The 133,175-nt window shown below is 50.8% G+C and overlaps 31 protein-coding genes across 31 annotated transcripts in view, besides 37 other annotated features; 12 read left to right on the top strand and 19 right to left on the bottom strand.

Annotated features, from left to right (window-relative positions):
- Window positions 1-12,574, bottom strand: part of PVX_111560 (dynein heavy chain, putative) — a gene marked incomplete at both ends in the record, with an annotated part of 15,825 nt that extends 3,251 nt beyond the window's left edge. Inside the window, one exon of the mRNA XM_001608487.1 lies at window positions 1-12,574. This exon is cut by the window's left edge and continues 3,251 nt beyond it. Coding sequence (XP_001608537.1) covers window positions 1-12,574 — 12,574 coding nt within the window.
- A 1,753-nt stretch (window positions 12,575-14,327) lies between these two features.
- PVX_111555 (orotidine 5' monophosphate decarboxylase, putative) lies at window positions 14,328-15,461 on the top strand (the record flags this gene model as incomplete). The annotated part of the gene is made up of 1 exon (XM_001608486.1): window positions 14,328-15,461. The coding sequence occupies exon 1, from the start codon at window positions 14,454-14,456 to the stop codon at window positions 15,459-15,461; it is 1,008 nt and encodes a 335-aa protein (XP_001608536.1). The 5' UTR covers window positions 14,328-14,453.
- Window positions 15,462-16,220: 759 nt separating this feature from the next.
- PVX_111550 (hypothetical protein, conserved) lies at window positions 16,221-17,523 on the bottom strand (the record flags this gene model as incomplete). Its single annotated transcript, XM_001608485.1, has 4 exons — window positions 16,221-16,246; window positions 16,461-16,538; window positions 17,050-17,179; window positions 17,518-17,523. 4 exons carry the CDS (start codon window positions 17,521-17,523, stop codon window positions 16,221-16,223), a joined length of 240 nt encoding a protein of 79 aa, XP_001608535.1.
- Window positions 17,524-17,567: 44 nt separating this feature from the next.
- On the top strand, window positions 17,568-19,501 carry PVX_111545 (mitotic spindle assembly checkpoint protein, putative; the record flags this gene model as incomplete). The annotated part of the gene is made up of 7 exons (XM_001608484.1): window positions 17,568-17,643; window positions 17,837-17,876; window positions 18,335-18,374; window positions 18,549-18,768; window positions 18,920-19,021; window positions 19,257-19,333; window positions 19,454-19,501. The coding sequence occupies 7 exons, from the start codon at window positions 17,568-17,570 to the stop codon at window positions 19,499-19,501; spliced, it is 603 nt and encodes a 200-aa protein (XP_001608534.1).
- An 81-nt stretch (window positions 19,502-19,582) lies between these two features.
- Window positions 19,583-19,867, bottom strand: PVX_111540 (hypothetical protein; the record flags this gene model as incomplete). The annotated part of the gene is made up of 1 exon (XM_001608483.1): window positions 19,583-19,867. The coding sequence occupies one exon, from the start codon at window positions 19,865-19,867 to the stop codon at window positions 19,583-19,585; it is 285 nt and encodes a 94-aa protein (XP_001608533.1).
- A 210-nt stretch (window positions 19,868-20,077) lies between these two features.
- PVX_111535 (hypothetical protein, conserved) lies at window positions 20,078-22,262 on the bottom strand (the record flags this gene model as incomplete). The annotated part of the gene is made up of 4 exons (XM_001608482.1): window positions 20,078-20,143; window positions 20,561-20,721; window positions 20,986-21,682; window positions 21,894-22,262. The coding sequence occupies 4 exons, from the start codon at window positions 22,260-22,262 to the stop codon at window positions 20,078-20,080; spliced, it is 1,293 nt and encodes a 430-aa protein (XP_001608532.1).
- A 1,902-nt stretch (window positions 22,263-24,164) lies between these two features.
- On the top strand, window positions 24,165-26,417 carry PVX_111530 (hypothetical protein, conserved; the record flags this gene model as incomplete). The annotated part of the gene is made up of 1 exon (XM_001608481.1): window positions 24,165-26,417. One exon carries the CDS (start codon window positions 24,165-24,167, stop codon window positions 26,244-26,246), a length of 2,082 nt encoding a protein of 693 aa, XP_001608531.1. The 3' UTR covers window positions 26,247-26,417.
- Window positions 26,418-27,509: 1,092 nt separating this feature from the next.
- Window positions 27,510-29,545, top strand: PVX_111525 (hypothetical protein, conserved; the record flags this gene model as incomplete). Its single annotated transcript, XM_001608480.1, has 2 exons — window positions 27,510-27,712; window positions 27,898-29,545. The coding sequence occupies 2 exons, from the start codon at window positions 27,510-27,512 to the stop codon at window positions 29,543-29,545; spliced, it is 1,851 nt and encodes a 616-aa protein (XP_001608530.1).
- A 364-nt stretch (window positions 29,546-29,909) lies between these two features.
- On the bottom strand, window positions 29,910-39,635 carry PVX_111520 (hypothetical protein, conserved; the record flags this gene model as incomplete). The annotated part of the gene is made up of 1 exon (XM_001608479.1): window positions 29,910-39,635. The coding sequence occupies one exon, from the start codon at window positions 39,633-39,635 to the stop codon at window positions 29,910-29,912; it is 9,726 nt and encodes a 3,241-aa protein (XP_001608529.1).
- Window positions 36,900-36,921: a microsatellite.
- A 190-nt stretch (window positions 39,636-39,825) lies between the features above and the next one.
- Window positions 39,826-39,856: a microsatellite.
- Window positions 39,857-40,164: 308 nt separating this feature from the next.
- Window positions 40,165-40,198: a microsatellite.
- A 3,629-nt stretch (window positions 40,199-43,827) lies between these two features.
- Window positions 43,828-43,854: a microsatellite.
- A 775-nt stretch (window positions 43,855-44,629) lies between these two features.
- Window positions 44,630-44,687: a microsatellite.
- Window positions 44,688-48,200: 3,513 nt separating this feature from the next.
- Window positions 48,201-50,232, top strand: PVX_111515 (hypothetical protein, conserved; the record flags this gene model as incomplete). The annotated part of the gene is made up of 1 exon (XM_001608478.1): window positions 48,201-50,232. The coding sequence occupies exon 1, from the start codon at window positions 48,715-48,717 to the stop codon at window positions 50,230-50,232; it is 1,518 nt and encodes a 505-aa protein (XP_001608528.1). The 5' UTR covers window positions 48,201-48,714.
- A 658-nt stretch (window positions 50,233-50,890) lies between these two features.
- PVX_111510 (hypothetical protein) lies at window positions 50,891-53,671 on the bottom strand (the record flags this gene model as incomplete). Its single annotated transcript, XM_001608477.1, has 1 exon — window positions 50,891-53,671. The coding sequence occupies one exon, from the start codon at window positions 53,669-53,671 to the stop codon at window positions 50,891-50,893; it is 2,781 nt and encodes a 926-aa protein (XP_001608527.1).
- Window positions 51,675-51,731: a microsatellite.
- Window positions 52,139-52,180: a microsatellite.
- A 460-nt stretch (window positions 53,672-54,131) lies between the features above and the next one.
- PVX_111505 (hypothetical protein) lies at window positions 54,132-55,108 on the bottom strand (the record flags this gene model as incomplete). Its single annotated transcript, XM_001608476.1, has 2 exons — window positions 54,132-54,148; window positions 54,220-55,108. 2 exons carry the CDS (start codon window positions 55,106-55,108, stop codon window positions 54,132-54,134), a joined length of 906 nt encoding a protein of 301 aa, XP_001608526.1.
- A 1,032-nt stretch (window positions 55,109-56,140) lies between these two features.
- On the bottom strand, window positions 56,141-57,093 carry PVX_111500 (RNA binding protein, putative). Its single transcript, XM_001608475.1, has one exon. The coding sequence runs from the start codon at window positions 56,914-56,916 to the stop codon at window positions 56,371-56,373; it is 546 nt and encodes a 181-aa protein (XP_001608525.1). The 5' UTR covers window positions 56,917-57,093; the 3' UTR covers window positions 56,141-56,370.
- Window positions 56,745-56,793: a microsatellite.
- A 168-nt stretch (window positions 57,094-57,261) lies between the features above and the next one.
- PVX_111490 (hypothetical protein, conserved) lies at window positions 57,262-60,167 on the bottom strand (the record flags this gene model as incomplete). Its single annotated transcript, XM_001608473.1, has 3 exons — window positions 57,262-57,320; window positions 57,348-58,912; window positions 59,048-60,167. 2 exons carry the CDS (start codon window positions 60,165-60,167, stop codon window positions 58,734-58,736), a joined length of 1,299 nt encoding a protein of 432 aa, XP_001608523.1. The 3' UTR covers window positions 57,262-57,320; window positions 57,348-58,733.
- PVX_111495 (hypothetical protein, conserved) lies at window positions 57,283-59,000 on the top strand. The gene has a single exon (XM_001608474.1). The coding sequence runs from the start codon at window positions 57,782-57,784 to the stop codon at window positions 58,211-58,213; it is 432 nt and encodes a 143-aa protein (XP_001608524.1). The 5' UTR covers window positions 57,283-57,781; the 3' UTR covers window positions 58,214-59,000.
- Window positions 59,789-59,961: a microsatellite.
- Window positions 60,095-60,158: a microsatellite.
- A 911-nt stretch (window positions 60,168-61,078) lies between the features above and the next one.
- Window positions 61,079-61,819, top strand: PVX_111485 (hypothetical protein, conserved; the record flags this gene model as incomplete). Its single annotated transcript, XM_001608472.1, has 1 exon — window positions 61,079-61,819. The coding sequence occupies one exon, from the start codon at window positions 61,079-61,081 to the stop codon at window positions 61,817-61,819; it is 741 nt and encodes a 246-aa protein (XP_001608522.1).
- Window positions 61,820-61,829: 10 nt separating this feature from the next.
- Window positions 61,830-63,840, bottom strand: PVX_111480 (hypothetical protein, conserved; the record flags this gene model as incomplete). The annotated part of the gene is made up of 6 exons (XM_001608471.1): window positions 61,830-61,877; window positions 62,035-62,079; window positions 62,242-62,346; window positions 62,458-62,667; window positions 62,817-63,128; window positions 63,220-63,840. 6 exons carry the CDS (start codon window positions 63,838-63,840, stop codon window positions 61,830-61,832), a joined length of 1,341 nt encoding a protein of 446 aa, XP_001608521.1.
- Window positions 62,712-62,769: a microsatellite.
- Window positions 63,841-64,429: 589 nt separating the features above from the next.
- Window positions 64,430-64,473: a microsatellite.
- A 385-nt stretch (window positions 64,474-64,858) lies between these two features.
- PVX_111475 (hypothetical protein, conserved) lies at window positions 64,859-66,205 on the top strand (the record flags this gene model as incomplete). Its single annotated transcript, XM_001608470.1, has 1 exon — window positions 64,859-66,205. One exon carries the CDS (start codon window positions 64,859-64,861, stop codon window positions 66,203-66,205), a length of 1,347 nt encoding a protein of 448 aa, XP_001608520.1.
- A 2,984-nt stretch (window positions 66,206-69,189) lies between these two features.
- Window positions 69,190-69,361: a microsatellite.
- A 5-nt stretch (window positions 69,362-69,366) lies between these two features.
- On the top strand, window positions 69,367-72,765 carry PVX_111470 (hypothetical protein, conserved; the record flags this gene model as incomplete). The annotated part of the gene is made up of 1 exon (XM_001608469.1): window positions 69,367-72,765. The coding sequence occupies one exon, from the start codon at window positions 69,367-69,369 to the stop codon at window positions 72,763-72,765; it is 3,399 nt and encodes a 1,132-aa protein (XP_001608519.1).
- Window positions 72,110-72,218: a microsatellite.
- A 1,103-nt stretch (window positions 72,766-73,868) lies between the features above and the next one.
- Window positions 73,869-73,926: a microsatellite.
- A 103-nt stretch (window positions 73,927-74,029) lies between these two features.
- On the bottom strand, window positions 74,030-77,110 carry PVX_111465 (hypothetical protein, conserved; the record flags this gene model as incomplete). Its single annotated transcript, XM_001608468.1, has 2 exons — window positions 74,030-76,061; window positions 76,224-77,110. 2 exons carry the CDS (start codon window positions 77,108-77,110, stop codon window positions 74,030-74,032), a joined length of 2,919 nt encoding a protein of 972 aa, XP_001608518.1.
- Window positions 77,111-77,695: 585 nt separating this feature from the next.
- Window positions 77,696-77,724: a microsatellite.
- A 246-nt stretch (window positions 77,725-77,970) lies between these two features.
- PVX_111460 (hypothetical protein, conserved) lies at window positions 77,971-81,867 on the bottom strand (the record flags this gene model as incomplete). Its single annotated transcript, XM_001608467.1, has 7 exons — window positions 77,971-78,051; window positions 78,279-78,455; window positions 78,605-80,442; window positions 80,614-81,006; window positions 81,214-81,337; window positions 81,493-81,586; window positions 81,758-81,867. The coding sequence occupies 7 exons, from the start codon at window positions 81,865-81,867 to the stop codon at window positions 77,971-77,973; spliced, it is 2,817 nt and encodes a 938-aa protein (XP_001608517.1).
- Window positions 81,067-81,134: a microsatellite.
- Window positions 81,455-81,500: a microsatellite.
- Window positions 81,752-81,785: a microsatellite.
- Window positions 81,868-84,589: 2,722 nt separating the features above from the next.
- Window positions 84,590-84,630: a microsatellite.
- A 1,947-nt stretch (window positions 84,631-86,577) lies between these two features.
- Window positions 86,578-86,611: a microsatellite.
- A 135-nt stretch (window positions 86,612-86,746) lies between these two features.
- PVX_111455 (glucosamine--fructose-6-phosphate aminotransferase, putative) lies at window positions 86,747-89,029 on the top strand (the record flags this gene model as incomplete). Its single annotated transcript, XM_001608466.1, has 1 exon — window positions 86,747-89,029. The coding sequence occupies one exon, from the start codon at window positions 86,747-86,749 to the stop codon at window positions 89,027-89,029; it is 2,283 nt and encodes a 760-aa protein (XP_001608516.1).
- Window positions 86,993-87,069: a microsatellite.
- Window positions 89,030-89,209: 180 nt separating the features above from the next.
- PVX_111450 (hypothetical protein) lies at window positions 89,210-90,205 on the bottom strand (the record flags this gene model as incomplete). The annotated part of the gene is made up of 1 exon (XM_001608465.1): window positions 89,210-90,205. The coding sequence occupies one exon, from the start codon at window positions 90,203-90,205 to the stop codon at window positions 89,210-89,212; it is 996 nt and encodes a 331-aa protein (XP_001608515.1).
- Window positions 90,206-90,313: 108 nt separating this feature from the next.
- Window positions 90,314-90,335: a microsatellite.
- A 505-nt stretch (window positions 90,336-90,840) lies between these two features.
- PVX_111445 (hypothetical protein, conserved) lies at window positions 90,841-93,582 on the bottom strand (the record flags this gene model as incomplete). Its single annotated transcript, XM_001608464.1, has 1 exon — window positions 90,841-93,582. One exon carries the CDS (start codon window positions 93,580-93,582, stop codon window positions 90,841-90,843), a length of 2,742 nt encoding a protein of 913 aa, XP_001608514.1.
- Window positions 91,283-91,320: a microsatellite.
- Window positions 93,583-94,632: 1,050 nt separating the features above from the next.
- Window positions 94,633-96,814, bottom strand: PVX_111440 (hypothetical protein, conserved; the record flags this gene model as incomplete). Its single annotated transcript, XM_001608463.1, has 3 exons — window positions 94,633-94,700; window positions 94,866-96,188; window positions 96,406-96,814. The coding sequence occupies 3 exons, from the start codon at window positions 96,812-96,814 to the stop codon at window positions 94,633-94,635; spliced, it is 1,800 nt and encodes a 599-aa protein (XP_001608513.1).
- Window positions 96,815-100,856: 4,042 nt separating this feature from the next.
- PVX_111435 (hypothetical protein, conserved) lies at window positions 100,857-118,053 on the bottom strand (the record flags this gene model as incomplete). The annotated part of the gene is made up of 11 exons (XM_001608462.1): window positions 100,857-100,942; window positions 101,152-101,912; window positions 102,100-102,356; window positions 102,509-102,657; window positions 102,848-105,554; window positions 105,863-106,891; window positions 107,028-109,172; window positions 109,313-109,528; window positions 109,700-111,952; window positions 112,145-117,224; window positions 117,425-118,053. 11 exons carry the CDS (start codon window positions 118,051-118,053, stop codon window positions 100,857-100,859), a joined length of 15,312 nt encoding a protein of 5,103 aa, XP_001608512.1.
- Window positions 102,944-102,966: a microsatellite.
- Window positions 104,902-104,924: a microsatellite.
- Window positions 110,189-110,218: a microsatellite.
- Window positions 110,357-110,381: a microsatellite.
- Window positions 110,521-110,645: a microsatellite.
- Window positions 111,134-111,173: a microsatellite.
- Window positions 111,232-111,260: a microsatellite.
- Window positions 112,554-112,581: a microsatellite.
- A 1,569-nt stretch (window positions 118,054-119,622) lies between the features above and the next one.
- On the top strand, window positions 119,623-119,823 carry PVX_111430 (cytochrome c oxidase copper chaperone, putative; the record flags this gene model as incomplete). Its single annotated transcript, XM_001608461.1, has 1 exon — window positions 119,623-119,823. One exon carries the CDS (start codon window positions 119,623-119,625, stop codon window positions 119,821-119,823), a length of 201 nt encoding a protein of 66 aa, XP_001608511.1.
- An 835-nt stretch (window positions 119,824-120,658) lies between these two features.
- On the bottom strand, window positions 120,659-122,372 carry PVX_111420 (hypothetical protein). Its single transcript, XM_001608459.1, has 3 exons — window positions 121,950-122,372; window positions 121,678-121,755; window positions 120,659-121,395 (listed from the first exon to the last, which is right to left on the bottom strand). The coding sequence occupies exons 1-3, from the start codon at window positions 122,045-122,047 to the stop codon at window positions 121,341-121,343; spliced, it is 231 nt and encodes a 76-aa protein (XP_001608509.1). The 5' UTR covers window positions 122,048-122,372; the 3' UTR covers window positions 120,659-121,340.
- On the top strand, window positions 120,669-121,061 carry PVX_111425 (hypothetical protein; the record flags this gene model as incomplete). The annotated part of the gene is made up of 1 exon (XM_001608460.1): window positions 120,669-121,061. One exon carries the CDS (start codon window positions 120,669-120,671, stop codon window positions 121,059-121,061), a length of 393 nt encoding a protein of 130 aa, XP_001608510.1.
- Window positions 122,021-122,040: a microsatellite.
- Window positions 122,373-123,980: 1,608 nt separating the features above from the next.
- Window positions 123,981-124,039: a microsatellite.
- Window positions 124,040-126,368: 2,329 nt separating this feature from the next.
- On the bottom strand, window positions 126,369-128,816 carry PVX_111415 (hypothetical protein; the record flags this gene model as incomplete). Its single annotated transcript, XM_001608458.1, has 1 exon — window positions 126,369-128,816. The coding sequence occupies one exon, from the start codon at window positions 128,814-128,816 to the stop codon at window positions 126,369-126,371; it is 2,448 nt and encodes an 815-aa protein (XP_001608508.1).
- Window positions 127,917-127,938: a microsatellite.
- Window positions 128,817-130,265: 1,449 nt separating the features above from the next.
- On the bottom strand, window positions 130,266-131,703 carry PVX_111410 (hypothetical protein, conserved; the record flags this gene model as incomplete). The annotated part of the gene is made up of 3 exons (XM_001608457.1): window positions 130,266-130,454; window positions 130,661-131,410; window positions 131,572-131,703. 3 exons carry the CDS (start codon window positions 131,701-131,703, stop codon window positions 130,266-130,268), a joined length of 1,071 nt encoding a protein of 356 aa, XP_001608507.1.
- Window positions 131,704-131,806: 103 nt separating this feature from the next.
- Window positions 131,807-131,830: a microsatellite.
- A 488-nt stretch (window positions 131,831-132,318) lies between these two features.
- Window positions 132,319-132,355: a microsatellite.
- Between the last annotated feature and the right edge of the window lie 820 nt (window positions 132,356-133,175).

Raw genomic sequence — 133,175 nt, 5'->3', positions numbered from 1 at the left:
GTCTACCTCCATGCTGTCTACCGCTCTGTGGGTTCCCCCTTCTGGGGGTTGACTTACTCTGCAGGGCTTCCTCTTCCTCCTCCTCCTCTTCCACCGCGTCGTCGTCTTCGCGGTCCACCTCGTCGTGGAAGCTGCCCAAGTGGTGGTCTCCCGGAGAGGAAGCAGCTCCGGTGCGGGCTGCTCCTCCCCCTGCTGATGCTGCTCCCCCCCCTGAGCCACCCTCGTAGAAAGACTTAATCTTCGAAACCCTGCTAATCGCATTGGGGTAGTTGAACTGCATCTCCTCACTGTCGACCTTCACGAAGGTGTCGTTTCCCCTCTTTATGAATTCCCTATTGAGGAGCCCGTCGATAGCGTTATCTATATCCTCAGTGACGTTCTCTATGATGAGGTACCCCCCCCTCAGGATGACGCTCTTCACCTTTGCAATGAAGTGGTCGCTATTAAATTGGAGACACGTGATATTATTTCCCCCTTTAGCCTTCAACCACTTCAACCCTTGCAGCTGTGGATCGATTAGAAGAGGCCACCTATAGCAAGTACTCACGATGAGAGCATTCTCTATGCTTATCCTATCCTCAGGCAGTTTCTCATTTTTCCAAGTAGCTATCTGTATGTCCTGGACCATAATATCAATTGGGGAGGAAATCTCGCTGATGAGGATGTTGCTCTGCTTTATCTGCTCGAGCCACAGGTTCTTCCACAACTTCACTCGAAAGGAACTGGAGAAGACACCCAGGTAGGTTATAAAAGAAGACAATAGGAGACAGTCCCCATAAATATATTTCTTATTCGAAATGATGATGGCAATTTCATCAGACCATCTGCTATACTCATCCGATAGCATGTTCACCAGATTTTCCGCTCGATTTAATTTATCCTTAGATTCGTTAAAAATTTTTATAATTTTATTCTTCTCCTCATTCACTTCATTCATTTTGGTCCTCAGTTTTTCTACACTATCGGTCAGCTCCTTCACCTTATTCTCCAAAAGGTTTAGCTTCTCCTGAGCGCTGTTCTTATTATTGGTCGCTTCTTGCAGCTTATCCATAAGAGGCTTCACCTTCTTATACACCTCATTATACTTGACGATGTTGACTAGCCACAGTGCCAAGTAGGCACATGCAGACGATTTCGTTTTCATCATTTCGTAGTTGAAGAATTTCTTCTCAATAAATGGGGTCAGCAAATGGACGGTCTCTTCTTCCATATTTTCTGCATCGAACTTTTGCAATTTGGATAAAAACTGACTAGGATTGTTCATAATCTTTTGGGCGAATTTCCACGAGTAATTTTTTATCTCCTTTAGGGCTATCAACACTGCGTGGGTTACATCTAGACATTCCTTCGGTGGGTTCTGCAGCGACTTTAGCTCCTGAATGGCGGACTTAGTAATGCAATTCACGGCCTCCTTCGCCTTGTTCATTATGGGCAACGCTTCACTCAGTTCCTTATCTGCCTTCTCCTGAATGTCGATTGCTTCTCGTGTAAAAATCTCCGTTTTTTTCTTCTCCTCGTTTACTATTTGCTGCTCTTTGTTGGTCACCTCCGTCGCCTCCTTCACCTTTTTTATTATTTCATTCACTTCAATTTTCTTCTCCTCTATGTTTTTTATTTTCACCTCAATTTCTTTTTTCAGCACCTCTACGTTTTCTCTCGTGCTCGTCAGGGCTAACAACCCCTTGTTGAGTCTCTCCACGGACTTCTCAATTTCGTAGGTCTTCACATGCAACAGATTTTTATAAAAATAAATATATTCTAGGAAGGTCTTCGGAATGAGATAATTGTGTCTGTTTTTTTTCTCCAAATAAATTTTATTCATCTCGTTTGTGCTCGTGTGCACGTAGGCCATGTGCTCGCAGATGCTCTTCTTCAACTCCTCCTCGAGTTCTAAATCGCTCAAAAATTTGCTAGACACATTTACTAGCGCTTCATACGGCCACGGTAAAAAATACACAAAGGAGAAATTCGATAAGAAGGAGGGGAACTTGGTCAGGCGGTCCCTATAAAAGCTGCTAATAGGCGAGTGCGTCACTGCCACTTTGAAGTTCCTTCTTATCTTCCCTATGTAATAATTAAAAACATCTTCGTTGCTCTCCCCGATGTTTAGGTACTTTATCTGGTTGCGGATGGAGGAGAAGATCCCCAAATACTCGTCCTTCGTAAACAGATCGTTACACAACCCGGTGGAGGTCAAGTCGTTAATGTACGGGAGGAAGGCGTCCAGGATGTTTTGCTCCTTCAGCAGCAGCACGTGCACGTTGCCCGGCTTGATGGCGCACTTGAGGTGGAACTCCTGCAAATCCGCTTTGAAATTGCTCAAATCGTAGTTATTGTTGGTCGAGATCTGCAGCAGGTTAAGGCAGTTGATGAAGATGCTCAGCTTCACCAGGGACTGCTTGCCCGACCCCCCAAAGCCAATCAGCATCAGGTGCGAGATGTCAAAGTCTAAAATTCGGCATATCTTGCATATCTGCACAACGGCGTAGTCGAACAGCACGAGGGGCAGCTCCACGTGCGAGCTGTTGTACTCGGCCAGCTTCTCCGCCAGCACCTCCTTCAGCGCGTGGAACTTCTTCACGCCCAGGTACATCTTGTCCAGCCCGTTGCGCACCGAAACGAACGAGGTGAAGATGTTCTTGCGCGGGTCGTACGGGAGGCTAGCGGCGTTAGCGGTGTTGCCGCTGTTCGCGGTCGAGACGTTCAGCCCGCCCGAGGCGAGCGCATCCCCACCGCCAACGCCGCCAACCTCGCCACCACCGCTTACCCCGCTAACCCCCTCGAAGGCGGCGCGGTGGCGGGCCAAGTCGCCCAGGCAGGCCGGGAAGTGCTGCTGCAGGAGGCGGTTGAAGAGCTGCGTGAAGATCTCAATGTGCTCATTGGACGTCAACTTGTTCATGTACGCATGCTGCATCTCGTGCAAAAACATCATCAGAAATTTGAAGCTACCCCCATTATACAAATCTGGATTGGTGCATTTAATGACGTTGTGAAACGCCCCATGGATGTCATTCAAGTTGAAGAGGTAGTGTGGAGCAGAGTTAGACAAATTGAAGGCAATATTCTCCGTAACTTTACTGTACAGGTCATATGAAAACGAAATGATGCCGTTAAGGAGGCCCTTCACTTTATCGTCGAATTTCAGCAAATGCTGCTTCAGAATTATCTTATACACATTTTCAAACGTTTTCATGCTGATGTCCTCCATGCTGATGATGTGGAACTTGTTTTGGATCCTCTTGTCGATGAGCTTATTAGCATTGTTGTTGACCGTCCCTATGAAGAGGACATCGTGAATGAATTTCTTCTCATCCAGATTCTCCCTATCATATATCAACTTATACGTTAGCAGCTGGCGAAGGAACTCCAAGGTCTGCTGCGTATCACAATCATCCTTAGCAGTTATGTTCATATCTTCCAGAAAAAAAATGTGCCTCTTCTGATTGGGGGGTCCATACGTCCTGGTGTTCCTCTTCTCCACGTTACTCTCGATTATCTTTTGAAGGGCAAATGAATTTGTATAGTAATTAATACTTATCGTGGTGTGCGTAAATTTTTCTATATTCATGTTGATGTTGTTTCTTATGCACTTGGTCTTCCCCGTGCCGTTGCTTCCATAGACGAGGATTGGCTGGTTGCGGTCCAGGGAGTACTTGATCATTTTCTCCGTGCGGATCAGCTCGATCGTGTTGATGTACAGCTCGTCGTAGTTGTGCGGCAGCATGCTTTCGATGTAGTTGTTTTCGCTCTTCCGCTTGTGCTTCGGCAGGCCGCGCGCGCGGTCCGCTTCGTCGGCTTCGTTCGCCCCGTCCGCTTCGTTCGCCCCGTCCGCTTCGTTTTCCTCGGCCGCTTCGTTTTCCTCCTCCGCTTCGTTGTTCTCTGCCGCTTCCCCCTCCTGGCCGAAGCCCCAGCGCAGCCTCTGCAGCAGCAAAATGTCGCTGTCCAGGTACTCGCTCAGGTGCTTCCACTCATTGTCGTAGACGTTATACACATAGTTGCAGCAGTAGTCGCTGCCCATCTTCACCTTCGCGTTGGACTTCACATTGCTGTTGAGGGCGCTCCTCGCGTTCATCAGCTTGTCCTCCACGATCAGGCTGTTCAGGACCCACATGTACGCGTTCATGAAGAAGCTGTTGTAGTAGTCCTTCAGAATTTCGTAGTTGTGGTTGATTTTGTTTGGCGCGTTCTTTTCCTCTCCGTTATGTGGGTTTTCCCCCGGCGTGGAAGCTCCCTCGAGCGTAGCCCCATCCTTGGCCGCCTTCCCCTCCTTGGCCGCTACCCCTTCCGCTACCCCTTCCGCTACCCCTTCCGCTACCCCTTCCGCTACCCCTTCCGCTACCCCTTCCGCTACCCCTTCCGCTAACCCCTCCGCTAACCCCTCCGCTAACCGCTCCGCCGCTGCCCCCTCCGCTGCCCCCTGGCGGCTCTCAATACCGCGGATCACCTCGCCAATGTACTTATCATATTTCACCAGGAAGTAGTCGATGTAATTGCAAATCGACCGCACCACGTCCAGGTTGGACAGCTCGAAGGCGAACTTGCACTGCTTCCTCAGCATGTCTATGTTCTGCGTGTAGAAAATATTGAAGAGGTAGTAAAACTCCGTCTTGGCCACGTGATTTTTCAGGAGGTTAATCCACGAGCTTATGTACAGTTTGTAGCTGATGTCTCCTCTGTTTATGTAGAGGACCCCCCCTCTGCTGACCGTGGCAGGGGAGGCATACCTCATGTTGGTGATTTCAAAGAAGAGGTGCATCTCCTTGGTGAAGGGGATACGTTCATTACTCACCAGAGTGAGTACCTTGTTGTCATCCATCACGGTGTTCATGCTTTCAATCCACTCAGCATCGATGTTGCCGTCCAGCAGAAGAACCTTATGCTTCACGCTCTCACTGTAGGGGGATATATTCCTAGACATTTTCCTCATTATGGAGGACAAAGCTCCGTCTACCCACTCGTTATTTTTGTTTAAATAGCCATACAACTCGTAGGACTCAATCGACTTGGGGTTGATAACTTCGTGCAGGCACTTCTCCCTAATTGCGTTCAGCGTTTTCAGCAATATTTGGATGACGCTGGACTTTCCGCAGCCGTCCTCTCCCAAGATGAAGACGCAGTGGCGCACGTCCATCAGGTCTTTCAGCTGCTTCACCTTCAGGATGAAGTTGTCGTCGATTTGGAGGTTGGCCTCTCGGAGGCTGCTCCGAATGGCCTCGTCGAAGCTCACGGGGGGGGGCAGCGTGCCGGCAAGAGGGGGTGTGTCCCCATGTGGGGAGGCCGCTTCAGGGGAGGCCGCTTCCGGGGAGGCCGCTTCCGGGGAGACCACTTCCTGTGGGGAGACCCCTTCCTGTGGCATCCCCACGTGAAGCGGTGTGTCCACCTCCTCCACGCTGAGCTCCTCCTTGAACCTGTCCACGCAATCAACATTCGGGAAGAGGTCATTCACGAGCCCCAAAAAGATGGGAATATCCTCATGAGTTATCTTGGGGATGTTGAAATCTTTGAGGGCCTTCATCAGGATGACCTCCTCGTCATAGTTGCTGTACTTCCTTTTTAAATTGCCAGCCTGAATGAGCACCACCTTGACAGCACGCAGCCCCCAGTCGTAGTGGATGTTCTTCCTCAGTAGCTCCTTGCACAGCTGATACAGCTCCACGAATTTGTAGGACAGCTTATTTGCCTTAATAAACCCAAAAGACATTAACATATTTTCGCAAATAAATTTAATATCGGGAACAATCATGGAGCAGGATCGAAACAAGTTTTTCAAATTTTCGGGCAACTCCGTCCTGCCTGCATACCCCGGGTTCATGGTAATGAAGAACCCACAGGTCTTCTTCAGGACAATTTCATCATCAATAAAATGAAACACCGTTTTCTTCTCCTTAATGGCGTCAAAGATGCACTTAATCTGCGTGCTAACCACGGAGAGGACCTCTATGCTGATTCGGTTAAACTCGTCGAAGCACCCCCATGCGCCGGTCTGAGAGAGGCCTATGCATATCTGGGACATGTTAAAGTAGTTCATTTGGTTGCTACAATTAAATATAAATATTGCTATGCCTATCGCCTTGGACAGATCCTTGGTGGTCTCGGTCTTCCCCGTGCCTGCCGGACCCGCGGGGGCCCCTCCAAGGATCAAATTGAGCGCCTGCGTCAGGGTGATGTAGCACTTGTCTGTCAGCGGGGTTATCACCAGCTTTCCAGAGTTGCCAATATATTCGTAGAGATATTTGGTCCTAAAATCGCACAGCTTTATTTCGCAGGTGTAGTTATTCGCCTTCTTATCGTACACCCAATAATACTTCAGCTGCGCCTGCCAGTCGAAGGAAGTCCCGTCTGAGATTTTTTTTTTTATAAAAGAAATGATGACGTCTCTCGTGTGGACATCCAAAATGATTAGGGAGAGCAACTTGGTCCGGATGTTACAATCGTGCGTCCTCTCTACCAACTTGATTAGCTTGTTTATCCTCTCGATTAGAATTTTCTTATATTCGACGAAGGCGGACTCGTTTCCATTTTCCAGCTCGTCAAAGCATTTGTTAATTTCGTCCGTCACGACGATTTGGTTGCAGGTGCATACCACTTGGCTGATGAAGTTATTGATCATCGTCTCGTCTCGGTTCTGCTCGTCCAGATTTTCGGAGCAAATCTTCGCCTTCTCCAGGATGCTCCGGATGGTCACCTTCAGGTGCGTTTCCAAATCCTTCAGGTAGCTCTCCACGTTGCCCCTCAGCGCCAGCTCCGTGGGGAACTCCAGGTGTTCGTGTTCGATGCTGTACACGCCTTTCGCGGTGAACGGGGGGGGGGTAGCGCCTCCGCGATTGGGAGTGGCACCATTAAGGGTAGCGTCGGGGGGGCCATTATGGGTAGCGTCGGGGGAGCCATTATGGGTAGTGTCACCATTATGGGTAGCGCCTCCATCGTGGTGACCCTCCTCCGCTGCGACCTCCCCAGCCTCTTCCTGCGCTCCCCCCTCCGCTGCTCCCCCCCCAAACTCGATCGTCTTAATCGCGTTGAACACGTCGTTCACGTAGGGGAGGATCTTCATGGGGTTCTTCCCGTTGCTCAGGATGTCCAGCAGGGCGATGTTGGACAGAAAGTAAAACCGCGGAAAGGCCTTCTTCTTCTGGTCCAAGTAGTCATTAAGGGCCTTCTCACACAACTCAATATTTTTGAAGAACTTCCCCAACACATAAAACAACTCCTCGTTTAGGCAAATTTGCAAAACGTTCTGCTGCTCATACGCGTTGAGGATGATTTCCTTATACTCATGCTCGATGTTGAAAAACATCCTGCTCTCCTGTGGGAGCTGCGAGTGGATGTCTTCTGAGTTAAGATAAATCGGCTGCAGCCTCTCAAATTTGCTGAGGAACTTTCTCCAAATGTTGATCACCTCATCGATTCGTTTCAAATTCTCCTGCGTCTTTAAAATGGTCTCCTGGATGAACAAAATGTATTTCTTCTGATTTATGAAGAAAAGTATTTCGGAGGTATGCACGTCCACAATTTCGAGGATCAGGTCCATGTTGGTTATTTGGATGTACGCGTTTTTCTTGAGAAACTCAAAATTCATTTTCCTCCAGATTTGGTTTATCTCCCTAATTTTGTTTTCGATTTTTTTTTCCTTCTTGGCTTGCTCCATCACGTCGTGCACGGCGTCCACGTGCTTGTACAGCTTCAGGTCGAAGAACCCCTGCAGCGTCAGCTCTTTGTACTTCACCTGCAGGTGCTTCTTCGGCAGGCTCTCCAGGTTGGCGGCGTCCCCCAGGTTAGCGGCGTCCCCCAGGTTAGCGGCGTCCACCGGGTTAGCGGCATCCACCAGGTTAGCGCTTCCCACCCTACTCACGCTTCCACCCCCTCGCTCACTTCCCATCCCCCCCGACAGGTTCATAATAATATTCCAGTGGCGGTCAAAAATGCAGTCGTTGTTCAAATCCACGAGCAGCGGCAGGATGGAGGAGAACTTCTTCAGCTCCCTCACGATGTGCTCGTACACCGGCAGGCTCTTCAGCTCGCAGAGGTTCTTCCTCAAGTATTGCGACACAAAATCGATTAGGTAAATGTTCCCGTTCACGTCGATGTCCGTCCACAGCTTCTTCTTCTCCTCCTCCATGAAAAACACAATGCTGTTGATGACGTCCCACAGGTTTTTCAGCTCCTTCAACTTGCTGTCCAATTCGTTCAGCTCATCAAACACGGTGATGTCCAGCTCGAACAGGATCTCCAATTCGTTGTGGTACTTCTGCTTGTCCCTATACACTTGGTAGCTCCTTCTATACTCGTTAATCTTCTCATAGGGGTTGCCCTCCATGTCCTTGGGCGCATTAGGCATGTTCTGCAGAATGCCACTCTTCAGCTTCTTCAGCTCATCCTTGAACAGCTTGATCTCCACTTTGATGTTTTTAATTTCCTCGTTTTTGTGTTTTATAATTTTCTCCTTTATTTCGTTGTACTGTATCTCGACTCGCTCCTTGTTCCGCTCGATCTCCTCCAGCACTTGGTCGTGCTTCACTGCGATGCCCAGCTCCCTGAGGGTCTCCATGATTTCCCTCGTCTTCTGGAAAATCAGGGGGACGATTTTCCTGCTCAGCTTCACGCTCCGCAGGTTCCTCATCAGGTTGTAGAAGGCGTCCTTCTTGCTCTTCGCCAGGGCGCCCCCGCCGTTTGCAGAAGCAGCGCCGATGAGTGAGTCGGCCAACCCGTCTGCCGCAGCCGCGCCGATGAGTGAGTCGGCCAACCCCTCTACCGCAGCCGCGCCGACGAGCGCATCGGCCAGTCCATCTACAGAGGTCATCCCCCCTACAGAAGTCATCCCGTCGCCCACCTCTGCCACACTGCCGCTCATCCCGCCGCTGACCACACCGCTCGTCCCGCCGCTAACCCCCCGCTTGCCCGGGCCGAAGAACGCGCTCACGCCCGCGGACCTCAAGCTCGCCAAGACGCCCTCGTAAAAGGAGCTCACGGAGTAAACGACGTCCCGCACGAACACCTGCAAGTACTCGCTGTACATGGAAATGTCCTTCTGCGAAAAGGCGATCAACTTCTCGACGAAGTGCTCCGAGTGAAACGCCACAAAGTCGATCACTTGGTAGCTGCGCAGCTGGTGGAACCTCCCCAATTCGCTCTTCAAACACAAAATGAGTTTCTTATACGCCGACACGTTTGGGAACAGATGCGTAATGTTCATATCGATGAGCTTTAAGGTGTCCCTAAAATTGTTGTTAAATTCGAAGAAGTTGGGGAAGAGGGGCACCTCATTTTGAGCCTTAAACTGAAGGAACTCCTTTTTGATATCCTTCTTGCACGTATGTTCGTACTCTCTCAAACTTTCTAGGTAGGCATAACACCTATCGAGGGTGGCTTCAAAACGTCTCTCAATGCAACTCTTGTTCCGATTGATCTTCAGACTGAGGAGGACCTCATTCACGTAGTCCCCGCTCTTGATATCGATCCGTTTGATGCCTGAACAGAGGTTCATAAAATCGTCCACCCATTTGTAGAAGATGCCTGCTACGCTGAACGATTTTTTAGATCTCATCTTTAGGTCCAAGCTCAACCTATCATCCACGAAATTTATCTTGATGGTGAAGAGCGGCTCGTTTTCCCTCTCCGCGTTTGTCATGACGCTCCTCAGATTTGAAAAGAGAAAGTTAACCAATTCGGTGAGTCTATCCGTGACGATGCTGTTCACAAACTTTACGTAATTCTTCCACATGGGGTTGTTCTTCTTTATCTTTAGAAGATCAAAAGACTGCTTCATGCTCATATGAATGTTCTTGAAATCCTCCAGTAGCTTCCCCTTCAGCACGGCCATATTGTTCTTATAACCGTTCAGGTAATTATAAATATCTTCGTGTCTCTTTCTCCTCTCTAGAATTGCTTTCCTAGTCCAACCCTTCGTCACACTTAGGATAGAAACCAAGTTGCTATGCACAGATGAGATGTTGCTAAATATTTCGGCCATGTCTCTGTCTACCACTTGAATGTACTCAAAAATTTGTTCCTGCGTCCACCGGAGGTCTGTCACCCCCTTCAGAAGCGTGTTCTTAACACCGCATAGCTTCTCATGAAAGAGGTCCTTCTGCACGCCCAACGTTTTCGTCACGATATCGTTGTACCTCTTCGTGATGCTATTCAAGGTGTGTATGAACTCCTTAAATCTATTCGTGCTGTTGTAAATTTTTAGGCACTCCTCATTGACGGTCAAATTGTTCAGGTATAAATTTTTCACATTTGATATGAAGAGGAAGATATAGGGGTGGAAGTTCACGTAGAATAGCTCCCCCTTTTGCTTAAATATGGGTTCGTTTAAGAAGCTATTCACCACGTCTATGGTTTCGGTGAACCACTCCTTGCTCATGTTGCCGATGTACTGGCTGATCTTCGTGGTGATGCTTCGGTACAGCGCGTTTATTTCTTCCGTCTTCTCGTCCTTCAGCTTGAGGACCTTGACGATTTTGCGCAGGGGGAAGTACTGCTGCTCGATTCGCTTCAGCAGCGAGGTGAACAGGTTCACCACTTCGCAGAAGAGGGGCGCGTTCTGGTCGATGTGCAGGTGGCTCAGCTGCGATTTTCGGGCGGTGCTTCGATTGTCCCTATCGACGGTGATCGCGGCTAGGCCGTCCGTCTCGCCGCTGATCGCACTTGGACTGCCGCCATTGCCACCGCCGCCAACGTCGCCCCCCCCCTGCTCCAGGAAGACGCCCCTGTTCTGAGCCACGATGGTCATGTTCTTGATGAACAAGTTGTCCACCAAGATGAACTCCCTCTTCAGGTCCTCGCACAGCAGAGAGGCGTGCCGCACCAGCTCCACCTCGATGACTCGCAGGTCCCTCAAAATTAAAAACGAGTTGAGCAGCTTGATGTTCTTCTTCAAGTCCGAGTCAAACGAGTGCGTGAAAACGCAAATCAACCGCTTGTTCAGCTCCTTCACCTTGTCCTCAAACTGGTTGTACTTGTTTATAAAAATGGTCTCTTCCTCGCTCATAATTTCGTGATTAATGTCTAGGAAGGTCTCATTGATGGAGTTGAATTCGCGCGCGATGGTGTGCACCTCCTCCGTCAGCTTCTTCCCCTTCTCCCCCGGGATTTCAATTTTTTCCAGCTTCATATACGTCTGGTAAATTTTTAGGTATTCGATCAGGAGCCTCAGTTTGTAGATGTAGAGGCTGACGGAGGGGAAGTAGGCGCACTCCTGCTCAGTCTGTTCATGCTGCGTAAGCTGTTCGTTTTGCTCACTCTGCTCCTTTTGCTCATTTTGCTCACTCTGCTCCTTTTGCTCATTTTGCTCATTTTGCTCACTCTGCTCCTTTTGCTCATTTTGCTCATTTTGCTCACTCTGCTCACGCTGCCCCTTTTGCTCACGCTGCTCGCTTTGCTCGCTCTGCTCGCCCAAGGAACGCAGCTTGGCATTCCTCTCCCGGTAAATCCTAAAGAGGTACAAAAAGTTCAGCAGAAAATTCAGCGTCCCATACAGCTTGCTCTTCAGCACATCCACGCAGTTATAAATGGAGTTAATAATTTCGGGCGTGTTCATATTCTGCTTGCAAGAATTTATGAGCACCCTGGAAAGGAAGTCAAACACAAACTTGCAGTTCTTAATTAAGTAATCAGATCGGTCCAACGACAAAGACAGTGCATGAACGATCGGGGCAACGAACACATTTTTATTTTCAATTTCTTCTTTGCTACTTTCCAATTTTTGCAAAAAATGAATCACTGGTTTTAAGTGAGTATACAAGTCTAGCACTTCCAATTTGAGGTCTACAATTTCTCTCCTAATATTTTCTATGATATTCTTATAGCTGGAGTTTTTCTTCCTCTCCAAAATGGTGGTAACAATCTGCTTGAACTTCTCCTTCTCTATTTCGCCGTGCAAAAAGTTGATGTCTTCATTTTTATTTTTCAAGCAGCTGAGAAAGTCCTGGCAATTTTGGTACTTATTCCTTTTGTAGTTTACAAAGTTGCGTAGAATTACGTGGTAGCATTTGATGAAGTGTATTAGGTACTCTTCCACATGGTTGATGTCTTCTTCCTGTTCCTCCTTCTCTCCAGAGGGCAAAAGTGGCAGAGTCAATTTTTCCTGCAACTCTCCATAGATTATCCTCAAGTTGAGCAAAAAATTGTTAAACTTCTTTTTCATTTCCTTCAACAGGGAGGAAGAATTGATTTCGTCATTTTTGTTCATAAAATTGGAAAAGAAAATTTCCAAAAATTTCCTCGTCACATTTTCTGCATCATTGTTCATTTCGAGGAAGAGTGTCTTCTTACTTTGCATCGTTTTGTAGATGATTAAATATTTTTCATTTTTTTTTTTTTTTTGTAAATCCAGGATGGATGAGTAAAATTTGATGGTGTCCTTTTCGTTGAACACGAATAGGCAGTCCTCTTCGCTCTCCGTGAACTCGTTCAGAAGCTTCACTGCGTTTTCGTCTGCCCGGATGCTGCTCAGCGCGCCCTCCTGCAGCCCCCCACCCCCCTCGGGGCTGAAAAAGGCCACCGCGCTCGCCAGCACTTCCTCCGCCTCCTCGCTCGGCGCGCAGTCGCCGCCGTTCTGCTCCGCTTTGCTCATGGGGGTGGCGGTCAAGCGGCAAAGCGGTAAAGCGGCGGTGTGGTGTAACGGCGTATCGGTGTAGCGGCGGTGTGGTGAATCGGCGTAGTGACGGTGCGGCGGTGCGCTGACTTCCTACCGCGTATCACCCCGTGTGACCAGTCGGCACCACTAACCGGTCGTGACTAACCAGGCCGATGCCGCGCCGCCTCGCCGCACTGCTCATTTTTGGAGCCCCTCCCCCCACGCAGGGTCTCACAAAGGGGCACGCGCCGTCACCCTGCGAGCAGTGAAAACTACTTGCCGGTCCACAAATGCGCAAACGTGTGCATATCCGCAAGCAGCGTCACCCTTGCATTTTTCTCCCCTACAAAGTGTTTAGTCAAATTTGTCACCGTCTTTTTTCTCTCACCAGTAATGTGCTATTCGGTCGTTTTCTCCGCAGGACGTTCTTCCTTTCGCATCGAATAGAATCGTTTTGCTTCGTCCCGTTCCGTTCCGCTTCGCTTTCTTTTTTTTTTTTTTTCCGCCACACACATATGCGCCCCTCGGGTGTGTCTACTTCGAGCTACGTTTCTATCCTCGTGCGAAATGAGCCCCTCCATGAAGCCCCTTTTTTCTCTCGGAGCCGTGTGCAGCATAATCTCCCTCTGCGCGACAAGCGCCATTTAGCGCTCATCCTTACGGCTTCACCGCTGAGCTATGCACAAATTGGCAAAAAAAAATGGGAGCCCTTAGGAAGTAGTCCGCATGGACGCATATCCCCGACGGGGGCTCCGAATGGCATGTCCGTACGTTCTCCCAATAGTACACACATATTTCTAAGCAAAACGGTTTAGAAGCAATACAAAAAAAAAAAAAAGAAAAAGAAGGGGCTATCCAGATGGCTATTCAAACATTCTGGGATCGTCCCCTCTTTTCGATTCACCTCTGCACACTGAATGGGTGAAGTTTGGCAGGGAGTTTTCTCCCCCCAATGTAGGAGGGGACCACACTGCGCGGAAATATACATTCCATTGCATTCGCTCCAAGGGGATACATCCCCATCGTGGCTGATAAATTTACTAATGAGAGGCATTCCCCCCCCTGTTTTGTCCTTCCTCCTTTCCATGACACTGTCAAGGTTATGTGACTCCGTCCAACATGGTAAGCTTTGCCTCTGGGAAGCGGTCCATCCTTGCTGCTTATTCGCGCAGTGAACATTCGGTTTGGCCATCGGTCGTCTACACGTGTGCTTTCCTAAGGTGACCTCCACATTTATCTGCACAGCGTAATGCGTGAGTGTGCCGTTTGAGAGGATACACGGGGATGACCCACCAAGAAATCAGCCCATTCTCGTAATTTCGTTCCTTGACCTGTGTAGGGGACTGTTCCTTGCATTTCCACCCATTCTGTGGTCCTCCCCAGTATGTTCCATTTTCCTGCAAAGCATTTCACTAGCGTGCCATTTTGTCAAATGGGGAAAAATAAAAAAAAAAATCAAATTTCACTTCTAGCTAGCTAAAAAAAAAAAAAAAAAGTGATCTGTTCAGGCGATTTTCAACAGCGCAGCTGACTTGTTCACACTGTTCACACTGTTCATATCATTTTTGCAAAAAAACACCGTTGTGCACAATTTTTGGCAAAGAAAAAAAAAAAATGACCTGTTCAGGCGATTTTCAACGGCGCGGCTTGACCTGTTCATGTTGTTCAAATTGTTCATACTACTTTGGCAAAAAGCCACCTTGTGCGCAATTTTTCGGTAAAGAAAAAAAAAAAAAAAAAAAAAGCTAGCAATCGAGGATGCTCCACAGCTGTTTCGAAATATGACGAACTTCAGCACAGGGAAGGCCGCCCCTATTTAGCCCAAAAGCACAAACAACGCGCTGATATCACTTTCGACCAAAATAACGTCGCGAAGATGAATTTGAAAATAAAGCTACAAAAGAGGAGGGACGAAGTGAATACATGCCTGTGCATCGGGCTGGACCCGGATGAAGCTGACATAAAGTCCTTCATGCAGAGTGAGAAGCAAAATGGCTACCAGAGTGTCAAAAAAAACCTAAGCAATAGTGGTAGTAGTAGTAGTAGTAGTAATAGTAGTAGTGGCAAGGGCGAACTGTTCGCCCCACAAATGGGGGGCCAAATGCTACTCGCAGAAACCCCACCAAAGGAGGCACAAGAAAAGGACGAATTTTTTTACTTCTTCAATCACTTCTGCTTTTACATAATCAATGAGACGAAGGAATACGCCCTGGCATACAAAATGAATTTCGCCTTTTACCTCCCATATGGTTCCCTCGGAGTAGACGTCTTAAAGAACGTATTCGATTATTTGCACCACCTTAACGTGCCAACCATCCTTGACATAAAAATGAATGACATTGGAAACACAGTGAAGCATTACAGGAAATTCATATTTGACTACCTGAGGAGCGATTCGTGCACAGCTAACATTTACATGGGTACCCAAATGCTACGAGACATCTGCCTCGACGAAGAATGCAAACGATATTATAGCACCTTCGTACTAGTTAAAACGACCAACGCAGATTCGCACATATTTCAAAATAGACTTTCCCTGGACGGTAAGGAAGCGTATGTAGTTATTGCAGAGGAGGCACAGAAAATGGCCAAGCAGTTACACTTGGAAGAAAATGGCGAATTTGTTGGCTTCGTTGTGGGCGCGAACTGCTATGATGAAATAAAAAAAATAAGAGAGCTTTTCCCTGACTGCTACATCTTGGCACCAGGGGTGGGTGCCCAGAAAGGCGACTTGCGAAAAATGTTATGTAATGGTTACTCCAAAAATTATGAGAAAGTGCTCATCAACGTTGGGCGCGCCATAACGAAAAGCGGTAGTCCGCAACAGGCGGCCCGGGAGTACCACCAACAGATTAAGGAGGTCCTCGCGGAGCTCCAGGAGTGACGCGCATGCAGGTGTAACTTCGTCACTTTGGGAATGCCGAGATGTGATTTTTGCTCCTGCTCCCTGCGTGATGCACACATTTACTCCTCCACAAGGGCATGACCCTCTGTTGTGCAGGCGTAAAAAAATACCCCAAGTGGGAAAATGGAAAAAAATTGCACACGCGCATTAATTCGTTGCCGTGAAAAAAAAAAAAAAAAAAATAATAAAAATATGAACAGGTCATGCGAAAAAAACGCGTAAACCAATTTTGGCTGTTTTAATTTTAAACCAACGATCGCGTCCATATGGCATGCCTATGCGGGGGCGTACAGTAGCTTCATCTCGGGCACTCAACAGGGCTGCTTTGCATGGTTGCCCTGCAAGGCTGCTCCGCGTGGCCGCCCAACATGGCTCCTCCGCACGGATGCTTCACACGACTCCTCCACACAGCTTCTTTACGCGACTACCTCACATGGCCGCCCCCGCCCCAAAGTAAACGGACTGGCCATACTTATAGGCTAGGTAACTGGTTAGTGAAAAGTACATGACTCGGTACATGCAGTAGCAGCAGGAAATGCTGCACCAGAAAATGGTGTACAGCGCCCCCCCGAGGAGGTAATACAACGGGCTGACCATCTTGGGGAGAGGGGGGCCAAAACCGTGGGGAAGGGCCGCCACTAACGCGCAGGTGTGCCAAAGCTCGTTCGTTCGCTTGCTCATGCATGCAGCTTGGCACCTTTGCAACTTCGCCCCGTCGAAACTTCTCTCCTTCGCAGTTTACTCTTCTGAAATTTGAGTGGCCTCTGGGGAGGGGTGAAAAAAGGAAAAAAAAAAAAGAAAAAAAATAATAAATGCACAACTGGTCAGTCCTACGCAGTGGGCACCTTTCAACGTGGCCATAACGGAGTCAGGGGATTGGACGAGCACAGCTTGCCGCTGCCACCACAAATGGGAGGGGCAGGAAGGAGTAGACAAAATGGTCAAGGCAAACTGTGCACACATATGGGGCTGCCTCACTTTCTTTAATCTTCTGTCTGAGCTCGTATCTCTTCATGAGCTCCGATACGTCCTGGTCCGATTTTTTTTCGCTCTCGCCTTGGGTGTGCAGGGGAAGGGCAAACGTGAAGGGGGAAAAAAAGGCAGGCGCAAAATGGGGAAAAAAAGGTAGACGTAAAATGCGGAAAAAAAGGCGCAACTGTGAAGAGACGCAAAAAAGGCAAAATCGAAACGGCACAAACGGAATGGACAAAACGCAGTGACACTGGACCAAGTCGGGTGCACTTCACATACACTGAGAATGCGGCGAGGCAAAACAAAATTGCGGCCGCCGAATGGTGGGGCTCCTTTGTGCACACTCGTCCACACAGCGCAAGCCCGCAAAAAGGGAGCGAAAAGAAAAAAAAAAATAAAATAAATAAAAAAAAAAAAAATAACTGTACAGACATGACAATTGCACAACCCGCGTGGCTATGCTGACGAAGGGGGCAGAGGCATAACCGGGAATGCACTTGGAAAAAACGTTACATGCTCAAAAAGGAAAGAAAAAAAAAAAAATAATAAACAAATAAGTAAACACACTCCTCAACATGGCCTTCCTTGCACTTACCGATGTTATATATTTGATAAAAGTTCGTGGAGCAGAAAACCACCTCCAGTAGCCCCCCGATGAAAAACATGCCGAGGTAAAGGTATGGCAGGCGCTTATACACGTTCACCTTTTGTAAGCTTCGTTGGCCCTTGGAGGAGTGTAAAAAAAGGTGTGGCATCGCGAGTGAGTAGGAGCGGGTTGGTGAGGGGCATAACATGTCAGAGCAAACGAAAGGGGGGACCCACCAACCCACACGCCCCCGCATGTGCATTGCGATCACCCTTTCGAGCGCGCTCATTGGGCGTATGCCCTCCCATCCTGCTACCAAGCAAGCACATTTATGCGAGTGGCATTGGCGCGGCTTACGCTCGTTCGATCGCTCGCCCGTTCGTTCGCTCGCCCGTTCGCCCGTCCATCATTTCATTCGTCGACCTTCCTTCTGTTCTCCCCCTTTGCGAAGGGCGCGTAGGCCGACTCCCATCTTACCTCCATCCTTCACGTCACGCGGGAAAAGCAAAAAAAAAAGAGGAAGCAAAATGGAAGCCTACTTAATGGAGTTTATCGAAGCCTTCACGCATCTGATTCTTTACATAATGAATATTTACTCCTCAGGTGGGGGGAGCACCAACGAGCGAATGAGCCAATGGGATAGGAGGCTCTCTTCGCATTAGTGTGCTTTAGTTTGCATTAGTTCGCTCCCGTTAGCTCCCCCTCGCGTGTACGTACATCTGCGTATGCCTCTACACCCACCTGTGCAACTGCCTACGCACGTTTTTTTTTTTTTTTTTTTTTTTTCTCCCTGCAGAGCACTTTGAAAAAAAAAGAAAATTCAACACGCTCGTATGGTAAGGCACGAACGAATAACCGAAAGGGAGGGCCAAAAAAAGCAAAAAAAGGCAAAAAAAAAGGCAACAAATCGGACCGCCTCTGCACTGAGTAGAAGGTCAACCCGGTTGAGGCAACGATTAGTCCTCCAAAGCACACTTCACGATGCGGAGAGAAGAGGACCGCACGTCGAGCGGGTCTCCCCCTGTGCATTTAGGTATCTTCCCCGTAAGGAAGAGAACCCCGCCTGACCCCACCAACAATTCGCACACCTCAACAGGGAACTAACTAGCCAAGTGGCATGAAAGCGAATACATGCGCGCGCGGTGTGTACGCGTTATCCTGCGAGGTGGCTCTTTCCCCCACCGTCAGTGCGTCGCACGTTCACTTCTTCGCTGCTTGTCTGTGTAGATACCTTCGCCCACACACACAGCCGCTCTCCACACAACCGCTCTCCACGCAACCCCTCCCCACGTAGGCACTGTGCAAATAAGCAAGTGGAGGAGTACATACAACAGGTTAACGGCTGCACCATGGAGAGGGAAGCCACTCAAGGAGAAGGCCTCACCGCGGGGGGGATACCAAATCGGGATCGACGCGAACCTCCCTACGATGATGGCGACGGCGACGATAGTGAGCAACACTGTGAGCCGCAGCGTGAGCATCCACCGATCGCTCCCCTCCCCCTGCAGGCCCTCTACCCAATCAAGCGATTCATCACAAACAAGAGCCTATACAAGTACCGCATCAGCTTGAAAAATTTAAAAAATGAGGTGCTGAAGATTTACACCATCGAATTTGAGCAGTTTTACCAACCGAGGAGGACGCAGATCAGCTACCCCGCCTTTGAGGAGCTCGTCTGGGACCTCTTCACGTACGTCGAGATGCAGATGTGCGAGGCGTACGCCGCAGGTTGGTGCGCCCCCCATTTGGAGCAGCGCGCGTGCTCCACGCTGTGCACTTGGCTCTTCATGTACGCGCGGTATAATCTCCTAATAGGAGAAAAAAAAAAAAAAAACACAGCTGCGCGAGACTCCACCCCATCCTCACACACACCCTGCAGATAAAACGTTTGAAATCTCCTTCGACTTGGTGAAGGACCACGAGACGACCTCCGCGACGAGCGAAAATTTGACGAGGGATTGGGAGTTGATATCGTGCGACAGTAGGGAGGGAAAAAAAAAAAAAAAAAAAAAGAAAAACACACGTGATTATTTTTTGCTCCTCTGTGAGCAAATCAGACGTGTGCAACGTTGCCGTGTGTTGTTATTCGCGTTGATAAAAAATTGCCTCTTTTCCTCTTCTCATTTTTTCATTTTTCCTTTTTTCGTTTTTCATTTCTTCCCTTTTTCCTCTTTTCCCTTTTTCTTCGCCCCCCTTTACGCGGACTCCCCGCGCAGCCCTCGATCTGTTTGATAAAAAAATCATCAAAAGTATAAACGTCTTCGAGGACAACGAATTCAACCCCATATGTCAGGTAGGGCGGTCTGTTGAGATTTACTACTGCGTAGAATTGGCGTGTGCGCATCTGCTCTCTCCACATGCTTCTCTATCCTCTCCACGTGCTTCTCCATTCGGTGCCACCCCCACCGCGCAGGTCTACGTGGAGCACAGAAGAGACGCCGCACAGACGAACGCAGCGTAGCCACGCAGGGCAGTCACGCAGCTTAGCCACGCAGGGAGCCACCCGGAGAAGCAATCCTGCTGCCATCCGGCGCACCCCCCATCAGGCGTACTGAAACAGTTGCAGGGAAATCCACGTGAAGTACCTATACACAATGTACACGGGGATGGAGCCAACACTCACGATGTAATAGTATGCGGCGTACGGATGCATGGGGAAGAAAAAGAAAAGGCTCGAGAGGCACACCATGCACAGGGAAAGCAGTATCAGGCAGACCCCATAGAATCCGTTTATCGACTTGTCCGTGTGCTTTTCTCCATCGGGGGATAATATAATTCTTCTCTCGAACAAAATTTTGAAGTTTCTTTTTTGGTTTTGTCTGTTCATGGTTCGGCGGTCCTACGTGATGAGAGTTGCGTGTGCAGTTGGGGGAGGGGGTTGTGTGCTTCGTGATTGCGCGTCGTGTTTACTCGTGGTCCTGTTTGCTCTTCCCGTTTGCTCTTCCCGTTTGCTTGCCACAACTGGGGAGCGGCCCAACCGCGTGTTTCCCTTTCGAACCTGCGATGCAAAGGGGAGCGTAGTTCCCCCAACGGCTCCTCACTTGAAGAGGTCCTTTTCGAACAGCGTGTAGATGTTTTCCCGCTTTTCCCGCTTCTCCTTTTTCTGCGCGCCGTAGGGGGGGAGCAGCAGTAGAATGAGGAGGAGGCGAAGGAGATATCATGCAGATAATCTCACTTCCTCACATGCTCCGTGAGGGGTACCCCAAAAGCTCACATGTGCTAGCTGTGTGGGGTGCCACTTCTATGTGCGCTTGAGCATATGCCTACGCGCGTGACGCAGTTGGAGAGCCCCCCGGAGGCAAACGCACGGACGCTCAGTTCTGTGCTTTCTGCTTGACGAGGCCCCCAAGGAGCTACTTATGCTATAATACACTACGAATGGAGCGAATTTCAACTAAAGGAGAAAAAAAAAAAAAAAAAAATTCCCCCAAGTGGCCTTCTCATAGCGGTGCCAAGGGTGACCCAATGTGCCTCTCTCACTTGTGTGTATTTTCCCCCGAGCAACGCGCTCACTCCGTACCTCCTGGTTGGCCCCGAAATTCTTGTTCGCAGTCTTCGCGCTTTTAATCTGCTTGCTTTGGTTGTTCCCCTTCCTGTCGAGGTTAATTTCGAACCGCATTTGCTTTCGCCTCTCCTGCTCGCGCTCCCGCTGGTACTCGTACACGAGCTGGCTGTTTTCCTCTGCGGGGGGGAAGCGGCAGTGTGAAGCGGTACTGCAAAGCGGCACTGCAAAGCGGCACAGTAAAGCGGCACAGTAAAGCGGCACAGTAAAGCGGCACTGTAAAGCGGCACTGTAAAGCGGCACTGTAAAGCGGCACTGCAAAGCGGCACAGTAAAGCGGCACAGTAAACCGCCACACCGTTTGAGGAGTGCCACGTTGGGCGTGCCGCCTGACGCAGCGCAGCGCGTGCCCATCGAATGCCCGTCGCACCCCTGCTCACCCACCCGTGTACTTGGTCAGCGTGGAGATGTATGCGTACATGTTATTCTCCATTATCTGCAGCTTCTTCATAACCTCGTTGGTATTCACGTCGTAGTTAAAGTGCGTGCAGATGAAATCAATTTTGCTGCTGATATTTTCGAAGGATATTTGGCTGTGGTTGTTTTTAATGGCATGCTCATATTCGCCAGTTTGTTCTACGTGCTCTTTAATGTGCTCTTCCATTTGACTTATTTTTTTCTTAATGTCATTGCATTTTATTAAAAATTCTTTTTTCTTATCCTCCAGCCTTTTTTCATACTCCTCCAGTTCGTACTCTGCGTTTTGCGTATCGTCGATCAGCTGCAGGTGCTCCTCCTCCAGCAGGTTGAAATTGTCTATGAGGAGCTGCGAGTTGTTTGTGTATTTGGCCATCTTCTGGGAGAAGCGAGTCGCGTCGCCCAGGGCGGCACTGGAAGGTGCCTCCCCCACGTCCGCCACGTTCACCACGTCAGCCGCTTCTATCGCTCCCACCGCTTCGCTCACTTCTGTCGCGCCCCCCTCCGTGCTGGCCAGCTTGCTCAGGAAGCTCTTGTACTTGTCCAGCTCCTTTATCTTCTCCTCCTTCCTCTCGAACTCCACCTCCAGCTTGCTCATCTCGATGTTCAGCAGCTGCACTTGTTTCTTCTTCTTCTTTTTCCGCGCCCGGACTTCGGCAAATTTCTGCGTAAGAAGCGTGAGCGTTTGGAAGCGTGTTTAGAAGCGTCAGTGTGTAGACGGGTGAGCGTTTAGAGGCGTCACTGTGTAGACGGGGGAGCGTTTGGAAGCGTGTCCTCCGGCGCACCTGCCCTCACGCACTCACGCACCCACGCTTCTGAACACGCTTCCACACGCTGGCGCCTCTAAACCCGCTTCCTAACTTGAGGGGACCTACCCGGATGAGCTCCTCGGTGCGCTTGAACCTGTCCACCAGGGACTCCTGCAAAAAGGCCTCCTCCTTGTCCAGGCTCAGGTTCAAATCTTTTATAACCTTCTCCCGCCCACTCGTGTAGCTGTACAGATCGTCCAGCCTCGACTTCTTCTTATGCATCAGCGTTCTTGTTACGATGATTTTTTTTTCCAAACTGATTAGCTCTCTTATGTTTCCTCTTCCTCTTCTCCTCTCCGATGGCTTGCTTGCCTTCCTCACGATTGCACACCTGTTCGTTTGGGTCCGTCCACTCAGAGTGGGGGGAGTCTTCCCCCCATTGGTTTTTCCCCCCTTGGTCTTCCTCTCCCTCAGTCTTTTTTTTATATTTTCCATTTCTTCATCCTCGTGCAGGTTCAGGAACTGCTTCACATTGTCGCTGCAGGGGGGAGCGGCGAGTTAAGCGGCAAGTGAGGGAGCTGGGTCAAGGCACTCCATCTGCCATGCGCACACCGCAATTGCCCACTTCCTCATCGGGGGAGGCTCTCACAAAGGAGAAGCCTTCTCTTCCTCCGCCAATTGATGGCAACGTTAGAGTGACAGATAGTAAGACACCTCATTTTTGAAATATGCTGTACATCACTCATACGTGTCCACGCAGCCCTCTCTTAACTGTGTGTACCTCGAGGCGGAGCCTTCATCATCGGAGCTGTGGTCAGATGGAACCGCTAAGCTGCAGTAGCCGTAGTAACAGGGTGGGCTCTGTGGGGCTCCCGGTGCGTTTGCATCTCCACCTGGGAGGATGGAAAGCCGGCAATAGGCACCAGGGGAGCGGTCCCATCAGTAGGCATATCGTCACATAAAAGGAAAGACGTGAAAGAGGAACTCTTTCGAGGTGGTGAAAGGCGCGCACGTGGAACTCTTTCGGGGTGGTGAAAGACGCGCTGCTCCCACATGTCACCCACTCTTCAAAGGTCCCACCTCAACTACTGCCATTACGGTTGGGCCTCTTTTTTTTTTTTTTTTTTTTTTTTTTCCTCCCTCTAACCTTTATCCGCTGCTATGAGTTTTTCCTTCTCCTCGATCTTGGCAAAGTGGGGGAGAAGCGAAATGGAGGAGGGAAGGTGTCGTGCAGGGGTTAGCAGTGTACGGGGGGAGAGTGGCTCTCCGCCTGATGGTACTCCTCATGGTGCCGCCTCACCCCAAGTGGGGGCAGCGAGCTCATTGGCAGACGTACCCTTCGTCTGGACTCCTCGATGTGCCCTTCCAAGTTCTGAAAGAGGAAAGGAGATGGTGAAGCAGCCATGTGGTTCGTCCTGTGCGAGTGACGAAGCGAGAAGGAGGTGTGCCCACGCAGGTAGTGGTGGTCTCCCTCCCCCTACGCTCGCCTCTTATATCCCATAGTGCCGCATTTCCCCCTAACACACAGTAGACCTAACTTGGTAAAAGTCCTTCTCGCTCATCCTGGGCGTTGCTCCCGCTCGTTCTTTTCCACTTGGTGGGGGATGCAGAGTGACAGGTGAGTGGGCTCAACGGGTGAGTGGACTCAACAGGTGAGCGGCCTCAACAGCTGAGCATGCGAAAGAGATACAGCAGAGGTGCGTCCGCGCTAAGGGGCACCCCCGTCTTCCTGATAAGCGGCACAGGGGGGGAAAAAAAAACAAACAAACGTAAGCGATTAATCGGTTAATCGGTTAAGCGAATAAGTGACTGCACTTCGCCGCAAATGAGCACGCGTCACCACAAGAGAGTTCAACCGCATAAGGCGAACCGCCGCAAAAACGCAGGCCAAGGGGATCGAACCCCAAGCCGTGGCGGCAAAGGAGAAGACACACAGAGGAGCGAAAAAAAAAAAAAAAAGCGCACCCCCATGGGATCGAGTAAAATTGCGGCAGATGTGCAGACAGCGCCCCTGCATCTGCCAGCCCTCCAAAAGGGAAGAAAAAAAAAACAAAAAAAAAAAAAAATACAAAATGGGAGAAGCCAGGGTAAACAAAAGGGCTCGCATTTTTGCTCCGTAAAAGCACGTTTGTTCCACCCAAGAGGAGGAGGAAGAAGAGAACGCACGCACACACATGCGCGCAGGTGTATAGGCGCACACAGGGGAGCGCACCTAAGGTAGAAGCGCAGGTGAGAGCGGCAGCTGGAGGTGATCGCAGGTCAGAGCGGCAGCCGGAGGTGATCGCAGGTGGGAGAGGAGCGGTGCGTGGGTGGAAGCGCCTCCGTTGGTAGAAGCCGCTTCCCCGTAGCCGCCGCCCCCCCGTATTGGCCGCTTCCCCATAACTGCCGCTTCCCAAGATGGTGGCCCCCCCCAGCGCGGCGGCCGAGGGAGTCGGCTTCATGGAGGAGCTCGTGAAGTGCAGCGAGCAGGAAGCGTGCGAGTACAAAACGAACATCAAGGTGAAGATAGGAAACAACCAAAAGATCCTCCTGCTGGTGAGGCACAAAAAGGAGGAGTACTACGTAGTTCTGCACCAAACGAAATTTATCGTGGCCTACCCCATGGTGTACAGGACGTTGGCCCCACAGAAATCCATTTACAGCTATAAGGAATTCTTCGAGCCAGGAGTAGACACCATAGATGCGCAGAACAAAAAGGGGAAAGACAAATGTGAGAGCTACGACTTCAGCGCGTTTGAGCAAATTAAAGTCCCATCCTTCGAAGGGTTCAACGATAAGCCGTTTTCCCTCTGCTGTTCCTGTTACGACTTGCCGCACTCATACGAATCCATAAATGCCTTGTACAAAGGAATCCCCAAAAAAATGGAGCTAGACTGCCCCGATAGAGACACCATTATGAGGGACCCCAAGCAAGAGAGACTCGTATCTGTAAAGAAAGCTCTGCGGCATGTCCTCCCCATGTATGCCCTCTTCAAATTCAAAAACGACGTGAACATTTTCCTCGTCTTTAACATCACGGTTATGAAGAAGAAGAGAACCTTCAACGATTACTTCCAAATGTATAGAGACAAAACAGAGCTAGAAAAAATGACTTACAGGTATGTAATTAGCGAATCTGCAAAACCGATAGAGCTGTTTGATATGAAGTACATTCACATCACTCACTCGTCTTCTGCTTTTGATAATGTGTCGATTCCATCTCTCCATAATAACTACCTATTGTATCCCTTTTACCCTGAAGAATTATATGGGATCAAATATGGGACCCTAGATTATGGGTGCTCCTATAATAAGTCCTTCAATTTTGAGTGCATTGAGAATGACCAAGATAGATGCAAGTATACGGATTCTACCTGTCTCAGTAGATCCCTTTTAGTTCCTAAAAACTACGTTTCAGATGACTCTTACGCTGCTTGTGGGCTGATTGGCTACAATGATTATACCGTTTCGAAGAGGGAGTCCTGCATGGAAGACGCGGAGTGTATTTCGAACACTGTGGAGTCCTACCTAAATAAAGCACAGGAACTTACCAAGGGGATTGAAGAAACGGTGACCAAGCTGCCCATCATAAATGGCAAGTACCCTCACTACATCTTTAGGAAGAAGAATTATACCCAAAATTCTGAAGATAAAAGGACCGTCCGTTTTTTTAAGGACGGAAACGTGGAGCACTTCATCGCCTATGAGTACTACAAGGAGGATCGCACCGAATTCACCATCAGCTTGTTTAACAATAAGCCGCAGCAGGTGATGCGTGCAGTAGACACGCAGATGCTGTCTGCACAGAGGGAGCACACCCTAAGGGAGGAGCAAAAGCCGCTAGAAGAACCGGAACCCCCATTCGATGCCATCGTCTTCCAGCTAGAAACGCTAAACGAGCTCAGAATCATCAACATCCTCTATTCAGACCAGTGCGATGAGCAGAACACGCAGAAGTGCGGAGTCCTTGTGCATGTGTGGAACCCCTCCATGGAAAAAATTAAGGCTAGACTGAAGCTACAGTGCATCATTAATTCGAATGAGAAATATGTAGATGAGAAGAACCTCATTTATGATGAGGGCAAGTACCAGTTTTTGTTTTTTTTTAAAGTCCCCTTTCTTAAATATACCTCTCTTCGCAACTGCAGTGTGCACGCCTATGGGGCGTTTAAACTATACGACGCGCAAACCTACGTAGTTAGAAAACGGGGGCTCATAAGGAAATTTTTTTACCATCAGCCTAAGGAGACTAGCGGCATGCAGGTGTATTCCGAGGGCATACAGAAGGTTACCTGCTGCATGGAGGAGCCCCACATCTGCAACATCAAAAACATCCCACACTGCATCACGGCGGAGTCCCTGAATGTGCTCCACGTCTTCCTCTTCTTTGTCCTCCTCGTCCTTGTCTTTGTGGTGTTCCTCACGGGCAACGCCCGCAAGAAGAGCTCCAACCCCAGCAGCGCCGCCGCGGACGACGCGGACGACGCGCCCTCCAGGTGACCCCCCGCGGAGCGAGGGTAGCCCCGCAAATGCGCAGCCCTGCAAGGGGGGAGCCCTACAAAGGGGTAACCACGCAAACCGCTTTACCGCTTAACCGCTTAACTTGTTCGCACCCCAAAGGGACATCCCCAAAAAAACTTCACTTGTGCAACTCCCCCAATTTTAACTGCCCATTTGAAAGCCCAGCGAGGCGACGTTAGACACACGGGAGGCGCCCTGCAAAAAGCCCTGCAAAAGGCCCTGCAAACTGCTCAGGCCATTTTGTTTTTTTTTATATACCCGTGCGGTGGTGCAGCCCATTCAATCACACACACATTCCTATGCTACTCGCGGAAGGCCGTCGCATTCCGGGGGGTGAGGCTCAAAAAGGGTGAAGATGGCCCAAAAAAGGGAAATCCAACTGCCCACGCCAAATGGAGGACCTCTTCACATTCGAACTTCACGCATCGGCGCGCAGAAAAAAAAAAAAAAAAAGAAGCGTACCTTTGCCGCTGCCCCTCAAGGGTGTGGACCCTCCCCTTTTAAGCACCCCGTAATCACATCACCGCTTCTACCTCCATAGTCGACACCTAAAGGCACGCGCACACCGGCTAGGGGGGGTCCTCACTCCCGGCGCCGCGTCAATCAGATGTCCAACCAGCCCTGTTCTGCCCCTAAAAATTGCAACCAATCACATTTTGATTACCCCATTTCGAAATGGCGGCTCCCTGGTTTTGTTCATCCCTCTTGGAGGTCACAACTCCTTTCCCCCCTTTGAGGGATTCCTCCAAAAGATGTGCATGCATGTTGGGGTTCACTTGGTTTGCATCACCTGGAGGAAAAATTTGCAGATGTTGTGCCCCCCCGCATGAGCTGTCCATTTTGGCTCACTCAATCTTTTCTCTTTTTTTTTCCCCCCCCCGGTGTGATCCTTCACATGCACTTGCGCAGGTGTGTTCGAGCTGTCCACCTGGAGAGACGAAGACGATATGCTAAAGGAATTTTTTTCTTCATCTACGTGATTCGGTTAAACTTGTTTCGTTTTATTACTTTTATTTTTATATTTATTTTTCCTTTTTTTTTTTTTTTTTTTTCCAAACACCATCGGTCAGGCGAATATAGCACATGCCCCAAAATTACCACTACGCTCGCTTTGCCGTCTTGTTCTGGTGGGTGTGAGCCTTTCGCTTTCAGCCACGGGGGGAAGGCGAGGCGGTCGCGGGCAAATAACCGGACATCGTGAGAACATTGTGCACACCTACACACCCACAAACCAATCGCGCAATGCTGAAGCAAGTCGGGGATAAGACAACCCAAACGGAGGGAAACCACGAGGGGAGCCAGGACTCCTCCCCGCCCTCCAGCCAATCCTCTGGAGAAGACGCGCGGGGGAAAGACTGGTTTGTCGTGGAAAATATAAAACTCAGAAAACAAATAAAAAGTCTCAAGGGGGAATATGAAAAGGCCAACAGGAACCTCAGCATAAGGTGAGCTATGAGCTAAAAAAGAAAAATAAAAACAACATCGAAGTGTCCAACCGTTCCTAAGGTGGATCCGCCTAATACTAATCCAACTTCCACTAACCCTAAATCACTAACCCTAAAACTGAACCCTAACCCTAAATCTGAACCCTAACCCTAAATTACTAACCCTAAACCGCTAACCCCCACAGGTGCCAGCTGCTCCAGCACAAGCAGCAAATCATCCCCAGCAACAACTTCTACTTGCAGCTGGACAAAATCCTACGCAGGAGGAGAAAAGGAAGGAAATACAAAAACAGCGCCACCCAAACGGACATAACTTTCGTGAGTCCCTTCTTCGCCAACTGGGAGAGTTATTTCGAAGACTCAGCCGTGAACAGGATTGCCAGCGACGGGGAGGTGGAAGTCCTAAAGAGAAAAAGAATCACAAAAAGGGTCAGCGAGATTAGGTACCAGCGAAGCGGCAACCAAAATGCCCAGCAACCTGCCAGCCAAAGGAACATCTTCAAAGTGCCCAACCACGTGATTCACAAAGACAACCTGCTGTATAGCCTCTACACAGATAACGATTTAATTTTCATAAGGGAAATTACGGAGGACCTGATCCCCAAGGGGGGGGAGAAGGGAGACGCTGGGGGGGTAGACCACAAAGGAATGGGTAATCCATCCCCTGTTGGAGGTTCACATCAGAGGGATGCAACGGAAGGGCGGCTGTCCGAAGGGAAAGGTGCAAAAGGTACATCCAGTTGGGTGGGAAAAAATCCCCCAGAAGGGGAAAAGCTAGACGACTTGCTTAAGCATATCAATCAGGAAGAACCCCCCCAAGTGGAAAACAACAAAAGCGCTGCTGTCCTCTCTCAGGATGAGGAAGGAACGAATGAGGGAACTGTCCGTGAAGGGGGGCATCCTCCGAAGGGGAGAAGCACACACGACGAAATGGACGCAGTTAAAAGGGACACTACTTCCGAAGCGGCTTCCACTGGGGCGCTCCTCCCTGATGAGGAAAACAAACACGGAAGTGCATTCAGAAGAAGCGGGGGGGCCGAACGAACGGAAGAACATCCAGCCGAAGCAGACCAAGCCACAGCGAAAAGGGAGAAGTACATCGACGTTCTTCTAAAACACGAGAGGGGGCTGCCATCCCCAGAGAGCAGCGGAACGATGTTAACCCCTCAAGAAGACACCCCACATGGAGGAGGTCCCCATTCGAAAGTTTCACCAAAATGGAGAGCAGTACCCCCATCCGAGGAACCCATGCAGAGGGCTAAGTTTGTCTCATCGAGAAGAAGAAAAAAAGAGGCGTCTACCACCTGGGAGATGGGCGTTGCCAAGAGGGCTCCCATCTACTTGGGGGGAGCCACCACCAAACCAGCGTCTACAAGGAACAATGCAACCGCTCCCCTGTGTGGTAGTAACGTCCCGTCTGCACAGAAAAATAGGAAAAAGAAAAACAGACGAAGTAAGCAAGTCAGGCTGTGTGATTCGTCCCCACTGCCTTCTGAAATGGAGACCCGAATGGAGCCTTCCATGTGGAATAACCCCCTTAGGGGTGAAGCGCAATGCACTAGTGACACCCCCTGGGTGGGGAAAACCTCCAACCGTTTTGTAAAATCCGATGCGGGTTCGTACAGCGGACGAGAGACATGCCCACCACACGGGCCAGCCCATAAAAAGGGACTCCTCCCTCCCCTCTGGGATGCAGAAGAAGAGGGAACGTCGCCACTTCCTACTGAGGGACGTCACCACAGCATCTCACTTAGCGATGCGGAAAAGAGTGCCAACGAGATAAGGAAAATCTTCCTGGAGCATAAGAAGAGGGCCTTCCTGTTCTACATGTGATTGCCACGAAGTGGAAATAATTAAAAATAAAAAAAAGGCTGCGAATAAGTTTCAAAGTTGCGTTGTTTCACTGTTCAATAAAAAATAAAAATGGACAGGGTTACAACGATGTGGGAAAAAGAGTGCATCTGTTTATATGTACATGTATATGCATGTATATATATATATATGTTTTTTTTTTGTTTTTTTTTTTTTTGCTACTTCCCCAAGCGGGACGATATACACGCTGCGAAGGCGCCGGGAGTGCCTCCCCCTGGGCTGTGAACACAACTTCGGGGCAACTTCTTCGGGGCAACCTCTTGGGGGGAGCGGGTTGTTCTCCTCCCTCTACTCTCCCCCTCTTTCTACCGCTTGCACCCCATCCTCAGCTTCCTGACTGGCCACCCCCATAGTCGCCATTCGAGTCATTCGCGCATTTGTCATCCTCGTCTCCAGTGGAGTTATTGTTCCTCCTCGTTTTGCCATTCGGGGTGAACGTGCTGGTGGTGCCCTCCACCTCATAATTGATGCTCGTCATTGATTTGCCCCTCTTGGGATGGTCGTGTGATTGCTCATCATCATCCTCATCGTCCTCGTCTTCCTCTTCTGCTTCTTCCACCCCTTGTAGGCGACACATGCTGGAGATCCTTTTGGAGAAAAAGAAAGCCGCGAGGTCATCTTCTGTGACGGACCCCTGGCAGTTGCCACCATCCTCACTCTCTTTGCTCTCTTCTAAATGGCTTGGCTCCTTCGCAAGTAGCTCTCGTTGCCCTTGCGAATACTTCCCCTTGAGGCTCTCGCTCGTCTCCCCCAGGAACTTGGAAACATACTCCCACCCGGAGCTGCTCAAAATTTCGCCGCACTCCTTGTCCGGGCATACATCAGCCAGCTTGCTGATGTGGTTCCCCATGAAAAGGACAAACTCGCTAATTTTCTTTTTAATTTCGGGGGACTTCCATTTGTCTGGAGTGGCAGCTGTGGCGGCACTACTGCTAGCACCCTGGTCGGCCGGCTCTCCCCCCCCCGCCTGCTCGCCCAGCTGCGTGATTTTCTTCACCACCTTCAGCAGCTTCTTGTACTTCTTCACGTACTTCTTCGCCAGCTTGTTCATGCTGTGCTGGTTCATTTCCTTCAAATTGCAGCTTTGAATTTTGAGCAGCACTTCATCGTCGGATAATTTTTTTTTTTTTTTTTTTTTTTTTAAATATTTTTTTTCTCTCTTCCTTTCCTCCTCGCCATCCGGTTGGCCTTCCCCTTGGCAATCCATCTGGTCATCCATCTGGTCATCCATCTGGTCCTCCCCCTGTTTATCTTCTCCTTCGAGCGGCCCTACTGCTGCTGCTCCCCCCTCGAGGTTAACGCTCATATCAGCGTAACTGTCAAAGTATTCACCCTCATTTGCGGCAACCTCTGCGGTGCCTTTCCCTGTGGGATGAGCGGACGCTTCATTCTTTCCTCTCCTCACTCGGGAGCTTTTCCTTCGAGTCACTTTCCCACCCTCTTGAGCGGCACCGCTATACCTTTTGCCACTACTATTACTACTTCTGTGGCTCCTCCTGCGCGGGGCGCTGCCCTCTGGTGCCCCCGCGGCGCCCATGCCTTTGACGGGCTTCTCCCCATCTTCCTTACTGACGAAGCTTTTATTTTCATTAGACGAGGCGCACTCTGAGCTCTCGCCACCTCCCGCGTGGTGGCTGCTCTTCCTATTATTTATGGCATTACTTCCGAGGCTTCCAAAGCTGCCAATACTGCCAAGGCTTCGAATGCTCCCCATGGTCCCCATGCTTCCCACACCTCCGTTGTGGCTGTGGTTGGCACTCCTTTCACCTTTGGCGGCTGCCCCCGAGCGTGTCCCGCCTTTCCTTCGCTCGCCATGCAGGGCGCTCTCCCCCCCCTCCGCCTTCTCCGCTTTTTCGGCTTTTTCGGTCTTTTCTCCTTTTTCCGCCTTTTCACCCTTCTCCCCCTTTTCTGCCTTTTCGCCCCTCTTTTGGGACCCCCCTGGGGGGCAGACGGCCCTCTTCTTCGTAACCACTCCGTCCTCCCTCTCATCATGCATGTAGATGGCCTTGACCCGTTCGCTGCTCCTCCTGCTGTAGTAGCTTTGCCTGTGATTACTTCCACTGCTTCCCTTGGCCAGGCTATTCGTTCCCCCTGTGGACCCGGTTACTCCGTCCGCCGCTCCCATTTCTTCATCCTCCTGTTTCATCTTCCTGTAACTGCTCGTTCCTCCACCTGCACCCGCGCCTTTCCCTTCTCCTTTGCCTTCCACTTTGGCCCCGTCGCTGCCCCTGCTCTTGTTCCTCGCCCGTCTACGCTTCCTACTAGTCGTCTCGTCCTTAACGTTGGAGTTAAACTCGTCTATCATTTTTAAAATCCTCACGCACCTCACCTTCACTTTGTCGCACTTTACATTTTTTATGTGCCCCAGGTTTAGATGCACATCGGCGCAGATTTCGTTTATCGCTCCGAACCCATAGACGTACACCCCCTTGATCAAGTTTTCGTCGTCTTCCTTGGACCATGCCTTCACGTCTTTCGTCGCGAGGTCCCTCAGGTGGTTAAAAATGTAGTCGGGCAGCTTCAGCTTCAGGTAGTCGCTCGCTTCTCCCTTCGTTTCCGCGGGCGCTTCGGGGGCCTCAGGAGCAGCACCGCCGACCGGTTCTCCCTTCACCTCTTCGCTGTGCAGTTCGTCCTTCACTTCTCCCTTCACGTCCGCCTTTATCTCCTCCTTTATTTCCTCCTTCACATCTTCGTTCACCTCTCCCTTCACCTCCTCCTTCACTTCGCGCGCCAACTCGTTTTTGCCCTGCAACTGCTGCGCCCCCTCCACAGCGCCGCAGCTCACGTTTGTGCTCGCGCTGCCGCTGCTGCCCCTCAGGGGGAGCCTAAAGCTGTACTCATTTCCTCCATTCTGCTCCTTCACAAACTCGTGTAGGCTCTTAAATAACTGGAGGCGCTGGCACAGGTCCAGGGCGTTCGCTCGGTTCGTGCCAATGTAAAACGTGTACGCGTCTATCTTCCTTCCCCGCTCCACGCCCTTCGCCTTATTGTTTCCATCGCTATCCTCATTGGAGTTGTTTTCATTGTCCGCCTCTTTCGCTTCCTTCGCTTCCTTCACCTCCTTCACCTCCTTCTCTTCGCCGCCCTGGCCCTTCACCATATTCAGCAGCTTCGAGAAGAGGCCTCCCCCGCTGGGTGCCTCTCCCGCGGTTGCTCCTCCCCCTGCTGCCCCTCCCTCGTCACTGGCGCATTCCTTCGGCGCAGCTACGGAGTTGGCTTTTCCCTCCTCCGCTACCCCCTGCGCCGCCTCCCCCTCGCCAACGCCTTCAGGTGAGCCCACTTTCACGGACATACTGCCCTTCCTTCCGAGTGGAGACCCCTCCTCCAACTTCTTCCCCCCGGCGTCCTCGCACGAGGCGACGGTCAAATGGTTGCTATCAGTGGTGGTGGCGGTGTTATTATTCTCCTCCTCCTTCAGCAGCTTAATGTCCGCCTCGTCCTTCACCCGTTTGACGGCTCTCTCCTCTTCTTCCTCCTCCTCATCCTCCACCCCGGCTGCGACATCTATGGCGGCCCCCTCAACTGCATCCGTTGTGATGACTCCCCCCTCCTCATTCACCTTCAAGGAGCTCTCCTTGGCAACCTTCTCCACGATTTCTTTGCAAGTGTCCACAATGATGTTCAATTCGGTGAGTATAACATTCCTGTCTACCTTGGTCAGCTTAGAATCTACCCTAATATCGTCTAGACGTAGGAACGGATTCCCAAACTTTAGGAGAGACCTATACAGTCGGAATTTATCCTTCTCGGTTATATGGGTGGAGGTCCTTCTCTTCCTTTTCTTCTTCAAATGTTTGTTCTTTTCGTGGTACTTTATGGTATACTCCTCACTGTCATCATCATCATCATTCATCATCTGCGTGTTGGTGCCTGAGTCCACATACAAGTTGTGCCTGCTGTGGTTTTCCCTCGTTCTGGTCTTCCTAGGCCCGTGCACTAGCAGCTCTTCCTCCTTCATCCTCTTCAATTTGAGTCTCTCTTCTAAGGGAATGGTTCGGTCCCAGAAGTCCTTATCATTCTGTTCTTCCTCCTCCAACTCGTCTGCCTTAGTAGAATCATTATAAATGTTGCTCTTCAAATTGGCTGGCGGTTCGTACTTAAACTCGGTGATGTTGTTATAGGAGCTGAGCAGATCGTCTGCAATTCCTCCTCCCCCTGCGCCTGCACTGGGTGCGGCCCCGGCTGCTCCACTTCCAAAGAGGCTATTCCCACCAGGGAATAAATTATTCGTACCGTGAAGGCTATTCAGCTCGGAGTTCAAATCTTTGTTAGCATTGTTGGCATTTTCATGCGCCTCTGCTTCCTCCAGAATTTTGTCCAAATCTACATCAACCCCTTTAATAACTGCCTTCTCCTCATCCATTTTTTGGGGGGAATATTTGGAGCTGTTTTTCTCCCACAGTTTCTGCGCGCCGAATTTTAAAATTTTGGAGAGTTCCTCCCGGGTGAATCCGTTGGACGTGTTTCCCCCCTCCCCACCGATGTAGTTGACGTTATCGTTTTGCTTTTTGTTGAGACCTTGGACGACCAGCGTATCTAGAACCATCTTCACCTTGGCTCTCTCCAGGATGGTCTGCTCGATGGAGTCCTTCGTCACCAAACGGTATATCTGCACCGTCTTCGTCTGGCCAATTCGGTGCGCCCTGGCTCCTGCCTGCAAGTCATTCTGTGGATTCCAATCCGAATCGTAAATAATAACCGTATCAGCTGACGTGAGGTTAATTCCCAATCCACCCGCTTTGGTCGACAAGAGGAATACAAAATCGTCGGAATTTTTACTGTTAAAATGGTTCATGGCTTTCTTTCTCATTTCCTTGGACATGGTCCCATCCAGCCGCTGATGTTTGAACCCTCGTAGGGTTAAATACTCACTCAGAATGTTTAGCATCTTCACCATTTGGGAGAAGATGAGCACTCGGTTTCCCCTCTCCTTCAGCCGGATGAGGAGCTTCTCCAGCAGGCAGATCTTTCCACTTGAGTAGACTAACCGTTCTTTATACTCATCCTTGTCCACCGGCTCACAACAGAGAAAGGGATGGTTGCACACCTTCTTCAGCTCCATGCATATATTTTGCAGCGAGTTTTTCGCTCCACCAGATGCTTTGGCTAGCTGCTCATAATTCTTCGTTAAAATATTTTTGTAAAACTCAATCTGTATGGGGGACAACTCCACCCGGAGGATTCGCTCCACTTTATTTGGAAGCGACTTCTCCACATCTTTTTTAACCCTCCGGAGGATAACTTCATGCAGCTCGTGCTGCAACTGCATCAGCTGCTTCTGCTTGGCCTCCCCAATCAAACTGGTATTCTCAATCTCGTTATACTTCTTTTGGAAATTCTCATAATGCGTGTACTGCTGCGGGTTGAGGAAGTGCAGAAGGGTCCACAGCTCCTCCAAGTTGTTGTGCAGGGGGGTTCCACTCAGCAGCAGCTTCGACTCGGCCATGAACTGCTTCAACTCGATGAACCTCTTCGACTGTCGGTTCTTCAACTGGTGGGCCTCATCCACCACCATCAGCTGCCAGGGCATCTTCTTCAGCAACTCCACGTCGCTCAAGCTGTTCAAAATGGATGGAGTGGTGATGCACACGTCAAATTTGTACCTGTAGCCTTTGTTCTGCACGTATACCTTCTTCAACTCGTGGGTCCGTATGAGCTCCCTGCTGACGGCGTTCCCGTGGTAACACACGACGTTCGCTTGGGGGAGCCAGCTCTTAAACTCATTCAGCCAATTATCTACCGTCGACTGCGGCACTATTACGAGGTACGGTCCAATTAGCTTCTCCTTATAGAGCATGTGACCCACCACGGCAATGGTCTGCACCGTTTTGCCTAACCCCATCTCGTCCGCTAACAACACACTTAGGCTCCTTTTCATCCTGCTGACCATCCAGTTGAGACCCGTCAGCTGGTACGCCCTCAACTTCTTCCCGTTCAGGTAAAAGGGCGTCTCATTATACGGGTCAAACTTCGTAGCTGTTAGGGGACCCCTATTCCAAGCACTGGAAATGGCCTTCACTCCGCAAATTTTACTCTCCCTATCAAAGTACTCTTCAATAAGTTTTGTAAACCCATGGTCCACTAGAGTCTGCTTGGTCTCCTCCGTACACTGGTCATACGCACAGCTCATCCACTTGACGAGGAATAACTGCTCCCCAGTCACTTCGCACACCCTATGGGTTACTATCCTCTCCGCGTGAATGGCATCCATCTCAATCTGCTTCTTAATCTCCGAGTAAATTTTCTCCTGCTCGATTTCGTCCGCCGTCATGTACTTCCTCTTCTGAAAGGACTGCTTGATTTTCTTAATATAATTGTCGACCTTTTTTAGCCCATTAAAGTGCTTCAAATAATCGTACGTGCAGAAGAAGTTGTGGATGTGGGACTTGCCGATCCACTTGATTAGGAACTCCACTTGGCTCACGTCCTCGATGTCCTCCTCTTCGTAGAAGTCGTCCATCGTGGGGTCCTCCTGCGCGTTCGCCCCGGCGGTTCCCTCACCGGGTTGTGCTCCCTCCCCAGCGGCTCCATCGGCAGGAAGTGCCCCCTCACCGGGCGAGGCCCCCCCCTTGTTGATGTACAAAAAGGGGTTGTTCCCTATGTTGTTCACATTTTCATAGTCGAGGATCCTCCTGTGGTGCAGCACGCGGTCGATGCCCCCCATGATCTGCTTCTCCTGCCTGAGCAGCATCTTCTCCTCGTCCACCTTTTTGTCCTCCTCATCCGTCTCGAAGTAGCTGTCCATCTGCGCGTAGTTGTTCACCTTCCTCCTCTCCCTCAGGTTGGTTCTTCCTTCCACTGCGCCAATATGCGGGGAAACGAAAATGTCATTTTTCTCATTTCGCTTTGCCCTTTCGTTGTTATAGAGGTCCTCCAGCGGATCATACAGTTGGGTCTTCTTACTGCCGCTCTTCGTGTGGCTCTTCTTCACATACGTGTTGACGTACAAGTCATTGTCGTCTTCATCCTCATCTGTGTCTAGGGAGTTATTATTTGCGTGCTTCTTCTTTTTCTTCTTCTTTTTATCTTTCTTTTGCGCTTCTGACTTCCTCGTTTTGTTCGTTTGCTTCGCGTGTGCATTCTTCCTCACGTATTTACTACTTCCTCCATAGAGGGCCGACCCCCCACCATGCACATCCTCGTCTTCGTACCCCTCTTCGTATTCCTCCTCGTCCGCCTCTTCATTCTTAAATCGGGGATCCCCACTGGCGTTGGCGCGCATGCCCACTCCAGCCGCCCCCACCGCTCCCGCAGCTCCCGCCGCTCCGGGGGCACCGACGCCTCCCGCGCCCATCATCATCATGCCGCTCTGGCTGTTGCACATGTTGGCGGGGTTGTTCGCCCCCATCACGCCTCTCCCGCTGAGCATCCGCATGTTCATGTCGCTCGGGTAGTTCCGGCTGTGCACGTAGCTGTTCATGCTGTTCAAGCTGTTCATGCTGTTCATGCTGTTCAGGCTGCCCACGTTGCCCACGTTGTAGTTAGCCACGCCGCCCATCCCCGCCATGCCCATCATGCCGCCAAGGCTGCTGCCCCCGTGGTGGGCCGCGCCCCCTGCGCCCATAACCATCCCCTCGTTGAACGGCTTCATCGCATCCATCGACTTCAAGTTGCTGTACCGGTTGTCTCCATACGCGCCCATCATGTTGTAGCTGCTCATGTTGCCCAGTTTGTTTAACCCTCCGTAGGTACTCCCGGTCGCAGCGCTACCACTTCCGGCACTGCCTGCCATTTCGTTAACCCCACTGGTGCCACTCACCCCATTCATCATATTCATGTTAGGGTAAGCACCTCCTGCCTTGCTCTGCATGCCATACGGGGTGGTCCCCATGCCGCCAAACATCTCCACATTCATTGGGTACTTTATATTATAGTTTGGGAACATGCTGTAGGGGTGACTTGCCCCTCCACCGCTCATGGGCGTTTCTCCTCCTCCAACAACACTGCCGCTGTTGCTACCGCTGACCATTTTTTTATCCTTCGCCTCCCCTTGGTTGTCTCCACTCTTGCTGTACTTCTTATACACCCCCGCCGACTGCTGATCACTGCTCATCATTCCGCTACCATTGAACTGCTCCATCGAGGCGGTGGCTACTCCGCCCGCCGCCCCCGCAGATGATTTCCCTTTCCTAGTGGATATTCCCCCACCGGTGGCTTTTCCTTTTCCATCACTCAGCAGGGACCCGCTGTTCATCATGCCCATGGTGCTGCCATCCTTCTCAAGCAGTTCATCCTTTATATTCTTGCCACCCTTTCCCTGCTTGTTGGCATTCTTTCCTCCCAGGGCACCTTTACCTTCTTTGCCCATCGGGCCACACTCTCCCTTAGCGGACATGTGACTGACAGCATAATTATCATACGGGTAATCACTTAAATTGTTGAAGCCCATTTTATTATACACGTTAGCGCCTCCTCCCCCTCCTCCTGCTCCACCCATGGAGTGGTGGTACCTCATGTTGTTTACATCACCCAGGGAATTGCCTTTCTCCATCGCGCTGTTGGGTCGGTGGGCCGGCATGCCGTTCATTCCTTTGCTGTGCATGCCGGGCATGTTCATACTGCCCATGTTCATTCCGCTCATACTCATGCCGCCCATGCTCATTCCTCCCATGTTCATACCGCTCATACTCATGCCGCTCATGTTCATACCCGGGAGACCTCCTGCTCCAATGGCATTCTTCGCCCCCCCAGAACCGGCAGCACCACCACCCATCATCATGCTATTCATCACCTTGTTGTTGACCATATTCATCATAACACTGTTTGGCATCCCCGCGGAGTCCACGCCGGTTGGCCCAGCTCCTCCACCGCCGGCTCCCCCCTTGTTCATGCCCTTCGCGCCGGGGTTGTTCCCACCGCTGCTGCTGTTACTTCCTCCAACGGCGCTCGCGCCGCCTCCATTGGGAGCCCTACTTCCCACGTTTAACTGACTCGCATTAACACCACCGCTAACACCGCTGGCACCGCTAGCACCGCCAGCACTCCCCCCACTGCTGGCGTTACTCCCCTGAATGGATTTTAACGAGGCCGACTTATCGACGACGCCCGAGGGGCCCTTGCCGCCCAGCTTGCCGCTCAGGGCGCCCCCCTCCCCATGACTGGCCGCGTTCAAACCACCTGCGTAGTTCGCACCGGTGCCGCTACCCGCAGCACCACTGCTACTACCACTGCTGTTGCTCGCCCCGTTACCTGCGCTCATCATGTTGGCATTCGGCTTAAAACAGTTGGAGGGAGCCGCGGGGCCACCATAAAACCCATTATTCATATACCCATAAAAGTTCCCATGCATATTGTAGCTATTGGAGCTGTTCCTTAACATCATATCATTCCTCTGATAATACATATTGTTCACAAAGGTGTTCGGTTTCATATTATTTGAACCCATAAAATTGGGATCCTTATTATTAGCCTTCATTTCGCTATTCGTATGGGGACCCTTTCCACTGTTCATATGAACACTTGGGTTCATATCCTGCATGGGATAATTCATATTGTTGTATCTACTGCCTATCTGATTGGCGCCACTCCCACCTGCTTGTGTGGCACCAACCATGTGGTGACCTCCCATGCTTGACTGTACTTGCATGTTATTCATATTGTAGGAAGATAACATGGGCTTCTGATACGCGTCGTGCAGCCCCGCTCCCGCTCCGGATGCACTGCCACCAGAGTTGGGCGCACCCGCAGAGGCAGAAGCAGCGCCGCAATTCTTATTCATTCCCATCTGCTGCCTCATCTGCAAATTCTGCTCGTTGCTGCTTAACAGGCTGCTCGTTATACTTATCGTCGCGTCGCCACCACCGGGCATGGGATTGAAGTGGCTGCCCTTCCCCATACTAACGCTGCTGGCATTGTTTATGTAGGAAGAAGGGGGGGGAGCAGCAGCACAGGGCAGGTTCTTACCGCTGTTCACTTGGTTCATGTAACTGCTGGGTGCCGCCGTGCCCTTCACCCCGCCTGCATTGTCCGCTTCCATCATTTCGCCGTAGTGCATCGCGTCACGCATGTTGGCACTGCTACCACTGCTGCCGCTGGGATTGTTGCCGCTCATGTTGTGCTGCACGGCGGGTAGCGATGGCGTCGCAGTGGAGAAGCTACGCCTGCCTCTACTGTGCTGTCGCTACTTCTCTCTCCACGACGTCCTTCTCACTGGCGGGCCGCTGTCGAGTCCATCAACAGACGGCTCCCCAGTTTCGGATGCTTCGAAAAGATGTCTTCGCTTTCAGTCCTGCTGCTTCTACCATTTACTTCTCATCTTGTCGGCTAGTTCGCTGTCGACCGTCCTCATGCACGTGCAAGGGTTCGCGCGGGTAAGCGGTTTTTTGCGCCTTCCCGGTTCAGGCTCGGACAGGAGCGCACACACAACTGCGCAGCTGGGTTGCATACGCAGGTTTAGACGGGTGTGCACTTCACTTCAGCAGCTTTGCCACTCGGACGACGGACGCTCGCGTCTGATTAATTAGAATTCCACAACTGCTCTCCGTGGAAAGAATGCTCGTTTTAATTTTATATGTATGTGTAATCAAATGGGTAAAACTTGGAGGACAAACTCAGGGTGTTAATTTGGCTAAGGAGAGGGGAAAAGGAAAAATACAGATCAGATGAGGATGAAAAAAAAAAAGGTGATCGAGGGGGAAGGCAATGCAAAATGGGACATACGCCCCTACACGTGTGAGTGCATGTGCAGTGGTGGAAACAGCGCCTGCTCCGAAGGCACATCTGCCAGCAGGCGAAGAAAAGAAGCCGCTTCAGCACAAACGTGTGCGCCACTTCGAGAATGACGAAGTAGACTCTACGCGGGATGCAACACACAGCAATGCCTCTTATCACCGCAAAAAAAGGGGCATCACTAAAGACGTGCGGATGGAACGGGCACACACATACACAACTAGTGCGCCTTAGCGAATGAACATAAAACATAAGCAAAAATGTATTTTCTCTTTTTATAGTCACTTAACATACGAGTGATGCACTTCAGAAATGAAGTAAACGGTCAGAAGAAACCCCTGTGCAGCGCGCACAGAAGGGGGCATAACTACGTACGTGGGGAGGTATTAACGCGGCAGGCATGCATAGGCATGCATAGGCATACACAGGCATGCACATCCTTTGTGCGTCCTCAAATGAGCGGACAACACAAGTGTGAAGATGCAGGGGAAGTGCGCTCGAACGACGCAACGGTGCCGCAAAAAAAAAAAAAGGAGATGAATATAAAAATGAAAGGTACTAAATAAACTGCAATCGATTAAATAGACGAATGGCTGGAGAGACAAACTGACATATCACTGTTAATTATTTTTAATTCATTCAATGATTTACTCATTGGGGGGTGCGCTGCGGAGTGAAAGGGGTAGGCGCGCATACGTCCGTATGCCTTTACCACATATATGCACATATATATGTTCGCCTACAAACGCGGGCGCTCTGTGAACACTAATTAGGTTAGCCGCGCGCGAACATGCGTCCGGGGGAAGCATGCCCAGATGGGTGGGGCGTGCCGCCACGTATATTCAGCCGCTGCGCATTCAGCGCGAAATGCACAAGAAGTACGCAACGGAGAAACGGGCGACAAAGCGCACTTGCAACGGGCGCACTTCCATCAGGCGCGCGCTGCGAAAATACAGTCAAGCTGCACTCTGGCACGTGAGCGAACACGCGCATACGCACATCCGCAACAAACTCATTCGCTCGCTGGGGGTGTAAAATGACGCTGGGGAACACGGTTCGGGATGATGGGTCACACTTGTGCATATGAACATGAACGATCGCTAGGTTGGTGAGCAACTAGCTAAAATGCTTTTTTTTTTTTTTTTTTTTTTTTCCCGTTCAGTCAAGCAAGGGGTGCGCCACATGTTATGCACATGGTAAAAGCGTCACTGGTGAAGTATGCAAACATATGCGTGTATGCTGAAATACATCTTATTAGCAAAGCGATGAATAATACACGTGCATACGTTATGCGCTTCCTGAGGGGGGTGGGGGTGCATCACCGCTTTGGTGCGATTTTGCGACTGCCCCCCGTATGCGCGCCCAATTCACCCCTTCAGGCACTTCACATCCGCGCCATCTGCACATGCACTCACGTACAGGAAAGGGGGCACACAGAAGTACACACGGGCAACCGCGACTCGCGCGGACTTTGCGCCAATTTTGTGCACATTTTTGCGCCATTTTAGCGCCTATTATTGCGTCATTATTGCGCTATTATTGCGCCATTATTGCGCCACTTTTGCTTACCTTCCTGTGTCCTGTGGGGGTGAAAAACGCGCGGCCTCCGAAAACGTTCCTCCTCCTTAGTGCGTGTCGCCCTGCTGTTCTTCCCAGGCAAATGCTGTAACTGCTGTAACTGCTGTGGGTACGCCGTACACGCCAAACGTGCGTACATACGATTGCGTGCGTGTACGTGTGCGTCACGCCTTTTTTGTGCACCAGGGGGAACACAAAATGGTGTTATTTTTTTTTTTTTTTTTTGGCCTTGTGTAGGTGTACGCATATACATACGCGTATACATATACATATACATACACATACACTTACGCGTATACATTACATACACATACACATGTGCGCTTTTTTTTTTTAGTTCACACTGCTCGCGCTTTGCGGCACCCCGAGTGCGCACATACGCGTGGCGACTACGCGCGAATATGCTCGCGGGCGCGTATGCGTGAATGGACACAAGGGGGCGGCGCAGTGGGTACAGGCGCGAAATGGTGAAGGGAATTCCTCACTTGGTACTTCTCCCCTTTGTACGTCCTCAAAACATACACGCGCGCTGTCCAAAACCCCACGCAAAACGCGCGCACATGTATACGCCGCGTGTGCAGGGGGTGGGGGTACAAAAAACGCGCACCTTCAGCGCCACACGCGTGTGTAACGTGTGTACGAAGTAATATACGTATATTGCGTGCACGCCCCCTCGAGCGTTTTTTTTTTTTTTTTCCTTTGCCGCGCAACGCGTTAATGAAGTGAAAAAAAAAAATTACTCGCGCGCAAGTGTAACTGAATTATTGTGTGCGTACGAACGGCCCCCCAGAAATGTCTGCAAAAACTGTTCAGTATGGCATTCACAAAAAAAAGGAAATGAACGGGAACGAGCGGGGGGGAGGCGGCAAAAGGCGAGGCGGCGAAATGGGGAGTGGAATGAAGGGGCATACAAAATGGGGGAGGCCAACTGAAGGGAACGGCCGCTTCGCCTCTTCACCGCGCGAGCGACTGAGATGGACGAACGCGCGATAAAGTGGGCATGCAATAAACAACTACGCTGAGAGGGCGGTCAGCTGGGCGGTCAACTGAACGATCGACTTCCAAGGCGCATAAGTGAGGACCATAAATGAGCAACACAAACGAACGAATGAATGAGCGACGTGCAGCGCGCAGTCAAATCACGAGTGGTGAAGGCGACGCACAGTTGCAGCTGTGGGTAGGTGTATATGCGTAAGTAGACACAAGTGTATATTCATACGAACACGTTTGTGTGCTTTCTCTTTTCGGTGGGGAGCGCGAAAACGGTCATGTACAAAAAAGGGGGAGTATCACAGGTAGGGGGGGAGTACAGCCACATGCATGCAAGTCATTACATGCGTGTACCTATTTGTATCTTCCGTACACTCTGTTGTTCTCCCCCTCCCTCGCTCTCTCTCTTTGTCCGTTTTTTTTTTTTTTTTTTTTTTTTTTGGCTAGCCCTTTTTTACAACTATAACGTACTGCTAAGTACATACACACATGCAAGGGTTGCTCGTTCCGGTGCATACGCAAAAACGCCGCGATGAACAACGGGAATATACCACAGGTGAGCAAACTTACACACGAGACACAAAACACAGGTTACTCAAGCGAGGAAACATAAACAGGTGGAGGCATGAATGGGGAAAGCGTGCACGCTAAAAAAAGCATTCATACGTAAGCTCATACCACGCACGGATTCATCCGTACATATGCACACGCTACTGAAAATGTATACACAGCTGGGGGGGTTATCTCCCAGGGCGCAGTTAAAAAAAAAAAAAAAAAAAAAAACGTGCCTTCAAATAGGCGTCCCTTTTAATATACACTATGTAGTGGTTAAAAGGAATGCCACTTTGGAAGGTGTCGCTTTTCAAAAATACATGTGCGCATGAGGGAGAGTCACTCATTTCTCTGCTACAGGCGTCACGCGCAGGGATGCGGATGTCTGATGAGAGCCGCAAAAGGTACAGGTAAAATGATATGTATGGAAGCACAACGACGTTTTCTCGTTCTCCTTTTTCTCCCTTGCGGAGGAGCTACCAGTGGGTGAAACGTCGCGAAGTGTCCAACTTGCGAGCAGCGCTGGGTTTGCGCAGCTGGCTAGTTGCTTTGACCTGATGGCGTGTTTCCCCCACGGCGGCGCCTTCGCCACGCAGCATTTTGGAGCTACGAGCGGCAGCGGTATGTGCTTCCCCCGGCGGTGCGGCTGGCTTATTTAAAAAAAAGGAGGCAGGGAAAAAAGGAAAGAAAGTGAAAAAAGGAATAAAATAAATAAAAAGAATAAAAAGGGAAGTAAAAAAAAGAAAAAACACAGAACGGCACGCGTCTATCCGCCTATCCACCTATCGCCTGCAAATCTCCCTCCGCGAACGAGAGAAAAAATGCAGTGAACGCATGTGCTTTAAAAATGCTGTGCGCCCGCAGCGTTCGTGAGACGTCGCGCTTGTTCCGCTTCGCGGGTATCATTCGTTAACGATGCGCGGTAGGAACGTCTACATTCGCATGTAGAGGCGTGGCGCGCTCGTGGGGGAGAAAAATGTGGCACGCAAAAAAAATAAAATAAATAAAATACAATAAAATAAAATAAAACACCGTTGTGCTGCAAAAAGTATGCAACTGCGCAAAGCTTCGCAGCAAGTGGGGGGACTTTCTCCCGGGTTTACGTACATACGTCACGAGCTGCGCCTGCGCGCAGGTGGCTGGGCAGGCATGCAACTGTTGTTTATACGTAACGGCCAGAAAAAAGGGCCCACGCAAGCGGCAGCAGGGAAAATGCGCCCAACAGGTGGAACACAAAAGGCTCAGGCGCAAGGGGTGCGCACTTTTCACGAATTTCTCGCAATTTTCTCACCCTGAATGCAAAACAAGAAAAAGAAGTGCAAGGTGGAAAAGGCACGCGAGGCGAGTAAAGGCACGCGCGCCAGGCAACGTAAGTAAAACAACGCAATGTGGATAAGGGGAAAAAATAAATGTAGGTAAAATAAAGGGAAATATGCAGATGGATGCCCAAAGGCATACATGAAACGTACACGAAACGTGCGTGATAGGTATAGTACATGCATATATACATATATACATACATACATACATACATACATACATACATACATACATACATAACATTACATGCATAACACGAATGAGTTAAGCGTAAACTCAAGGAAAAAAAAAAAAAAAAAATGGCTACATGGCCAAACTCTGCTAATTCTGCAGATAAGTATAAACCTTTGCAGGGAATGATGCAGCAAGAGGAAAAATGAAGAAAAAAGAGGGAAAGAAAAAATGAGAAAAAAAAAGGGGAAATAAATGGCGCGATATAATGAAGAGAGAAAAAAAAAAAAAAAAGCAAGCAATAATATGCCGGGAAAAGTTAAGCATATTTTCGAGGAAAGCAAAAAAAAAAAAAAATGCTAAGAATTTTAAGCGGTAAAAAAAAAAAAAAAAGAGGCAGCATATAAAATTAATGCAGATATATGGAATAACGCATTAACGCGATGCAAGATAAAAGGATAATATATATTATTTAATGAGTGAACGAATGAGAGGCAGAAAAAGCGGAAGAGAATTTTGTTTTTGCAGAAACTGCATGGCTGCAAAGGGCAGCATGCTGCAATTAATTTTCTCGTGCGATTCGCGAGGAGAAACGACGTAGCGCAGTCGCCAAGTTGCGAAGCGGCGATGTTTGGAAGCGGCGGAGCAACGGGGGACGAGGAAACATAAAGTTTGACGTTCACTCCTGCAGAAAAGAAAAGGGTTCCTTTTCTCCTCTTATAATTATATGCACCGCGCCGCGCGTACATGCCAACAAAAAAGCGATGCTGCGGGGGGGATGTAGGCCGGGGTTGGCGCGCCACGCGTACAGCACAGTATGAAGTACATGCGGGCTTCTCCCTGCCGGAAAAAAATGCGTACAGGTACACGGAGATAGCGTAAAATAGGCCTAAATTAAGCGTAAAATAAGCGAAAAATAAGCGAAAAATAAGCGTAAAATATAAGCGCAAATTAAGCGCAAGTTAAGCGCAAATTAAGCGCAAGTTAAGCGCAAGTCAAGCGCAAAATATGATTGCAAGCTCAATATGTAGGCAAATTTTCGCGCCCACGTACGCACAATGTACAGGGTGAGAAGGGCCGCGCTTTTCCAGCGGGGGTCTGCCACGCGTCCCGCGGCGCGCGTAAAGGAAAGGAACCCTTTTTTTTTACGTGATGCCGCGCTGACACGTGCATTTGCCGTGAGGAAAAAAAAATAACTGCCGAGTACGCGCCCGCGGTACCCGCACGTACCTGCAATAAATGAAAATGGTACCTTTGTACGCCAATTTTCTGTTGCCGGTTTGGTTTTCCTTTTTTTTTTTTTTTTCTGTCCGCATATGGGCGAAATGAAATGTACGTGGGATATGCCTTAGTATTGTACCTTTTCTTTTTTTTTTTTTGAGCATGCGCAGGGGGCGCGCGTACTTTTTTTTTCCCCAGGCCGCAATGGGCGGTCAACATGGACACAAAATGGGAAGCAGTGACGCGGATGCCGCCCGCTACATCGCGCTACATCGCGCATCTCCTGGCGCCAGCAAATCGACTTTCAATTTCGCAGTGCGCCCGCGTGCATACAGAAGTACCTTGGCAGCGCGTATGTTATAGCATATAAAATATACAATATATAATATACATTATACAATATATATAATGTAGTACGATTTATTTGCATATTTTTGGCGTGCCCTGGCGCGCGAAGCTTGGAGAACGAGGAAGATTACTTTTTCCCCCTGCCTCTTCGATCTTTTTTTTTTTTTCTCACCATGGGCCTGCCCATAGGAAGCAGCATTTTTTATACACGCGTGTCATATGACATGTACGCAGAAAAAATGGGCCATAAAAAAAGACCCTGTATATATAAACCCCCTTGTTTGGGGAGGGGGGTGATAGGCATGCAAATAAAAATTGATACGCGAAAAAATAACGCTGAGAAAAGGGGGTTTGGAGGGGGAAGCTTTCTTTTCTTGCTTCCCTTTTTTTTGTGCGCAGCTGCGGGGGAAATATATTGGGAGTTCATTCACCTTCACGTTGGTGTCATCACATTGCTCTTTTGTGTGACCCTTTCCATTGACTGCGTTTTTTTTTTTGAGGGAGAGGGTACTCTTTGGCCCGTTTAAGATTTATACCTTTGGCCAGACTCCTTCTCATTTCCTGTTATTTTTCCCCTCGTGGGGCAGGCGTTTTTCTTAAAGGGGGTCATTCCTTTACGTAGCCACCTTCGCATACGTGCGTACATACGTACCTACATATATGATCGTATGTATGCACAGGTTGATATGCATACGTTCACATTGGCGTCGCACCCGGTGGTCGCTTCAAATTGTGTTCACCTCTGCTGCATTCGATGAAGCGAAGAAGTGATGTCCCAACTTATATGTGAGGAGAATGCCCTTCCTTTTTCTTCCTCATCTTTTCTTTTCCGCCCCTTCCCCCCTCCGGCTTAACTCTACTAATTTTGCGCGGCATAGGTATATGTACGTATGTTACTCAATGTCTACGTTAGATGGCCGTGCGTGGTCACCGCCTACCCATTTGGATGCATTCAGCTCGCGTGACGCATTGGAAGCGCCCCCTTGGTAGGGTTTCACTGAGGGACAGAGCAGCGCCCAGCGTCGCGCGAAGCCGCCCGTGAAGTAGTTCCCCATAGGTGTGTGTTGGTGTGTATGGGGGGTTGCATGCAAAGAGGCAATCCGTACGTTTTAAAAGAGCCACGAAAGGGTCACCCCATTCACCGTTCGCAGAAATTGCACAGCTTTGAAAGGTACATAGCGATAGAGGTACCTTTTCTTTGGTTAATTTATGTCCACACAAAACCCCTCTTGAATGGTGTAACTCCGAACCGCTTCGCCGCGACGACTGTTTTTGTTCTGATGAGGCATTACGAAAAGGGAACAGAATGTACATTTTCCAGGGAGTCATTTTGCCCCCCGTAGCAGTTACAAACGTTTAAGCGAAAGGGAAATAAGGACAACCCATAAAATTGCCAAATTCACATTGTTAGGGACCCATTACGTTGTTTTGCCGGGCGGATAAGGCTGCTTATCAGCGATCACCACCACGCTGAGATTACATGTGAACATCCCTTTCGTTATGCGGACAAGTGGGAGCCAGCTTTGGGTGCGTCCCTATTGGCATGTATGCAAATGCTTGGTTATTTACCAAATGGGGCAATTTTGACTTTGTTTTTCTCTCCGCGCGGTTATTCTGTAGGGGTTGTTAAAAGGGGGAAACGGATAGGGCCTCAGGAGGCATACATCCACACGAACGTGCATATATACATGTGTGCAGATTTGGGAAGGGCCAATCTGCCGCCCTGTAGGTAGCTAATTTTTTTTTTTTTTTTTTAAATCGAAAAGTTACCTGAACAGGTAAGAAAAAAAAAAAAAAATTAATAAATAAAAAACTTTTGGCTAGCTGAATGCACAGGAGGTTTCCTTCTTATCAAACTGGAAGAAGTTTCCATCATGTTGCCATCTTCGCAAAAAATGAGCCTCCATGTGATGCCTTATCGTTACGTGGACTTGCTTGCTCGCCTTCCCATTTAGTCCCAATTAAGACATTCCTTGCTGTCACTGTTTGCCCCTTCGCTGTTGTAGGGGGCACTGAATCCCCCCGCACACCCCGCGGCGCTGCCCACTGGCGAGTCAACCGATTGGGTATCCCAACACAGGGTTAAGTGCCAAGGCATGTACTCCGCCACAGGCACATACATTTTCAGCGTGTGTGATTTTTTCCCCCCTTTGCTAACTCGCGCAGGAGCTTCTCCAAAACTGTTGTAAAAGATGTAGTGCGCGTGGCCGGCCCCAGCAGAATCGCGCCTTTTTCTTCCCCATGTTACTCCCGCTCCCTTTGCCTCTCTCCCCTTTGGAATAATGAAAAAGGGCCCCCTGTTCCTCCTGACATGCCTCTACTTCATTTGCGCAAGCAACAAATGCAAGGGGTTGAAAATAAACAGGGCGGCGAGAACTCCAAATGTGTTGTTCAGCATAGCGGGAAAAGGCGAAAGAAAGGCTAACCTTAATGCGAATAGCAGGGGGGGAAAAAACAACCCAACCAATGATACCCATAAGAAGAAAGTGAGCGAACAGGTGGGAAATAAATTTCTCCAGCTGGAACAAAACAAACGGATATCCATCAACCCGCTGTTCAACTCCCTATGCAAAAATGTGAGCGTCAGTGAAGCCTGCCTGTACAATGTGCAGGAATTTTTTAACGAGGCAAACTACAACAATGGGAGGATTGCAAACCAGGGGGATAAGAAACTCTTCTGCGGTGTCCTATACGGGACGTATGAGGATGACTCTATAGTGAAAATTGAAAATGTATTTTTTGCGTTGAACCGCCCGAAACAAATGTATGATGTGGATTACCTGCTCAATAGTGAAGACAGGAGGAAGGCGGACGCGCTGGCAAAGATGCTCAACTTGGAAGTGGTGGGGGTCCTCTATGCCTACCCAGACATCGGGGTAGACTTAAGTGCGTCCAACAAGAAAAAAAAAAATTTCGTAAAACTTAACAAGAAGATAAAGACGCTGAATGATGAGGAGAACGAGCTGTTCATCCCCATGGGGGGGAGGGAGGTTCTCCTCGCGCTCACAGTGATGAGGCAGCGCGAGTGCTGCTCGCGGGGGAATCTGCCACGCAGTGGAGCGGCCACCAGTGGAGTGACCAACAGTGGAGTACCCCCAAACGGAGCACCCCTTCTGGACGCGCAAAAACGTCCGCCCAAAACTTCTCAAAACCGCTCACCCAGGAAAAAAAAAAAAAAAAAAAAAAAAATCCCCAACGTAAAGCCATTCATCACGCTGTCCGTCGGCATGGACAAAAGCTCCAAGTCGATAGTCGTCGAGGCGTACGAAATGAATTACGACTTGCTGAAGCTGCTAAATAAGGACATCATCAAAGACATGCAAAAGCAGAACAGCATACTGCAGTTCGAAGCAAACAAAAATGAAAAGGACCAAAAGATAAAAAACTTCAACACAGAAGTGGACCTAATGAATGAGTTATATTTGAAATGTAAAAGTGACATCCTCATCGAGAAAATCCAAGTGAAGCAAATCGACGTCCTCTTTTGTGTTAACAACGTCCCCATTCTTTCCCATAAAAGCCTCTACAACAGTTTCTTCCCCTACCCGAAAAATAGCAACTACTACGCCATTCTGCAGAGGTTTAATTACATGTCTAGATCGTTACGCAATCAAAAGGACATGGTCAGTATCTTCCGCGACTTTAACTTCCTCCTTTTCCTCACGAACATTTTTTCATTCGACCGTGACATCCCTCCCATTTGTAAAGCCGTCAACGATGCGAGCAACGCTGTGGGCATTCCCGACCAGTACGTAAGCATTTTGAGGAGCCTCTCCCAAAGTGCGAATGAGCCTCAGTAGTGCATGTGTGGGGGGAAAGCGGCTAGCTGCTCTGAGGTGAGTTAACTGGAGAGAAAAAAAAAAGAACACAACGGGGAAGGGCATAACAAAGCGGAGCGTCATTGCCATACGGTAAGAGGTCGAAGTGGAGCAGACCAAACCGTTGGGTGTTTTTTTTTTTTTTTTTTTGTTTCTTTTTAGAGAAATATGCACCCCCATTGTGTAACCATTTGCGTGGGCGAAAAGGGCTTCCCACCTAAACCGCCCATCGTCATGGTGGTAGTTTAGGGTGCCCCCTTTTTTTTTTCTTTTTTCTACCCTTCACATTTGAACCAGCTTACCCTGATGTTGGTCTTTCCCTCATTTGGCTAATAATTCACCGGGAGGAGTGAATACCCCACAATGGCTTCCACCCTTGAATCGTTCGTCAGTTCACAGCGCGCTTGCAAAAAAAAGACGCAGACGGGGAGGCGGCTTGAGGAAAGGCACACCGTTCGCCACACGGCGACTCCCCGGGCAGCAAGCAAAAAGGAAACATACGGAAAAGTGCGGAAAAATGCAGTAAAATGCGGTAAATCGGGCAAAACAGCCAAATCGGGCAAACGGCCAAATCGGTCAAAACGGCCAAACCCGGCAAAACGGCCAAACCCGGCAAATCGGCTAAGCCAATTTGCGCCCCCTACTTGGAGGCCAGCACGCGAATCGCGCCGCCGACCTTCACGAAGTAGTCGCCCCCCTCATTGCGCAGCGCTCGCCGCGGGGGGAGCGGCGGAAGGGGCAGGAAAAACTCCCCACCATAATACTCATCACGGCTAGGAACGCAACAGGCGTTAAGCAAGTTGCACATAACTTTACGCCTTAACAGTTTCAAGCATGACAGAGGGGTGGCGCTCCTCAGTGGCATCATCATCATCTTCCTCCGTTGGATTTCCTCCAATTTATCCCTCAGCATGATCAGCATGGCATTGTTGTTCCACTGTTGAATGTAGTAGAGGGTGGAAGGATTAACCCCCTGTCCCCTCCTCGAGCTGAAGATGATGCCATATAATTTATTTCTGTGCTTGTTCAGGTGCCTCTCATCTGGAGCAAATCCATTTGTGTGCTCTGCTGAATGGGGGCCACCACCAGCATCGTTGCTCTTCCCTTGAGCAAGTGTCCCCTTCCCAGCTGCAGGCCCTTCACTTGTTGGCTGTATCATCTGGGAGAAGCACCTCACGATTTGCTCTAGCCTTATCTCCTTCATCAGCTTGGCTGCAATTTTGTCTAAAATCTGTAGGACTAATCTGATGCCATCTAACTCAAAGTGCTCACATTTGAATAGCCTCCTAATAAGGGATAGTACGTTTTTTTTTTTTTTTTTTTTTTTTAATTTTTTTTCATACGAATCGAAGAAGAAGAGAATGTCTTCGTGAATGGGCTCTTCCCCTGCTCTTATATTCCCTACAAAATTAATGATGTCAATTTTGAATCTCCTTCCCTCTACACTTAGCAATTCATCTGGGACATCATCCCATGTGGAGTTCCTCTTCGCGGCGGCTTCTTCCTCCTTCAAGTGCACGTACCTCTGCAGGATGCTATCCACTTCGCTGTGTTTACTTTTCACGCTTCGCTTCTCCACGGACGACTGGGTTGATGCTTTCTCCCCCCTTGGGTCGACACCCCGTTTAGCGCCTTCTCCCCCATCCGCAGTATGTTCACCCGCAGTATGCTCACCCGCAGTATGCTCACCCGCAGTATGCTCACCCGCAGTATGCTCACCCGCAGTATGCTCACCCGCAGCATGCTCATCCGCAGTATGTTCACCCGCAGCGTGCTCATCCCTAGTATGCCCTCGAACCCCCTTTTCCTTCTGCCGTGCCTTCGCCCCTGGCCTGGCTTTCATTTTCTTCTTCGCTGCTATCCTTTCCTTATCGTCTGCTTTCCCCCCCACAGCTTCCTTTTCTGGGTACTTTCCCACCGCTTTGGTTTCCTCTCCCGTGTGCTGCCCATCGTTGACATCTGCAACATTTGCACTTCCCTCTTCCTTCGGAGACGCCACTTGCAGTTCATTCGCTTCTTCCTGTTGGGCCCCTTCCTCTGGGGTTTTCTCCCCTCCTGGCTCTTTCATTGTCTCTAAGATTTTTTCTGGCTCCTTTTCTGTCCCTTTTTCGGCCTCTTTTTCGGTCCCTTTTTCTGCCCCCTTTTCTGTCACCTTTTCCATCTCTTCCACCTCCTCCGCGTTCGTCTTCTCCTCTCCCCCTTCTCCGTTTTCCTTCGCGACGGTCTCCTCCTCTGCGCTCATTTTGGTAACCTCCTCTGCGTTTATTTTGATCGCCTCCTCTACGGTCATCTTGTTCTCTGCCTCTCTGCTCATCTGGTTCGACTCCTCTAGGTTCTTCCTTTTCTCCTTCGTCGTCTTATCGGCTTTTTGTCCATCCTCTTTTGTGGCCTCCTTTTTTGCCTCATTTTTTACCTCCTTTTTTGCCTCTTTTTTTGCCTCCATTTTTGCCTCCATTTTTGCCTCCATTTTTGCCTCCATTTTTGCCTCCATTTTTGCCTCCTTTTTTGCCTCCATTTTTGCCTCCTTTTTTGCCTCCATTTTTGCCTCCTTTTTTGCCTCCATTTTTGCCTCCTTTTTTACCCCTTTTTGGACCACCTTTTTAACCTCCTTTTTTGCCCCCTTTTTTACCTTCCTTTTGTCCAGCTTCGCTACCCCTTTCCTTGGGTCCTTTCTCCCCACCGGCTCCTCCGCCTTGCCCCTCCTGCTTGGCCGCTTCACCTCTGGGGGGGCAACTAATTTTGTCCTTCCACCACTCGCCGCGTCCTTTTTCCTGACCTTCTCCTTCGCCTTCACAACGTTGGAGTCGCCACTGCGCTTACCATGTCCGCTCCCTCTACTGATACCGCTACCTCTAACGCTACCCATACCGCTAACCTGGTCGCTTCCCCTACCGATGGCCAGTCTTTTCCCCTTCGCCTTGACGCGCAGATTAGTCCCTTGATGCTTCCCCTGCTGCCTCCCCTTCCTGGAGCTCCTCAAAGTGGACACTGTCTTGGAGCCCTTTTTTTCCTTGCCCATTTCGACGCTCCCCTTGGATTTGGCCTTTAAATCCTTCGCCAAGTTAATCAAATCGATAGACCTCTTCGAGCTGTCCTTCTGAATGCTCAACTGACGCACTGTCGTTTCGTTCATGCTGATTTGAAGTTCCTCTTCCTCTGCCTTTAGGCAAATGCTTATGTTGCTCTTTTCATTTGTCTGTGTAGAATCGTTTCGCAGGGCCTCCGAGAGCTCGCAGAATAGGCTCTTTCCGTAGGTGTCCCCGGGTTGGTTGTGTCCCTGGGCACTAGTGTCACCGTCGATGCCGCTATGGGTGCCACCACTGATGTGGAGATTTTGTGATGGAGGGGGTTCTCCCCTGACGCGGCTGATGAGGTGTCCAATCGGGAGGTCATTCAGGCGGCTCACTGGGTAATCACTCATGTGACTCACTGGGCGGCCAATCGCGTGACTTATTGAGTGGCCAATTGGGCGACTAACTGAGGGGCTGCTGGAATGGCTGACCGAGTGGCTGACCGAGTGGCTGACCGAGTGATCGACCGAGTGACTCACCGAGTGGCCGCTTTCATGCCTACGTCTGTACTCATTTGCGTGGCTAGCTGAGTGGCCAATTAAGGGGCTAACGGGGTGTCCAACCGAGTGGCTAAGAGAATGTCCAACCGAGTTGCTAACAGGGGGTACAACCGAGTGGCTAATAGGGGGTACAACCGAGTGGCTAATAGGGGGTACAACCGAGTGGCTAATAGGGGGTACAACCGAGGGGGTGGCCGGGAGCCCAATTGAGTGGCCCCGTTCTTCTCTACTTGTGCGGTCGTTTGCGTGGCTGTCTGTGTGGCTCGCCGAGTGACTTGCCAAGTAGCCAGCCTGCGAATTGGCGCCTCGACTAACCGGGAAAATAACCTGTGAACGGACGGCGCGATTGACATGTGGACTGCCGTCCCGACTAACTCCGCGGCTGAAAAGGGGACTACCGTCTCGACTGCCATCTCGACTGCTAGCGCGACTGCTGGCGCGACTGGTGCTGGGACTGACGCTGAGGCCGTGGGATTCCCGCTCGTCCCCCCATTTTGCACTTTGACTCAGGTGGAAGATGGAGCTCGCAGCGCTACCGAGGCGTATGCCATTTATTTCTATGCAACTTTGGTCGATGCTGCCTGACGGAGTGACCTCTATGATGGTGCTGTTGTTTCTCCCCCCTCCTGCTTCTCCCCTTTTCGAAGAAGCCAAGCTCAGCAGACTGGGTTGAATGGCTATCAGGCTCCTTTCATTTGGTGAAGCTTCTCCTTCCCCTTTGTCGTTTGCGGAGCTTATTCGTTTGGATGATTGTTCTCTTTTAATGATTGGTTGCTCCGGTTGGCAGTCTCCTCCTGTCTGCAGCCCCGTTTGGTCATGTCCTCCTGTCTGCTGCCCCGTTTGGCCATCTTCTCCTGTTTGCTGCCCCGTTTGGCCCTTCCTTCCCTTTGGATTCTTCCTTTGGCCAATTTTTCCCATAGCGCGTTTCACCGGTGGAGCGTTCAAATCTTTTTTCGCACTTTTGTAGGCACCCGCCCGGTCAGAGCTCTTTTTATTGCTTCTCCCCTTGTTCTTTACGCGTGCTTTGGCATTTGCATCTTGTGTGTCGCGCGTGACTTGTGTACTTTTCTTATCCTTTCGGCCAGCCTTTTCCTTTTTGTCCGCTTTGGCGCCCCCGCCGGGCTGTCCCATCTTCCCCTGGGCGACGACATTCTCGTTTTCCTTTGAACCTACGCTGTTACTCCTCGATGGCCGTTTTTTTTCGTCGTGGAGAGGTAGTACACCAGCATTGTTGCTTTTCTTCATACTAGTTTCATTTTTCTTTTTCTTTTTTTTCTCTATTGTCATTTGAGCTGGGGGAAGCTGCTTCCCTTGTTTGTCATTTTCTTTTTTCCTTTTCTCGGGTGCACTTCCCCTTTTGGTTGTGCCTCCCAACTCGTGGTCGTTGGGTTCGTGTTGATGTTTCATGTGTGGAAAAAAAAAAGTGAAAGACTCACATTAACGGGTGAACGTATTAAAGTTAAGCAATGGTCAAGCGGTTGTGTTAACGCGCTTGAGACGCCAATGTGTGTTGACAAGAAAAAAAAAAAAAGAAAAAAAATGATCAATGTTGTTTTTCTTCTCTGTGTTTTGTTCTCCTTCTCCTTCTCCCTTTTGTGGCACTGATGAGCAGTGAAAAGACGCGCGCATGGGTGTGCCCATGGGGACGAGCCATGAAAAAATGAAGCCAAAGATGTGGTGAAGCGGTGAAACAAAGCACACGCGCGTGTAAGACATGTTTACCTCCTTTTATACAGCCATTTAAAGCGTCTTTTTGGCTAGCTCTTTTTTTTTTTTTTTTAAATTGTATGAACGTTCATAAAAAAAAAGTCAGGTAAAAAAAAAAACGGCTCGCTGGTCAAGCCCAGCTGCCGTCAAAATTAACAACCCAAAAGTGGGCACAGAACAAGCGAAAAACACATGTTTAGCTCTTGACCCCTTCAGTTGCATTGTTTCCACCTGCACGTTCAGGCAAAGGCAACGACAGTGCAGCTGTGTGTAGGTGTAATGGCATAGTTGCATATTCGCATGATGGCACATTTGTATGTATATTTTTTTTTTTTTTTTTTTTTTTTTCCACGTGTGCACATGCCAACGCGAGTAGCTACCTCGTGAAGTGCGAAACGTGAGCCTTTTTTTTAAATCCTGTGGGGAAAAAATTACGTTGAGCCAAATGATGTCTACCTCTTGTATGAGGGCGAACTGGTTGGTGAGGGGAACAGAAAAAAAAGCAAAACAAAGCAGAACAAAGCAAAACAAAACAAAACGAGGACAACGCGAGGACAAATTCTGTTCAAGCGTTTTTGCCAAATGGGCAGGCGCTCGGGGAGAAGAATAAACGGGTGCCGCGCACTTAAACGAAAAAAAAAAAAAAAAAAAGAAGAATAAAAAGGAAGAAAAAAGGAAAAAAAAGGAGGAAGAAAAAAAGACATGTCGCTTTTCCTTCTTTCCGGTGTCCCCCAACTTTCGCCTTTCCCTTCACGTATTGGTTTGGATCCCCGCCGGGAACCCCGCGTGGACGCCCAGTTGCTGTCAATGCGTCCTCTTCCTTTGGGGAGTCCCGCCCCCCTTCACTGGTTGTCTTTCCTGTAACGGTCCCTCATCAACGTGGTGACGTGCTCCTTAACGAGTGTCAAGTTATGGTTGAAAATGTAGTCGGTGTATATTTCGATGTACCTGTTCCGTAGAAACTTCCGATTCAGCGTTTCGCAAGCCTTCCTCGCCTCCTCCTCGTCGTCAAAATAAACATGCGCTTGACCAGTGGGTTTGTTTTTTACCCCCCGGATGATGTGAATGGGGTACCCTACCTTGGCCAATTGGAAATTCTTAAAAAAGGTTTTTATTTCTTCTTCTGAAGCGTCGAATGGTAGTCCTCTCAATTTCAGCCTGGGTAGGTTAACTTTTTCTTCCTGCACATGTTGGTAATCGCTGAAAAATCTTCGAACGCTTTGGGTGGGCGAATGGTGTCCCTCTCGTAAAGGTGTGCCCCGCATATGGGCAGTGCTAACCAGCGTACATGGCCTGCCTACTAGCCTCTTACCTTTCTGCACTGTTGACATCATTTTGTATGTTCGTGTAACTTCCCCGGGGTGGGTGATTCGGCGCAATACCGGCATACTCGCTACCTCCTCCTCCCCGTTTGCTAACTTTCCAAAGGGGTGAAAAACAGAAATGTTCGCCTACTGTCGGCTACCCCCCTACCACCATAGAGGCTCATCCTTTTGGAAATCTCAAAAAGGTTTTCAAGTGGTACGCTTTTAACAAAGGGATGGGATGGCTGATCTGAGCCCCGCAAAAAAAGAAGAAAAAAAAAAAAAAAAAAAATCGTATCGCTACCCGTGTTGCGTAAGTCCAACTGAGTGGCTCATTCGGGCCCGCGCGGGGCACACGCCAAGGGGGGAAGTGAGTGCATACGCATACGAGCGGAAATGTGCAGGCGTGTGCCAATCGCGAGGAGTACGAGGAGCGTCATTAAGAGGTAAACGTGGCAAACGTGGCAAACGCGACAAACGTGATGAACCTGGTAAACATGGTAAACGTGGTAAACGTGGTAAACGTGGTAAACGTGGTAAACGTGGTAAACGTGGTAAACGTGGTAAACGCGGAGAAACCTGACGAGCTAACGGCACACCCAAGCGCACCTTAATTTCACGCGCGAACACTCGCCGGGCGGTTGAACGCGGAAGAAGGAGAAGTTCCTCCCCAATTAATTTCCTTTCACCTTTGCCTTTCACCTTTGCCTTTCACCTTTGCCTTTCACCTTTGCCTTTCACCTTTGCCTTTCACCTTTGCCTTTCCTTTGCCTTTCCTTTGCCTTTCCTTTGCCTTTCCTTTGCCTTTCCTTTGCCTTTCCTTTGCCTTTACTTTTCCCTTTCCTTTCCACTTTTCTTTCCCCCCCCACGTGTATTTTATGCATCCTGTACGAAGCAACAGAGAAACCCTCCTGACAAAGCTACGAAAGGTTAACCGCCACAAGGAAGTATGGGCGAGGATATCAGCAGCGGTTTCGGTGGCGGCCTCGGCAGTGGCGGTAGCGGCAGTAGTGATGCTAATATAAAAAGGGTAGAGGAAGAAAAAAAAAACCTTAACGGAAACAACTTAAACTTACTCCTAGGAGACCTAAAAATGATGACGGCCTACGAAATGTCCTCCGAGTGGAACGACACCAACATGATGAATGAGTGCTTTAACAACTTCTCCTGGTTTGACTCAAGAGTACTGAAGAATGTGCAAAATTATTTGAGTGCGGATGAAGTGGAGCGGTCCAAAATCGATTACGCGTATAACTCCCTGTTTCCGAAGCCGGTGGACGTGAAGGACACGAAGATGAATATGATGTCCCTGTGGATCAAGTCGCGCATTCACTACAATAGCAGCTTTTTCCCGTTGCAGCTGTCCCCCTACGACGCCTGATCGGGGGGGGAGAGCGGCGGGTCTGTCGTGCCTCCACCACGGCGCGTTAGTGCAGCGTGTTCATTCACTGTCTTTTATGGTCCTTCATTGTGTTAATTGTGTTTATTATTTTATTTTTTTTATTTTTTTTTCCCCTTTTAACGCATTTCGCGCCCGCCCCCTCGTCGGCGCGGTTAACTGGTACTCCTTGCAAGTCGCTCACAGGGGGGAGCCCCCGCGAAGGGGATACCTCTCCAAGTAAAGAAAGGTTGAGCGGCCAAGTGGAGAAAAGGAAAAAGGAAGTTTTATTTTTATTTTATTTTTCCACCGTCACGCCGCTCATTCGCAACCGTTGTGGAGTGCTCCCCTTCGTGACGCAAATGTAAGGGGAGTCACCACCACTAGCACCCCCTGGAGAGACACCAAATGGTAGGCGCCACTTTTCCAGTTGGGGTTACACCCACCCACCCCCATATGTGTGTACGCAGCTGAGCCCTTCACCCACATGGTGTCTCTCCCCGCCAGGCGCAAACCACTCCTCTCACACCAGAACTTCATCCATCTTGCGCCGCAGCTGGTCGACACTTGCGTAGAACTTATTCAAAACGGAGAGGGGCACATCCAGGGCCTCCTTTATGAAGATATTCGTTGCCAACTCGTCGTCTTCAGCCCCGTTGAAGCGGCCCACCCCCTGCTCATCATGCGGATTAGCCGCTTCACCTGTGAGGAGGGAAGTGCACACATGAGTAGGTGGCTCTCTCCACGGGGGGGGGGGGTACAGATATATGTATACATATGTATACATATATATATAGCGAAAGAGCAACGGCCTGCCAAACGAAGAGACGCACTCACCAAGCTTCAACTCATCCGAGGCGAACAAACACCCGGGCGGAGACGCTGCGGAAAAACCACCCCCATAAACCACATGCACACAAACAGGGGAAAACAAAAAAAGATATTCAATCATACTGTAAATGGAAAAAATATTCTCAAAAATATATTTTATTATCTTTTTGGCTTCTTCAAATTCGAAGAGGATAACCTGTGTGCAGACTGGCCTATGTTCATCTGCCTCGAGGGGAGGTGTTTCTTCCTTGTCTTCCGTTTGTTTGTTTATTGCGTCATTGGTGCCCATTCCATTCGCCTTCTCTTTGTGTGCTCCTGTTTTTTTTTTCATATTAACGCCGGTGGGTTGTTTGATAGACGTGGTGTGTTCCTCCGCTTTGCTGCCATCCCCGTTGGAGGGCCTCACGAAATTGTTGCCACTCATGGAGCAGGACTCACCCTCGACGGAGGTGCATCCCCCCTGTTGGGGAACGTCTCTGTTCAAATGGCCTTCCCCCGTTGGGTTTTCCACCCAACCGTAGCATACATTCTTACTCATCAAATGGGAGAAATAGTTGATAGTTTTTTTTTTTCTCCCTTTCTTTTCCTTCACATTGTCTCCAATCCTACGCATAGTCATAAGGATGATGGAGAGCAACAAATTGAGCTTGTGCACGTCCAACCCTATTCTGTTGGCGAACAGGATGGCTTGTATCACCACGGCTGTTACCAGTTTGTGCTTGTGTGCGCCTTTGGCGGGGGTGCGGCCTCCGTACAGGCACTTGGCTATCTCCTCGCCGATGAGTTCCTGCTCGTCGCTCACGTGTTTGTTCTTAAACAGGGGGGCGCCGCGCTTCCTGCCCTCCCCAGTTGGCGGCGATGCCCCGCTTAGCGGCGATTTCCCATGTTGCTCCTCCCCAGTTGGCGGCTCCTCCCCAGTTAGCGGTTTCTCCTCGCTTTGCCGCCGCTCCCTCACCGAGCAGTCGCCTGAGTTGAAAACCAACTCGCAGTTGCCCAGAGACATAATTCGATGTCCCCCCCCCTTCAAATGCCTCGCGTGTTTAAAAAGCTCCAGGATTCCCTCCAGCATGTCGATGGAGAAAAAAATTAAAACATCCTCATGGTAGCGCTTTTCCACCTCCATCATTTTGCAATTACAAGGGGGACACAGACGACCTCAAATGTGTAGACATACGATGGTGAAGGGCACAGCGCGGGGTGATCCTACTCTAATTCTTTTTTTTTTTTCTAACCCTTAAAATGGACACTTTATTTTTTATACGTTTGAGGGTATCCCCCCTTTGTGCGATTTTACCATCCTGCTGGCTGCCCCCTTTTTTCGATTTTTTTTTTTTTTCACCTCCCATGGGGGGGTCTTTCATTATGCCCGCTGAGAAATTCCCCCCCCCTGAGAGGTGAAAAAAAAAAAAAAAAAAATCCCCTGCGGTCCGCCTCTTCCCCGAGGGGTGCAATTTAAAGGGGAGAAAAAATATGATTCGTAAGTGGCCGGTGAAAATCTCAGTGACTGTTTTTACAAAGGGCGGCAAAAAATGCTGCATCGTGTTACCCCTTAAAGTGTTCCCTCTATGGAGGGGAGAAGGGAAGAAAAAAAAAAAAAAAAAAAAATATACATATATACACATATATACATCTTTGCATGTACAGTTACGCCGCAAGAGTGAAGACGAAACGGGGGAGGCATCTACGCTGGCGTGTAGAGGCGTACGAGTGTATGACCCCTATGTGAGGACACACCGGAGGAGAGAGGTGCCCCGAACGCGGCACGGGTGAGCTTATTCCCGCACCGGCACGTGGCTGTGTAGGGCCCAGCGTGCGACGTACTTGGGGGGGTAGGCGCGCTTTCGTAGCTGCGATTTTGTAGCTGCGCTTTTGTAGATGCAAGTTTTAACTTCTTTAAGCCCCCCGTCCATCCACTTGACGGTGTAGCCTCGGGCTGGCTTCTATGTTGTTCCCCCCCCTGGGGTAACGCAGTCAAAAGGAAGAGCCCAAATAAGCAGGACACACCGCTCCGCAACTGCATACCCTGGCGGAGACCCAATGGGGAGGAGCGACGCGCACAGGTGCAGAGCCCTCCTATGGCAGATCTGCAGAAGGACGTTCGTTCCCGCGCCCCCCTGGGGGGGCAACTCAACCCGCGGATTTGCTGCAAAGCTGGGGAAAGTGGCACCCATAAAGGGAATACCAAACATACGAGCGGACAAAAGGACATTCTTCCTCACTGTACCCACAAAAGGTAAAGAAGCCACACAGGGGAAAGACACAGATGCAATCCCTGCCACTTGGAAAGTGGGAACCACCCTGAAGAAGTACAAAATACACATAACCTATTACTCCGTTTTGGTCTCCCTATTTTGCATATTCGCCTACTGCGTTGTAAAGCTGCTGCTGATGCTTTTGCACGAACCAGCGTGTGTGAAGATGGTGAAGGAGAGGGTACTACAGGACCAGGCGTTGACAGAAGAATACGGGAACGTTACCTTCTCTCGCTTCTGGGGTGGCTACATAAATGAAGATCACGCGCGAATAATTATTAACATTTGGAGTGATAAGAAAAAAAACAAAAAGGGGAAAGTCATTGGGAACCTGATCAAGCAGAAGGACGGCACTTGGGCCATTAAGACGCTAACCTATTACACGGTTAAGAGGAATGATGACTTGCACACCGACGATATGAAGACGCTGCGACCGGGCGCCGGCCAGGCCTCCGCCTGCCCCGTGGGCCACGGGTGCCAAGCGGTCGAGCGGCAAAGGGGGGAGCGCGTCGCGCCGTCACCTTAGCAGCGCTGCTTCAGCCGATCCTGCTCAGGACCGTCTCCTCCAGGTACTCCATCTTATCCTGTGCGGGGAAAAAAAAAAAAATAAAAAAAATAAAAATAAATAAATAAATAATTACAAAACAGAACAAAATACCAACGAACACACGTGCTAACTCAACTTCACACCCTTTTTCGGTTTGCTTTTTTAAAAAGGACGAGGCGCCCTCCTGCTGTTACCTCCTTGGACTTGTTCTTCCAGCTCGTGTACTCCACGGTGAGGACCTGTGCGCGTCGACGGGGTGGGGGCAGCGGGGTGAAGTAAATTGAAGTGGCGCACGCGGGGATCGACACCACATCCACTCAGGGATCGGCACTGCCTAACCACGCCGCTTAACCACACCGCTCAACCACGCCGCCTAACCACGCCGCCTATCTTTGGCGTACCTTCCAGTGGAGCCTGCGGAGGATGAAGTACTTCAGCCTGCTTTTCGCGTTCAGCTCCCCGCCGAAGGTGTAGTAGTGCGTGAACCCATTAACTTCGATGCAGGTCTGCCGAGGGGAAGGGGGGAAAGTCAATAGGAATGAAATGCCTCTCCGTTGGTGCGGTTAGTAACTTCCTCCTAGGGAAGGTACCCACTCCCTGCTGCACAACCATATTACCCGCTTTTTCTGCAAAGCGAAGTCCAGGACGTATGGGCCCACGGGGAACTCGCGGTCCGCCTTAAGACCCATTTCTTTGAGCAGCTTCTCCAGCTGCTTCTGCATCTTGGACACTGTTAATGTGTTTTTTATTTTCTTCCGTTCGATTTGGTCTATGGCTTGTTCGCAGTCCCCCCCGAGTTCCCTCAGGAGGTACAGCGCTATGTGGGTCTGCGGGGGGGGGAAGCGTCGTAAGCGTTCTAAGCGTTCTAAGCGGTGTGGGTGTGCCGAGGCGTATTTTTACGGTGCCCCTATTTTTGTGGCTTATTTTTACGGGGCGTGTGAATCTTTCCCGTTTGCGCGCTGCGCACGGGCCGTACCTGCTTGAGCTCCTCGTTCTTCAACACGCTGACGTTTCGCAGCAGCAGCGCCGTGACGTCCCGCAGCACCTCCCGTAGCACATCAACCTCGGGGCCGCCTAACAAGTGGGTGGACTCCCCTTTTATCAAATCGGCTCGTTCGCAATCTCCAACCAGCCACAGAGCCACGGAGTAAACAACATTGCAGAGGTACTTGGCTTCAAACTGGGCATACCTATTGTGGACGTGCTGGCGGAGCAGGTGGACGTAGAGGTCTCGGTTCAGCTGCAGCATGGAGAGGCTGAGCAGGATGGTGGTCAAGACGCCTTTGTCCTAAAAAAGGGGGGAACAAAGTGAAGCAGTAGAGGTTACACCGTTAATACATCGTCGCTACACTGCCTCTACACAGCCGCTTCTCCCCAACCTGAGCCACTATCGGAAGGAACGCCCCCTCGATGACGCCGCAAATCTCGCGAACCGTCTCCCCATCATTGTAGCTATGCTTGTTATAAACGTGCAGAATCATGGCCAAGTCGAAAAGAGAAAACCTGTGGAGGGAACCCCTCAAATAGTGCTGCGTGAGGAACGTTAAGACGGTAAGGTCTAGAGAGCCCATCTTGTGTAGGTCTATAAGTAGCTGCGTCAACGTCCTCATATCGCCGAAGACAGGCTTCCTACTCAGAAGCGATTTTATAACTTTTCTACATAAGGAATACTTAACAAACTTCAACTTGCAGAAGGTGTGTAGGATGAATCCCATTTCGCTCGCCGTCATTTCGTTGGTATAATCGCTCAGCATCGTTGAGACTGTGTTGAGTGTCTCCTTCTCCGTTAGGTTAACCAGCTGCATGCTCTTCATTAGGTACAGCAGTTTGTTTTTTCCTATGCTGTTTTTTATGGTCATCCCTAGGGGTAGCTTCCTCCGCTCGGCTCCCTCAGGGGGGGGGTGGCCGACCTCCCATGCTGCTTGGCCAAGCTGTGCGCCGTTTGTGAATAACCGTGCAAGGCGGCGCAATCCGGTTTGCTTGGACTTAAGCTGCATCATTGTGAGAAGGGGTGGAGGTAGGGACCATCTGGTTGACGCGGACTTGGTGGAGATCTCCCCCCCAAGATGGGACTTCCCCACGGGGCACGCTTTCCCACTGGCCCAACTCGCTTTCACGTGCATTCAGCGAAAAAGGGGTGACGGATAGGCGGTTAGCAGGTCAACAGGTTAGCAGGTCAACAGGTTAACAGGCCTGCCGCTAAACCGCTCAACCGCTCATTCGCTAACTCTCACTGGGCGATTGCAACGCACTTATCCGCTTATACCGGCGTACATCCGCGCAGGGGGAAGCCACTCCTGTGTAGCCCCCCCCAAAGTGATATCTCTCCCCCTTGGTCCAATCCCAACGGTGCGCAGCACCACTGGGAACGTGTAGGGGGGGAAAGCTCCTCTGTGCGGGGTTATTCAGGGGCGCACCTTGGCGGGGCAAGCCATGCATAAGCTGCGCCACGTTTCGGCGGATTGAAAAAGGTCGACGCAAATGTGAGTCGCTGCCGTGTCGTGCGTGGGCTCCTTTGAAGCGAAGCGGTTCCCACCCAAAGGTGAGGAAGGCCACTCCCCTCCTTCACCATCCATGGGCAGCAGAAAAAATCATCTCACCACGCGCACCATTGGGAAGATACAAAAAAGGTAAAAACGCGCCGCATGGAGGAGCCACCCCAATTGGGCAGCTAACCATTGGGGGGTCGCGCAGGGGGTAGCGCCCACTCGCTCATTCGCTAATTAACTCTATCGCTCATTCACTCTATCACTACAGCAGAAGGCCATGTACCTTTTTGGGAGGGGCGCCATCAGCCCCCTGTACAAGTTCGCCACCAGAGGGGTTAACACCCGCACGGGAGGTGCCGCAGAACGGGGTGGAGAGGCAGCCGCCTCTTCCAACGGCGCGCCCACCCCCGAAGTGGAGCGCCTGCTGGAGAGGTACAAAAGTTTAGGGACTAAAGACAAGGTGAGCCTAATCACCACCCACCTGCGCAGTGTAAAAGAGGCAGACGTTCGAACGATATACAGTTTCGCGATGGAAAGGCAGCCCGCGAGGGGAGGCCCCCCAAACGGACAATCCACTCAGGAGGAGGAGCAAAGAAAGAGGAAGCTAAAAGCGCTGAGGATACACAAGCCAGCATTCATGCAACAAAGAAGTGGCAAAAAAACCTCGCGAAATGACCTGTCCTTTAAAAATGATTATAACAGTAGCGAATACGTGGAGTGCTCGGAGAAGGAGAGGGAGTTGAAGGGAGCAGAGCAATACACCCTGGTGGAGGACCTATACAAGGCACACATCTACAGTAGAGCCTTCACCACCCTGTATAACCAATACAGGACGAGACATAAAATTTCGAGTGACTTTCTTCACGTGATGATTCGAGCGGTGAGGAGCTCCATCCTAGAGAGAGTAAACCCCACGCTGGTGAATGAGTTTGCCAATTTCAAGAATCCATATATGCTCATGAAACATGCCTTGGAAAACGCCATCCTCCATGGACATGTAAAGAACCCGTATGAGGAGTCGCTCATTTGCGAGCATCTCAAGAGGAAGACGCACCTGAACGTTTTGAAGTTGAATAGCGCCGAGGTGCCCGTGGAGGTCTATGAGCCCCTGGCTTCCTTTCGCGGGGATGTACATTATAATTACGACGTGCGGGAGAAGTTCGCCGGCATTGTGCGCACCCAGCTGGGCATACTGGGCGTGCTCGCGGGGGGGGGCTCCATTGGTGACGCGGACAGGAGGAGCAGCTCTGTTGGTGGTGCGGACTGGAGGAGCAACTCTGTTGGTGGTGCGGACAGGAGGAGCAGCTCTGGTGGTGACGCGGGCAGGATTCGCAGCTCTGGTGATGAGGCTACGGGCCCCGCTTCCAGTTCCGCCCAGCTCAACGCCGTGCTGCGAATCCTGCCCGAGAACCTCCGCGCGCCGTTCCAAAACTACCCCTTCGACAATCTCAAAGCGCTGAAGACGCAAATGAGGAAGACGTACATGGGGGGCATCAAAAACAGCAAGCCAATCAGCGTGGAGGACGAAGAGCTGAGCCATATGAGGTACCCCAACCTACAGTCAGTCGCTCATTCGTTGCCAGCCGATCCAAAGTACAGAGCCAACGTCATACATGCCATTAAAGTTTTGGAGCGATCAAAGCATTGGGATCACGCCAGCAAAATAAAAGCCATAAATACACTAGTGGACGTTTGGAATGACATGCACTCCAGTGAGCACTATGAGGACTTGATGGATAAGTGCCTCCCCGTTATCTACTCGAAGGATATGCTGCGCAAGACGAAGACTCGGCAGGACGCGTACAACCGCGGGCTGGTCTACGTGCAGTCCCTCACCACGCAGAAGCCGCTCGGCGCGCGCCAGAAAAAGGGGTAGCACCGAGCGACAGGGTGGGGAGTGCCTCACAAAAGGGTTGGGGCCTGTTGCGCGCTTACCTAATTTTAACCTGCTCTGCGTTGGCTGTGCCTTTACGGGGTGAACATGCACATGCAAAATGGTTGTTCCTTTTTATCACCATTTTGTGGACCCCTCGAAAGGCTCCCATCGTGGGGGTATTGTTCCTCCCCCCAAACGGGTAACCATTTCAAATGAAGAAGACGAAGGGGGAAAAAAAAAAAAAAAAAGCTGCCAACTTTGAATTATTTACCCCCACGTCCGCACAGAGAAGCAGTCACTTCATATAGACGTGTTGCATAGGGGGGTCGGCAGTTACATAGGGGGCAAATCGAATGAGGTGTTTTGTGAGACCTTTGCGGAGGATGTTCCGAGGAGATTATTTTTTCCCCACCTGGGTCAAAACAAAATTGAGGAGGAAAGAAACGATCGGCAATTGGTATGGCAATTCGGCGATGGTTATGTTTTCCTTCTTTTTAATTTTGTATTTTTTTTTTTTTTTTTTTTTTTCGTTTCATCACTACGATTTTTCTGTGCGTCCCCTGGGTGACCAGCAAACGAACAAACATGCGATTACTTGCACATGTACGTACGACAAACGAATGGCGGATGCGCGGGAAACCCCACTCGTAGGCAGGGGCGCGGACAACCACATGCAAACAGAAAAAAGGAACAAAAAAAAAACAAAAAAAATATATATAAAATACAAACATGTAAAAGTACATACGTATACTTTTTTATGCGCGCAAGGAGAGTCACCTGCGCTGACGCGAACCGGGAAGGGAAGACCACAAGGCCAAAACTCATACGACGCGCATAAGCCTCGCGGTGGCGCGGAATGACAACGGAGGGGTAGATAGGACCTCCGTGCGTCGTTCAGTCGAGTCAATCCGTGGCGCGGCGGCGCGGGGGAATTTCGGGGCCCGCAGTCGAACCGCGCCAGAGGGAAGGATCCATCGAAAGGGAAAAAAACAAACAGCAAAGGAGACGCAAACGCGTTTGCATGTACGGGACGCTCATTTTACGCGCTGCTCATTTCGCGAGCGCGGTTTGATGCCGTAGGCGTCACTGTCAATCGAAGGGGCGGGAAAAAGGTACGATCCCACATTGGTTTTTTGCGTTGCATCATTTTGGTTCTCGTTGCGTCGTTTTGGTTCGCTCTGCTTCGCTTCGCCTCGCATCTCATCGCATCACATCGCATTTCGTCGATTTTTATTTTTTTTTCCCTCGAACCGGTGCTCCGCACAGCATGCAGTTGCCGCTTTCTCTTATGGAGGTTCCCCGCAGGAGGAAAAAAAAAAATTTCTTTGTTCCCCGTGCGCAGCGGACGCGGGCAAAAAACACTATCACCTCTGCGTGCTGAGCATACATGTACGTACGTATGCACGTGCGCAGGCATGTATATTGCTTACCCATAATTTACGTATGCATGTAAAATAATCTCTACGGGTATGCAGTCCGCAGGAAAAAAAAGAGAACTCGTTTGCCGCGTCCCGCGTCGCGCCTGCCGCGCGTTCCTGGGGTGCCTTTTTTTCCTCGCACGATCGATCGAAGCGGCGCAAAGTGGCGGAGTGATGAAGAAAAAAAAAAAAAAAAAAAAAAATGAAGAAGAAGATGATGAAGCGGTTTGCCCCCACATGTATCCGCCCTCGCCGTGAAAAGGCACGGCACCGAGCGTACATGCGCGCGGCGCTCGTCCTACCGCAAGGGAAGCGGCATATATATAATATAGTATAGTAGCATAGCAGCACTGCGCAAAATACATGTAAAATATTTTTTATATTATATATTATTTATTATATATACATATGTATGCATACATGTACGGCATGAACACTTCCCCTTGGCGCGACCATCGGCAGCGGCGTTCTTTTCGAATCGCACCGCGCGTATGCCGCTTACCCCCCAAACGCGTCATGCGAATATCTAGCTCGAAGAAAAAAAAAAAAAAAGGTCTTCGTCCTCTGCCCTTCTTCCCCCTCACCACATCGACCTTTTTTTGTATCGCCCCCTTCATTGCCGATTGGCACTTGGCAATTTTGGCATTTTTAAAACGTTTGACAGCCCTTTTGACTGCCATGTTTTTGCCATTCAATTCGTATTGCCATTTAATATTGCCATATTTTAATTTACAAATCTTTTTTACCATTTTTTAGCAATTTTTTACCATTTTTTTTGCCATTTTTTTTGCCATTTTTTTTGCCATTTTTTTTGCCAATTTTTTTGCCAATTTTTTTGCCAATTTTTTACCTTTTTTTTTACCTTTTTTTTTACCATTTTTTTATTAGTATTCCTTTTTCTTCACCATCTCGACAGTTTTTTTTTATTACCATTTTTTTACCCCTTCTCGCGATTTATTTCGTTTTTTTTTTCCTTTTTAAGCAGCCACGAAAGGAAGAAAGGAAGAAGCGCATGTTAACATACGCATATGTATTTATGTATGTATGTATGCCAAAACATATGTACTTACATACGTTCATGCTAACATGACATGCTAGCGTGCCATGCCTGCTCGCGCGCCCCTTTGCTTACGTCCTTACGTTCATACGTACGTACGTTCATAGGTACATATGCGTACCCGCTCGCATGTAATTAACCCGAAAGATATCTCCTTCCCCTTCTGCATTTCTTTTTTTTTTAAGTTTTTTTAATTAGCCTCCCTTTTACCGAGGCAAGTTTTTACGCCTACGTGTTACGTATATGCCTGTACTTGCAGGTATATGTATGTTCAGCTTTATGGGCGTAGGTGATATCTCCACCCCAGCGTAGCGGCAAAACGGCGCTTTCCACGGCGTTACGCGGCAATTACTGTTTGCGTTACGCGGCAAGTTCGGATAGCTTTGCCAACCGTTCCGCTCCCCCCCCTGCTTTAATTTTTTACGAGCCATTCGCTCCACGCAGATACATTCATACGCCCCTGTATACTTGCCCGCTGCGTCTGATTTTCGCCCGCACGGCCGCATGCGCACCCCCCCTCCCGTATATACCTCCGTGCATATCGCACCGAGCGTATGAATCGTACAGCTGCCGCCGCGTCACCCCTTCATGACGAACATCAGCAGATAGTGTAGACCTCCCCCCCTTTTCCCCCCCCCAAACAAAACTTACACACACATTTCTTTAATGCCAGCAAACACGATAAGATGATTTTGCACCGCATTTCTCTACCCCTTTTTTACTATCTCTTTATTTTTGCATACGTACATTTTGAGACCGCACAGTCGAAGCTAAACAGTGTTGCGAATGATGACAGCAGGTTTGTGAGCGGCTTCTTCGGGAGCGGTAAGGGGCCTGTGAGTGGCTCCGCGAATGGAGGAAACGACGACGGACCGAAGGACAAAAATGATGAGAAGAAGCCAAAGGACGTCGTGCAGGACGGATCGGAGGATGCCAGAAAGGCGATCACCCCTCCCGCCGACGACAAGAAGGACGGAGCGATCAACTCGGAGGAGGTCAAACCAGTGGACAGAGCCTCCGCTGCTTCCCCCACAGTTGACGGCATAGAAGTGAGATTCGTCCCTAGCGGAAGTGGCGTCTCAAACGGAGAGAGTTCCCCCGCCAGCAGCGGTAGTAGTGTTGATACTGTTGAGGCGAACACCCCACCCATGATGGTGAACCTGCCCATCCTCACCCTCATGAACAAGCACCCCGTGCAAGCGAAGATGAACGCAAATAAATCCCTCAGCAATTTTTACCACCTGTATAGCAAAACGACGCCACAGATAACTCAGGAGAATTACTTCAAGAAGGAGCTGCAAAACGAATTTGCCTTCAAAAACGGACTCTACTTCAGCGCAACCAGTGTAAAGGAATATAACCAGAGAGTAGATCCGAGCAAGCATGCCTACATAAAGCTGCCAGACGACACAATGGTCCTGGTGGTCACCGGAAATAAGTTCTTCTTCCAAGATTTAGTCTATTCCAGAAACAAGTACAATGCTATTAAGAAGAAGTTTTCTTTCCTTATGAACTCTATGATTGGCAGTTTGAAGAAAAAATATTTTTTTAAAAATTATGAGTACCAGTATTTGTATAAGGAGGACCCCTTTGCCTATGACCAGACGAAGAGACTTCTAGACATGGAGCTCCTCGGAGAGATCTCCCAAGTTACGCAAACGATTTACGTGGATGAGGAGAAGAAGAAGAAGAAGGTCTCCATGCATAAGGTGTACGGAGGCTGGTTTGACTTCCTCGGAATTTTGGTTGTAAATGGATACACCATGAAGCCGGAGGAGAGCGATAAGGTGAAGCAGAAGGGGGCATCCCTAGACGTAGTGCCCGCACACATGCTTCAGCAATTTAGAGAGCTCGTGATGAAGAAGCATGATGGGTATGATAATGGCTATGCCGTTGGCTTGTGGAGAGACTTCCCGAAGGATAAGTTCACCCCGTGGAGGTACTCCGTGGAGTTGTTCCTCTGGGATTTGCTGAACGTGTTGCCCCACGAGTTGCCCCACCCCGCCAGCTTGATAATGACCTACAATGGGAATGGTATTCCCAAAGAGGCAGAGGGGGATAGCCAGCCCACCATGAAGGAATCACCCCAAGTGGACGACTCTGCCGACGCTGCCAACTCCGCCAACCCTGCCAACCTTGCCAAGCGATCCAGGGAGGAAATCCTCAACTGGCACCAGGCCATTCAGAACAAAATCGCGTCATACCCAGGGTTCGAAGTGAACATTGTGGCGGCCAACGATTACATGAAGGCCATCGGATACAGCAACGAAATCTTTGCACGGTACTACAATGCCAAGAATGGAAACGCCTACATCTTCCTCATAACGATTAACAAGGACTTCTTCGTGGATGAATTTGTGCAAAAGGGATCAACCCATGAGGAGTACGTTCAGGCAAAACAGAACTACTTCAGCCAGAAGATGCACGAAATTTTGGAGGGCCTAGAGAAACTTCTTGAAGAGTTAAAGGAGGAGCTATTCCCAGACGAGGAGAAGACCAAGCCGGTGGTTACCTTCTATAACTACCTAGCGGATGAGCAAAATTATGATAAGTTGAATCCTCACGTCTTGGGAGAAATCGCCGGAATTACAAAGCATTTGAAGTGCGACCAGTTAAGAAGCAATGATGATGACAGATGCTCCAAGGACGTCTCCATCCATCACAAGTATGGAGGCTGGTTCGAATTTGCCGGTGCCATTCACGTGAAGAATGTTAACTTTGTCCCAACCAAATATGAAAGGCACGGTGAGTTTATGAAGAAGAAATATGAAGATGCTATACTCACTCAAGCCAACTGCAACTGCCAAGACGCGTGGTTGTGGAAGGACCTCCCCGATCAGAACATGGCTCCTTATAGATACCCCCTCCAAGTCTTCGCCCTAGAGAACCCCCAGCTTAATATCCTGAACCTGAAGGAAATGCACCCCTTCATCGTGATGGACATCCTTAACAAGGGCCTGCAGGCGTTGAAGGTCCAGTCGCAGCAGCAGACCGTGGTTGCGGAGGAGGATGCGGCGCAGCGGGAGGTCTCCACGAAACACGATTCTGTGAGGGGAAGTGACCGCGATAGTGGAAGCGACCGTGGAAGCGACTCCCTTGCGGCCAGCCAAACCAAATTCAACTACATCGCCAGGGAGTGCATGAAGAAGGACGAGGTGGAGGCCCCCCAAATGGGAGCCAGTGAGGACAGCACCACCCCCAGCAGCGATGATGAAGTGCGGGAGGTTGACCAGAACGAATACATCGCCGAAAATGTAGAGGCCGATGGAAGCAGCGATGCGGAGGAGACCGAATACACAGAAGACAAGTACGGCGAAGAGGAGGAAATAGACAGGGGCGAATACGTAGACGTGAATGAGGGGCTGTCCGCCAGACCAGCCGCGCAACCACTCCCACAGGCTGAGCACCAATCTGTGAGAAGCCAAGACCAAGAACCGCTAAACAGTAACACCTCAGTCAGCAGCGCTCCAAACAACGGGGGAGAAAATACCACCCGGGAGAGCATCCTCTTCAGAGATATTACCAAAAACTGCGGAGACAACGAAACGCTTGGAGGAAGCAAACGGGATGGAAGCGACGTGTTGAAGGCGGGCCACTTTGGCATCAGCGGAGGTCTCCGAGCAGTGACCGATCTAGTGAGCAAGCACCTTGGAAGCGGAAAGAGGGGAAGCGTAAGTGGAAACGGAAACGGCGACGATGATGACGATGATGACGACGATAACGACGACGACGATAGCGATAGCGGCGATGAGGACATCTACAATGATGTCAGCAGCGAGGGAGGCAACGATGACGACGACGACGAAGATAATGATGAAGGAAACCTCTATGCTACTAGTGAGTACCTGCAGAAGCACGCCTTCGGTGCGCAGGTCTCTCCGGACTTCAAATCCAAACTTTACATCTTCATGATCGTGTGCCTGGTGTTCATTTGCATCGCCCTCATTGTGAGCATCGCCATGAGATTGTACGAAACGCTGGTCAAGAGAAAAATTGTGGATTTGAACAGAACCGTTTTGTCCTTCAAGGACCGAGAGGACATCCCCGTCGTGCAGGGCATCCCCGCCCCCTGGCTCAACGCCTGACCGGTAGCGGCGTTAGCGGTGTTAGCGGCGTTAGCGGCGTTAGCGGTGTTAGTGGCGGGACGCGACCCGGAGGAGGCACGTAGCGATGTAGTGAGTACCCAGTTTGAACACTCAACGATGGAGTGCCTGCGTGAACAATTAGCGATGAATTTGCGATCCCCTGCGAACGACCCCGCGCACGCGCCACGTGCAGACCGACCCTTTCCCCGCCGCTCTATGCGAAACAAAAAATACAAAAAAAAAAAAAAAAAAAGAGGAGCGTGTTTTTAGTTAGCGCGCCATCGCCACAGTGGCTTTTTGCCAATTGAAGGATACCGGCGGAGAGATCACATGAACAAACACATGTATGCGCGCTCCTTCGTTCGCGCAGCTTGACCGCGTGGATGAGTATAGATGACCGGCCCATTCGTGGGCGACGCGAAAATGTGAAAGCGTGAAAATGTGAAAATGCGAAAATGTGAAAATGTTAAAACGTGACCACGTGAACAATGTAAACTTTTGAGGGGGTGTAATGTACAGAATTCCATTCTAAACACAGCGTGTTTTTTTTTTTTTTTTTTTCCCATTTTTCTTTTTTCCTGCCCCATCTCCCCTGTATTTTTTTTTTTTTCCCCCTCCTATGATATCATTTTATTTTCCGTTTATTAATCCAAATGTACCATTTTTGAGTTATTATTTATTTAATATTTTTTTTTTTTTTTTTTTTTTTTTAAATTAAATGAATAAAAACTTCACCCCCAACAAAAAAAAAACAACCACATGTAGAACAACGCATCATACTCATTTTTTTGGACACCTAGTTTGCACCATGCATGGATATACCATATGTGGGTAAGCATACTGCTCTGCCCGAGGGAGGCACGATCAACGTGGTCGAACTGCCCGGCGATATGACCTCCATTTGACTTCCCGTTTGCAACAGAAATGACGCACGTCGGGGGGGTCCTCACCTTCGCACAGGCCATATATATACGGCATTGTCTCATCACATAGCCCGCAGGGCACTCATCCCTCCGTTTGGTTGCCCTCCCGTTGGTAACAACTTAACGCACGCGTGCTGCGTGGGATGTGCGCGGTGAGTGGTAATTCGTTAACACGCACAGGTGGGTAACAATAGTATGTACAGGTGGGCAAAAAAAAAAAAAAAAAAAATGGAGAGGCGGCTCCTGCCCACCGATTTATTTCGCAATGGCGGCGATTAGGAATGCATCCAATTGGGGGGAGGTACACTACAGAGCGCACTTCTACCTCTGCCCCTACCCCACTACATATGCTTGCCCGCCCAGTCGGCCAGCGACACGTAGGACACAGCGAAGTTCTGGCTGCTCAGGAACCACTCGCGAATGGCTTCGTACGGCTTCAAGCACGTGCGCACGTCTTCATTTTGGTAGACGCGTTCCGCGGTTCGGTGGGCCCCAGAGGGGTCTTCCCCCATTTGGTCACTTCGCCGCTCCCCCCGTTGGCCGCTCTGCTGTTCCCCCAGTTGGTCACTTCGCCGTTCCCCCGTTTGGCCGCTTCGCCGCTCTCCCATTTGCACCGCTTCCTCGCCGAAGAAGCGGCCCACGGGGACGTTCCGCAAGTACATCTGATCAAAGCGGTCGATCAGGAAGAGGGCGCGGGGGCGCTTGCCACTTTGCTCGGCCACTCCACCTGTGTCTGCCCCCCCTGGAATGACCATGTCAATCGTGTAGGGGTAACTGAAGTAGTTAACAAAATGGGGGATCTTTTTACTCTTAAAGAGGTCAGAAAAAAAAAAAAGGAAGCATTGCCCAGATGCCATTTTGTGGTTTCTTCCTCCCCTGACTGTGTCTCCCCTTGCAGTTACATGCCTCTCTACATGTGTGCATAGGGTAAACAGCTCGTCAGGTAACCTCCTCTCGATTTTTCCGTAGATCCTTTTGAGCACGGCGGATATCACGTGCAGCAGTTCTGAGGAGGCCTTCTTTTCTTCATTTTCCTCCGTTAGGATGTTTAGCCCTGCTCTTATTTTGCGCCCAAAGATAATCATCATTTTTTCCAGCAGATTTACATTCTTCCTGTTCTTCTTCATAATATGATCGACGAAGTAGTACGTTAGGGTGGCGAATGCACAGTGAAGGAGGTACTCCTCGGGTAGCTTCATTATTGTTTCTCTTGCAAGATGATGCAGATAGACGTACGTCTGCCTTGTGAGGGCCTCCCCCACGGAGGGGCAGTTAATTAGATGCTCCGAGAAGAACTGGAAGAGAGTCACCACGTGGCTTTCCCCCACGTGGGGAAGACCCCCCTGCAGGTGACTCACGACGTAGTGCAGCATGTCCTGGTTGGTGACCTTCAGGTTCGTCAGGGCGTTTAGCAGCTGCACGAGGGTGGCCATTCGCGGAAGATGAGGGGCACCGCTGTGGTTGGCCTCGCCCCGCACGTTAGGGGAAGTCTTCTCCTCATGCACTGTGTGAGTGGTCCCCTCCCCCTGCGCGCCGCGGTTGGCCCAGTTTCCATGCCACCCCCTCCTGAGCAGCAAAAACATCACGTACTCGGAGAAGAAGACCGCCGCGCTGGAGCGGACGAGGATGTTCCCCACGCGGAAGTCCCCCCCGGAGCGGTGCCCCCCCCTGTAGTGACTAACCACGTGGAGAAGGTTAACCAGCGATTCACTGGGCAGGCGAGCCACTCGAGACAGCGCCCCCTCAGAAGATAAAAAAAAAACAAACAGCTTATCACTGGGATGGTTTAACAAAGCCAGGTACTTCAATATGTGCACCACGTGCATTTCGTGCACCTCGTGAATGGAGTCTCTCCTCTCCTTTACGTAACCTTCAATTTGCGTGCAAACAGTCATTTCGTGCAACCGTCTACTGGCTAGCGATTTTAGGAGGTTGACCAGCAGAACGGGGTGAATACACTTTTTAATGTTGCCCTTCAAATATAAAAATAAATTGCGCAAGGTCTTGTTGCCCCTTTCGAGGAAAGAACAGCACGCTATGATAGTCTCTATGATGAATTCCACAGGCCAGTAAAAGTGGAGCATTTGGGAAGTTCTTCTGATTAACCGTCTTACACTCTTTTCATTCTCTCCATCCAGGTGTTTCCTATTGAGGCTCAATAAGATGAGTGCCTTTGCGTGGTAGCCATACCGCATGATGTTAATGTGCTTGTCTATCTCGTTTATAAGTCTCTTCACCATCTCCTTTTTCTTTACTTCAAAAAGAGAGTAAAATTCGAGGAGCTCCACTAGGTTGTAATATTTATATTCGTGGGCACTTCTGCTCAGCTCTCTGTTGAGTGTCTGCACGAGGGAGCTCCTCCTGATGAGTTCCCTGAAGGGGTGCAGAAGTAGGGGGGAACCACTCGGAGGAGTAGCTCCCCCCGAGCAGGGAGGTACTGCGTCACCCCCATGGGGGGGAGCAACTCCCCCGAGAGGCCCCCCCCACCTGTGCTGTCCCACCTCAGGAGAAAACACCAAACTTTTACACACGTACCGCTTCACCAAACGGTGTACATTCATATCACACCTAACCCCATGTCTTTGCAAAGAGAAGAAAAATAAAATTTTATTTAAATGTCTGCAGAGACACGCAACGTCATGCTCATCATATGTGTGGAAGGTGCTAGCGATGGTCCCATCGATGTAGTTGAAGAGGCTCTCATCGAAATGCAGGTACCTGTCGTTTATTCTAATAATCTCCATAAGGTGCCCCTTGCTCAGCATCATTCCGTTTATCGCTTCGCTCAGCAGCGCGTTGTAGACACGCTTGAGGTGGCTGAACCTCCAGGCGGGGCACCCCCGCTGACGCGCCCCCAGGTTGTTCAGGCCAATGTGGTGGATGAACTCCAGCAGGTGCAGGAGGTTGTCCGCGCGCAGGAGGGGGGCGTCCAGCGCGAAGCCTACCGGGTTAACCGCCTCTTCGCTAACCGCCGCACTCACGCTAACCCTCCGCAGGAACTCCTCCTCCACGGGGCGACAGCGCACATTCTTCTTCACCATAAAAACGCACACGTGCACCAACTGCGCGCTGCTCACCCGTTTGAGCAGCTCCTCGTCCCGCTTCCTGCTGATCGAGAGGAACAGCCTCTTCGCGTGCGTGAAGGGTAGTGAAGACGCGTTGGATTCGTCCGCCCTTATCTCGGGCAGCGCCCCCACTGGGGGGACTTCCAATGGGGGGACTCCCACTTGGGTGTCTCCCGCATTGGCATCCTCCAGGTGAGCTGCGTAGGAGCTACTACCAACCGCCCTGGCTCTGGAGGGCCCCCCCAAACGCGCACTCCAACCCAAGTGCAAAACTTGGCCTTTAACTTTTCTCAGCTGCTTCTCCCTCTTCAACTTGGCGCGACTCCTCCTCTCGTAGAGCGGCACGGTGTGCTCCATTTTCCAGTTGGCGACGTGTCGCCGGGCGACGCTCACGAAAAGTGGCGCCGTTGCTTTTGCTGACCGGATCATCATCACGTCGGGGGTCTCGTGTGTCAACTTGGCTCTCTCTCCCCCTTAGCAACGCAAAAAAAAAAAAGTGGCCCAAATTTCATCAGCATTTGCCTACCCCGCGGCGACTTACATTCGAAGGTATGAGGCACACATGGTTAGCACCCCTGGCGGAATGAACAAATTGGGGGGCTTCTCCACGGAAGAGTACCTTCCCCATGGTGAAAAACCCCAACGGGAGAAAAAAAAAAAAACTCCGCAGCACAGCAACGTGGCGATGCTGCATCATCGCTCTGCTGTATCATCGCTCTGCTGTATCATCGCTCTGCTGGCACTTGCACATTTTAAGTGAACCTCACGTGACTTTTAAAAAAAATTAAATTCTTTACACGTTATTTTAGCACAAAAAAAAAAAAAAATAAAAATAAAACGAAAATGCCTCGCTAGCATTAGGAGTGAGAAGTGTGCGGCGACGCCCCAGAAGAGGGGGTCGGCAAAAAGGATGGGAACAAAAAAAATCTCACGTGCATAGAACAAACGGGTGGTAACGTGGGGCCCGCCGAGGGGCAGGCGCCAGGCTACGGTTAAAAAGGGGGGAAAGCAAAAATGGCGATGTGCTAACCTGCAGGTGGACTGATGCACAGATGAGCAACCGCTTAACGGGGCAACTGCTTAACGGGGCAACCGCTAACCGCTTAACCGCTCAACCAGGTGAGACACAAACGGGCGAATTGTATATTCAAAAAAAAAAAAAAAAAAGGGGCCACGCTGCTGAGGGGAGAGGGCGTCCCGCACAGTGGCCCCCCAACTCAGGAGCTGTCGTCGACGCTCTTCAAGCTGTGATCCTTGGACACCAGGTTGGCCAGGTCCTCCATGTTGTTCTTCCCCTTCTGAGAAGGGAGAAAAAAAAGGGAAAAAAAAGGAAAAAATGAGAAATGGAAAAAATGAAACATAAGCATGATATGCCGCTCTCCCCGGGGAGCGAGCCACGTGGGTCTCCACTTAAATCGCTAAAACGTCGTGGTCCCATTTGAGGAGTGCTGGCTCCCCATTCTTCGCCCTCCCACCCCCTTAATTACACCATTTCAGCTGTGCACAAATCTCTGAAACGCCCTACCTGTCGTTTCTCGTCTTCCTCCTCGGCGTAGTGGCCGTCTTCCTCGTCCTCCGCCTCCTCCTCGGCGTATCCCAGGGACTCCGACTCGTCCATGCTGGAGAAGATGTCCACGCTGTCTCCGTTTTTGATTTGCTCGAAGAGTTCGAAGTTCCGCTTGGAGCTCTTCAGCTCGTCACTCTGCGGGGGGGAAGCGGTGAATGGGGGGGCAGTGAATGGAATGAAGTCAAACGGGGTGACATAAAACGGGGGAGGTGTGCCAGGACTACCCGAACTACACCAGCTACGCGAGCTACGCGCTACTCGCGCTTGGCTCGCTTCGCTCCTACCTGCTCGTTGGGGATGCCCTTCCGGTCCGTGAAGTAGCGGCGGTGGGCAGCGAGGGCCTTGGCGTCGGGGGGCTGGCGCAGGGCGGGGTTGGCATTCTGCAGGTCCAGCAGCGCGGACTGGTTGCAAAGGGAGTTAAACAGCAGGAGGTTCTGATTTTTCATCTTCTGCAAGTTCAAACGTTTGTGGGTAATTTTATTTAAATAATTCTGTTGATGAAGAATATTTTTTATTAACATTTGGTGGTCCGAATTGGTAACGTCGTATCTGTTTTTTAAACTATCCTGCAACTTGAGGGCTCTGTTTTTTTGCTTCCTCAAGTAGTCAATCATATTTTTTAAAATAATTAAATTTCTTTCGTCCTTCTTCAAGTCATTCTTCTCTTTGTCTATGAGAGCATTTAGATTCTTCCTCTTGTAGTCTGTCACCTTAATCTCTTTTTCCTTCTTTATGTAGTTTTTATTAATATTTACATTTTCGATGCTGATTTTATTAATATCTTCGATTAGCTCCTTAATTTCGCCTTTAATGCTTCGGATGTTTTCCTTCTTATGTTTTATGTCTTTATAAAGACAGAGGTTTATAAATTCTAAGTTCCTTCTTTCTTCCTTCAGACACTGGTATTTTTTTAATTCATTTTCGTATACATATGCTAGGCAGTTTACTTGTTTTTTTTTTTTTTCTATATTTTTTTTTTTTTTTGCAATTTCTTCTTCTAGCTTTCTATTTATCTCCTCTATTTTGTACACGTCTTTGCTTTCGATGTTATAGTTCTTCAGATCCGAGTAGTTAAAGTCGATGAGCTTCGTGAAGTACTTCTCGCTTTGGGGGGTTTTCTTTTTCTTCTCCTCTTCGTTCTGGCTGACGCGACTGACGCGGCTTCCCCGGCTGCCACTGTTCAGATCGCCGTTCCCGCCGCCGTTCCCCCCGCCAGCCGCGCTGCCCCCAATCGCGCTGCCGCCAATCGCGACCGCCCGAGACGCCGCCTCCTCCGGGGAGAACCTCTCCAACTGCAGCTTCTTCTGCGCGGAGCCCTTCTCGTGCCCCCTTCGCGCGCGGTCCTTCTGCTTCGACTTGCTCGACTTGTCACGCTCGCGGTCGCGGTCGCGCCGCTTATCGGCCCGGTCGCCTCTGTCCCCCCTTTCCTTCTTCTTCCTCCTGCCTCTCCTTTTGGCGCCTCCTTCCGCCTCTTCCCCCTCCTCGTCTTCCCTACCCTTCTTCCTCCTCTCCTTGCCCCTTTTGGCGGACTCCCCGCTGGACTTCTCCTCCGAGCTGAGGTCGTCGTAACTTCGGGCCTCCTTCCTGCCCGCCTTTTTCTTCGCCTTGTGATTCCTTCGTCCGGCTTCCGCCTCGCCATTCACGCTATTCATGCCATCCGCGTCGTTCGCGTCGTTCGCGTCGTCCTCCTCCTCGTCATCCTCCTCGTCGTCCTTACCCAATCTGCTGTAACTCTCCAAGTCCTTCTTGAAGAGGGCCTTCTTCTCGCTGCGCTCAGAGAAAATGTCCCTCTCTCGCTCCTTCCCCTTCTCCTTCTTCTTTTTCCTCTTCCTCTTCTCCTTCTCGGAGCTGTCCACGTCCGACCTGTCCACATCCGACCTGTCCACGTCTGACCTCTCCTCCTGCTTAAACTCAAAGAAGTCAAATTCCATGTTCAGCTTTTCATTATTTTCTGGGCTGCCTCCTTTTGATGAGGTGCCTTTCCCTGAGGTGCCTTTTCCCGAGGCGCCCTTCTCCAGGGCTGCCTTTTCCCTCTTCTTCTCATTTTCCGTCTTGAGCAGGTCCCCGAAGGAGAGCTTGAAGCTGTCTCGCTTGTCCTCGACCTTTCGGAAGGTCACGTCGTCTGCACGGGGGGGAAGTGAAGCGATTAAGCGGTTAAGAAGTGTAGAGGTGATCGAAGAGGGGTGCCGTCTCGCAGCTCAGGCTTCGCAGCTCTGGCATCATTGCCATCGTTCCGATGCCATCGCTTCACAGCTCTGGCCTCACGGCCATCGCTCCGCTCCGCTCGCCTCACCATCCACTACCGCCTGCCGGTCGGCCTTGATCGAGTTCAGCAAATCCGCGGGGACGGACAGGGGGATGTTGATCTCCTTCTCCTTCCTCACTTCCACCATTTTGTTCATGACGCAAAATTGCTCGAAATTTAAAAAGCCATCATTATCCAAATCGGAGACGCTCCATATCTGCATCAGTTCGCAGATGGACAGATTGGAAGTGTTAAGGTAGTACTCTCGGATGACACTCCCTTCTATTTTCTCTTCGTTTTTCATGTCGAGCGTTTTGAAGATCCTCCGGTAGTCTTCCCTTTCTCGGGCACTTATCTTCCACTCGACGGTCCCCTCCATGTTGGAGATGTCGGAGAAGGACTTGTGCCGGATGATGTCGAAGCTGGGCAGGCACGCCGGCTCTGCGCGGGGTGCAAAAAGGAAGAAAAAAAAATGAACATGAAATGAAGCACCATCTACGCAGGGGGAAGAAGTGGCGGGGTAAAGTTAAAAGGGCGTTTTTCGTTTCGTTTCGTTTCGTTTCGTTTCGTTTCGTTTCGTTTCGTTTCGTTTCGTTTCGTTTCGTTTCTTTTTCCTTTTTTTTTTTTTTTTTTTTTCTCCCCCCTTACGTATATTTATAAGGTCCGCGTTCAGGGCGTTTCCATTCTGCGCATGAGCTACCAATCGGCAGCAAATGAAGAAGTCCTCCAGAGTCAGGTACCCCTTGTTCTCTACGTCGCTGTACTCCCATATCTGCAGGGGGGAAGTGGTGGAATGGAGATTAGTGGAGATGAATGGGGGCACACCGCGCAGACACAGAGCGAGTTATACATGAAGGGTTAAAAAAGTGAGGCACTGCAAACGTTTCGCAACGCCGCTACACGTGCAAGCGCGCCTCGCCCTCTTACCGAGTGGAGGACCGAAATGGACAGGCCGGAGTTCTGCAGGAAGGAAGACGCCGTCTTATTGTCGATGAAGTGGCTGTCGAATTTGTCGTTCAAGCTGCGCAGCGGAAAGGGAAAAAAAAAAAAAAAAAAAAAAAAAATAAGCGGACGTGAGAACAGCTAGTGGGTACATGGAAGCATAATGATGATCGCGTTGGGAACACCTTTTGGAACTTTCTTTATTTTGATCTCTCCTTATGCGCTCCGCCTCTCTCCGGATGGCCCTTACTTAAACAGATTGACGTAGTACAGGTACTCCTCCGAGGACAGCGTGATTCGGTCCGTCGACCAGGCGTTGTCCGCTATATGCAGGGGGTTGCTTAAGGGTATCTTCCGCATGTCTCCAAAAGGGGGGGTGTTCATGGGGCCCCTCTTATTGGTTGCATAGCCTTTCATCATATGGTTGGAGTAAAATGTGTGCTGCTGCGGGGGGGGAGCAAATGGAAAGAGTGCATAAGGGTGACTGCGTATTCGCTACACAGGGGGGGTAGCGGCAGGACAGCTTCACCGGAGCTGTTCAGTCCGGGTTGGCGGCCCCACACGGGTGCTAACGCAATGTGTTAGATGCTTCTTTGCTTTTTGCTTTTTTGCTTTTTTTTTTTTTCTTTTTCCAGTTCATACGTGCAACGCGGAGTATCCGTTCGGGGGTCCCTGAGGCATCTGCAAGACGGGGGAGGAAAAAAAAAAAAAGAATATAAAAAAGAGGCAACTACAAACGGGGAGACGCTCCTGGGAAGAGCGTGACACTGGTCCGCCAACCCCGCAGCGTTATGCTACACTGCAAATAGGACAGCACAGACGAACAGCTCGTAGACATCTGCGCCGCCGCTTCCTCCCCTCCTGCTCATAAACAAACATGCAGATTGACTGGGTACTGCCTCGACATGGTTGTTTTGCTTTTCCTTTCTTTCTCCACACACGGGAGGTATGCTCATACAGACGTAGAAGCGGAACAAGCAGAGTACATTTGAGCAAAACGCACACAACAAATCACAGGGTGAAGAAGCAGAGTTACACAGATGGCAACGCACAAACGGGTAGTAACATAAGAGGGGAAAAAAAACACATTTGGCAAATTATTATGCCCATGTGGTTGTCTGGACAAACGTCTACACAGTGTAATAGAATGCACAGAAAGGGAGAAGCAAACAGAAGAGGGGGGTGACGTAGAAATGTAACTCGTTCACTGCACGTGCGCGCGCAGTTATTTTCACATTTTTTTTTGCTTTTTTTAGCTTTTTTTTTTTTTTTTTTTTTTTTTTCCCTTTTGCAGAATTACATTTCGTTAATCGGGGGAAAAAATGACCGAATGAACTCTTCTTCAATTCTTCACTTCTTCCGCTGGGGATTAAAGCACCGGCTGGATGCCGCGGGTGAGGCAGCCCAAGTAGAATTTCCCCCTCCCACGTGGGCAGTCAAAAAATGGGAAGAAATGCCGCAAGGGGTGCGGAAAAAAAGAAAAAAAAAAAAAAAAAAAATGAAAACAAAAATTCTTCCTTCCCGTTGGCGCACGTTACAAATGCGCCAATTAGACAACTCTTCCTTTCCTCCTTCCTTCTTTTCCTTTTTTTTTCTTTTTTTTTTTCTTTCCAAAATGCAGATATATTTCTTCCCGACTGTGCCAAACTGAGTGGTCAAAATGGAGCGGCGGAATCCGAGTGTATGTGGGGGGAGTCGCCCAGTTCAATCTGGGATGTGTAATCGAATGCCACAACGGAAAGATCGCCTCTCCCTCTCCCAATAAACTCCTTTCACATGTACACGCGAGCGTTTATGGCCGCGCTAATGCTTGCGAGTGTTTTCCAAATACCCGCGCATGCATACAACGGCGCGGATTTGTATGTTGGCACAGCGCCCCCCCTTGTCACTTTCGGCGTGGCGAAAAAACAGGGCAAAAATAAATGCACGCTTAAAATCACCTTATGGGGGGCAACGCAGCCGGATGGGATGGTGCCCGCCCCCTGTCGGCTCGACGCTCCTGACGTGACTGCTAAAGGGATGCGCACGGCCTGCAGCCAGTCAGTGCGCTCGCTCAGCTGGGGCTGGGCAAAATGTAAATTATTCACCAAATGGGTGGAAAAAAAAAAAAAAAAAAAATCAAACAGGGGGGCAAACGGTGAAAGAAAGCAATGGCAGCACCGTTGCAGAGCAGAAGTGAATGCAGCTGGCCACGGGCGAAGGTGAGGCCTGCACCAAGTTCACTCCACACGCTGGCGGGGTGGAAAAAGGGCTGTGCAAACGGGGCTCCGGCTGCGTCTCACCACAGCAAGGTGACGCGGCACGCACAGGTATAAAACGAAAATGTATAAAGGGGGGGCATAAACGCGAAACAAAATGTTGCAGTTGCGCAGAGCACGTGCTGAGGCCACTTCGTCACATTCGACGAGGGAAAACTCCCCTCCCCCCTTTTGCTTCCCCGCAATGACGTTAGACTTGCCCTCAAAGACAAGTTATGCAACACAGGAGTAGACCTGCAATAAAGGGGCAAACAAAAAGCGGGGTGGGACCTGCGTACGGAACTGCATGCGCGCAGATGTACATAGGGTCGCACCAGGGGGAGCTAAAATTAGCCAACGTGCGTGAAAGAAATGATCGACGAAAAGGTTTGAGGTACCTCTCGTCTGCTATCCTTTGCGCAAAAAAAAAAAAAAAAAAAAAAAAATATGAAGGCGCATGGAAGGACATGCGTCAAATGCAAGTTATAAAGATCGCGTAAATACGAATAGGTCATCAAAAGAAATGCAAAAAAAATTTAAATAAATGGATTAACAAAAAATGGGGAATATAAAATGGTAAAAAGTCAAATTGCGCTTTTTTTCAATTTGTTTTTTTTTTTCTTTCTGGAAGGAATAACAAAAGGGGAGTGCTTTTTTTTTTTTTTTTTTTTTGGTGGGGGGGTATTCCTTTTCAGCTTCACTTCGGAGAGAGATAAAAATACGTACATGCAAAGTGCATATGCGCAAAATGCATACGTAACATTATATATGCATAACTTGAAGTGACGCGCGATGAAGACGCGGAAAGGTTCTTCTGCTTTTCTTTGGATCAATCGTTCCCCTGTTTGGGCTTACTAAATTGTTAGTAATAGCGCAGTGGCCTTTTTTTTTTTTTTTTTTTTTTTTATATTTGCCTCTTTAGCAGCCCCGGCGTGCTTAATAGCGGCATATGGAAAAAAGTATTTAAAAAATTTTGTAGCCATTACGCTTTTACCATTCGTCATTTGAGAAGATAAAAAACTGTCGAGCGGCTTCTTCCCCGACGGACGGGAAAAGGAAGAGGGGAAGCAGCGCCAGGCCGTCTTCCCCACGTAAATGAGTTAAAATAAAATAGCCATTCATAAAGGGGAGGGATTTTTTTTTTTTTTTTTTGGCCATTCTGTGGCGTAATTTATTAGCCCCCCGGAAGGAAAAGCAATCATTCCTTCATTCGCAAAGAGATGGTGGCGAATTTTTGTTACGCCACTTTGTTTCAGCAAAAGGGTTTGCAATGCTATGAAAGTATGAGGAGGATGAAGAAGAAAAAAAAAGACCACTTCCACATGCCAATCAGTAGTGACAAAATGGTTCCCCGATCAACTCTGCGATGTTTTGCTAAACAACCGCAAAACGTCCCACTGTAACGTGCCAAAATGGGAAAAAAAAAAAAAAAAAAAAAAACATTCCCCATACGCACAAATTGTGAGTCTGCGAGTATAGTATCATTCCGTTTGCCCCTTCTGAGCAGAATTCTTTTGTCCTCTGTCTCTTCTGCTTAGCAGTAAGGCCGGCAAATTGTGGTGAAGTCTGCCGTCTGTACGGCACTGCGCAAGGAGAAGGATGAAACGGTGGGGCATACCGTCTTGGTGAAGTCAACCTTGTTGCAGCATTGTACACCTGTTGGCGAGGGAGACTCCTCCACTCCCATTGAGCATTTCTTCCCTTTTTTTTTTTTTAAATTCCTTTTTCATCACATGGAATAGCAAATGGGGGAAGGCAGCAGATATGCTGCTTATACATCGACCGCTATACCTCCTTCCCCCATTTTGTCCCTCGAAAAAAAAAAAAAAAAAAAAAAAAAGCGGCTCTGCCAATGCGTACGCAGATGGATAGCCATTTGCCGGAGAGGCAACATATTGGGCAAGCATATTTGCCAATGTATGGCTACTCCACGTTAGACATTGCTTATGTCCTTTTGGTACATCCGATGGGAAGATGCGTCGGACGGGTAACCTGCGGAGAATAGGGAAACCGTGCCGCTCCCCGGACACGCCTTCGCCGCCTGCACACACGCACAAGTGAGTTGCGTGTGGCCCCAAATCATTTCCGTCAACCGTGCCGCAAATCGGCGTAAAATCGGCGTAAAATTAGCGGAAAAATCTGCGGACGGGAACAATGGCCTCCATCAATCGTGGCCATACGCGGAAGGGGAACTCAGTCAAACCATACGCTTACGGGTTGGAAAAAAAATCACCCGTCACACGGATTAACACGCAAAAAAGGGGGGGCACTGCGTGTGAACACCGCCCCAGTGAAGTACCCATTTGTTTTGCATTTTCCTCCCATTTTCCTTCCGTTTTCCGCCCATTTTCTTTCCTTTTCCCTTCCGTTTCCCCGCCAAGCACAACAAAAGCAAAAACTGATCACACGCGCGAAAACCATTGAGCACTTCCCCACCTGCCACTCGCAACGAGTGCACGAAAAAAAAAAAAAAACACGCACCGTAGTTAACGTGCCGTAGTTAACACGCACCGCAGTTAACACGCACCGCAGTTAACACGCACCGCAGTTAACGCGTATCGCGGTTAACGCCCGTTCAACACCCCTGGAGGATAACTGCTCAAAGGGGCGCACAAAAAAAAAATAAAAAAAAAAAACACACGGAGGAAATCACAGAAGGGTAAAGAACAAAGTCCCAGCGAACGGAACGAAAGCGCGCACGAAACCAATCGCAGCTAGGCGCACGCGGCGAGGTGTAAAGCGAGCATCGACACGATGAGCCAAGTGTAGCATACGGCGAGGTGCGGAGCATTGTCCTGCAGAGGGGAGAAGAGAAGGCCTGGGGGAGACGCGAACGGGAAGGGAGTCCGCAGAAGGGGGCCGCCAGCGGAAGGGGCGCGAACAGCGTGGCGGAGCTGGCATCGAACGCGTCACGCGCGTCAAGCGCATACACACGCATACAGACAGATACACCCACACGTATCACACACATACAGACACAGGCAGACGCACCCCAGGAAGCGATGAGGGGGGCCTTCAAAACCCTGCTGAGCAAAGCGCTGAGAAGAATCGAAAATGGGTTTTCGCCGCCCACGGGAAAGACTCGCTTCGCACACGCGGGTGGAGGTGCAAGTGGTGCAAGTGGTGCAAGTGGGGCAAGTGGTGCAAATGGTGCAAGCGGCTCTGGTGGCCGCGACTGGGCGGGCGCGCCCTTGCAGTTGGCCCTGTGGTGCGCGGGGAATCGTGGGCGGAGCGGCGCGGGTGACGGGGAGAGGGGCCACCCGGGTGATCGCGCCTGCGGGCGGACGGCCCTCCTGGCCGCGGCGACGATTGGTGGACTGCACCTGCTGCTGAGCGGCGCAGAGGAAGGGGAGCAAACGGGGAAGACGAACAAAAAAAGAAGGACCCTTTTTTTCCCCCAATATATGAGAAACGAAATAGCTAGCTGCTGTGGAATCATGGCATATCTCGGCAATAGAGACGCTTCAAAAATTTTATTTGACGGCATAGAGGTGCTGCAAAATAGGGGGTACGATTCCTGTGGGATGTCCACAATAAGCCGGAGCAGTGGGACCCTGAAAACGACCAAATATGCGAGCAGCTCGACGAGTGACGCGATAGAAAAGTTGAGAGGGAACTACTCAGCTAGCCACAAAAATGATAACATAGGAATTGCACACACGAGGTGGGCAACCCATGGCTGCAAGGTAGATGAAAATGCTCACCCACATATGGATTACAACGAGCGGATTAGCATCGTCCACAATGGTATTATTGAAAACTACAGAGAGTTGAAGACCTTCCTGTTGGGGAAGAAGATCCCCTTTAGGTCGAATACAGACACTGAGGTGGTAGCCAATTTGATAGGATACTTCCTAGACCAGAGGGAGAGCTTCCAAAACGCAGTGCTCTCCGCAATTAGGCAGTTGGAGGGTACTTGGAGCTTCTGCATAATACATAGGGATCACCCAGATGAGATGATCCTCGCAGCGAATGGATCTCCATTACACATCGGCTTCAAGGACAACGAAATATTTGTGGCCTCCGAGCACTCGGCCCTCTTCATGTTTACCAATGAATACATTTCTTTGAAAAATGGAGAAATTCTATCCATAAATAAGGACAAAATAAATGATCTGAAAATGGAGAAGAAGGTGGGAAGCATACCAGAAGTGGTCATACAGAAGACCCCCCACCCCTTTCCTCACTGGACACTTAAGGAGATACACGAGCAGTCAATTACCCTATCGAAGACGCTAAATAATGGAGGCAGATTTAGCATCCTCAATAGCTCCGTAAAATTAGGAGGTCTAGATCCCTATGTGGAAGAACTCTCCAAAATTGAAAATATCATTCTAATAGGATGTGGCACATCCTACTATGCCGCTCTCTTTGCAAAATATGTTATGCAATATTTGAGTTGCTTCAACACAGTGCAAGTTATGGACCCCATAGACTTCAACGTGTCGGTGGTCCCCAAGGAGAAAGAAGGAGTTATCTTCATTTCGCAAAGCGGAGAAACTCGAGATGTCATTAAAGCTTGCAAATTAGCTGACGATTTGAATTTGAAGAAGCTATCCGTTGTGAACTCCGTTGGATCTACCATTGCTAATATGACTGGACGGGGTGTATATCTAAATGCGGGTAGAGAGGTGGGAGTCGCTTCCACCAAATGCTTCACAGCTGAAGTGTCTGTACTTACCTTAATAGCCATTTGGTTTTTTCAAAACAAAAAGGGAACCTACCATTCTTCACACTCTAAAGTTAGTTCCCTAATCAATTCCATGCATAGGCTTCCTCTATACGCTGGCACAACTGTTAAATCGTGTGAAGCAAAGTGCAAGCAGTTGGCTACTAAACTGACGAATGCTAAGTCTATGCTCATCGTTGGGAATGGCTTGAGCTACCCAATCGCTTTGGAGGGAGCTTTAAAAATTAAAGAATTGACTTACATTCACTGTGAAGGGTTTACGGGAAGTGCCTTGAAACATGGGCCCTATGCTCTCCTGGGGGGGGAAGACAACCTGCCGGTCATTATGCTGGTCTTTAATGATCCCTCCAAAAATGTAATGATGAATACTGGTGAGCAGATAAAGTCGAGGGGGGCGCACATCATTTGCCTGACGGACGATGAGGATCTGTGCAAGCACTTCGCCGATGACATCATTTTGATCCCCAACAACGGGCTGCTCACGCCCCTGCTCGCCGTCATCCCCCTGCAGATGCTCGCCTACTACACCGCCGTCGCGCGCGGCAACAACCCCGACCGCCCGCGCTGCCTCGCCAAGACGGTCACCGTTGCGTAGCGGCAGTTAGCGGTGAGCGGTTAGCGGTGAGCTGTACGCGTGAGCAGTATGAGCAGTAACCGGTGGGCTGCTCGTGCAGTGGCGCCGTTTCAGATAGACATTTTGATTGGACATTTTGCCCACTCCAACGCTTCGCTCACTTCACTCGCTTCGCCCAATTCACCGCTTCGCTCGCTTCTCTCACTCCGCTCGCTCCCGGCGGAGGAGCGCCCCCAGCAGGCGCAGCGACGAGAGGGCGAGCAGCGCGCCCGCGTCCCGGGCGCCGTGCACGTCGTACACGTAGCCCCACTTAACAAACTGATGAATGCTCTCCAAGTTGCAGCAGCGATACACGTCCTTATATCCCATGTGCCCGTGCAAAAAAAGGTAACTGAAAACGAAGGAACTCAAAATCTGTGTGCACTTGTAAAACAAAAAAATGCCTGAACTGTTCATATTTTTTATCAGATTTTTTATTTTCTCCTCCACATGCAAATCCTGCACAGGAGTTTCAAAGTGATTTGCTCTTCTTAACTTCACTCCATGAATGTTTTCAAAAATGGAAATGAATTTACTGTACACAATATTTTCTTCCTCCCTCAAACTTTTTATTTTGTAATTTTCTATATAATTAAGACTTTTCGGCAAGTCAATCGTTTGGGACCCTCCCCCGTTTTTCACCTCGTCCATCATGTTGGGCTGTCCATTTTGGTAAAGAATTAAATCGTTTTGAAAATTTTCAAAAATTTTATTTTCCATGATGGATCTCTGCTCTTGGAAGTGGCTCCCCTTATTCTCCCCTTCCATGTGTGCGTTTTCTCCCTCCAGAAAATCCACCAAATTGTTTGCCATCAACGTGAGGGGCATTTTCTGCAAATCCATCTTCTCCCTATTCCGCAGCAACTCCTGCTTGATCAAAAAGCAGAGGTCGAAGCTTTCGAAGGAGAGTACCTTCCCCCCATTGGTTAACAAAATTGAATCGTCGATGAATATTTCCACCTTGCCTGTGCAGGTGTTTTTCCGCAGGTGGATGCCTCTTAAGTTTGCGAATTTGTTTACAGTCCACTTGTCGCTGTTCAGGCGGAGGTGGCGGCCCGTGTGCACGTCGTTCTTCCTCAAGCTATGTGAGTGGCCCCAACTTGGGAATTGGCGGAAGGGGGATCTTCCTCCTTTTCCTCCCCAGAGGATCCGCTTCATGTTGCACAAATGGGGGTGAACGCGCCGCAGTTCAGCAGCTCAGCAGTTTGCCGCGTCAAGCGGGGGTAGAAGCGGACAATCTACCCTTTGGGGAAAAAAAAAAAAAAATCGGCTAAGTGGATTTGGCGGCATAAGTGTGCTGCGCGCGGGCGAACAGAGAGGCTCATCTGAGCGGCGTCACAGCTGCGTTATTTTTTCTCCTCCGTTTCCGCGTTTTTCCCGATGAGCCCCTCGAGGCGACGACATGACAAATGGTGAATTGAACTGGGGGGGGATGGCGGTGGAATGGTCCGCTACCCCCCTCACTACGGGTTGGTTGAAAAGGAAAAAGGCACCACGTGGGGCGTGTGCACGGGGCATTCGCCACAAGGAGAGCACGCGCCGCGCGAGCGTGTAGGTGAGGAAGCCGCCCGCAGCGCAGAGGACAAAGACGTGAGCAGCTTAGCCCGTTCGCAAAATGGGGGAAAATGCGAGATGCGAAAAAAATTGAAAAAATTTAAAAAAATGTGGGGAAAAAAAAGGCAAAAGTGGAGCAGCGTTTTTTACAGAACAAAATGCGCACCACCGCTCCGCCACTTCACCGCTTCGTAGCTACACCGCTTCATGGCTCCACCGCTTAACCGCTTAACCGCCCCTCAGAAGATGCCCGCTTGCTTCAACATCTGGAGGAGGTACATGCCCTTGTTGTCGCCCTGCGCGCGGCACTGCTCGTGGGCGCTCTGGTAGCCCTTCTTGACCGCGTCGACGAGGATCCTGCGCACGCTGTCGTTCCTGAGCGACTGCAAAATGAAGCTCTTCAAGTTGGCGTCGTTCAGCTTCTGCACCTTGTTCAGCAGGTAGATGATGTCCGTGTCCTTCTCCTCCCTTATGGCGTTCGAGATGGCGCTCGAGATGTCGCCCGGTGTGCTGCCATCCGTGCCGCTAACCGTGCCGCTAGCCGTGCCGCTCGCCCCCTCACCTGCACCCGCGTCCGCGCTCGTGGGCTCCTTCGTCTTGAAGCCGATGACGCTTCTTTTTTTTCGGCCAAAAAGGTTCTCCCCCATGTTGCCGAAGCCAAAGAAGTTGTTCAGCTCGGAGAGTAGGTCCCCCCCCTCCTGGTGATCTCCCTCTTCCTCCCCACCGTCATCCACCTCCCCCCCACTGCGGTAGTGCTCACTCCTGTTGTTATCTCCGAAGAAATTTTTAAATATCCCTGAAAAGAGCGAGTTAGGGAATAGGTCATCCATCCGGTCTAGGTTCCCATAGGGATACTTGCCGTGTTCCCCTTCCCCTGCGTTGTCCTCCTCATTGTCGTCGTCACCTGGTCCCAACCCATTCCGTCTAATTATAATTTGCGTGTGCACATTGTTATCATCATTTGTGAATCTCCTGACGATGATGTTTTTCCTCTTCCTGTTTCTACCCTCCTTTGGGGAAGTGCCATTCTGGTGGTACACCCGTATCTCCGCCACTTTTCTAATTATATCATTTTCCGTTTGCAGTGCATTCACGTTGATGCGTCTGTTGGTGAGCTCCCTCTTAAAGTCGCTCAACATCTCGAAGCTAAACTCCGGGTGAGCGTTGTAGAGGGCACTCAACTGGCTGAACTCCTCCTCCACTGCCTTTTCATTCCTCCTACCTGCGTTGGTGGACTTAAATCGGTGCAGGGAATATTGCTTCTTTTCCAGTTCGTGCTCCACGTACTTTGCCAGAATGTCGGAGGCCCGCTCATACTGGTGAGTATCCCTCGCGGGGTGCTGCCCCTCCGTTGGGGAGTCCCCCTCCCCGCTGCACCCATTTTGCAAAACGCGCACCATCCTATTTAGCATGTTCTGCTTCTCCTCTGGGGCTAACTTTCTAAAAAAATTGGTCATCTCCTTATACCGCTGCTCAAATTCGGGATCCTTTCGGGTGGGCTCCCCCCTTGGATCCCTCCTTGGGAGGTGCTCCTTCCCGTAGAGAAGCTTTATGGCATACCTCCTAATCACATCGTTGGTGCTTTTGCAGTCTTGCATGTCTACGTTATCCTTTTCGAGCTCGCTCGTAATGTTGAGGAAGCTCAGCTGTTTACTTCTCAACTGCTCATATATCTCGGCGCACTTACGTTCCACCTTCTGAGGGTCTACGGTGGGTTGGTTTGCCCCACTGGGGGGGGAACCTCCAACGGAGCTGCCCTCACCAACCGCGCGAGGTGAACAGCCAACCGCCTCACAATACATGTATAGCGTGCCATTCGTTAAGTCGAAGAGAAACTTCCTCTTCAGAAGGAAATCCAAACCGAGCAAAACCACATTGGAGTCCAAATAGGGGAACGCATTTTCACTTGCATATACCTCCTTCATTTGAAGGGGCATCCCTCCTTCACTCTCCTTCGAGAGGATAGCAAACGGATTAACTTGCTTTACCCTTCTCACGGTGAACCTCTGGTTCAGTATATTCTCAACAGAGACGCTGTCGGCATGCTGGTCCTCCCTCTCCAATTTCACATCGCTATTGATGAGCAGCGTTTTGGAAGTGCCCGAGTCTAGGAGGCCCTTATACAGCTGCTTATTCACATTTACACTGAAATATTTTATATAATTGCTATAGTTGTGCAGTTTTACCTCATGGCAGTGCCCACCGTGACTGCTTGCCCCTTGCTGCAGCCGATTTGGAGAGGCGTCCCCCCCCAGCTCTATCCTCATATTGATCGTGTCAAATAGGAAGCTCTCAAAGTTGGCAAAGAAATCAAAGCCGATGATCCCGTCTAAATTTTTTTCCATCACCTTTTCTTCCATTAGGTAAAACTGAAAGGGTTTTTTCTCTCCACTCTCCTTTGCCTTCACCACTCTCTCTACTGCAACTTTGGTATTGTTTAAAAACAGCTCTTCGTGTACCTTTTGGACGTCTTCCTTTCCAAACAGGAGATGAGGAGGGGCTGTCTCCACCGCAGCAGAGTCCCCACCATCGGTGCGAATACCCTTAAAGAGGGAGTCCTCCCCACGGTAAAACAAAAAACTGTTGTCGCTGCATAAATCCACGATGAACCGCTTCTCCTCCCCATTCATCATCAGTTTGGTCCACAGGAATTCGTTCCCACTGGGATTGGCGAAGGTCTCAATTTTCATTTCCTTTTTTGCCAAGCTTGGGTCGTCTCTACTGAGGAATAGTTCCTCCTTCCTCCGCTTCACACCCGGGTTCTTCCTACCACATCTGGGTCTCCCCTCGAACGCATTTTTGTTGTGAATAAAGAGGTGCCTCGCAGTGGGACTATAACTCAACGACCAGGGGGTTGGCAAACCGCCGCCCCCCCTTTCAGACACGTGGATGATACGATCTGCGCTGCTCCTCAACTTCAAGGCTTCGTAAAAATCGAATAGCAGAAGGGACAACAGGAGAAAGCCAAATAGCACGGCCATCTTTTCCTGTCAGCGGGGTGATCTCGTTTTTTTGGCCATGTAGAAAAAAAGGTTTTTTTTTTTTTCCTCTTCACCTCAGGACATGTTTCTTAGCTACTACGCAAAACAGACTGCAGGGGAGCTTCTTCCCCCTTGGATTGGCACACCGGGGTTGCGTTCGTGCTGGGGTCCTCCTACTGGTGCACACTCAACCGGGTGGAAGGACCCCCCCGCAAACCTGCCAGAACGCCGCGCTTATGAGAGCATTCGCTGGGCCACTCCTGCTACGCCTTGCGCGGGGGCCTCGTTTCGCTGACCTTCGCCGGTGGGGCGCACATGAAGGGGGAAAAATAGAGAAAATAGGGAAAGTAGAAAATGTATGAAAAAAAAAAAAAAGAGAGAAAAAAACACAACAAATAGCGCTGCAAATGGCGCTGCAAATCGCACTACAAATCGCACTACAAATCGCACTACAAACCGCACTCCAAAGGAACAAAAAAAAAACGGCGAAAGCAACCTCTCCTTGCCTACATAAGCCATGTACCTCCCGCGCACGGCCAACCAGCATTGAGAACAAAAATCAGGTGCAAGAATAATGTGTTGGTGCTGCTTCTGTTTGGGGAGGCCTCACCCGTGAAGCGCGAAAAGGCGCTGGGTAACCGCTAACCGGTAGCCGCTAACCGTTCCGAAGTGCACAGCGCGACACGCGTTGCCTTGTGCATCTCGCACGTCGCGCGAAAGCAACCCGTTCGTCATCGCTCTAATGCTCACTAGTGTGATGACCACTAGGGGGGCCCCCCTTTTGAGAAGCCCACCCTTTTGGAAGGACGCGCCAAGCGAACGTATGCCAGTCGAATCAGGCGCTACATCGCACCTTGGGGACGTTCCCACTTGTTGCCCGTATAAAGGCACCTCTTCAAAAAAAAAAACCTACATGAAAAGGTAATTCCATTTTTCCCAAGGGGATCTATACCCAAAGGGTGAGCTGCACACATTGGTATGCAGCTCCTTGGGGGGAGTACCTACGCGGAGTAAAGCCAATTGCCTGCCGCTTCACACCTTGCCTGATGATTAACATCCTTCTTGCTGCTTCTCTGGGGGGGTTGGGTCCTTTTCGACCTTGTCATCCTTCTGGTAGACTGAAAGAAGGGGGAACGTGTGAGGGATAACTCGAGGAGAAGTCTAATTAGAAGGCGCTACAAAGAAGTGACCTCGTGTGGACGCCCCCGCATGGACGGTCTTGCGAGAACGGCTGCGCAAGGTGGCACTGCCGCGTCTCCACACGCCACTTCATCCCCCCTTACACGCTCCATCCTCGATGACGCGGACGAGGGTGCCCTTCAACTTGTTCCGTATGAGGATGTCCCGCTCCATCTCGTCAATCTCGTCGGCCATCTTCCTCTGCAAGTTGAGGAGGTGCTTCCTGTAGAGGACTCTGTTTTGGTACTGTTCCTTCAGCTCCCCCTTGACTCTGTTCACTTGGCGTATCTTCCTCATCAGGATGTTCCGCTTTATCTTCAAAAATAAGACATACGTAAAGGACATTTTTATATTCTCTATGCTAGCCAAATCTTCTACCAAATTGAGTAGCATGTATTTCAGCTGGGTTCTTTTCCGCTCCTTCTTGGCATCCCTCCTCCCGACTGCCGCCTTGTCGTAAACTCCTCTTCTGAGGAATTTCATCAGCCGTTTTTTGGTCTCCCCGTTGTGGCGGCTTCCACCTCCTGCATTTGCTCCACCCACTGTATTAGCGGCTCCCATTTCATTTGCTCCCCCCCCTCGCTCGTGCAAAAAGCCAAAGTCGTATTTCCCATTCAGCAGCTTCGTAAAAAACAGGTGCATGTTCTCCGTTTTTTGGACCATTTCAATCTCGTTGTAGTTTTGCGAAGACGGGGCCACCGCGTCGACTGCCTCGCCATCGTGCAGACTTGACTCATCTCTTGAGGCATCTCTTTGCTCGCCTTCCAACCGCTGCGAGTCCATCGCTTGGGAGTTCATTTCAGGGACCTCCCCCTGGTTGAGCGGTGCGGTAAAACCGGAAAGGGGAACTCCACCCTGGTCACTCCCCACCCTGTTCACCACGGCATCGCTTCTCACTTGAGCTGCGCTTCTCTCTTGGGGTGTGCCCCCCCCCTCACACCAACCACTAAGTTGAGGCGCCTGGACCAGCTGACCCCCCCCCTGAGGCACACACCCATTAGGGCCATACCAATTTAGCATATTTTCCTGCAAAGCCTTTTGATAGCAGTACTGGTTATACCACTGAATTTGCTGGTTTAACGATTGGCCTACCTCATACCTCTCCCTTAGTATTCTCACCCTTTCGAATGTCTTGTCTATGGTGTAGAGGACGGCCTTGAAGTGGAGCAGAATGTCATGGTCGTCAAGGACTAGCTCATCAAAGGGCAGTGAATTCTCCTGATTTTCGCTCAGCTTAACTGTCACCGTGTTTTCATTTTTTTTTAAAAAAATGTACAGGTATATCGACGTGATGTAGAAGAGGAAGAAGAAGAAGACGAAGCTGCTCAGCAGCTCGTAGGCGGAGTACTTTTCGCTCGTCTGGACGTGGTAAAACAGCATCGTCCATTTTTGCAGGCCTATGCTGGTGTCCAGGTAGGTGTAGGAGCCTGCAGAATGGCGGCGAGGGGGAGAGGAAGTGATGTGGTGAAGTAGCGGCGAAAAGGCAATGCATCGGTGAGGTGGCGGTGAATAGATAATACACCGGTGAGGTGGCTGCGAAAGGGTAATGCACCATGAGGGGTCGAAACAAACGTGGCAGGCGCCGCTGCCCCGCCGCTGCCCCGCCGCTACTCCGCCGCTACTCCGCCGCGACTCGGCTGCCACCCCACCCCTTTCTCTTACTCAGGAGGGACATCAAACAGACGGAGAGGCACACCGACGCCGTCACGAAGAGGAAGTGAAACTTGTACTTGATAAACGAAACGAAGTAGTTAACAAAGAAGAAGCAATAAATCTTCAACACGACTGTCACAAGAATGATGTGGCAAAACAAATTGCCGTAAAATCTGCACACCTTTATCCGTAACAGGTCGTCCACCAGCGACTTGAATTTCCCCAGCTTGTTCAGATTAAACGTGTCTGCAATGGTCCTCTTCTTTATATACTCAACGTAGTCATACGAGTGACTCACAGATTTCAGGGTCATAAAATTAAATGAAAAGAAACACAGACAAATGGTAAAAAAGAAGCCAAAAAACAGCAGGAAGAATCGATTCCGCACGTAGTACAGCATGTACATTACGAGAAGGAAATATCCCGCCGTTACGATTAAGAGGAATATCAAAATGATCAGCTTCGTTCTGTACTGCGGGTTTTTAAATTCGGTCGTCTCCTGCACGAAGACGTCCTTCGTTTGTCTGAACAGGCCGTTGCTCTGGACGTTGAAGGAGGCCTGCCCGGGGGAAAAAAAAAAAAAATAACAAAATAAAGTAAAAAAAAAAAAAAAAAGCTATCTGGCTAGCCAAAATGCAGAAAAAGGCGGCTATCCACCTGCACGTTCATATTTTTTTTTTCTTCATTTCAGTCACTTTCTGGTGTTACATTTAGCAGAATGAACAGGCTGTGCTCAAAGTTGTACAGTAGGGCGTACGCGTCGTAGTGCTTTATGGCTTCCTTTCTGCTGTCAAACGTGTCTTCGTACTCGCGCAGTTCGTGCGCCTCTGCGTGGGGGAGAAGCGGGGAAAACGCGGCGCAGTTGCGGTGTGTATGTAGTGGTGAGCACATAACGGTGTGCATTTATCGGTGAGCACATAACGGGTGCGCGCCCGCTCAGGCTTGGGGGCGCCCCTCTCTGCCTACCCGTGGCGGGCGCGTCTGAAAGGAGGGGATTCTCCACGACTATTTCGTCGGACACTTTGGGGGAGTTGGGAAGCAGGTCAACGTGTGGCACATTAAGAGATGTGTGCGGCATGAAGAGATGTGTGCGGCATGAAGGGATGTGCATCGACATGAAGCGACGCGTACTGGAACGACGCAACGTGCATCGACACGCTGCAACTTGTATCAACGTGTGACCCACTTCTGGCGCCCACGCGCACACACTCCGGCAGCGAAGCGCGCTGTACCTGCCTTCCCATCGCTAAGCTTCACCAACACGTCATAGGGGAAAATGTGGAAGACGTCTTCGTACACAAAGATGTTCTGTCCCTCGAAGGCCGCCTCCAGTTTAAAAACATTTTTGTTGTCCAGATTTTTTTTGTTTCTCATTATGTTATTTATCACGACGGCGCTGAGGAACTGCAGGTACTCGGAGGTGTGCGTCAGCGTGTCGAACGATTTTTCCTGCGCAGTGATGGGGCGGTGGAGCGGTGAAAGCGGTTAAGCTGTTAAAGCGGTTAAGCCGTTAACGCCGTTATCGAGGTCAACGCACTTTGCTTGCTCAGGCGGGCATGGGAACGGCGCCGCGCCAGACTCTCTCCCACGTGTACACGCACAAACGCATTACCCCCCTCGCCTTCGCGACGAAGGGCGCCCCCAACTGGTGCGCGTAGTGCGCGTCAAGGTGGGTCATCGCATTCTGGTCGAAAAATATTTTGAGCACAAAAAATATAAAAAAAAGAAAAAAAAGAATCACGCTGCCTATCTTGAGGATGTCTATTTTGATTTTCTTCTCTTCGTATTCTTCGTAGGTCATTTCGTTTCTTCGTCCGGGTGTTTCCTGCACAGGTGTGGGTGTGGTGTGACGTGGTGATGATGATGGTGGGGTTGGGGTCATGCACAGGCTCTTTGTGATCGTCTCTCTATGGCTTGTTTATTACTTCCCCCCATTGGAGTCTCTACATTCTCTCCCTCAGCGCAGCTGCTCTCTTTTACTCTTTTATTTTTCTCCTTCAGGAAAAACAAGTAATCCCTTAGTTTGGCCCATAGGTGGCTGCTTCGGGGTTTAAACTCTACAGAGGGGGTGGAAAGAACATGTGTGCAGCTTTTGTGTGTAGCTCCTCTGTGTTGCTCATGTGTGCATCTCACGTGAGCATCTCCTGTGTACTTCCCCATGAAAGTAACCTACGAAATGGAGCGCCCATCCCCCATGTGGCCACCGAACTGCCTACCGAAAAGATCCCCGTGCTTGTTCATCAGCAAAAAGGCAGTCGCGGTGGACGCAACTGTAATCATGGGCACGAAGAAAAAATTGTAAATTATAACAACAAAAAAATTGTACACAAATTCGTTCTTGTATTTTGAGTCGTCTTCGAAGGAGAAGACGGAGGTGAAGTAGCTCTTGAGCTTCTCCCCGCCTGGAGGGGGTGCGAGGGGGGCATAGCAGCATTAAGTTGCGCAGGTCAACACCCTACGTGTGCTCACACTAGTCGGACGGCAACACACATTCTCCTGCTCATCAGCAGATGCACATTTGCACCGCTAGCGGGGACACTCCCCCTTACTCGAAAAATAATTAATGAGGATCAACACCAAGAAGCTCAGGAGAAAGAGGAGCAGCATGTAGTTGTGCTCAACAGTTGTCCTAATTATTTGCACCGGGAAGGCAAGGACCTTCCAGTGCGTTGATATTTTTGTGAGGATGGTTAAAAGGAGGAAAAGGTAGTAGGAGCAGATTAGCAGGTCGACTCCCTTTTCGTGCACAGAGTGGTTCTCAACTGTGTCTAAAGGGGGGGGAAAAAAAAAAAAAAAAAAAAAATGAGGAAAATGAGATAAATGAGATGAGGAAGAGGTGAGGCGGAGACACCACACGATTAATTAAAGAATCACGCAAGCTACTCACGTGTAACCCCTTTTGCCACTACTCCGTTGAGTACCTATAAATTGCTCGTAGAGGATGCTCAGGTCGATGAGGGCAACCAGGCAGAGGTGCAGGAGGTTCATTTTTTTTCTGGCAAGTGGGGGTAAAAAAGGGGGGCGGCATTTAGCCTGTGTGCATGCATTAGGTTGGCGGCGTTTCGATTGTGTGTATGCACCGGGTGGGCGTCACTTTCCTGACAGCACCGCCGCTAACGCAGCTGGTGCCGCTAACGCCGATAATGCCCCTTTCGTGGACGAACTAACCCCCGAGAGATGCACTTCCGATAGGCCAGCGCCAGCGCGCTCATGTTAAGGAGCAGGAACAGGAGCCACTCGTGCCAGTGGTAGGCGTGGCCAATGCTGATGCTCGACTGGGATTTGAAGATGGCCGAATGGAACAGCTGGTGGAACGCAACTGAGTAGTCTGCGCGGGGGGTGAAGTGGGCAGGAAAAGGAACGCGTGATGAAGTGGGAAGAAAAAGGAGCAAGTGGTGAAGTGGGCAGAAAAAGGAGCAAGTGGTGAAGTGGGAAGAAAAAGGAATGCGTGATGAAGTGGGAAGAAACAGGAACGCGTGATGAAGTTGATACAGATCAAAAAGACGGCGTGACGAACGGGGCAACCGAGTTGTCTCTGCCGCTACACACCTGCCGCTGACCTACCGCTGCACTCACCTACGTACGTACTGGCGCTCGAATTGTGAAAGGACAAGACGTAGTCGGAGCCCCCCCCCAAGGCATATCTCGAAAAATGAACACGGCCATAGTTGCACACGTGGGTCATGCCGGAGAGTTCCCTCTGAATGGCTTCTATCTCAGGACCACTGGCATACTCATTCCTAACCACAGAGGAAAAGGCTTGGTGGAAGCAGCTGGTGAAATCGTCACTCCTATGTGAGAAGTGCACAACGACGATTGAGGCATACAGAACCAAATGGGCCACTAACAAAATGGCGTTAACCACAGAGGCGTAGTCGTGCCCCCCCGTTTCCTTCCTCCTCAAGATGGCGTTCCTTATTTCCTCCAGCTCGTTTATTTCGCGTTCGTTCATCGGGTGAGTGGAGGTGAGCGGAGGGTTAGCGGCGTAGCGGCGTGTGTGCGGGGTGTTTAGGGTTTAGGTTTGCCTCGGGAGGGCAGTACTTCCCGATGTGCACTTGTCCGTCGCCCCTGTGTGTAGACCATGGCCTGTGTCGCTCCTCAGTCGAGCGTCCCGCTTCGCCCCTCACAAGCGTGGGCGTCCCTGAGCAGAAGCTTCGGTACTTCGTCGCTTCCACGCGTAACTGTGCACACACTTATCGCATCGCCAATTGGTGAACTGCCGAGCCAAGTTACTTTCACTGTGTGCGTAGTTGGAACAGTTCTGCGCCACGAGTTACCCATCGTGTTATTTGCATGTGTGTGTCGAGGGGGCCACGCGCGGGTGAAAAAAAAAAAAAAAAAAAAAAAAAAAAAAAATGAAAAGTAGAGCAAAACAAAGCGCGGAAAAGTGAAGTTGCCAAATGGAGCCGCCAAACCAAGGGCGCTGCGCAGCCCGGGGTGCGCTACAGCAACATGTGCACTTTGAGCTTCTTGTAAATTGTCTTGCTGTATATGCACGGGATGGGCAGGAAGAACAGCGTTTTGTCGTCTGCGGGGGGGAAGGCAGTTGGGGGGGGGGGGGGGAATAAACAAATGTTGAGCAAGGCGGTGTGCCTATTTTTACGGGGATGTGCCTGTTTCTACGGGGTATGGCCTGATCGTGGCGCCACGCTCGGCACCACAGGCCTTCACCCCCATGCCCCCATCGCAACGTGTGCAAAGAAGCTCCCCTGTGTGGGGAAGCGCGCCGGGCCTTACTCCTCCTTGTGCTCGGGTTGAACGTCAGGACGGGGCAATAAAATAAAAACTCATTCCTATCGAAGGCGTCATTATTTTTGAAGGCGCTAAAGGCGCAATACAGTTTATCTGCAGAGTCATCAGACAAACTGGTCTTTTCCATTCCTCCTTCGTCGTAGCTATCGCCGAGGTTGCTTCTTTCTCCTTCGAGTCCTCCCCCATTCTGTTTATCATTTGAAGTTTTATTAAGACCCCCCTTATCGGCATCTTGGTTGAATGCGCAGTTGGGATCACTTCGTTCATTCCCTCCATTTTGAGCCGCCTCACTTTGCTTGTTTTTTTTTATTTTTATATAAATGTAGGGAGAGTCGTAGTAAAATTGGCTTTCCTTCTTGTGGGTGTATTCCCAGTAATCGCTGGTGCTGTGGATGCGAATGCCTTTTCCTTTTTCTGGGGGGAGTCCTCCGTTAGGGTTATCAACCCCTTTATGTTGGCTGTCCACCTGGGGGGTAGAATCCCCCACGTCCTTTTTTGTGCCCTCCTCAGCGTTGCAGTCATCCTGGAGGCCAGCTTCGTTACCACCTTCGTCACCACCTTCGTGGCCAAGCTCGCTGCCCTCCTCTCCCCCATCCGCACACGCACCTCGCCTATTTTCCTCATCGCAAATTTTCATAAAAATGCCGTTCCTCTTGTGGATGTATCTGTGCGTGAAGGGCTGGGAGCTCGTCACGAATTCGCCTTTGTACGTTTGCAGGGGCTGCAGCCAGATGCCCTCCTCGCTCCTGCGGGGGGGAAGCGGCGGTTTGCATAGCGTTAGCAGGGGGTAAGCGGTGATTCGAACGCGGTTTGAATAGCGTTAGCGGGGGGTAAGCGGTGATTCGAACGCGGTTTGAATAGCGTTAGGGGGGGGTAAGCGGCGGTTTGGGTACCGCTTTACACACCGCTGTGCACGCCGCTCCGCACGCCTACCCGCCAATCCCGTCGCAGTACTTGAAGGACACGCTCAGGCTGCTCACGGGCACGTTCATGCTCCGCGCGTAGCTCAGGTACACAGAGTAAAAGAAGAGCAGGGGGTTCCTAAACATCGAGACGTCGTAGACGTGCCTGCCCCCCCGCTGATCCGTCTGGATGAGGTTTTTCAAGTAGCCCAGCCGTTTCTTTATGTTCGCAAAGAATTCGCGCAAGTCGCCTTCACCCCTGGAGAGGGCGTCCCATGTGCGCGGCACCTAAGTGGGTGAAGAAGTGGAAGTGAAGAAGTGGAGGTGAAGTGGGAGGCGAAGTGGGAGGCGAAGTGGGAGGCGAAGTGGCAGAACGGAGGGGCCCCGCTTTCGCTTCTCCCCTCTCCGCTCTTCGGCCCATTTTCCGCGGCGTGCCTTACCCTGAAGGTGAGCAACTCCAGCTGCATCTCCCCCAGGGGGTCATTCGCCAGGTCGCGCGATCCCGCCATTCGGACGAGGTGTCTAATTTCGGCTTTCATGCTTCTGATGTGGCTCAGCAGGGCGTTGTATTCCTCCGTCAGGTACTTCACTGCAAGGGGGGTGCACATGGAAGAGGCAGCGGTGTAGGGGGGGATGCAGCGGAGTAGGGGGGGACGAAACAGACAGGCCTCGCTTAAGCGGACCCACCACAGTGGAAATACCCCACAGTGGTCATCCCCCACAGTGGTCATCCCCCACAGTGGAAGCACCCCACGAGGGGAGGCGCAGCAAGCACGTACGCGTGGAGGTGGCGTTGACGGCCTGCCGCATCGGCACGAAGCAGGAGAACTCCTCCAGGTAAAGAAGAATCAACTGAAAGGTGTCCCCCCTGTGGGCCCTGTTAACCAGCTGGCACTCGGAAAGGAGCACTCTCTCCGTTAGGCTAATTAGGTGTGCCCCCTCATACAAACGTATGCTTTTATTCTTTTTAAAAATCTTCTGCGTCAAGTGGAAGTGCTCGCACATATACTCAATCAAGCCATGCAACGTCGTGATGGCACTCGGCATTTGCAACACGTTGCTGATCACCGACGGAGTGCTTCTGCTCATTTTGCTAGAAAAGAGATTACACACAAAGGAGTGCAGCATGTTCTTCGTCAGTATGAGCTCCTGGGGGAATAAAATTTCCACACAGGTTCTTAGGTGGTGCGAGAGGAAGTCCCTGCACTTCTCTGCGTTTTTCAGTTGCGCCTTTTGCTTTGCGCGGTCGTCCAGGCGGTCTCGCTGTGCGAGGTCGTCTAGGCTGCCCCCATGTGCGGCTTCTTGCTGGCTGCCCCCCTGCACGGCTTCTTTCTGGCAGAATGCCTCCACCGTGGCCACCATCTCGCTGAGCAGGTCCACGTCGACGTTGAGGTTCTCCACGGGACCCTGCTCATTCAGCAGGGAGAAGAACAACAGGGTGAAGAAAAGGCACCTGGAGGTATCCCCCCCTGTGTGGTCCTCCTCCCCACTTAGCTCTTCCACATCAGGTACATTGCAAACACGCATGGAGCTAAGGCAGAAGAAGAGGAAACGCAGGTACTCCCTCGAGTGATGTGCAAAATCTAGGTTGACCACCACACCGTTGCGCATAAGGGTAGGAGAGAGACTAGCCATGCGATTGTAATATACAAAATGAATTTTATGGGAGTTCTTCCTAATGTATTTCTCTACCTTTTGGATGTGTCCCTCCTCCCCAACGTCCATCACGACCACATCATTCTGCTTGGACGGCAGGGAGGTGGAGGTACTATTTAAATCTACGTAGAGCACACTGTTACTGCTCAGCAGGACCGTCGAAATGGCAAAGCTGTATCGATTCTTCTGTAGGAGAATAATGAATTTGTTTTTTTCCCTAAGGAGGGAGTTAAAGTACTCTCCCCGCTGCACGCACTGTATGAAGCGTTCACCGGGGGGGGTATCACGCTGGCTTGTCACACGGTTTGTAGATTCCCCTTTCGATGGGACCTCCCCCGGGGTGTCTCCCACACCTGTTTGTGCTCCCCCCATGATGAAGGCAGAACTTCCACCAATATGCGAAGCGACCAAATGGCACAAATTTTTACTAACCAATTCTCTGTGCAGGTAAATTAATCCCCTCAACTTTACATCAACGTATTTCCTCACCGAGAGGACAAACTCCTTCTTCTTAATAATCATGTCAATTACAGTTCTGTAAAACAGCATGGCTGGCTTGGTAAAGTCTTTAAATGGAAAGGTGTCTCCCCTTTTACTCTCTTCATCTTCATCTTCATCTTCACCTTCGGGTTCGATCACATGGGAGCTCGTCGTTCTAACGTACCGATCCCACGTCTTCTTATTCTTCATCATATGTTTTAATAACCTTTTGAAGACGCCCTGGTTTCTCCTCCTCAGTTCTAGGAGCTCCGGTAGGTAGCTCTCGATGGAGTCTTCCCCCTCCCCACCACCAGCCCTGTGGGTGGGTTGGCCCAATTCGTCCTCATCGCCGCCGTCGCTACCATCGCTGCTATCGATGTGGCGGTGTGCCTGCGCGGCTGCTCCTTTGGCTGTCTCTTCGCTTATCACTTTGGCATTTGTGACATTTGTGGCATTTTTAAGAGGGGCCTCCTTCCCACCGTCTTCACGCCGCTCCTGCCGCTCCTGCCGCTCCTGCCGCTGCTCCTGCCCCTCCTCTTCGCGGAACTCCCCCCGCAGCTCTCTCCTCTCCACGTAAAGCAGCCGCACCGATCCGTCTACGCATCTCACAATTTGACTTTCCCTATTCTCGTTCGTCCCATAGGCCATTTTTTCCCCCCACCGGTGTGGCGGACCTTCCAAGGATTCACTTCCCCCATCCCACTGTCCTCCCTCCGTGGGGCAATCCCCAGAGTGATGCTCCCCCCCTAACTCGTCATCCACCAAGGCAAAGTGCTCATCGCAGATGCTACTCGTGTAGGCGGAGGAACTATCCCACACATCACTCAGCCAGTTCTCTTCATCATTCCACAAGTTGTTTTCCCCTCCCTGAGAGGTACACTTTTCGCGTTGAAAAGGGGACCCCCCCTCATTTGAGATGCTCCTACATGAAGTGTCCACATTTCGAACAGAGCCATCCCCTGGGGAGAGCGACTCGTGGCGATGCTCCAGGGGGGGGTTGTTCCCTTCTCCGGACGCAGCTTCCATCTCCCTCTCCCTCTTCCGCTTCTCCCCGATGGACCGAAGTACCCGCTTCTCCCCCTCCCTGTTGTACCTTCGGAAAAATAAAAACACGTCCCTCCACTTGACCCACTTGTAGTGATACACATCCAGGTACACGCTCAGCAAAAAGTTTAGCAACAGGGTGTGTTTGCTATCCACGACTGATAAGATGTGAAAGTAAAAATAATTCATCACGCACGCTTCGCTGTCTGGGCCCTTCCCTCCGTTGGATAGCTGGCTGGCCAGCTTGACCATTTTTGCGAAGTTGCAGTGGGGCAGCTTGTATCTTTCCTTCATCATCCCGAGCGACTGGGTTAGCAGGTAGGCCACGTAGGTCAGGACCACCACTCGTTGGGGTGTGGCGGTGGTAGCGGTGGTAGCGGCGGTAGCGGCTGCTTCACCTTCTTCGATTCGTTCCCTTCGCTCCATTCGCTCCATTCGTTCGCTTTTCTCTCCTGCGTCTGGCGCCTTCTCCAGCAGGGCGGCCGCTCGGCGCAGGACCTGAGACGGGGCACGTAAGGCAAGCGGGGAATTTTGCAGGCATAGAAAGCTCACACGTGGGAGGATAAACACATGGGCGGACACACACAACTCGGCGGATGCACCGCTAGAGTTACCTCCTCCTCGCGCTGGTCCCTCAGCACCGCGGGGAACTCCCCAGCCGGACGCCCTCCCGCCCCCTTTTCGTAATAGTAACCAAACAGGTTAAGCAGATTGCTCTTCTTATAATGGCACACGATGACGTGGTGGTCCTCTCCAACCTTCGCGAAGTCTATCTCTTCCAGAGAGTCCGCAAAGAGGTACACAGATGCGGACCCATGTGTGCCTTCCTTCACGAGAGAGTAAATATCCTCATCCATATTTTTGAACAAAATGTTAAAGTTCCTGCTCCGGTAGGTTCGTATCTTGTCTTTGATGTGCTCCAGTTGGTCCTCTTTGTTGGAGCCAGTGGCGTGGTTCGCGTGGTTGGCAGCGGCTTGGTTGGCGTGGCTGGCGGTGGATTGGCTCAAGCTGACGCGACCCACGCTGACGCTTACCGCGGTGGTGCTGTCCCCCCCAACGGCGAGAATCTCCCAGCCGCACTGCCCCTTCACGTAGACGTATTTCTCCTCGTCCCTTCGGAACTTCCGCAGAAGGTACTTCTTCATTTGGTGGAAGGGGTCGATGCATATGATGACCTTCTCGTGCAAAGCGTCCAGCAAGTGGCAGTTGAACATGAGCATGCTGTCACAGCAGAGGTGTAGCTGCGAGTATTGTTTTATGAATGCCAGGGGGAGGTAGTTCTCCGGGCGGAGTGCGCCCCGCGGGGTGAGGTCACCCCAGGGGGGTAGGCCAATCTGCGGTTGGAGGAAGTGGGGCTGCTCGGGCTGCTCAACCTGCTCAACCTGATCAACCTGCTCAACCTGATCAACCTGCCCAGACAGGTTCAACTTCCCCTTTTGCGGCGTCAGCCCTACCGCAGCCCCGCCGAGACGCATCCCCCGGTACTTCTCCCTCTCCTTCATCAGCAATTTGATGAACTTTTTTTTCTCCCTCGGCTCCATGGCGGAGCAGTAGATGAAGAGGACGCTCTTGAGCGGAAGGAGGGTGTGCGTCCTTCGCTCGATTTCTTCCTCAGTTGAGCGGTCAATTGAGAGGAGGTCCTCCTGCGCGGGGGGGGTGAAGCGGTGTCAATAGGGGGTAGCGGTGTCGTGAGGGTGGAGCGGTGTTGTGAGGGGGCACCAACTGGGTAACTCCAACATGCTGCAACCCACTGCGACGCTCATCGCGACGCTCACTAACCAGCAGGGGACGCACATCCGGGGGAGCCGCGCCCGCCAGCGCGTTGCGCAAGTCCTCCCGCAGGGCAGCCACATCCTGAGTGAGCTGAGTCACGCCCTTCCGTAGCACCAGGTGAGAGTCCCTCCGCTTCACATAATCATTAATCGACACAATAAAAGCGTCCAATATTCGAACGAACTTATAATTGAGGAACCTCTCCACATTAGAGACGTTTTCGTACTTGAGGATGAGACTCTTGGTGACAGAATGGACGGATACGTTTTTAATTTGGCGAAAGAAAAACCTAAAGTGGAAGGAACTTTTGATGTGCTCTTCATCATTCCTCTGCCCAAAGTACAGAAAAACAATTTTGAGGAACCCTCCGTACCTCCTTTCATTTTCCTCTTTGAAGTGACTGAAGTCCTCCCTTGTAATTCTTTTTAACTCATTTTTCGCTTTGCCTATTTTTGCTTTACATTCCCTGAGCGATTCTTCCAGCTGGCTGTTCATTTGATCTAGCTCCGTCTGCTTCTCCCTCATTTGGTCTCTTATTTGGTAGGCTACTCTTTGTGTTGCTTCATTCTGGCCGACCAACTGGTTGATCAACCTTTTGCATTTGCTCCGCCTCTCCAGCAACGGGTTCAGTTCCTGCCTCCTCAGCGTGGCGTACACTTGGTGTGTCTTCTTCACAAATGTAGCTGCGTCGAACTGTGCGGTGGTGTTCCTCCAACGGGGTGACTCCTCTGGGAAGGAGCGACGATCCCACTGGTGGTGGTAGACGCCCTGATTGGCTAGCAACCCGTTCAGACTTCCGCTAATTCTACTGAGGAAGCGAATTTCTAGGGGAATCTCCACATCTGAGTTAGATGCAGGGACCAGCCCACACTGCGCCTCGCTGGGGAAGCGGTACGTGGGTCTGCCCTTCACGTAATTGTACAGCGGCAACGCCAAGTTGAAGAGAAAGTTGCTCCCCTCCAAATTGAAGAGAAAGTCGTTGCTCTCCAAGTTGAAGAGAAGGTCGTTGCCCCCCTCCAAGGTGAACGTCGCACTGGTGCCCTCCTCAAAGGTGTAGAAAGCCAAGTGAACCACGTTGAACGACTTGAACAGATGCACAAAGCGAGAAGAGTGCGTCTGGTGAAACTCCCGGTAGTGACTCGTGTAAAAGAGGAAATGGTTCCTGTTTAGCAGCATCGGCGCGATGTAGTTTTGCATGTTCGCTCCTATACAGACCTGCCTGTGCTTGATTAGGCTCACAATCTCTAAGTAGTAGTGATTGGTGAAATCTTCGTAGAGCCCGTCGAGGTCCCCGTTGTGCAGCACGTTGTCCATCAGGTCCAGCTGCTCCTCGCTGCGGGGGAAGCGGCCCAGCAGGAGGTTTCTCCCGCCGGTCGTTCCCACGCTAGCATGGTTAGATGCTCCCAATTTGGCACTGCTAACCGATTCTCCCAATTCCGCTCTGCTAACCGGTTTGTCCCCCCCCAGGAGGGACCTCACCGTGCGGTCGTAAACCTCGCGCAGCTGCCCCCTAGCCGCATCCACCTCATCCGCCAAAAAGACGGCCCGGTCATCCTTAAACGCGCAGTAAATCGAAACGACCTTCCGCAGCAACTCCTCCTGCTCATTCAAAAAAACGACATTGCTTCTCCTCAAGAGGAGAAAAGAATTTATAATCAACACCATCTTCACAACGTCGTGGTAGAAACGTTCAACCGGTTTGTCTTCAAAAAAGGTACTCACGAAGCTCAGATTTATTTTCCCCTCTCGGTCATCACAAAGATTCGATTTTGCCTGAACGGTCAGGTTATTTTCTTGCCAACTTAAAAAGAGCCCATTGCTTTCATTACTTTGCTGCAGGGGGTACTTACCAAACCGGGTGGCAAAAGAACGCTCAATGATTTGTCTGCACCTCTGCATCTGCTCATACGAAATGACATCGCTGCAGAAGATTCTATACACATCCTGTTTAAAGAAAAATAAAATTTCATTAATGCTCTTGGCTATGTCCTTGTCGTAGAGGAGCAGGTGGTTGATGAGGTTATTCATTCTGCTGGTGTGCACGTGCAGGGTGGTTTGCTCCCCCCGGGCCTTCCCCATGACGCCTTCGAATATCTCCAGGATGCACTTGATGAAGCTGTTGCACTCGGTGATCACCTCTTCGCAGAAGTTCTGCGGGGAAAAGCGGTGGTGAGGGGATAAGCGGTGAGGAAGACGTGCTAGTGAGAACGGCGTACTGGTGGAAGGGCGCCCCCTCCAGAGTGCCCCCTTCCAATGCTTCGCCCCAACTGCTTCGCTCCACGCCGACTTACATATTTCAGGAAGAGCGCCTCGATGACGCTCGAGTAGACGCCGTGGATGTCCCGCGCCTCCATCGCGCCGACGTTGAGCACGAAGAAGTGCCGGTGCATCTTCTCGAAGGCGTGGCAGTCCTCCTGCGTGCGCATCGCCTGCTCGCTGTTGAAGGTGCAGAAGAGCCTGCACCTCGGCAGGGCCACCTCGGCTGCGAGCTCCCGGTCGAAGAAGGCCTGCGTGGGGGGGAAGCGCGTCAGGGGGAGAAGTGTAAACAAGCACACGCCTATGCGTTCCTGCGCGTGAATAAGCGCACATCTATGTGTCCGTGCGTGCGAATAAGCACACATCTATGCGTTCCTGCGCCGCGATCCGCGCCGCTCGTCACACCGCTAGCCACGCCTTACGCTGCTCCCCGCGAGGGCGTAGAGAAACTCCAGGGTGAGGCGGGAGCCCCCGGCCAGGCAGTTAACGTCGTCGATGAAAATCGTCACGTCGCCGCGCAGGGACCCCCCGGAGAGGTCGAACGAGCGGCGCAACTTGTTTACGATTCGGCTGTAGCGAAAGAGCGCGTTGAAGCGGAAGGTGAAGTTGTGCAGGTCCGCCCTCTTCTGCTCAGCCGAATTCAGATGGTTACAAACGCACAGGGACTTAGCAGAGTTAGATCCCCCCATCAGGACGAGGGGCATACGTAGGTGGGAGGCAATTCCTACGAGATACTTCATGCATAGAATGTTTGCGTCCTCAAAAAGGAAGTAGTTCTCATTTATGTATAACACCTTGTCCACTAGATCCGTCTTACTTATAAGAACGCTCTCCTTTGAGAACGTTTTTTCGTGCCTCATGATCTTATTCGTTTCGGCGTTGTAGTGCAGATGGACGAAGGGGGTATTCCTCGGGATTATAGAGATGTTATTGATGTGCTTAAAAATGAACCCCTCAAATTGGGCCCTAAACTGCTGGTCCATGAAGGACGTAAGGGCGTAGACGAAGCTGATGGTGATTATGTTATTCAGGTGATTGTCTAGGGTTTTTTTTTCCCCTCCCTTTTTCTCCTTAAGAGTTGTTATGAAATAATTGGCTAACTGCACGAAGTGGTTGATCAGCGAGTTCACGTGGACGCTCACTTGGGCCCTTCCCTTGTGGAGGAAGTGGATGGTGCCGTCTTCCCTCGCTACGTCTGCATCGCCCTCCTCATCCGATTCGTCGTCCGCTGCACCTGCGCCGTCAGCGGGTACGGGGCCATCCTCTGTGCGCCCACGACCAGTGTTATCACTATCGCTTCCCCCATCGTGATTCTCCCCCCCATGCGGAAGAAACGAAGGAGGGTTCACCTCTCCGGGGGGAGCCACCTCTCCAGGGGCGCTCTTCTCACCACTCCTTCCACCCACCCCCAATAAGCCACTCCCCTCGCATTTCCTGTGTTTCCTAAAAAAGTTCAACGCCTCGATGAACAGATCCTCAAACACTTTGACGATTTTCTTCTTCGCAGACTTGTAAGTTTTAATTCGCTCCACGGCATGGGTGATGAAGGGGAGGAAGGGGACGGTGTGCCTCACTTGCACGTGGTGGTAGTTCCCAATGAGGTTGGGAGGCATTTGGGTTAAGCGCTCTGGTGAGAATACATAGCAGTGATGATTGCAGTCGTCTTCTTCTTTTTCCATTTGACTCAGCAGGTTCTTCTTCATCGTGTGGCTGACGATCCTCTCCACGAAGGTGATGTCCCTCACCTTGATGACCCTCACGTGTATTCTTTTCTTCTTCAGAGGGGATTCTCCAGTCCATTGCTCACACTGGTTAGTGTGGCTCCTCTCATTTGGGTCATTCCTACTCCTTCCACCACCACCACCATCACCGTGTGGGGGGCCAGCCCTCCTTTTGGTCTTTCTGCCCAATTTGTTGGTGTCCCCCTGGGGTGAAGAGCGCCCAGGGGGGGCTTCACTGGGGTCATCCCCTCGATTAGCGGTTTCTCCAGCTGCGTTCCCCGCCGCTCCTACTGCTGCGTTCCCTGCCGCGCCCCCGCGGCCGAAGACGAACCGGAGGCAGTCCCCATCCTCGCAGTAACTCAAGTCGATGCGCTCCACCGTGCAGCGGTTGTAGCTCCCCTGCTGTGCCACCTCCAACCGGTTAATCAAAGCGGCCAGGAGAAAGACGATGGTGTTTCTCCCAGCGAACTTCTCCCCCACGAGCAAAACGTTAGTGATGTGCCTCTGGCCGCACTTCCCACCGTCACCTTGGCGAAATTTGAGGTGATTTAAAATTCTGTAAAGTTGCAGGGACTTCTCTATTTGGTACTTCATGAAGGTCATCTTCCTCTCCACCATCAGCTGAGTTATTACGTTTCCTATTTGTTTATCCCACGAGGTGTCTTTTAGGTAGGTCTTTTGGGGGGTCTCTTCCACTGCGAACACCTCTTGCTGGTCTGCTTCGTCTTTTCTCTCGACCCACTTGAGCAGCCGGTCGCTCCACTCCTTGGGGATGTTAAACAGAAGGCACACGTCTTTGGCTAGTTCCCTCCATTTTGAATTAGGCACAAGGGAAGAGACGTGCTGTATGATTCCCTTCGCCACGGCGTACTCCTCGCAGGGGTTCTGCCCGCTCCTGGCCATCTTCACCGTGCGGAGGAGCGTCCGCTCGTCCAGGTGCGCCTTCAGAGGTTCCTGCGGTGGGGCGAGCAAATGGGAAGGGGCAAATGGAGAGGAGCAAATGGGAAGGGGCAAATGGAGAGGAGCAAATGGGAAGAAGCAAATAAGAAGCAAATGGAGAGCAGCAACTGGCACGTCAGCGGTGCAGCTCGATCAACACAGTCACCCTGCCGCTCTAACGGGGACCCCCCCGCTCGGTTTCCCTACCTGCTGCTTCAAATACTGGAAGGCCGCATACGTCGCGGAGGCCAGGGCGCGCGCGCGAGCGGGTCCGCAGGAGAGGAAGACGAGGAAGAGGACCGCCAACGAAAAGGGCTTAACCGGCTGGTGCACCGAGAGTGAAAAATGGAGTCTGGTCCCCCGGTTTAGGGAGCGCCCCTGGGAGTAGTACCCCCCCGCAAAGGGAAGGGCCTCCTCCGCTAGCGATATGTACATGAGATTCCTCTTGCTGAGGTTGAATTCTGTCCCGTTGATTTTTATGGCCTTCATCTTGTTGACGAAATGGTTTCTAATGTTGGCTAGCTGCTCATTCAGTAGGGCTAGAACCTCCGGTCGGTACGCATCTACCTGGTGGAGGAAGACAGACACGTTGGAGCACAAGCTGCACGATATGTAGTTGAGCAGCTCCTGCTTCTTCACCCCCGTGTTGTTAATTAAGATGTAGTGAAATCCAAGGAGAGTGGAAAAATTCTTTGAGTGACTGATCGCGTAGATGCTGCTACACGGCAGTGTAATGAACCCGTTTTGAACAAACTTGTAGAAAAAGAACCCATAACTTTTCTGGTGGTGCAGCATCTCCATGGTGTAATTTTCATTCCCCAGGAGTTCGTGCCTGTACTTTATGTTGTGGTGGAAAAAGCGAATGCGGTAGGTTTCTTCATCTAGGTGGTGCTTCACCTGCTCGAGGTAGCCGTAGCTGGTGTCTCCCGCTGGCGTGCCGCTTCTCTGCTCGTTTAGGAAGACCTGCAAATTGTCTCGCATCTGCGCGAAGAAGGTGAAGGTGATCGCCCAGCCCTTGTCGCTCTGCAGTGGATGGGCGCGGTTTGCAGGGCCGCCTCCCTCCTGACTTTGGCTCTGTTGTGCCTCCTCCCCCATCCGGCGCAGGTTCTCCGCGAGGAGGTAGAGGCCGTACTTGCCCTTCTGCACGTCGTGGACGAAGCCCTCCCAGATGCCCGTAAAATACACATTGATCAAGATGAACAGCTGCTGCAGGTTTTTTATCTTCCAGAAGAAGAGGTAGGAATCTTCCTTAAGAGGAGCCAAGAACTCCCTCCGAGCAGCATACCCCTGGACGCCCCTCACCACGGCACTCTTAATTTCGTTGTTAATTTCGTTTAGCAAAAATTCTGTTTTCTTAAATTTGATTTCCTCCCTGAACAGAACCCGTTCCTTGTCCGCAGTCACAACCCCACAGATGGAATCATTTTGAAAAATGAACTTCTTCACATAGGGGAACAACTTGTGGGCGTATCTGTTGAGGCTCTTGAGCTCGTTCAAATTTAAGTAGACCTCCAAAAACTCATCATCTGTGAGGAGGAAGAAGGAGTACCACTCGCTTCTCCTCTGCAATGTGTGTGTCTCCACCGCTTCTCGAATGGCCGCTAACTCCCTTTCCGCTCTTTCAAATTCGTCCAGTTGGTAGTTTTTTTCTAAGTGCTTCATAATCTGAGGGTAAATAAAAAAATCTTCGCACATCTGCTTGTACTTGGCTACTAGGGAGGATAGCTGGTCCGTTTTTTGGGCCTTCTTCAACTCGCTATTTCTATGTTTGGCTAGCTGGAGATAGCACGGCTGTATCTTCTGGATGATTGCCAAGATGTTGATGAGCATTCGAATCTGCGTGGAGAGCTTATACAGTTCCTGGTACACGTGTCTACTGAAGGAGTCGTTTTGCAGCACGAACAGCTCCGCGAGGGTTCCCTTCAAATTCTGCAGCAGATCGGCCACGTTATTCACGAAATACACCTTTTTGTTTACGAGGCTCACGTCTAGTTTGTTCTTCTTCAGGCCTGCCTTCAACCGCTCCAGCTGCTCGTTCATTTTTTTCTCCCTCCCGTACTCGAAGCAGATGTTTTCTAGGGCGGGGACGCTGTTGGCGAAGTGCAGGTGGAGCAGCTGCCGCAGCTCGATTCGCTCCTGGGAGCGCGGCAGGGAGCGCGGCAGCGGGGGGTTAGAAGCGGCGCGGTTGGGAGAGGCGCGGTTAGAGGCATCACCGTTGGAAGCATCTCCGTTGGAAGCATCTCCGTTGGAAGCGTCTCCGTCAGGGTCAGCAGCGCCACCCTCCAGCCCGCCAACTTCAACGCTTCCAACTTCCACCCCGCTGAGGCGCACCCAGGCCACGTCCTCCGGCGCGGCCCCGCCCCTGGCCGCGTCGAGCACGGCCACCGCGCGCGCGAAGTAGTCCGGGCTGGCGCGCACCGCGCCCAGCAGCCGCAGCACGCGCAGCGCGCCCTCGTAAGTCCGCTGGAACCTGCTGCAGCGCTCGTAAAACTCCACAGTCACGAAGTTCTTGTTGATCCGCTTGAAGTACAAGTCGATGGCCCCTATTTCGGACGACACTCGCTCCACGTCCAGCCGAAAGATCCTCTCCCCCCGATGCCTCTCATTGCAACACAGGTACTTGTAGTAGGTGTAAATGGCAAGGCTGTTATTCACAAACATATTTTGGAGCAAGCTAAAATTCACGAAGGCGTTTTTCTTCTTCTTCAAAACCTTCTGGTAGAGGATGTATTTGTCTACGTCCCTCTTGACGTCCAGGATGTTTCTTCTTAGAAATTCCAACAGCTCGAATACGTAGCAGCGGTTTTTGGTCTGTTCGTCTAGCACTCTAATTTCGTCATCGGGGCCAATCTGAAAGGGTGCATCTTTTTCCCCACTTGAAGCGGCCCCGGAGAGCACACTCGCGTGGTAGTACTGCTCGTGGATGTCCCCTATGGGCGTGACGCGCTCGAGGAGGCTCTCCAGCTCCTCGAGGGAGTAGGTGCAGGTAAACTGGACGAGGTTACCCTTTACGATGTTAAGAATCTTCTGTATGTTCTGCTCCACTCGACCAATCTCAAGAGTTAGTTCCCTAAAGAGAGAGCTAAATTCTATTTCGTAGTTCTTCTCCTTATGTAGAATGCTCTTCATGGCATTCATCTTCTGGTTGATGTGAAAGATCTTCGTCGTGTAGTTCCCACTTATGCTTATGTAATATTTTTTGAAGAGTAAAAAGAGAGAGGAGATAGCCTCTACGCTCTCCTCTATGCTCACGAGGTCATTTGCAAATTTGTTTGTGAAAGTGATATACTCCACGAGGTTACCAATGCTGTCTGGGATTTTGTTTATGAGATTGAAGGAATGATCTAGTTTGCTGGTGAGCTCCTCAATGGTTTGGTTGCTCAAGGAAGGGAGGTAACTGATGAGGTGGTTCCACTTGGTCTTGATGTTGCTCAGCAGGCTGTCAATCAGAAGCCCATTATCTACCTTAAACAGACGAATCTGTATGTGCTTGTTCATCCTCTTCACTTTGCTCTCCAATTCTTTGAAGGAGGTAAAGAGCTGCGAAATGGCCTGCGTGTTCATGACGTCTATCTGGTTGACCTCAATCTGGTCGTTCTTGCTGTGCAGCTGGATCACCTCCTCGAATTCGCTGCAGGACTCCACCATCGAGTGGTACATGATTTTCATTTTTTCCTTCAGCTCCTCGTCCAGCTGCCGAATCGCCTCGTCCGCGCCGATGGCGCAGGCGAAGCCCGAGGGGGGAAGCGCAGTCAGCGGTTGGTCTAGAGACCCTTGGTGTAGAGGCGGTTCGTGTAGAGGCGGTTGGTGCCGCTCTGCGTTATGCCCCTCCGCGTTACGCCCCTCCGCGTTATGCCGCTCCGCGCCCCGGAAAATCACGCTGTCCACGAAGATCTCGCGCGCGAAGAACTCCCTCACCTTGTAGTAGCTGAAGAACCCCTCGCGCATGCAAATACTTTCAATGCCCACGTGGAAGCAGTGCATCAGCGTGTCGATGAGCAAGTCGCAGTCCGGCGTGATTCGCAAGTGGTCTTTTTCCACGTGCAGAACCACGCTGAAGAGGCACACCTCATTCTTCGTTTTATTCCCCGCGCTGTTGCTTTTGCTGTACATGGTATTTATGTTAACCCCTACGTTTGCGCTTTCCAAATGGTCATGGCCCTCTTTGTTTTCTATTTTGATTAACCTGTATGGGGTACCGTCCTTGTCCCGCAGCTTCCCTGGGCTGCTTCTCCCCCGCACACTTTCCACAGAAGCTTCGATAGCTCTACAAGTGCCACCGGGTTCCCCCGTTTGACCGTACGGAGAGTGGACCGCTCCACTGGCCAATCCATTCATCCCGCCAAACGGAGAGGCCGTATCTCCACTCACTCGGCTGTTCTTCTGTAGATCCCCCCCCTCCTGGTCATTTCCATCTCCCCCATTTTGGTCCTCCTCAAAGTAGTTGTTCAGCAGCCCCAGGAAGTGCTCATACGTCTGCAGGATGATGCCCCTCAGGGTGTCGTCGCACAGGTACTGGCACAGCTGTATGAACCGCTTAATGTACACGCAGTAGCAGCTGCTCAGCGCGATTCGGTTGTAGTACACGTCGATGCTCGCGGCATTGGCGGTGCTAGCGGCATTGGCGGTGGCACTGACGTTGCTGCTGCCCTTGCTGCTGCCCTTGCTGCTGATGTTGCCGCTTCCCTTGCTGCTGACGCTGCTCCTCCCCTTGCTGCGCGCCGCCACGATGGGCCCGCCCCCCCCTGGGCCGCGGCCGCCCTGTACGATGCCGTTCCTCTCCAAAAACCCGTTGAGCGCCTTCAAGCTGTGCTCGCAAATGACCGTGGCAATGTGGTTGAGCTTCCCCTTAATGAAGCTATCAAATTTAGGGAAATACTCCCCCTGGAAATCCTTAAACTGCTCCAAACTCATATTACTAATGTTGGTGTCGACCAGTCGGTACTCCCTCAGCTCGTCCAAAATCGTCTGTATCTCCACGAACCCCCTCAGGAAGTGCTCATTCAGGAACAGCAGGTTCTCCTTTATATATTTTTTCTTCCTCTTAAACTTGGAAGACTTAATAACATTTTTGAGGCGGAAAAAGCATTTGTAGAGGGGGAACTTCCTTACGAACTTCAAACTGAGGGCACTGTTCAGGAGGGTTATGTGGTTCTTCCACTCGTTCAGTTCGTAGAAGGTCGTTTCGTTCTTCTCGTTCGTCATCACTCCGCTCAGCGAGATGGACATCACTCCTTCTTCCTTCTTGCCCCCGCAGGGCGCCTTCTCGTACCCTCCTCCGGGCAGGCTGCGCGGAGGGAAGCGGTCAAGCGGTGGGGTGAGGTGAAGCGGTGAGGTGATGCGGTGAGGCGGTGCGGTGAAAATGACGAACGCGTTGAAGGGGGGGCCGAACAAACCGGTCGAATGCCCCCGCTAACACGCCGCTAACACGCCGCTTAAACACCGCTTGCACACCGCTTGCACACCGCTTACACACCGCTTACACACCTGCGCACGTAGATAAACTCGTTGCTCTTCATGTTGTTCCTCACAAAGTCAATCAGCTCGATGTGCGTGCACCACTTGTCCACCACGCTGAAGCTCGCCTCCACGATATCTAGCTTTTTCTTAAAAGCTCCCTCTGGCCCACTGCTCGGCGCTTTCTTCTCGCTTTTCGCCACCCCTCCCTGCGATGGAGCAGCGCCTGTCACAGCAGGTGCAGACGGCGCCGCTAATGAGGTTACTAGCGACGATGCCAAAGACGGTTCCTTCGCCGGAGGCGCCTGTCCTAGACCCGCGTTGCCAACTGCCCCACTCTTGTGTGGCGCCCCCTTCTTCCTGCCTCCTGCAACGCTCTCCTCCCCCACAGGGGCGTGCTCCTTCAATATATCGTCTATCTCGAGCAAAACGTCCATTTTTTTTTTTTTCCTCGCGCCGCCACCTGGTTCATCTACCACATCATTTGCCACCTCCCATCGGTTGGTTGCTCCCCTCTGTGCACTGCCCCCCGAAAGCTCTTGCATCGTTCTTCTCCTTGCAGCGGAGCCTATGGCCCCTTTGGCTTCCTCATTTTGGGACCTACTCCCACAGTTACTAAACTTAATGATGAGGTTTTTCTTGAGCGATGAGTAGTTCATTGTTGCTTCTTCCTCTCTCGGTTGCTAACAGGGGTGTGAGTTCAGTGGGGGGAAGAGAGTAAACGGCTGGCAATGCTTGCGACTGCGCGCGTATGTGTAGCGGTACTGGTGAATGCGCGGAGGTTCCGCTATGTTCCTAATCGTCGTGATCGCCGCTAACGTCGCGAGCAGGTATATCCCCTCCTACAAGTGAGAGCTCAGACGAATTGCCTTCCCCCGTGTGTCATCAGTTAGACGATTAAACGGAAGGAATCGTCCGCAATGGGGATTCTAGGAAGTGATTTTTTTTTTTTTTTTTTCCCCCCCATTTAGACAGGCTAGTAGGGGAGCCTTCTCGACGGGTCCCATTTTTTTTTTTTTTTTTTTTTTTTTCTCCCCTGTGTGTGTAGCCCACTACTCTACACGGATTCGAAAGGCACGCATGCCAAAACGCATGTCAAAGCGCACTCCATGGTGAAGGGGGAAGCGTTTTTACAATCACATAGACGAGCCCAACTGAAAGGCGCAAAATGGTGGGACTGCCCCTGAGCGGCAGAAGGCTTCCCCCCCTGAGCAGCGGCCGGTTTCTCCCCCTTCCGTTGAATCACACATGTGAGATGTGCGAAAGGGGAGGTGGAAAAAAGTGTCCCACATGGAGGAGCCGTCTTATGCGTGAGGAGGATTAGCGAAGGGGGAAAAAACCTTCTCTCAATAATCGCTCCCTTCAGATGGTTAACTGTCTATACAAGGCATAGCTAGCACGTTTTCCTCCCCCTTGTGAATACTTTCCTTTTTTTTTTTTTTTTTTTTCCTCTCTTCTACGCAGAGCAGCTAAATATGCCTACATGTAAGAACACAGGGGGGTAATACATCCCCCCCCCAACCCCTTATGGGGGACACTATTAACGTTCTCTTCACTGTAAGGTAACATTTGGGAGTCCTATCATTCCGGTGACAACAGAGTGGGAGAGAGTCCCCCTGCAGAATGCTATTCTATGTTGTGCTCATGTACGTACACCGCAACGTCACATTTGATGAACGTTTTTTTTTTAAATGACCAAATGGGCCACTCTCCGTTAGTGGCACTTCCAAAAGGTGGCTTTACACCGCTTGGAAAATGGGCCAGCGTTTTTGTGGAGCCCAGGGTGCGTAGGCGGAGCGGGTCCCCATCGCTGTGTATGAGCGGTATCGCCTGCGGGTGATCCGCATTGCTCTGCTACACAAAGGGGAAAAAAAAAAAAAAAAATGGAAAAAAGATAAGGAAAAACCAGCACCATCTAGCATCGAACGCTCACAAAAAAATAGCACAGCAAAATGAACATCCCTCTTTGTTGCACCTGCTCCCCCTTTGAAGAACTCCCACACCGCTGCTAACACAGAGAAAGCGCTTCGAAAGAAGAACGAGCGTGACGGGCTTCCTCCCTAAGGGGTATTACCAAAGCTTACATATACGGTCAAACCGCGAGAGCAGGGACTCATCGATAAGGACGACCTCTCCTTCGCATATTTCACTCGCCCTCCTTTTAGTGGTACCCCGCTGCTGTTCCTTCAGCGCTGCTACGCACACGCGCACCCCTCTGCAACGAGAAAATGGGCTTCTTTAACTGGCCGTCCAAAAACACCAGCGAAGAGGCCAAGGGAGGGGCGGCGAAGAAGAAAATCTGCTGCGTCTGCTTGGAAACCAAGAAACTGCGAGACGAGTGCATCGTCAAACTCGGAGAGGAGCAGTGCAGGAAGTACATTGAGGACCACAACCAGTGCTTGCGGGATGAGGGCTTCGACGTGAAGTGAGCCGTTGTCAGTGCCGCTGGGTGTTAGCCACGGGGGGGAGAGGTGGCACGAACGGGGAAGGAACGCGTGTAAAATTCCTGTACAACGCCCCCAAACAAGTTGCCCACATTTGCATATCACCAATCGCTGGGACTGCTCAAGAGAATAGCAGCCGGAACGGTTCGTGTAAATAATGCTGTACTCGTTTCGTCGCCTCCCTCCCCCCTTCACACGAAGCCAACCATTTGGAGTCACGTTGCCACCGCGTCCGAAGCTGCCCCACACAGTGTTACTCGGGGAGACACTCCCGGAAGAGCCTATTTTTTCCGCTTTGGACTCCTCCCAAGGGAAGATTTACTTCCGGTCGAGCGAAGTTGCACACAATTTTTTTTTTTTTTTTATGAACGTGCAAGAAAAAATTATGAACAGTTCATAAAAAAAAAAAAAAAAAAAATACCATCTTCCAAGTGCCGCACAATACATTCAACGCACCCCGCACCTCTGACCTTTTGCGCAAATTGGCCCACACGTGGAGGCTAAAAAGTACGTCCCTCCACCCGCAGAATTTCCTCCACCCCTGCAAGAACAACGTCAGGCGAAGTCGCTTTTGCGTCCGCGCACAGGATAGTAACACTCACCCGTCCTGTACTCGAACGAAAATGCTCCTGCGCAGCTGTCCACTTGGAAGGTGCCTTCGGGTCTTCCCCCCCACAATGACAAAGCGTCCAAACGCAGTCAGGCAGTATGTGCCCCCCCGAAGGGAAGCAAGCACCACGACGTATACACTCCTCAAGTGCACCCCAATCGGCCCCCCAATCGGCCCCCCAATCAACAGCACATCCCCCGCGCAACAACGAATGAGCAACATGGCCTGCACACAAATAGACGCAATCAAGCAGACGAAGCGATTTTACAATCCGAGGGAAAATATCAACTGGACTTTGATTCGATTCAGACACAGAGTATCCCAATTAAGAAAAAAAAAATTAAAATATAAAAACCACTCCAAAGTTGCGTTACGATTTCGCTTAACCAGATTTGGATGGGAGAGGTTACAGTCAGGTCGAAATGCGAGTAAAAAAAATTTGTCCATTAAAAAGTGCAATGAAAAAATGAAAATAAAATACGTTTCACGGGATGACATCAAGAAGTTCAAGTTCCAAATGCCCAGCTATGTCCTGCGGATACGCGACTCCCCGGTTGATTATAACCCCAACATTATGCGCGCCCGCAAGTTCTTGCCTTCGCACTTCGGTTAGCGGGGGGCACACACTCCTATGTGTGTCCGTCTTCCGCGCGTGCGCCCACCGACAGGATTACTCTACACGTGAACGCTTTGAAAGGACGTTGTCGCCGCGGAGGCGAATCTTCCGTGCGCAGCGATCAGTGCATGGAAAAAAAAAAATAAATAAATATAAAAATAAATATAATTATAAAAAAAAAACAAATAAGTAGACACCAAATGGACCCCCCCAATTGGGAACCACCTGCTGAGTTCCTCAGACAACCATCTTGTATTATTTCGTGTAGCCCCTTCGTTATGCGTTTTTTCCCGCCTTATCCGTTGCGTAGTCACCTTGGTCCATCTCTAGCCTGTGGTGGGGAATTAACATGGGGAAACGGAGAATGAGGGTGCGATGTCACGCTGTTCGCGGTCGTCCGTGCAGGTCACTCCGTATAACTCCATAAAGATTGCAGTTTGCACAACGCATATGTGCACACGGCTACGGGTGGACCAATGGGGAAAGCTTCCTATGGGCCAAAGCAGCCATGGTTATTCATCGTGTGGTCCCCTCACAAAAGCACCGGCGGCGCTAACGCCCTACATGTGTATCTCCCCCCTCTGTTGCTCCAATTTGCTCCCATTTTGGCTACCTCTTCGCGGCGACTTTTTCAAGCCACCACGGCCACATGGTTAGGTTGGGATCTCTAATCTCCGGGATGTTGTACTGACTTGGGGAATGGCAAAAGGGTACACAGATCGTGTGAGGGAAGTCCGCACGGAAAATCGCACGCAAAATAACCCAAATGGTAACACTCGTGCAAAACGAGCTGTCACGTTAGCCATATAAACCAAAAAAATACATGCACCGTTCAGGCGAATTGTGCCAAAATTTGCACACTTTTTTTTTTTTTTTTTTTTGTACTATTTAGCTAGCTGATCCAGAACAACGATAACGCCGACGGTCCCAAAAATGCTCCTTGCAAACCAGTTCTTTTTGAATATTAAATTGTATTTTCCCATTTTGTGAGGTTGTTTTGTGTTGTACAGGTTTGGAGAGATAACGATATATTTTTTTATTTACTCTTTCGCGTGGAACTTGGCGATACTAGGTGGAGGGGCGAACGGACAAGCCTCACTCCCGTGTGCTCAGCGCGGCGAATTCTCCGTGCACGGATGGGCACGTACATGCGTTCGTACGTCAGTATGTATGTACACTGGGAGGACACAAAAAGGGTTTTTTGTTTTTTGTTTTTTGTTTTTTGTTTTTTGTTTTTTGTTTTTTAATCGAAATGCTCGGAAGAATCACTCCTTTACAGTGATCACACGCCGACGAATTCACTCCAGGGGTGGCGTTTTCAGTGCCAGTTTTTTTATTTTTTTAGGAGAACTCGTTTGATGCAAACATCACCCGGTTAGCACTTTTTTTTTCGCCACACATGTACGCGCAGCACACTGAAGATGGCACCGAGGAAGCCGAAGAGTTTCACTAACTCTTTAAAAAAAAAAAAAAACATACAAAAGTGCGCGAAAATGTGGAGCACACAGGGGGAATAAAAAAAAGGAAAACCCCCTTTCGGTGTCCCGAACCAATTCGACCCCAGCGCATCACACAAAACAAATGACCTCATCGAATTCTAAAAGTGGCCAAACGCGTGGGCGCAGTTACGGCACCGTAAGTAAAAACATACAGCTACAGAGGTGTAAGTACACGAACGGCATCCCTTCTTCCCGCTTCCTCCCTGTGTAGCAACTGACAAATCTGTGCAAAAAAAAAAAAAAAAAAATTCCACCTCAGGATGCCATAGTCGTCTTCAAGTCATCTACACACTGGAAGGGAAAAAGGAGAAAAGGAGGAAAATATAACAACTGGGTAGATAACATGAACTGCGCATTGAGCAATGTGCCAGTCGTTTGCCCCTTCACATAGGCATGTATTTTTGTGCCCCTCTTGGGGCTTCATTTCCTTTTCCATCCTACGTTTCCAAATATTTTTATTTCGTTCGCCTGGGATTCGATCTGCCAAGGGGGGGGAAAACGCACATGTGGGGGATACTCTGGTGTGCACATGCACGTGTGGAGGCGGCGCGGCGTGGCAGTGCGCCCGTACCAACGCCAGGATGTTCCGCTCCGTGTCATCCTCCGTGTTCTTTATGGTATCCCGTATGGCCTTCAAGTTGCTGTAAATTTTCTGCAAATTGTATTTGTTGTTTTTTTTCTGCGCAGGGGGGAAAAGGGGGCACATGCAGGGAGGGCATATTTCGTAGAGCACCACGATGGGAACAAACACAGTGGACGGATCGAATGGAGCGACGCTGATGGAGATGTGATGGTAGGGTCACCCCCCTCTTACATATTCCCCGAAGGAGCTGACGTAACTCTTGGTGTTTTCTACCAAGTCCGCGTTGTGTTTTCCCTTGAGCAGCTGCACAGGTGGGCAAGTGGGCAAGTCGGCAAGTGGTCATGCGAGCAAGTGGCCAAATGGGAAAGTGGCCAAATGAGAAATTGACGCATCCACGCTGCGACGATGCAGCCACCGCGTCGCGCGGAGCCACACACGGACGCGTCGTTTTTCTTGCAGTTACCACTAGCAGTTCGATCATCCTGCTTTTGCTGCGTTCCACCTGGGAAAAAAAAAATAAAAAAAATAGTAAAATAATAAAATATTAGGAAAATATTAGCAAAATGCGACCATGTGCATGTGACCGCTTCATCTGGACGGAATGCACACCGCGCTCACATTTTCTCGCAGCAGCCGCTCATCGGCGGGTAGTGAACGACGCGTGGAAGCTGCTGCTTCACTTGGTCCACCGCTCCCTCCCTGCGCTTACTTCTTCCTCACTTAACCAGTTTTTATTTTCTGAGGGAGCACTTGCACTCTCGTCGGATGCAGATGAACGGGGCGAGGAGGTGTAAGACGATTCTCCCTTTGCATGCCTTTCTCCAGTTCTTTTTTTTCCCCCTTCGTTAGTTATTTTTTTTTTCCCCTTCGTGCATTCCTTTGTAAGGCCGCCCATCTCTGCACAGCCTGGTTGAGCGTCCCCCTTTCTGTTTCTGCAAAATTCACCATCGAGGGGGGTGGCGTCCTCACGTCGGGGCTCCTTCTCGCCATCGCAGAAGCTGGAGTTTATGTGCTGCAGGGGGGGGGATGAAAAAAGGGGGGGCAATTAACTGGGTATGAAACATATTGACCTATGGACTACTTTTTTTTTTTTTTTTTTTTTTTTTTCTTTCGCTTCTCCGTTACGTCGTTCAGGGTGTGTAGTTGATGCTCGATGACTCGGATCTGCCGTGGGGGGGGAGAAAAAGGGGCCCAGAAAGTTAATATAAGCATCAGCGTGGAGTGGAGAAGATACTAATCTGACTTTCACGTAACTACACAACTGAGTAATGAGGGCAAACGTGCTATTGGCTGGGCACGCCCACCTTCTCGTGCAGCCTGTTGTGGTAGGACTCGCCGGGGTTCTCCTCCAATCGCTCTTCCAACCGCCCCTCCCTCTTGTCTAAACTAGGGGGAGGTCTTTCCCTGACGGCTTGAGTCGCCTTTCCCTCCTCCCTCCTGTGAAGGCCCTTCTCCTTGTTGCTGCTCCTGTGCTTATCTGCAATTTGGGTGTAGAAAATGAAAAAAAAAAAGGGGGGATAACTCCACAGTGGCGACTGCTCAAACTGTTGAGGGATTCCCCTTCACCTCCGTCTGTTTCTTCCCCCTTACCCGATTTGTGGCGGTCCTTAATTGCCCCTCCGGGGGGGGCATCACCTTTCGCCTCCTGCCAGAAAAAAAAAAAAAGAATAATAAATAAAATAAAATAAAAATAAAACGTAATTCTCTCCACCCAGGTATACGCTACACCGCAGGGGCACACCCCTTAACCCAAACAGCCGTCGACGCACAAACGGGTGAGCACACTCACGTGAGTGAACTGGCCGTGCAGATTGCTCAAACACAGGGCCAGGTTTTTTTTGCGCAGGTTTTTTAGCATAATCGAGTGGCTGTGCAGTTCCTCCTCCAGGTGGTTGATGTCGTCTTCGAGGATGATCCTGGACGGCTTGCACGAGCTGGGCGAGGGGGCAGGCAAATGGGTCGGGGGAATGAATAGGAGGAATGAATAGGAGGAATGAGTAGGAGGAAGGAGTAGGAGGAATGGGTCGGGGGAATGTGACGGAGTAATGTGCCGGGGGAATGTGCTGGCGAACGAACGAACAGCTCAGCCAAGCCGGAGAAACACAGCGCCTCTCCCCCGCGTGCACTGCGCACTCCCAAAGGACTCGCCACTGCGAAGCGAAGGGGACGAACCAGTTGGGGTTGCTCCTGTCCGGGCCAAAGATGTGCGCCTTCACGTCCTTCATTCTTTTCCGCAGCTCGTTTATCTTGACCACGATGTGGTTTATCTGCGCGGGGGCGGCGGCAGTGTTGTGAGGAGCGGTAGCCGTGGAGACCGCGACGATCGCGACGATCGCGGCAACCGTGGTGTCCCTGGCGACGGCCCCCCCTCATGTGCACGCACAACGCCGCGCATAGCCGAATGCACCACGGCTGGCGCAAAGGGGCGCTCCGCTACCTCCTCGAAGTTCTCGTTGACGAGCTCCTCCAGGCTGGTCACGTACAGCAGCTTCTCGTTTGGGGTCTGCGCAGTGAGGGGAGGCGAAGCGGTGAAACGAAGCGGTTAAACGAAGCGGTGAAACGAAGCGGTGGGGCCTGCCCCTAACCCCTCCACACTCACGTAGTCGTCCTCCAAGAGGAGGAACTTTATTCGCTGGAAAAGCTCATCGATGAGGTTCTTCAAATTTAGGTAAAACACGTTTATGGTTTGGTGGCCCTGCGGAAGGAGGGGGATCGTCATGTGGTTGTTCTCTTCAATTCGTTTTGCATGTCTAATGGGGGGGGTAAAAACCGTTTATGTGGCAGGTCACCCACAGGTTAGTCGCTGGCAGAATGGCGTGGCGGACCTACCTCTACCACAATGTTCTTGGTCTGCATGAAGACACTGTCGATGGCATCCGTGGAGACATCCCCTCTGCTCAGGTTAAACAGCACCTCTCGATTGACGTCCTTCTGGTCTTTCAGCTGTTTGATCTCTTGCCGGTATTTCTCATTCTCTTCATTAAGGGTTACTATTTGTCTAGCCAGAATTTTTTTAATCCCATTTATGTCGTAGCTTGAGAGGATGGCCTTGCCGAGGGTCTTCATTTGGCTCCGGAGCTTTTCATTCTCTTCCTCCAGCTGCGCGTTCGCTTGTTCGTAGTTAACTTTGCGCAAGTGCACTGGGTCGTAGTGCGCCTGCTTGTTCTTCGCGATGACTTCGCGCAGCCGGTTGCACTCGTTCTGCGGGGGGTGAGAAGCAACCTAGTTAGAAGCGATCACCGCGTTAGAAGCGGTCACCGCGTGCAGAAGAAGCCGCTTTACCGCTTCATCGCTCCACCGCGTTACCTTGTAGAGCCGGGCCAACTCGCTCAAGTTCCACTTCTCCGCGGTGATGGATCGAATCCGGCTGGTCAGCCGTCCAATTTTGCCATTCAAGGCATCCATCTGACCACCGAGGGGAGACCCCACGTCCGTCACCTTGCTAGACACTTCTGTGGAGCACTTATTTATGTAACTCCTCACATCTTCATCTGCCTCCCTTTTGCAGGAACCACCTGAGTTGCTCTGCTGCCTTATGACCAATCCGCTGTGGTGACTTCCATGGGGGAGAGTTGACGCAAAGGCTTTTATAACTCTTTGGTCTCCTACCACCCCAGCTATGCAATCCCCCTGTGATGGGCAGCTATAAGTTATCTCTTGCGTGCAGATGGGGGTGGAGGAACTGGCATTCCTTGAGGGGGTCCTAACTGGGAGTGACTTCTGCCTGCCTAAGGAAAAACCACTTAGGGGGGACACAGACCCTTTGCTCTTCCTTCCGCTCCCTGACCGACGCTGCAGCGATTTGGTTCGAATGAAAACGTTGCTGCTGGGGGGGCGAATCGTCGCTTTGTTCGGAGAGGAGAGGAGAAGGGGGCTCTCCCGTCTGCCAGGTGAGTTCCTCCTGGGTTCATTCGGCAAACCGCCATTCCTTGCCAGGTGGCCGCTCCTTTCCAGATGGCCGCTCCTTACCAGATGACCGCGACCCCCGTTAGGATAAATTAATATCTCCGTCTTGTTGCCCCTCCACTGCTTCCCCCCCTGGAGCTGCTTATTTCGCACGGAGCTGTTGCAGAAGAAGCTTTTCTTCGCGAAGGTTGCTGGGGGGGGCACGCGGTAGGACTGCTTCTGGGGGGGCGGCACTCCTTTGGGATGACCTCCACTGCTGATTCGGATCGACGCGGCGGCGGGGGTTTGCGTCATCTCGTAGTTGGCGTAGTGGGGGTGGCAGCCATGCTGGGGGTGGGCGGCATAACTGGGTTGGTGGCCATGCTGGGGGTGACCGCTCCAATTCGCCTGGACCGCTTGGCTGGCGACTCCCTGCTGGCCCCCGTAGCCCCCCAAATCCACGGAGCCCACCCAGCTCGCAGAACCCCCCCCGCGCACGTCCCCCGCGTCGACGAAGTGGTAGGCCACCCCATCAGCGCCGCTCCCAACCAGGATGCCTCCTCCAAGCACGCTGCTGCTTCCAACCATGCTGCCGCTTCCAATAACACTACCACCTCCAACCACACTACCGCTACCATCCGTGATGAGCGATTCCTGCAGAAGGTAAGGACCCATTCCGCCCTGGAAGCTGTCGCGAAGATACACCCCTTCCGCTTGCACCGAGTTGGCATAACCACCACCGCTGTGCCTCCCCTCGTCTACAAAGCAAACGCTTTTGCTGCCCACAGCGGGTCCCTTTCCCTCCTGCTGAGCAATTCCCACAAGCTCGCTGCTTTCGCAGGAGGGAGGGATTTGCCCCTCCGTCTGGTACACGTAGAAGGTTCGTTCGGCCTGCTGAGCGATTTGCGAAACGGCTTGCGGAACGGCTTGCGGAACGGCCTGCGGAACGACCTGCTGGGCTATCTGCTGGGCTGTCTGCTGGGCTGTCTGCTGGGCTGTCTGCTGGGCTGTCTGCTGGCCGACCTGCGGGGCGCTGGCTAAGGTTTCACCCTTCAGCGCGCTGCCCTCCGTGGGGCCGTCGCCAACGTGGGAGGCTCGCCCCTTCCGCCGGAACACTCCCCCCTGGCTACCGCTGCCCAACGTAGTCCACTTCGCACCATTAGGGAGTCCCCCTGTGGGAGACTCTCCACCCAGCTCGTCCCCCGCGCTCCACAAGTTCCTTTCGCGCATCGCCGAGCTTGAGCGCCCTCTACATATGGGTTTTTCTTCTCCTTTGCGTTTACTCTTAAGTTCGCTCCCCGCCTCATTACCCTCTTCTTCCACCTTCGCCTGGATCCCCTGGAGCAGCGTCCTCGTGAGTTTGCTCAGTATGTGGCTGTCTGCGAGTTTCATAGCCACCCCTTTCTTTGCATCTCCCCCTTGGCTGCTTCGTCTTTCACTCCTCGAGGCTCCCACCTGGTCATCGCAAAAGAGTTCGGACGTCTGCTCGACCAGGTGAGTGCTCCTCCTTCCTCGCTGTGTTTTGTTTGCCTCTGCGGAGAATGGAGCACCAAATTCGTTAGTCGCTCCTTTTACATCCAATTGCACTTCCACCACGCTTGCCTCTCCCCCCGTTTCGTCATTTTTCTTAAATTTCAGTGGGAAGGAGTACCCTTTGTGCATGTCCTTAAGGGACGTGCGCGAACTGGTCTTTCTGTTGCTCCATTGGTGCGGCACACCTGAGTTATCCTCCGTGATGGTTCTCCTATTGTAGTGGTGCAGGTGGTTCGCGTCTGCCTGGGCCATTTTCCACGCCCCCCTGTAAGCAGCACCGTGAGGGACGCACACGAAGAGACAGCTGCGCGCACACAAGTGGCCAGTCAGGGTCGCGCCCTCCCAAGTTGTTGCAAAACGCCTGAACGGTCAGGTAAAAATTGTTAAAAAAAAAAAAAAAAAAAAAGCGAAAGGGAAAGGAAAGGGGAAATCCCCACGATGAGATTTCCTCTGTAGGAAAAACAGGGACAATCACCTGGGGTGGTGAAAAAAAAAAAAGGCAAACGGGATTACCTCAGAGTGAAGGGGGAAAAAACTTTCGCATGGAAATTTGTACCGCGCGGGAGAATACACATACGCATACGCAACACACACAACTAGTTGGCCGCCCCTCGGGGGGAATACGCCCGTGCATACGGCCCCCCGCGCGCACACACCGCTTGGGGGAAGCGCCACCGTCCAGCTGGCGTCCGTCTGCTTCCCCCCACACGTTTGGGCGTATCATACGACGGTACTTCCCTTGCACGTATGTTCAGCTACTTAACTGTATTGATTTTTTTTTCTTTGGCGCTTCTTTCCTTTACGCATCCTTTCCACGCAAGTCGTCCTCATAGCCACTCGAGAAGGGGGGCATACATCGCCGCTATTAACACACGTGGGGGGGCTCCTTTTTGCGAAAAAAGAATTGCGGCCTTTGTGCGCGCCCGCCTTTTTGGAGCGAAGTTTTTTTTCAAACGTGTAAAAATTAATTTATTAACAATTACAAAAAAAAAAAAAAAAAAAAAGAAAAAAAAATGCCCTTGATAAATGGAGAGGGGGGTAGCACATATATGGACGTGAGCAACACCACAGCGCAGGCGCTCGCATTCGGTTAAACTTGCGTGGGGGAGCAAACACGTGGCGGCGGCGCACCAGGACATGTGTCCCACCCGCCAAGCACGATTCTCTTTGGGGGGGAAATTAAAAACAAGCTGCCAACGTTGCGGTGCGTTGCAGTGTGTCACGTCACGTCGTGCTTGGTGGCTTGAAACAAACAAAAGGGGGAATCAGGAAGTTGTGGCTGGGCCGCCATGTGCTGAGGCGCACGCGGGGGATAAGCTGAGCAGAAGCAGCGGATAAGCTGGGTACACGTGGGGGATAAGCTGGGCATAAGCAGGGAACAAGCTGGGCGCACGCGGGGGATACGCTGAACGCACGTGGGGCACACGCTCGACCTTACAGGGGAGTAAAACCAGCCCTGCCATGCTGGCACAGCGTTGCTCGGGGGAGCGCAGCCCTCTCTGCGGGGGCACCCAATTCAGTTTTGGCAAATCTGCTGCGATCGTCGGGCCTTTCCCCCACGGCATCATCCCTGCGGGGTCGCCTACATCGGTGCTGCCGAAGCCGCGGATACTGCCGAAGCCGCGGATACTGCCCATGCCGCTGATGCTGCCGATGCCGCGGATATTGCCCATGCTGCCCATGCCCATGGTGGTGGCGCCCTCACTGCATGGACTTCTGGAGCATCTTCAACTTCTGCTTCTCCTTCTGCTTTATCTTATCCTGCTGCTTCTTCTTTATGCTTTCCTCTCTCTCCACGATGGCAATGATCTCGTCGATTTTTTCTCTTTTCTTTTTCTTCTTCGCCGTCATGTTCATGAGCATTTTTAATTTCTCGTTCACCGCGATGGGCTGGGGGGAAAGAATGGGAGGGATGTGAAGAACGGTAAGAGGTGTAATGTGAAGAGCGATAAGAGGTGCACTACGAGGTGCGCAACGCGGTGCAATACGCAGTGCAGTGCTCGCACGTTGGGAGTCCCTCTCATATGAGCGGCTTCACCAAGGGGGGGGCAGCCAAGTGAGTTGACCGCCCTCCACTTGACCGCTCCTCCACTTACGGTCTTCTCCTTGGGGGGGGGCGTGCCCGCTTCCCCGTTGGCGGCCGCGCTCACCACCGCATCTCCGGGGGCAGCCTCGCCCAGCTCCTCCCTCTTGAGCGAGTCGTTCAGCTCTTCCTGCTTTTTCTTTTCCTTTTTCTTCTTGTCCTTTTTCTTCTTCTTCTCCTTCTTCTTCAGCTTATCTTCGTTGTCCCCCTCGTCCTGCTTCTCCACCGCAGGGCCATTGGCATCTGCACCGGTGGGCGTAGCCCCTCCATTGCCACTCCCTGGCACAGCAACCTCCACCGACTCACCCCCATTGAGGAGGTCCTCCCCCTCGTTTGCTTCCTTTTCCCCGTTGGGGTTATTATACGTATTTGCAAATTCTAGGAGAATATTTTCTAGCTTATTTTTTTCTCTTTCCTTTTTGCATTTTTTTTTTCTCTCCAATTGCTTTTGTTTTGCTAAGTTGTTAATCCCATTGGCACTTCCATTTTGCTTCTTCGTTACATTAGGGGTGCTAGCCGCTTTGTTGTTTTTTGTTTCCTTCTCAACGATGTGTGCCTGCACAGGTTGGTCTGCGTCCTGCTTGTCTTCCTCACTACTATCATCACTGTAGTCGTCTTCTTTTTTTTTTTTCTTCGTTTTCTTTTTCTTCTTTTCCTTATTGTCATTCGCCCCGTTCTTCTCCTGGTCATTCAGCTTCTCCACCTCGTAGAAGAACTCGTCGTACTCGTCCACCATTTCCGCCCACGAGGAGTACTTGCTGATCTGAGGGGGGTAAAGCGGCGTGAGCAAAGGGCAGATAAAAAAGGGGAAGCAAAAAGGGGAAGCAAAAAGATGACGCAAAAAACGCATCACAGATCGCTGGGGGGAACCACACCGGGATAGTGCGCCCCCCCGCGAGGTCGCCAACTCCCAGCCGCACTCACATCGAAGGAAAAGCTGCTGGCGTCCTTCTTCTCATTCTCCTTCTTCTGCTGGCTCTCCTTCAGCTGCTTCGACTTCCTCTTTATCTTATCCTCCTGTCGCAGGATCTGAAAGATGTTGTTCCTGGCGTTCATTTTTGCGGCTCTTCAGGTGGATTGAGCGGTAGGGAGGGGGGTACATCTACCTGGTTGCCTGCGTATGCGCTTGGCAGGGCGGGGCTTGTCTCTCTATATATAAACGCGTATACACTCTCAGAGTGCTTCCCTTCCTACCCTTCGGAAGAGACTATAACCTGCACGCCGCTGGCAAATACGTTCACCTGTACACAGCTCACCACGTTGCTGTCACGCTCACAGGACGTGCACCCCTCGGCGTTCACTTCCAACGTAGGAGAGAGCAAACCTTTCGTGTATCCTCCAGCGCCCGCATGCATGCAGTAGGCTACCCAAGTGGTTCACTTAAAACGCTGCAAAGGGAAGCGCTTCAAATCTGGCACAAAGAATTGGTAACGCTCTGCCGAGCGAAAGGAGGAGCAAAACACACGCCTGAATGGATGGGCTATCCGAGGGGAACCTCACCGGAAACGGCACAGGTGAGCCGCTAAAGCAAAGTATCTCCGTATGGGGAGGCACACTCACTGGAAGGCCTAGGCAGGTTCGCCAAAACTGGGAAGTAAAACTGGAAAGGCAAAGGAGCAGGTAAATGGAAGGTGATGGGAAGGTGAGGGGAAGGTGATGGGAAGGTGATGGGAAGGTGATGGGAAGGTGATGGGAAGGTGATGGGAAGGTGATGGGAAGGTGAGGGGAAGGTGATGGGAAGGTGATGGGAAGGTGAGAGGAAAGGCGAGAAAGGGTTGTTCCTTCTCTTCTAACAATGTTGGGTACACGTTTGTGCTATTTCGTGGCCACGGCTTGCAGGGAAAAAAAAAAAAAAAAAAAAATTAAGCAAAGCTAAGCGATGCGATGTGAGGCAAAGCGAAGCGAAGTGATGTGAAGCAACGCGAAGTGACGTGAAGAATAGGGAAAGAGCTGCGCCAGCAAAGCTGCGACGGCAAAACGATAAAATGAAAAAAAGCCGCAGGGCCATCCGGCTCGCATCTTCACAAAATTGCGTGCGCAGTGTATGCGTGAACCGAATGGTTGGTTATATTCCCCTGTGCCCATTGGCCCCGGGAGGGCGATGATGCTCAACGGGTGGGGGACCATCCCTTGGGGGGTAGTAGTGGCTTCACCGCGCTTGCCTCAGCGTTTGTTCGAGTTTACGTTTCAACCCTTTGCTGCTTTCCCCACCGTTGCCCCTTTATTCCCTATTTTACCGCTTATCGATGAGGCGTGTCAAGCGTTTACGTTTACCCTTCCTCTTATCGTTCCTTCCTACGCCCTTATGTGGAGGGGCACTCCCCTTCGGTGGCCCCAAATTTCCAACCCCTTTTTTTCCTTCCCCAGGAAGTTTGAGCCGAACGTGGGTCTCGCGCCCTCACCCAATTAGCTATTTATTTGTTCATTTATTTTATTATTTTTTTTTTCTAAATGCATCCCTCGGCAGAGCAGTACCGAGTGGATGGTGACTGCCAGGGGGGAATAACCGCTCAGCGACGGAGAAAGCA

Source organism: Plasmodium vivax, chromosome 6 (assembly GCF_000002415.2).
Source record: "Plasmodium vivax chromosome 6, whole genome shotgun sequence".
In the NCBI taxonomy this organism is placed as follows: Eukaryota; Apicomplexa; class Aconoidasida; order Haemosporida; family Plasmodiidae; genus Plasmodium; species Plasmodium vivax.
The sequence above is the reverse complement of the archived record's forward strand: the minus strand, read 5'-3'. Positions and strand labels throughout refer to the sequence as shown.

What these genes read in the sequence shown, in the direction of transcription:
- PVX_111500 (XM_001608475.1), bottom strand. Translation starts at nt 56,916, where the DNA reads ATGCCGGTATTGCGCCGAATCACCCACCCCGGGGAAGTTACACGAACA.
- PVX_111495 (XM_001608474.1), top strand. Translation starts at nt 57,782, where the DNA reads ATGGGCGAGGATATCAGCAGCGGTTTCGGTGGCGGCCTCGGCAGTGGC.
- PVX_111420 (XM_001608459.1), bottom strand. Translation starts at nt 122,047, where the DNA reads ATGGGAAAATACAATTTAATATTCAAAAAGAACTGGTTTGCAAGGAGC. An exon ending in CTGGATCAGCTAGCTAAATA is followed by an intron (nt 121,756 to 121,949) that starts GTACAAAAAAAA and finishes CCATTCCCCAAG; the next exon opens with TCAGTACAACATCCCGGAGA. An exon ending in GAAAAAGTCGCCGCGAAGAG is followed by an intron (nt 121,396 to 121,677) that starts GTAGCCAAAATG and finishes TCCCCACCACAG; the next exon opens with GCTAGAGATGGACCAAGGTG.